A 125,133-nucleotide genomic window follows, 5' to 3' on the forward strand; every position below is an offset into this window, starting at 1 on the left:
TTCAAACCTGCAGCCTTGTAATTTGCTGCATTATCTGTAACTACTTGTACTACATTGTGTTCTCCGACGTCTTTAATAACTTCACTAAATAACTTTACCAAATTATCAGTTGTCTTTCTTATTCTACTAATATCACAAGACTTCAAAAAGACTGTACCTTAAGGATTGTTCACAAGAAAATTAATCAAATTTCTACTTTTACCATCCGTCCAACCATCTGCCATTATAGTACAACCAGTTCTTGCCCATGTCTTTTTGTAGTCCTCCAACATAATTTGAGTTTTATCCACTTCATCTTTTAAAATCCAAGTTCTCATCTCATGATAACTTGGTGGTTTAAATCCTCGACCATAATTAGCAATAGCTTCACACATGGATTCAAAATATCGACTATTGCACAAATTAAATGATAACACATTTGCAAAAAAGAATCCCCAATAGCATAACATACTTCCTTTATTTCTTCTCTTTTAAATGCATTATTTATCGTTGTCTGACGAGCTTCTGAACTCACAAATTGATCCATAGGGCCTCTTGTTTGAGAACTTCCAACTCTACTAGTAGTTGGAGAAGAAAGTTCACCACTCATTAGTCCTTGAGTAAAGCTTTCATTCATACCACTTTGTAATATATTTTTTTCTTGTTGTTTTTCTTCTTTCTTCTTTTGCAAGTATTTTGCAAAAAATTGTGTCACCTCATTTGGTGCATGATCACATGGTTTAGCACCCTTGTGACTTCCAGCTAGATGCTCTTTTATTCTTGCTAGACCACCTTTATAAACTACCTTACAATACATACATACCAAATTTCCTCTTTTTTCCTTATCATTCAAATCTTCTTCAAAACAATGCTTCCAAGCTGGATCTGTCCTTTTCATTTTTTTAAAGATAAACAACCACCTGCACAAATTTAGATTTTTTTTAAAACAGTACAATCCATAATCAAGAAAACATATATTTAAGTCAACTTAATAATCAAGTAAAGCAACAAAAGTTTTTAAGTCAACTTAATAATCAAGTAAAGCAACAAAAGTCCATGTTCTGCGTAGCAGGGAGCAACATAAGACTATGATAAGTGCAGGCCAGCGCACCAATATCCTGAGGGTAGAATTTCGGTTTTGTGACACTCGTGACAATCAGGATAGCATAGTCAACTAGAGAAGCAACTATGGTTGAGGCACTCCAAATTATGGTTTTATTGACCAAACAAAATGTAAGACAAACCATATAGAAGACTAAATATAACCAAATGTAGATTATCTGAATCTCCTATCTTCATGTCATGCAGCTAAATTTGTGTGTTTTTCCTACTAAGCAGATTACTAGCCAAAGACTTTTGAATTAAAGAATTCGGTAAATCAGATACCATCAGTGGCACCAAGTACACCCAAGATTTGCTCGGTTGATGAATTCGGTTGTTGTCTGTTCTGGCTCCAACCTACCCACCTGTGTCCACACATTTACCACTGAACTTAGGTGGTAGTTTCATAATCACCATAGTTTCTAGAGTCTTTCATAGAAGGATATGCATGATTGTGCTTAAAAGACTTCTATAGAATGTGTCTCGATAGGAATTACAACTAACATCAGACATGGAAAGACAAAAAACAGAAACTTATTCAATGTAGGCAAAGAACCAGCAAAAATAAACCACTGCAGAACGAAGGTAACATAATAAGAAGTTAAAGATTTATGGCCACCAAAATAGGTAAGACCTCTCATTTGAAATATGCAAAAGGCTACTACAGCCTCAAGTTATACAATATTGTGTAGGCTTAAGATTTGGAACACCCCTGCAGGAACAACTTAAAGGTGAAGGCTTCAGATTGGACATCTACATATACAACTGAAGGCATCTTGCATATGAGGTCCTGAGTGAGCCTTTCATTTGAGGAATACCGAGACCTTATGCTCAGAAAGTTCCTCTGACAATGGGATTCAGCATGACAGAAAATTGGCAGACAGACTTTCACTAAGATGGGTGTTGAGCCCATATGTCCATCATGTATATAACAATCCCATTTTTGCCCAAAATAACTCATTCATCTTATGTCGTATAGCTGCCAGAAGTTTGTCTGAGATTCTAAAAATCTAAAATCAGAGTGCATACTAACACATGACTGTGACCTTTATCTGCCAAAATATACTTAGTCAATATGCTAAAATTACTAGAAGACACACAAAGGAGAGTAAAGAAAATCAGGAGCACACAAAAGCTCTTAAGTGAATGAAAAGCATGACAGGAGTGGATGTGAACAGAAGCACGTAGCATGTTTTCAAAGGCAACCGAAAAGGATTATATGAAGCATTTAATATTGTCAGTGAGAGAATATTTTCAAAAAGGGAGTAATGAAGATTGTTTCTTCTCAAGGTAAGGCATGTTTCTACAATCAGGGAAACCTTAACCCCATGCTACAAATGGGTTTCCCAATATTTTATATTTAGGATTCTCATATTCATGACTTTGAAGCATGAAGATTTACATTAACTAACAATATGTGCTTCCAGGTTCACATGAAAGCTTTGGGCAGCCAGAGAAAAAATAAAGGATAGATCCAACAAATGAAATTGTAAAGCTCATTAGAACATTTGAAAATGCAGTCCGCAAGAAAACTGTGCAAAACAAACAACTGAAGAGCGCTTAAGTAAAGATTCATTAAAAATTTCTGACTTCTGCAAGGTAGGTCACAATAACAGAAATCCACCTATACAGAAAAAAGACACCTGGATGTCTGCTTTGTCATGAATGGGTAGGATTGCCAACGATTGGCGTGCCCAACCAAAGGTTTAACACAAAAGAAGAAGAGCAGAAATTTACTATATTCACTGTTATTCAGTGTAGCCAAATACAAGTAGTAAGCAACTTGAATCCAACCAGTATCAGAACAATGCACTTTTATGGCATTAGCGGACACCATTGGGTGGCCTGTTCGTACTAGGAAAATCAAGAAACCAGGAACTTTGAGGGTTCTACTGGAATCAAGAAAAGGTTTAACTAATAAAAAAGTTCAAAGAGATTGTATTACTCACACAAGGAAGGAGGCAACGTCGGCTCCCCTGAGAGGCGTGGATGCAAGGTAGTCGGCGCTGGGAGCGAGAGACGAGGAGAGGAGAGGAGGAGGCAGGTGCAGACTGACAAAGCCCTCCCTCCCCTGTGCGATTTTTACAGAGGGTTGGGGGAGGCACGAAAAGGGAAATGAGGGGATGCGGTGGGGGGGGGGGGGGGGAGGGGATGAAGGTTTAAAACATTAAAAGAAAGAGATAAACCCTTTCGTATTTCAATTTTTGGGGGTTGTACATGAGGCGTACGTCTTATAATCGAAGCGGGACTCGAAGCGAGGCGCACTCTTCACTCATGTGAAGCGTGCGCTTCGAACCCACAAACGCTTCATCTAGCGCTTCAGTATTTTTTTTTTGCGCTTCGCCTCTAAGGCGTACGTCTCAGGTACTGAGGCGTACGCCTCTCACAACACTGGCCCGAAGGGCATTACAAGAAACTCAAAAGACCCATACTTAGTCACACAGGTGGTCATTAGTTCATCGCCCTCGGCTGTCCTGACTTGATAATATCCTGATCGCAGGTCCATCTTTGAGAAGTATCATGCCTTTCCCAAGTGATCAAACAAATCTTCAATGTTGGGCACCGGATACTTGTTTTTTATGATCAACTTGTTGAGAGCATGATAATCAACACACATATGAAGGGATCCATCTTGCTTTTTTTGGAACAGCACTAGTGCCCCATATGGTGTCTTGCTTGGTCTTAGAAATCCGGAATCTAGCAACTGATCGAGTTGTCGCTGCAACTCAGCCAAATGTTGAAGAAGCATCTTGTAAGATGTAAATGATCGAGTTGTCGCCGCAAAATTGAGTTCTCGCCGCAATTGATCGGGGTGTTTTTTCGATGTAAATGTTAAAAAAAGTAAACTGATTTTTTTTTTGCATAGGTTAAGGGGAAAATCCCTCATCATCAACTGCACATCGGCAAGCCTCCTGTTGATAAAACCCTTGAGGTACCATTCACCTACCAAATAGTGCACCGAGCTTTGACCTTGTGGCAGAGGATGGCCCGTGGGTTTTGAACATGTGATGTCTCTTCAGCTTTGTGATGTTCATAAGTGGCCCTACCCCTTGGGGGCCTTGAATGAAAACTTAATTAAGCTATCAAAATAATAGTGATGTTAATGGAAACGGAGCTGCAAATGGATTCGTCTTGCTCTTGCTCAGGTTTCATCAGTTTGAAAATAGACCCAAACCAGAACCAATATGATCTAGGCTTGCATTTGGTTATGGGTACACTTTATTTTTGTCCCCAAAAAGGGCTATCAGGTTCAGATATCTACGAGGTTGGGTTTATATGGGTCGAATAAATATCAGCTCAGTCACCCTACTGGTCAGGTCAGGTTTGATTTAAATGTGGACTGGGTCAGATCTATAACAGTTTGGATAAGAACCAGATGGGTATAGTTGCAGGTCTATAAACAGTTGAACAGGTAGGTTGTCAATAAAATTGGGTTCAAACTAGGTTAAGAAGGTTAAATTGGCTGGCTCAGTTCACGGATACGAGTGTACTAGAATCCAATAAAAATATTTAAAAACTTTGTATTTAGGTCATTCATAAAATTGAGAACATGTAGATATTCATGTAGGGCTTATAGCATATATAAATTTACTTATTTTTTCAAAGTCCATTTGCTGGATACATGCAAATATATTGTTGCGGGTTCCACGATCCGGGTCTAATATATCTTTATATACTAAGAAAAATATATTTTAGATATGTCCTTTTCTGGTATGGATCTTGCAACAAGACATGGATCGTATCAGCCTCTTATATTTGAACTTTGGTTTTAGATTGACTTTTTATTGGATTTATATTCATGTTCATACTAAATCAAATCAGTTTGTAATTTTAACAAGTAAAATTATTGCTTTCAACGTTTCATTTTTAGAGTCAATATCACAATATGGTATTCATAACTGAATTCAACTGTACCGCATTAGGATTGACTTCCTGGTTTTGGATTTAAACTTATTGTGTAATAATTGTATTGGAATTTGCATATCCATCTCATACTTCTATTATGTTCACATTATTCTATATCTGAACCACCATGGGTTCGCCGGCCAGCGGGGTGGTTGTCAGGGTGGTGATATGAAGGCGCTGGATCAAACCCCACTGACGCACGGGTGTGTTCGTAACTTTCAGAGGTGGACCACGCGGGGATTTCTTCTCTTCTGTGAGGGTTCATTATTATTAGAAAAAAAAAAACTATATCTGAAATATATGATATATTTGTTTCAACCAAAATATTGTGCATTACTGTTCCGGACTTCTTCGTCTAGTTTTAGATTTAAACTTACGGCCATCGTCTAATCATTATGCACAAAGTGTGTGCATTGCACACGTACATTAATGGTACATGTAATGGCAAATTATATTTGGCAACCAAAACCTCAAATATTTCATAAACCTAAATAGTAATTTGAAATATTTTATTTTATTTGGTTGTTTTAATAGTAACAAAAAGAAAAAATCTCATTTTATAACACCTGTTGTTTGATATTTCAAAAGTTAATTCATGCTTTTTTAAAAGACATTTTAAGACACATCTTCTAAATGAAACGCCCCAATGGAGACTTCTACATGATTAGTTCAAATTAAACTGAATTTTATATACAATAAAAATAGTGGTATGTTTGGAAATGAGAAAATTGTTGATAGTTTTCCAATATTTCAAAATGAGAGAAGATGTGACATGAAGAGATTTTCATAAACTATAATATTTTCATGCAAAGAAAAAATCCCAACCAAAAATGGATTTCATAATTTTGAATTTCCTGGTATGGGCTTCCAGTTTGCAAGAAATTGCCAAACAAAGACCAAAATTTATTATTATCTTTTAATTATTAATTTAACTCTAATTGACTAACTATCTAGCTACTATATATAAAGTCACAATAAGTTAACCAATGTAAATTTGAATTGATTTTTTTTTTCAAAGGCAATGTTTGCCCTCTTCAGCTATATATGTAAGAGAGAGAGAGAGGGAGAGAGAGAGAGAGAGAGAGAGAGAGGTTAAAAGGACATAAATTCAAACATGTTGAAAAAGATTCAGTCTTTATTAATAATTTAATCCAAATCCTATACATCAATTTTGACAGATTCTTAAGAATAAAAAAATAAAAACCTCTATTTATGAAAGTGCAGATCCATTTAAAAAAATAGGTCTCTAAGCTAAACATCAACTTTGGTGGAATGTGACAAGTGTATCTACAGCTAGGCGCAATCAAAATGAATCAAAGAAATATTGTATGCTATATATCAACAAAATTAAATAAAAATACAACAAAAAATAAGTAAAAAAAGTGAAGGCTAGCAACAACATCAAACATTTAAGACTAAACAATTTGTAAAAGCCTGGACAATTCTTTCTTATATTAAACATAAACATATATTCAAATTGTACACTTATTGCAATTTTACAATTTGAAGAAACAACATTGTGCGGAGATTATGTACACATATGATAGTTTAATTGTCAAATGTTAGTTTGTATATTTTATTTGCAACGTCAAACATACCTTAATTGAAAATAAATTTGAATTAATAAAATCAATAATTTAGTAAAATGATATTAACATAAAGCATAAATTATAATTTATTAAGTAGTCTCAAATATGTTTCGTACTAAACATTCTTATTTGAAATATATTAATTACATAATGACATAACTAAACAATCTTAGTGTTCCTTTTAAGAGGAGTGTCTTGAAAATAGTTATATGTACTCAAAGATATAATATTTATAGTACCTTTAATTTTGAATGCTAGTGTACACAATCTATTGCTAATTTGGTCTTGATATATCAAATAGGCTTTTAAATCTTTACAATAATAGGTCTATTGCCGACAATATATTGCATCTTATTGTCTCTCATATTGAAAACAAATAAACTTGTTGATTTAAATTGATGATTAATATAATCCACAACTAAGTAGTAAAGATTTTTTTATTATTTAAAAAAATATATAATTTACTTGACATATATATGCCTTAAATATATTGCAAATGAGATTAAGAGAATCATATGTGGAGCTGATACTTACACCATCTTTTATGTTTGTCATTATTCATAGTGGCCTTTCAAAAATCTCATCAAATAATGTGATTTTCATTAATTATATTTTAGTTAATATTACAATAATAAAGTACTTGAAAAAGTATTAATTTAAATTATTAATGATATTACTAATATTTAAAAAACTAAAAAATATAATATATGGCAGTCAACATGATCATACTTAAACTTTATTGTATTAGTTTGAAATCCATAATAAGTGTATCTTAAACTATTCTTAGGAGATGCTTCAAATTTTTTTATACAATTAGCACTAGAGTAAAATGAATTTGATTTTGATTCAATTATACTCATTAAACTTCTTAAAATATAACAACTGCTAAATTGATTTTTAAGAATTGATATATGTGCTCTTTGCAACCAACAAACATTGTATATTTCTTTCTATAGCATAACCCTTATTAAAGATGACTTCACTTGCATGACCTTGAGATTTTTTAAAATGAATATTCAAATCTTGATGAATATAAGTGTTGATGTGTGCATACAATATAAATAAATATTTTGATATAATATTATAATTCATTTATTATTGCAGTTTCCATATTCATAGAAATTTTTACCATTATACTTAACACAATTGTTTCCAATCATATAGCTAAGTGTTTTTTATAATAAATTAATGAATTATTTTGGATAAGAATATACCATTAATTTTTTTAATATTGATATACATTAAAATGACCATAATTGGATGACTATCATCTAACATGTTTGGCAAATCACAAATATCCATTTAAAGTTACGTTAATTGTTGCCTCACTAAAATAAAATTAATGAAAAATATGAGACAATTAAAAAAATAAATTGCATTTGGGTGAATTCGACATATGATTCATCTATCAATGATATTTATCTAAAAGCTCTATCATTTAGCATAGATTTTTCTAAACCAATAGATATTATTATACCAATCACATCTGCATATAGAAATAATTAAATTTTTAGCCTATAATTAAAAGAATAAAATACATTAAAACATGTACATATTAAGAAAAATAAAAATAGCAATATATTTCAGTTTTATACATACCTAAATACTTCAAACAACATGAAGAATTTAAATTTAACTTTAACAAATTATATTTTCGATATGTAAAACCCATACAACTACTTTTAATTTCTTGAGTGATTGTCATAGTTGTATACTTTAATTCATAAGCATTATCAATAATTATCAACTTGTCGTATGTTTATCTAATTAGATACATAATAAATTTTCTTTTATAGTTGTTCATCATACAATTTATTTATACCATCATCAAAGCAAACACCTTCGATAAGTATACCTTATATTAGTGTTTACAACTTGTTATTTTGTAAGGTTATAAAATTTAAAAAAATATATATATAATAACAAAAAATATAGGCATTGTGTTTAAAAAGTATATAATAGTTTTGTTTAAACATCTTGAGTAACATGCATATTTTGGCAAAGCCACAAGATGGTCGTATCCCTCCAAATATTGAATTTCACTAAATATGCATTGACAAATTGTGAATGGGGTTCTTTTTAGATTATTGACAATGCTTGACGAAAATCACCACTAAAGACAAATATTTTACCACTAGACATTTTTTTACTACCTATGATCTTTATTATCATGTCAAGTTTAATAAACAAGTCAAAATCTTATATGCGAACAATGAATGAATTAGGATGATAACAACTTTTGTAACCTAATATTCTTTCCAACAAATAAGGTTTACGTATAGTTTTGACTTTCATCTATGTAAACACACTTGCGGAGTTCATTAATTTAGGTAGGACATTTGAACATTGCAGATGCAGGACACCAGCAAATTAACTGAAATACCAAGTCTGAAACTAGAGACTCTTCCCTGTCGATACAATTTGGTAATTTACAAAACTTTTTAAAGTAATTAACTAACACAAATGTCAAAGGAAAGTCTTCTTCCAATAAAGTATGTAAGGGATTCTTACATGCATGTTTACTCAATCTCACTTTTCTATTAGAGAAAGGCCCCATCATAGGGTCGAGTTTGACTAGATACCAAGCTGAAGCAAGTCGCATACGAGTCATATTAAAAACTAGTGAATAGAATTGATTAGTTATTCAGGTCAGAGTCATGGGGCCTTAATAGTATGTGGATTCAGGTTTGTTTTATGAAGTTGCAAACTAGGATCTCATCAGACCCAAGTTTCTATTATATCCATAATTTTTATTATAAAAATACAAAAAATTTTAAATGTTATGAATATCATTTATATCAAAACCTAGATCTAGCTCTACTCATGTCAAGTTCAGATGGACACATAATCAATGTTAGTATCTCAAAGGCAATATGTTATTTTTTACCCACTTCTTCTGCTAATTCAAATTTAAACACATTCACAACAAAATAGTAGTCTTGTAATTGGCGTCCCACCTCTCTCTCTATCCTTTACATCAAAACTACTCCATCTCCTCATCATCATGGTTTAGGAGTGATTCTCCTCCCTTCCCCTCCCTCTTTTTATATGATTTTTACTACTATTTTTTGACGTGTTTATTATTTATTTTTTATCAATTTACATGTATTGTGGTTGCATAGTTTTTCCTTGGGAAGGGTCAGATTGCTTATTTGGTGCTTTTAACCATCCCATATGCATGCATTTTTTGGGTGGTACCTGTGTGTTAATTTTTTCTTTAGCATATGTGTGAGTAAATGGGGCTAGGAGGTTTACAATAAGTTGGATATATGAAATCTATGATAGTTTTCTTAAAGGAGATCTAATGTGTTGAGAGAGCAGGTCTTAATATTAGATGGTACATGTTCCCATTTGATGTTAGTAAGCTACCCACAACCATAGGTTTCACCTAGTTTGGAACATGATAGGTCTTCTATAAAGGTTGTTCCTTCCATTGAGATTATAAGTATCATCTTTTTTATTTCAACATACATCTAAGAATATTGGTCTTGAAGCTACGACAACATAAAAAATCGCTAGGGATTGTCATACCAAATCACATGGCATATAGAAGAAATATAAGTCCAAAGTAGGGGAAAGTTCTGTCATAAACCCTATTTTCGTGCTCTTATGATAGCCTTCAAGGGAAGGTATGCAACTCTAATATGTTATACACTTAATATGACTCTTGAAGGGTGGTTTTCATTGTTATGGTTTGGTGTCTACTTCAACTTTTTAATGCTTACATGTTAGAACCTTCAATGAAAAGAAAAAATAGTCATTTTTACTTATGTTTCGTCTTAAAAAAATTTATCATAGAAGTTATGGTTAATTTTATAGGTATCATTAACATGTAAATTTTCAGATTTCTTTATGTATATACAAATCTTTTATCATGTTTTTTTTACCATATAAGATTTTTCTCTCAATAAAATCAAGCTTTAGCTTGAGAAATCAATACTAATGTTTAGGATTTATTTTAAAATCCATTTTCATACTTGGAAAAGATACTATTATGATTTAAACCAAAATGGCCATATGAGTAAAAAATAATACCATCTTAAAACCAAACATGAACCTATTTATTGTGGATGTTGGTTTGGGTCTAACTATGAATTGGATTTTCTTGATTAGATAGATAATTGCATTGCACATGTGTCACCAGCTCTTATATTTTTGAAGCAAAATGTTTTGATTATGTCAATGTTCAACTTGTGTATCTATGAGTCCAAGTTGCTCCTTGATATTTTCATGATACCAAATGGTGGAGAAAAACTCTTTTTGGGTGTATCTTTTCATGATAAGAAAGCTTATGACTTGATCCCCTATTAATTGATTATCTTGCTGTGTTTGTAAAAACAAAAAATAAAAATGATCCTTTGACAAAGTCAAGAAAATAAGAACAATTCAATAGTGGACTTAATAGAACTTACAAGAGTCAGCAAGCCATAAGCCCCTTATTTGTATATCATGCATTTGGATTCAAGGTTTTCAAAAGCATGGGGAATAATGAGTGGTTTTGCAAAGTAAGAACAAGGCATAAGCTATAAGGTATTTTGATGCTTAAGCCTCAATGTCTTTTGAAATTTAAAGCTTGAATCATCTAAAAAACTTAACATTAAAAATACTATTTCTTATATGATAAGCAAATAGCAGTAAATACAAGCAACTACAGTCTTTGTTCGTTAATGTTTTGCAAAATCAAATACTAGTAAAAATTGAAGTGTTTAAATTTCATATATTAGCATAATTATTAAATATTAGTATATGTTATTGTTCAATAAAAAAAGGATGTTTACATAAAAATCTAACTCATTATTAGTGATTTCTATAATTTTATAAAACAACCTTGAAAAAAGGGATAGTAATGCAATAACCTGGGGGAAGTGAAACTTTTATTTTTGTTTTACATTCTTTTTAAGTTTTTAATCATTTAAGGCCATGAAAATTTTATATAGTCTTGACGAAAATGCTAAGAAATAATGTCCTTTGTCACTAAATAATACTTAATATGAAATAGTGATATCTTTTTTTTTTACCTCAATTAATTTGTGGTAGTTGTGCAATCTAATTTCTTATATAATGGAGGATGTCAATCATTATAAGAGTTATCTATTCAAATAGTTCGTAAATATCGACTATTTATGTTTTTTATTGGCAATTATTTTTGTTTAATTTGATATATATAATTATTTTTATCAACACAAATTTGCGGTTACATCATGGTTTTTTATTTTCTAAATAACTTTATTTCAATAAAATAGAATACCTTATAAGTAACGAAATTGGACAAAGTCTTTTCAATAAACAATTCAGTTTTTAAAGGCTTAAGCAATTTAATAGAGGAATAAGCCTCATGTAAAAGGTTAAGCTTCTTTAGGTAAGAGGTGTAAATCTCCTTATATACCAATAACGCTTAAGCCTTAAGGTAGATAAACTCATGAGACCTAAAAAGCATAAGCCTCTAAAGCTTCAAATATAGCCTCTAAAAACCGTGTTTGAATTCCATCTTGTGTTGGTTCAAATATTAATTCCTTTTAATATGATCCTTATCTATAGCAAAATATTCAACCACGAGATACTAAACACACTTGGACTTGGGTTTTGTTCACATCTAAGTATCACTAAAATTGTAGGCCCATATGGGTTAATGGGTTTGGAGCGGAACCAAAAATTTTATATAGGATGGGCCAACCATGTATATGTATATATATATATATATATATAAAACCGTCCAACCAAAAAAATATCCAAAATCTATAACCAACAACAGTCAAACGACTGGCCTACTCCAATGTTTGAGCTTCTCATCTATCAGATCTCATATATTCGTTCTTTATAATTTATTTAGTAATTAAATATGCTTTATATAAATACTTTATAACATATGAACATGTTATTCAAATCTTGAAAAATTGATGGTTCACAATGCATTTAAAACTTAATAAAAAAAGTATTGTGGGCCATTGGTTTTTAGCGCTTTCAAAAATATGGCTAAACAACAAAAATTAATAATCCAAAACATGTTAGTCACTGAATAAATGATAAAAATCTAATATGTAAAGCATGGTCGATGGAAAACTTGATTGTTAGACAAGGAACACCGTCTATTTTCATTGATTGTAGATTTTGAACCTTCCTTTGATTCGATGGTACTCATTCCTCATATATATTATTGACACCAAAAAGCTTCTAGGTTCCCCAAACCAACTTCGATCGTGATGTCATGCCTTACAATGACTCTAAAAATCCAAATGTGTTCATTCTCATTCCTTGAAATTCAAGGTGTGAACCTTCTATACTTCGTTATTTATCGAGAAAACAAAGTATCAATGGAACAAAAGGAATTCAGTCTCACAACTGATACCAAGCACACTCAAGTATTTTTAAAAGAGTATTTCTAAAAGTCTTATTCTATAAATATATTTCAAAGAATATTTCTAAAGGTTTTCAGTATTTTCAAGTCCTTTTAAAGAAAATATTTTTTTACCAAACTTTTGACCCATTTAATAACATCCTCAGTCTCTTTCAACAAAAAATAAAAGTTTCTAGCTTTTTAATGAACCAAAATTGACTTTGACTCGACATCAGAGAAAAGTTATGGCCAACATATGTTTTTGATTTTGAAAATGGCATAATTGGAAAATGAAGCTCATTTTGAAAGCATTTTTTACCTTTAAAACAATTGAATTTAGTTTTAATTCTAAAAAAGATTTTGTAGAGGAGAATGTTAGTTTTCCAACACATCAAACCGCTCGTCAAATGAACTTATAAATCAAAAGTTATGGGTTTTCCCCATAATATATGAGACGATACCCAAATCCATTTGGTCCACACTAGTACTTAGAACTTGTGCTAATCCAATTAGTTTTGGGCCTGATTCAGATCTAAATTCAATATGATCCAGTTCCAAACCCAACAAATTCATGCATGTGCTAAGCATTGGCACATATCTAATTGGGTTTGAACTCGATTAGGCTTGATCTAGATCCAAATTGAATGAATCAGCAGCAGTGTCTAGCATTGGCACCAATCCAATTGGGTTTGGATATGATCCAGAGCTGCCACATAGTGGATGGATCCTCGCCAGTGCTAAGCACTGGCACCGATCTAATTGTGTATGAACCTAATCCAAATTTGAACTCCATCCATGTCAATGCCAAGCGATGGCACTCATCAAGATCCATGCCAGTGCCTAGCGTTGGCACCAACCCTGAGTGGTAATTTTGGCAGAAAGCTTATAAATATCCCGTTGTGAGACATTTTTCACATATTTTGAGATGGGGTGAGCTCCTCCAATTGAGTTATTGGGCCCTGATGGAGAATTTAGAGAGTCTGCCTTCCTCCTTCCCTTCATTTGCGTCAGAGGTCGGCCTCACCCAAGTAATTTTCTATTCATTCCTCTTTAAAATATATAGTTTTTCTTAGGTAGCTTAGTTTTTCTATGCAGTTTTCCTTGGCTAGCTTTCCCACTTGGTTGACCACCAAGTTGGGAAATAGGAAATGTCTAACATTCTTTTTACCTATGACAGTTTACTTTTGTCGCTTCTCGTGGATGATGTTTTGATATTTTACCGTGGGAAAGTGTGGAGCATGCTACTATAGCTTAGAAAATTTTTTCATAGCATAGTAGAGCAGTTTGTCCTATGGGGATGGTCCTTAATATTTCTCAGATAGAATGGCAAAGGTCTGGTAGTTTTTCAATTTGTGGTACCGCGGAGGTTATGTCAGTTCAACAAGCAAGGGCTAAGGCTTTTTGGAGCCCGAGTAAGTCTCTTTTTTTCTTCATCCTCCTGTTATTTTTTCTATGATTTGTTTTTCCAACTTACTATTCACTAACTTGCATACAAGAGAAATTTCAGAAGCTCAACTTTCACAAGAAATCTCAACTTTGGTTGGATTATCCCTCACCACTTTGGGAGAAACATTCTGACCTCGTGCCATCAAGTACAAATAATATTTTGAAAATTAAGAAATCAATTGTAAATAAATATTTTGTAAAAATCTTTTCAAATATAATTTATTGCTTTCAACACACACACACACACACACACTATATATATATATATATATATATATATATATATATATATATATATATATATATATATATATATAACTTAATAGTGGACATTGTGTAAGCATCCAATGGGCGAACACAGGGTCATGCACAACGCATCCGCCCACACGCGCATCCAATGTAACATTTTATGCTTTTTAGGGTCCACGATAAACCCTCTCTCTCTCTCTCTGTGTATACATATATATATAAAAGATACTAAATAACCAAAATTAATTATTTGATGGGAAGCCATGTTAATGGGAGATGTAAGATGAAAACAAATGACCAACGAGAAATCACTTGGTTAGTCGATTGAGAAAGATGCATGTTTACATGAGGAAGCCAGTTCTTGTTACAAGGTAGAAGAGATCAAAATTGTACAGTCAACTTACAGTCAGTCACAGATATCAGTGATATTTTCAAAATATCATGATATTATTGTTGTTTTTCACCAAATGATATTATAAGTAAAATATCATGATATTTTAAAATTTTCACCAATTTGATATTATTAATTATTGATACTGCTTTTATTTATTATTTTACATCTTAAATGTGCTTTTCTTCTTTATTTTGTATTTTTTACTTCATTCTTTTATTATATACACATGATATTTTCTTACTTGTTTTTGTTATATATATATATATATATATATATATATTTAAGCTCCATGATTTTTCTGAGATTTATCACCAAATTAACCTATAATATCATGATATATAGCCGATACCGATATTTGTAACTATACTTACAGTGTAGTAATTTTTATTTTGGCTAAAAAATAATGCAAAAATGATAAAAGTTTCATGAGATTGCTGAATAAACCTAAAATGAGTGCTTTCAGCCTTGCACAGGAATCAAAACAAAAGTCTCAAGTCCTCAAGGAGCCAGGAGGCCCAAGATGCACTAGAGGCAGTCTTCATTCATGCTTACCCTCTTCTCAAACTCAAATATAGCATGACACATGAATAAGGCAATAATCAATTTAATTAAAAAAACTCATATATATATATATATATATATATATATATATATATATATATATATATATAGAGAGAGAGAGAGAGAGAGAGAGAGAGAGAGAGAGAGAGAGAGAAAACTAGTTTTAGGAAACAAAGTAAATGAGATAGGCAGCAGGTTCAAACCCCATGGGCTTCACCCCTTGTACAAACAGAAGCATGATGATTCTTTGGGGGGCCAAGGAGTAAACCCCACAGAGTTTTATGTTGTCAGGACAGTCATCATAAGTACAGCAGGCAGAGCCACCAAAACTAGGTCTTTGATCCTGGAGGCTGTTTTTCGACGTTCTATACGGGTTTGAGTAGAAAAATAATAGGTATGCTTAAAAGAGACGCGTTTTATACCTGAACCCTATGGGCCATATTTTTCAAATCTTTGTCATACCCAGACCTGATTCTGAATCCAAAAAGTATTGAGACGGTTTTAAGGCTAAAATGGGTTTAATAAGACCATATTTGAACCCAACCTAAATTACTTAGGTGCCAAGTTGCACTCCTCCTAGGAATAGTGACAAAAGTTAAAAATGGCAAAATCTTGGGAGTCAAATACTCTGGAGATTTTGAAAATTTTCATAAATCTTGCATCTTTTTTGGAAAAATCTCAACAATAAAAAATACATTAAAAAATATAAAAAATTATTTTTTATAGGAAAATATAAATAAAACACATTTAAAAATAAAAAACTCGCGATAAATATATGCTAAAATGGTAAATATCATGATATTTGTCACGGATTGAAAATCTCGTGAGAAATTACCATTTTAAACTTTCAGGCAATTTCTCACGATATTATCACGAGATTTTTATAAATCTCGCGATATTTGTTACAGAGCTCCTATGTATCAATGCGTACGTTACAAGCTTCTTTTGTAATTTTCTATTTAATCTTAACAAAGAGGAAGGGTGTTTTGGGTTTGGATAATGCTGACAACCATGGGCCCGTGTAGGTGAATGGTTTGGGTGTAGTCAGGCTTGGGTTCAAACTCCTAATGGGTTCGCCTTACTCCAGCTCGGGTTCAAACTTGTAAGGTCTTAAATAGGAATGGTTACAGGTTTGAGTATTCCTGAAAACCATAGACCTGTAAACATGATTGGGTTCGATGCTAAATGCAGTAGGACGAGCTAAATGGGTTTGGTGGTACACAGACCAGTTTTTTAGAGCCCATCCTGATCAACTTCGATTTAGGTCCCTTTCTGGTTTTGGACATAGCTAAAATTTGTATATCTATATCGGTGAATGAATTTGGTTGAGAATTGGATCAGATTCATACTGATAAGGTCTTCTATATATCTGGTTTCGGGTTTGGGTATTAATGAAAGCCATATACCTGTATAAGTGAATGAGTTGATTCATATGAATCGGGTCCAAACGGCTTTGGTATTACATAGACCAGCTAGTATACATAATCAGGATGAATCAAAACGGGTTTGAGTTTGGGTATTCTTGAAACCAAGGGGCGATCTGTACAGGATTGTGTGACTTCGGAGGCCATACATAACATCTCAACCTCAAGAAAGCTTCATTTCATGCTCCGGCTGGACACTAGCAAGTAGGGGTGGCAATCGGGTCGGGTTGGCATGTCAGCATGCCTCAACCCGAACCCGACCCGTTTATTAAACGGGTCAGCTGTGGCAAACACGAACCCGACCCGTTTAATAAACGGGTAACCCGACACGACCCGCCAACCCATTTAATAAATGGGTTGGGTCGGGTAAACGGGTTTTCAGGTTCGCGGGTTGGCGGGTTGACCCACCTGCCTAACCCGTTTAATAAACAGGTCAGCCGGGTTGGCGGGTTGGCATACCCCCAACCCGAACCCGACCTGTTTAATAAACGGGTTACGCGGGTCGACCCATTTATTAAATGGGTTGGCTTAAGCCCAACCCGAACCCGCCTAAGAGGCTGGTTGGCGGGTCGTGTCAGAAATTGCCACCCCTACTAGCAAGGCCTTTTATTGGAAGAAAATGTAATAATATTACAATGAAAAATCGAGGGTTTTATTGGGAACGATCAAGACAAACCTGGGTCTGGTACGAAATTTCACAAATCACCTGGCTCCATACATTAATTGGATCTTTTGCCTTTTACACATTTAGATTCAGATTTTTTTTCTTTTTTAAAGTGATGTGTCACCAAGCCCATTTGATGAGCTTAAAAAAGCTACATGAAACCTGAACCGAGCCCAGCCATGAAATGCTCTAGTCTCTCTAGTTGTAGATGAACTGATGAAGGCGGTCATATATTGTTAATGTGGGCACACTTAAATCACTTTTATTTTTTGTAATCTATCTTAATCAGGGCCATTTGGTTGGATCAAGGTGTAGACATAAAAATCGAATTAGAATCACATTAAAATGCTAATTCACCATAACATATGGATCTGAATCCATATCTATATTTAGATAAAGTCCAATAACGTAAGCCTAACTTTGGTCTCTCTCTCTCTCTCTCCTCTAGTAATAGGGAGTAATGGACCTTGTTTAGCATCAAATGTACATTTAAGTTTGAAAAAATATGAAACTTAAAAATTAAATTTCTAAAGTCAATTTCATTTTGAAAAGTATGCATCTACTAATGAAAACCTAAATGTGCAATTACATCAACACCACTTTAGAATAAACCTTTGTTTTCAACAATGTTAAATTTTTTTCTTTTGAAAAAAGAAATTTTTGCTCGTGCATCGACGTGCACATTACTTGTTAAAGGTAAACCTCAAACCAAATCACAATAATACCCTCCATAATTTTTTTTATAGGCTGGGGTTAGTCATACACCTATAGGGATGGCAGTGGGGCGGGGGACAAGGTCTCCACCCCCGCCCCACCTCAAAATTTTATCCTCCACCCCCGCGGCGGGGATGGATTTTATCCTCCACCCCCTCCTTCATCCCCGTTTCATGTCCTCCATCCCCGGTTCAAACGGGGATGAGGCGGGGCGGGGATATTGCGGGGAAAAGTGGTTGGGGCGGGGAAAAGTGCATGTCCATCCCCGCCTCCACTCCCGGACAGGGATGGATTTTAACCTTCGTCCCCGCCTCCATTCCCGTTTCATGCCCTTCATCCCCGGTCCAAACGGGGCGAGACGGGGCCGGGCCCCGCTTTCCCCCGGTCCACTGCCATCCCTATACACCTACCAGTTATACAACTATAGCATTGGGTTTTGAACCTGCAACGTCCCAACATAAGGTGACATGCACTAGCTGTTCCGGACAGACAACCGGAGCCCTCATTGGTAAAAGAGGCTCCTTTTTATAAGAATTAAGAAACAATAGAACCGCTGCTTTTTGAGGATGTCATTTGCTACCCTCGCGGTAAGACCCCCTTAATTGAAACTCATAGGGAGAGTTTGGTTTGATCAAAATCTGGCCTCGTGGATGTGTCCACCACGGTCAAAATAGTATAAATCAACTATTGAATTATATCTTTTCAATGTAAACATGTGATTTTTTTGTTGTTTGAAAATTTCATACATTGTAAGCCATTGAATTTTCAACTCTTATAAAATCTTACGGGTTCTTACCCCCGTGAAGGCAGCAAACACTACTTCCTGTTCTTTTCTACAAAGGTTGAACAGATATGAGAATTATGTAGCTAGACACATAGTTACTAGGAAACAAAATGGATAAAAAAGCTGTGGGTGAAGTGAAAACGGGAAAATGAGTGCTAAAAAGTAGTGTGAAGCTGGATAAAATTATCAATTAATCAAGTGCACCCAAAATGAAAAGAGAACACATAAAACAATATAAAGTGCCTGCATAAGCATATAAGAAATGACATGAACACAAATCTAATACGGTATAAATCCCACATACAAGCTTGTTATAAGAAATATATAATTTATAATAGAAAAGATGTAATAAGTGAGTGAAAAGTGACAAAAAAGTGAAAGAAAAACTTCAAAGAAACCAAAGCGAATCGATTTTGGAAATGAGGAATAAGGCCTCTTGCTAATGAGAATTGAGTTTCCCATATTTTGGAAGCGGGCTTCTCAAAGCTTCTTCTTATTTGGGAGAAGCAAAAAGGTTCCCACTTATGAAGCGAGCTTGAAAAAAGTGAGTTTAACCTTGTAGCACAAAACTTTTAGTAGCTATGGTGGACCTACATGATAACTGAAAAAAAAAACAGTTTTTTTCTGTCAAAATGGGTTCATACCCCGAATTTTTAACTCTCATAAAATCCGACATACATGCCAGAAAAAAAAAATATTTTCACTAGAGTGTTTCTTACCGACGGGAGAAGCAAAAATTACTCCCACTTTCCTACAAAGGGTAAAACAGATATGTCTACGAGAAACCTTATGGTGGGACCCACATAAGAAATGCAAAAGAAACAGTTTTCCTATCAAATTGGGTTAGCACTTCCCTCCAGAGTGACTCTTTTTTCGAAGTAAAGAGGCTCCCTTGTTGAGTGAGAATGTAACGAATGCCTTCTCAAGATGGAGAAAATTTTCATACGAAAAATGATCATATTTTGTTCGTTCCTACCCACTTCCTGACCCCACCCACCCGTTCTCCCATCCCTCGCACTTTACCCTCCTCGTTTGCCAACTACCCTTTCTCCCCTGCCCCCCTTTTCCTTCATCATCCACCACAAGACATCTTGTATTTCCAGAAGAGGGCTGCCGTTAACCCACCGATCCAAGGTTTCTCTCTCTCTCTCTCTCTCTCTGTATGTATGTATCTCTTGATGGGAAGAGATTGGGGCGTCGTTCCCATGTATCAGCAATGGGAAAAAACAGTGACCGATTATTATCAAACATGATTCTCTCATGAATTACGCTGAAAATAGTTAATCCTAGCAGTTTGATAAGGGCTTCATGTACAAGTTGATCTGAAATTGCAGCGTCTGATTGATTGATGACGTTGGTAGTGAGCTCTGCTATATGCGTTTTCTACTGCCAATATGTTCATCGGTTTATTTTGAGATATGGTGCGTAATGCCGATAGTGACAATTTTTCTCAGATTTTCTCTGTTCATTTTTCTCATATGATACGTTGTATGATGCCAATAGTGAAAGATTCTCACTTTTTCTCAATTCGTTTTTCTCACGTGAGAGACAACTTGATCCGACATTTTTTCATAGCAATTGTCTAAGGTAAGGGCACGTTTGGAAGCAAGAAAAACGATCATAGGAAAAAAAATTGATTATAATAAGTTTTGATACGATCACTTTTTCAATTGATTTTTTTTTTTGCTTGTTTGTGTATCATGAGAAAAAAAAGTGAAAAGATGCGAGAAAAATGAGAGACCTGAAGATGGTGGTAAGTAGGAGGAAGATAAAGATGGAGGCAGCTCATAAAATGAGATGTGTTATGGGTGAATGGTTACCTTATCAGAAATCATACTTTTTAGAATTTTTTGTAGTTTAGATCAATTTAAAAAGTTATGATTTTTTCTTTCCTACTTTTTACTCTTTCTATTTTCTGGCTTCTAAACGGTCATGCAAATAAGAGAAAAATTTTGAAGTATGAAGAATTTTCAACCGAGAACTTCTCATGTGTAACATTTTATTTTAATTATGAGATTTTCCCCCTCAGATATGACGGTTTCATCGGCAAACATGGGTCCTAAAATGTCTTTACAGAAAACTTGGGGCTGTTATCGTGATACCAAATAAAAAATTCATCTCTCTCTCTCTCTCTCTCTCTCTCTCTCTCTCTCCTTGCTTCGCAGCAACGGGAACGCCGGGAACGTTCCGGTGAGCACTCTCTCTCTCTCTCGGTTGTGTTTGATCGCGATTTGAGTTCCTGGCCTCTCTTATTGCTTTCAATTTCTTCTGGTTTAGGGTGTGGTATTGTTCCTAGAGGAATCCGGGGATCTTCTTTTATCCTAATTTCGTTTTTCCTTTGGAGGGGGGGGTGGGTGGGATGTATCTCTTTTGGTTGTTGTTATTGGGGAAATCTTGTTTGATTTTGTACGCGAGTGCATGTGAATAGACATAGATTTTCTGTGTTTTGGCTTGATTTCGTTCTCCGTTGGAGGAGAAGGGTTTCCTTCTTCGTCATTATCGGGACGATTAATGTTTGATTCTGTAATTTTTCTGGTTTTGCGAGATGCTTTTCACCATCTAGGGATTTGCTTATGCCGGGATCTCTTTTCCGTAGATTAAGAGGAAAGTTTTTTCTTTTGTTTATTGGAAAATTTCGTGCTTGATTCAGCTGGATCTCTGTGCAATAACTTGGCGTGAATTCATGTTGTTCTCGATTTTGTTTCTGCGATACTTGCTTGATTTAGATTGGCTTGTTTGAGTTGCCGTGCTCAGCCGAGAAGCCGTGCTCGGGCTTCTCTGTAACTTAACAAGCTGAGCTCCTGCATGGCTTGTGAAGCTCGAGTCTGGCTGGAGTCGAGCCTAAGCAAAGGTTCAGCTAGTCGAGCCGAGCTTGAACAACCCAGGATCGGCAGCTCAGCTTGACTTCCGCTTGCATGTCGCCTTTGGTATGATCAGTATCCGAGCCGTCTTCTTTTGGATATGTGGAACCTTCACTACACCCAACTGGCAATACCCTCTGCACTATTTCCCAACCACTCCTTCCCGTTCTCGTTCCTCACTGGAATCCGGTGCAGCCACAACTAGGACCCAGCGATCTCTGCCATTAAGTTAACACTTTCCCCTGTCTTTACTTGTTGCTGGCCTCACCAGAGAAGCAATTGCCATCCTGATTGTGGCCAGAACGTCCGGATCATGTCCTTAGGTTTCAGGGATGCATCTGGGTCTTCTTCTCTGCCAAGGACCCAACCTCTAAATGCTTAGGGCCAGTGTTGGATTAGGGTTAGGTTTTGTATCGGTCTTCTCTATTGATTTTCTTTCTCGTGCCTTGTCTTTGGCCTTTGATCTTGAGATGAAATTTGGGTTAAGAGGGGATTTGAATCAGAGAGAGTTTTTTTTTTCTTCTAAAATTCTGGTTTAGGTGATAAAGAGTAACTGCTGAACGTGATTGCTTATTAAAAAGGAAGAACACTGAGAATCTCATTGTTGTTGATTTCTCTATATGGTAATTTGAATGCAAAGTTTCCCTTGTATTTCATTTGGGAAGAAGCAGAGCGATTTTTCTTTTGTTGCTGTTGTAAATCATTTGAGTTTTTCCTTCAGTTTTTCTTTTTTTCTCTCCCTAAAGGTTTAATGTTAGTGCATGTTTAAATGATTCTTTTTATAATGGTTCAGTTTTCTCATTTGACCTGACACCTTTAGGATAATTTAGTAACTGTTGCAGCATAAGGTTGAAGCAGTGATGCACATTCACTTTATAGAATTGCATATGTGATTAGTGTTAAATTGTGTATCTCAAAATTGTAATTATATATATATATATATATATTTATATATAGATATACATATACATATATACCATGTATGTATGTATACGTATCTCTATACATATATAAATATATGTATATTTTTTGATTATAATACCCAAAAAGGGTATTTCTGTAATTTTACCTTTTATGCATATTCCACTTGGAATTATGCTTATAATTTCTCTTTTTATCTTTTCTTATTTTATTTCTTTTTATTATTTGAAATAACCTCACATTGGGGGCCTCCCAATAGAGTCGTTGGGGCCCCCTAACGGTCACAAATGTGACCGTTGGGGGCTCCCCAACACTTCTTTGGGAGCTCCCCAACGACTCCTTTGGGAGCCCCCCATGTTGCTCTTTTTGTAAGTATAAATAAGGGTGTTCCCCCTTGTAAATTCTTAAGCTTGAGAGTCTCAAGCATTTGCTCTTTTATATTAAATATATGCCTTAGTGCATGCTTGATATTTTTACGCTTTTGTGCGTATTTGTTCAAGTGTTGTGTGAGTGCCTTCGTGCACATCTTTTGTGAAGTATTTGTGCTTGTATGCGTATTATCTCCTAGGAGACACTTTCACATGGTATCAGAGCCTCATTGAAGGAGGATCGTGCATTTCTTCATTTTTGAGTACCTCGAAAAATGTGCCTTCAAGATATTGGAGTTTGAAGTGGATCACCTTCTTCGGGCAATATTTTAGAAGCCTCTTGTGTCAAGAAGGACTTGTAAATCTTTTGAGGTACGTATTATTTTTCAACCTTTATCTTCTCTAATCGGCGAAAAGGACTCCCACTTCTCTCTCGGGTTTAAACTTAATAGTTCAAATTATCATGTTTGGGCCGGTAATATGGAAGCCCATATTAAAGGAAAGGGGCTTTGGGGGTATGTTCAAGGTTCGATACCGGAACCCGAAATAAAAATTACAATCGTTGAAAAGGGGGATATTAAGATCCTTGAAGGGGAAGAAAGACAAAAGGCTCTTGAAGAGTATTCAAGAAAGCATGACGAATGAGGGATGCAGAACTTCAAGATCTTGTATTGAATTTTTTCATCCGTTGAAACCAAGATAAATGCCAACATCATCCAGTTCAAAAAAGCCTCCGAAGCTTGGTTATATCTTGAAAAAATGTATACTTTAAGAGATTTGTCACACAAGTACTATCTCTAAAAAAGGGCGTTGACCCTTCAACAAAATGAAATGACTATTCGGGAATACTTTGCCGAATTATCTTCTATTTGGGATGAGCTAGCTATGCTTGAACCAAAATGGAGTGGAGAAGCGATTGAATTAAGGCACAAACAACTAGAGGAAGATCAATTCTTCAATTTTTCTAAATGGTCTTAGACCCAAATTTGAACAAATTCGGTCCTCCCTTCTCTCCGCCTTCACATCTCTTTCAATTGAAGATGTTATCACTAAGTTAAGTGGTGAGGAAACCCGTATGGGGATTAGTAAGAGTAACCCTAGCATTCTTGCTACCTCTTCTACTCAAGAAGATTGTGAATGAGTAAATGCCGTGTCAAGATTGGGGAATAATTTGAAGGCCTACAAACCTCCTCACTTCAAGAATCAAGGTCAAGGAGGAAACAATCGATATGACAAAAGAGACTATAGCAAATTAAATTGCCACTTTTGTAAAGAACCGGGGCATATTAAACCCATTTGCCCTAAATGAAAAAAATTTATTGCGATGGCTATGACATCCCAACCGGAGGAACGACCATCATCATCAAATGAGTCTCTTTCTCTTCAACAAATTGTGGAAGCTTTACAACCTCTTCTCAAGGGAGCCATTTCTGGAGTTGCTATGTCAACTTCTTCTCCTCCCGATTAGACATCTTGGCTTTTAGATTCCAGTGCTTCTTTCCACATGACCCAAAGTGCTTGTTCTCCTTCCGATTTTTCTAAAAATTCTCTTCCATCTTTTGTCTCAACTACTGATGGAACACCGCTTGAAATTAAAGGAATAAGCAATTTTGAAAAACAAGATTTCTTTGTTTCAAAAATTTGCCTTATACCAAAATTAAATTTAAATTTACTTTCTGTCTCTCAACTCTCAGACCATGGTTGCGATATAAAATTCTTGTTTGATAAATGTTGGATATAGGATCGCCAGTCCGGGAGGTTGATTGGGGAAGACTTTAGGAGATGAGACCTTTACTACGTTGATTTTCTCCAAGTTCCCAAGAATCAATTTTGTAACGTTGTTCAAAACAAGGATATTCATGTATGACATAAGAGATTGGAACATCCTAACATTGTTAAAATCTCTTACTTGCCCTTTATTAAACATTGTTGTAAAAGATATTTTTTATGTAATGAATGTATTCTTGGGAAGATGAAAAGTCTACCTTTTTCCCAAAGATCCATGTTTACGACAAAATCCTTTGAAATTGTTCATTGCGATGTATGGGGTCCGGCTCCTGTGATATCTAAAGGAGGATTCTCATATTATGTGATTTTCGTGGACGATTACACAAGGTTTTATTGGATATACTTTCTTAAACATAAACTTGAAGTGTTTTCAACATTTAAAACTTTTCATATGATAGTTTTAAATCAATTAAATGGAAGTTTAAAAATTCTTTGGTCTGACTCTGGAGGTGAATACATCTCAAACGAATTCAAGGGTTATCTTGAAAGTTTTGGTATTCTCCATAAAAAATCTTGTCCAAAAACTCCTCAACAAAATGGGTTAGCTGAATGAAAACATAGGCATATCATTGAAACAACTAGGACCTTGCTCATTTCGCAAAATATTCCAAAGAAACTCTGGGCTGATGCAACTCTTACTTCAGTCTATCTCATAAATAGACTTCCATCAAAAAATTTAAATAAGATTTTCTCATTTGAAAAATTATACGAAAAAGAACCTGATTATAGCAGGTTAAGGGTTTTTGGATGTAAATGTTTTGTTCTTACTGATAAAGATGACAAACTTTCTCCAAAGGCCATTCCTTGTGCCTTTTTTGGATATTCTGAAACCCAAAAGGGTTTTCATTGTTATGATGTTAAGAATGACAAATTGTATGTTTCCAGAAATGTGAGTTTTTTGGAAAATCTCAGTGGCTTTGAAAGTCTTGAATCTCATGATGATATTGTAGATTATTCCTTTCTATCTGATCTACTAGTTAAAGACGATGATTCTAGTGATGATGAGTCAAATTAGAATGACTCAAGTGATATTGAAACCGAGGAAATCATTCCTCTGATCTCCCCATCTCATCAACATATTGATGAAGGACCACCTAGAGATCCCATCACCTATATTCATAGAGATAGAAACACCTTTAGGTTCATCAAAATGAGGAAAACCTTCGTAGAACAGAAAGAAGTAGAAAAACTCCCTCTAGGTTCGTCTCATATGACTTTTTTTCACCTAAATATAGAGTCTGTCTTAGTGTCATTCACTCTTACATAGAACCTAGAAACTTTGAGGAAGCACGTAAGTGTCTTGAATGGATAGTTGCAATGGAAAATGAACTTGGAGCTCTGAGAAGAGCAAAAACGTGGGAATTTCAAGACCTTCCTAAAAATAAGAAAACAATAGGGTGTAGATGGGTATTTAAGGTTAAGATTAAGAGTGATGAATCTCTTGAGAGATATAAAGCTCGATTGGTTGCAAAGGGATATAGTCAAGAATATGGTATTGACTACGAGGAAACCTTTGCTCCTGTAGCTCGAATGGTCACTGTCCGATGTCTTATAACTATTGTCTCAATTAACAAATGGAACATCTATGAAATGGATGTTAAAAATGCCTTTCTAAATGGAGATCTAAATGAAGAAGTTTATATGGATGTTCTTCCAGGAACGGAGACTCTCCAAGGGAAAGTGCTTTATCTTCGAAAAACATTTTATGGTTTAAAACAAACCCCCAAGACTTGGTATGCTAGGTTCAATTCTGTAATGATAGAAAATGGTTTTTCTTCCTGTTTTACTGACACTGTTTTGTTTGTTAGAAAATCCAATGCAGGGATTGTGATCTTACTGTTATATGTGGATGATATGCTCATCACTGGCAGCGATTCTAACGGGGTTAAGAGTATAAAATCAATTTTGAAAAATAAATTTGAAATGTCTGACTTGAGTTTTCTAACTTATTTTTTGGGCATTGAAGTAGCATACTCTCATAGAGGGTATTTCTTATCGCAAACTAAGCTTGCTTCTGAGATCATTGACAGGGCATGTATTACAGATGAAAAGGTCTGCGAAACCCCTGCTATAGTAGGATATAAAATGAAGATTGATGATGGTGTTTCTCCTTTTGATCCTACAAGCTGTCTGGAGGGAGTAGCACAAGGATGAAGCAGTGATGCACATTCACTTTATAGAATTGCATATGTGATTAGAACTGAGTTTCAATTGGAAAACATATTCAATTTCATATGACACGTCTGCCTTGTTAACTAACTAGTTGGTTTTATTTTCAACCGTTAGTTTGTTATTGGTTGATCTATATCTGTACAATGCTGAATGACACAATGCGGTATTTTTCGTACCTAAGCCAGAGTATGCATGTAAAAAAAAACTTCATTATTTATGTTTGTAAGTAATGAAATTTATTGAAACCTCATAATGTCGCTGGTTCTGACAATTTTAAATATTAAGAACCCATTATGATGGAATCTGGTCATGAATAGGAAAAATCATGACATCCATGGGTGGAGATCTGCATCCCTGATGTGAATAAGATAGTTGGAACTGTTGGAGATGTACTATCTTAACCGATGTATTGCAGGTTAGACTCCCATTTAGTTGGAGGAACAAATGTCGTTACCAAGAGATCAAGCGAAAAATAACCTAAGCCAATATGGTCACTGTATTATAGATCATTTTGTTGGTGGCTTATAGGAAGTATCAAATTCCTATTAGTGTTAATTAGGGGTGGGCATTGGGCTGAATACATGTAGGGTTTTCAGGTACTCGGTGCATAATGGGTCATGCTTGTTAAAATATACATGTAATCAATATATTTATATATATATATATAAATATATATATATATATAAATATATTCACCCATACCCGATAAGGGGTATTTCTGTAAAATCGCCCAATAGGGGCAGTATAGTCTTTTTCCTTTTTTTACTTTTTCTTTTCTTTTTCCTTTTTCCCTATTTTTTCTTTTTCTTTTTTGTGCATTAAATGCACCTTCATTGGGGGCCCCAACAAGGAGTCGTTGGGCCCCCAACGGTCACAATTGTGACCGTTGGGAGCCCAACGACACCTTGTTGGGTCTCCCAATGATGCCTTTTCTCTCTTTTCTCTAAACCTTCTCTCACTCCTCTCTTGCCTATAAATAAGTGGGGTCTCCCCCTTTGTAATGTGTGGCTTCTTCAAGCCCTTTTGTGCATTTATAAGATTTTATGCTTTCTAGTCATTATTGGCTTTTGTGTATGTCCTCTTTTGGACTTGTTCTTTGATTTCTATGTGTGAATGTCCATTGTAGGACATACATTTTTTTTCCGCATATTTCATTACATGGTATCAAAGCCTTGGTTGTGCTCTTGATTCATATTGCTAGTTGTCTTGTTCTATCTCTCTTTGCTTGTCCTCCATTGTTGATTATATAATGGAAGGAGAACAAAAGATTGATCTCTCCTTCAAGCTCAATGGTACTAACTACATGATGTGGGCCGCCGCCATGGAGAACAACCTCAAAGGTAAAAAGCTTTGGGGATACGTTATGAGCACCATTAGGGAACCTCAACTTCAACTTACGAAAATAGATGGTGATCAAGAAAAAGCCCTAGAAGGAAATGCTCGCATGAAGGCTATTGAAGATCACCAATCCAAGGTTGAAGATTGAGAAAGTAAGCATGCAAAAATTCTTGCATGGTTCATGAACAACGTGGAGCTAAAGATTTGCACCAACATTGCTAAATTCCGCCTAGCAAATGAAACATGGTTCTTTATGAAAGGTATGTATACCCAAAAAGACCTTGCTTGTCAATTCTTTATCCGAGAGAAAATTCGTACCATTAAGCAAGGTGAAATGAGTGTAAGAGATTACTATAGCACTCTTGGCCCTTTGTGGGATGAGTTATCTCTTCTTGAACCTAAATGGGTATCAAGTGAAGATGTGGAAATGCGAAGAGAACAAATGGAGAAAGAACACTTTTTCCAATTTTTACATGGGCTTAGGCCCGAATATGAACAAGTGAGGTCCTCCCTCCTTCATAGATCCAAACCACTTCCTTTGGAAGATGCAATAGCCGAAATATGCCAAGAGGAAACACGTCTTGGTATGATTAAAGGAGGAGATGAAGTTCTTGCCGTGACTAAACCCGGCAATCATATGAAAACCTACAAGCCTCCACACTTTGGGAGGCAAAATAACTATAATGGCAATTATAGGAAAGCCATTTGCCATCATTGCCAAGAACCGGGTCATATAAGACCTAATTGTCCAAAGATAAATGAACCTCCAAAAGGTAAAGTTGCTATTAGTGAAGAAATCCCGCAAAAGAAGGAGGAGCCAATGAAAGGGAAAGAGTCCTTCTCCCTTGCTCAACTATCCGAAGCACTTCAAATCCTACTCAAGTCACCATCAACTTCGGGAGCCGCCATTGCCTCTTCTTCTCCTCTAGGTACGCCTTCTTGGATTCTTGACTCTGGAGCATCTTTTCATATGACCCCTATTGAAAATGGACTATCCAATGTATGTAGCAACTCCAAAAATTCCTATGTTTCCACCGCCGATGGTACCTCTTTACAAGTTAAAAGTTTTGGAACCTTAGATTTTTCAAAAGATTTTTTTGTGCCAAATGTAAGAGTAGTACCTCAACTTAATTTAAATCTTTTATCTGTCTCTCAAATATGTGATCATGGATGTGAAATCTCCTTCTCAACCCAAGATTGCTCTATACAGGATCTCCAGTCCGGGAAGCGGATTGGGCAAGGCCATAGGAGGGGAGATCTCTACTACATGACCAATTTGAAACTTCCTACTAACTCATTTTGTAATCATGTCCAAGATAAAAATATAGAAACTTGGCATCAAAGACTTGGACATCCAAGCTTCTCAAAAATGTACTTCTTTCCTTTTGGAAAAAAATTTTGTAATGAGAAACATTTTGTTTGTAAGAGTTGTATTTTTGGAAAAATGAAATCCACCCCCTTTCCAAAGAGAACATTTGTGTCAAAAAGACCCTTTGAACTAGTTCATTCGGATGTGTGGGGTCCTTCTCCGGTCATATCAAAAGAAGGATACTCATATTATGTTACTTTCATTGATGATTTCACTCGATATGTGTGGATATATTTTCTCAATCTAAAATCCGAAGTCTTTAACTTTTTCAAAAAATTTCATATGATTGTCAAAAATCAATTTTCAACTAATATCTCCATTCTTCGATTCGATTCCGGTGGAGAATATCTATCAAATGAATTTCAAGAATATTTGGAAACCAATGGAATTTGTCATCAAAGGTCATGTCCTAGGACTCCCCAACAAAACGGTCTAGCCGAAAGAAAGCATAGACATATCTTGGAAACCTCTAGGACTCTTCTCATTTCCAAAGAAATTCCAAAATGCTATTGGGCCGAAGCCGCCTTAACCTCTACCTATTTGATAAATAGGATGATATCCTCATCTCTACAAAATATATCTCCATATGAAAACTTTTTGAAAGAACACCCGATTTTAATAGATTAAGAATTTTTGGGTGTAAGTGTTTTGTCCTTACACATAAAAGAGATAAGTTATCTCCCAAAGCTATCGAATGTGTGTTCTTAGGATACGGAGAAAATCAAAAGGGTTTTAGGTGCTTCGATCCCAAAAGCAACAAACTATATGTATCCAAAGATGTTACCTTTTTAGAAAATGAGAACGGTTTTGAGAAAAATAAAGATATTGATGAAAGCGAATATGCTTTCTTATTTGATCTTCTCTCTCAAGAAGATGTGACTCCCCACGTTGAGGATGTTTCTAATGATTTAGAGGATACTCCTCTTAGTAATGTTGAAAATGGAAGTAATGATGTTGAAAATAGGTCAATTCAAACCTATGCTAGGCGTGGTCAAGAAACTCCCATTAGTGCATTAGAAAAATATTCTCAAAGTTCCAACATAGAAGAAACCTCTTTAAGGAGATCTAGCCGGATCTCCAATCCACCAAATAGGTTTGTTTCCTATGAGTCCCTAACACCTAAATATAGGGCATGCCTAATTGCATTACACTCTTATCATGAACCCTCACACTATAATGAAGCCAAAAACATTCCTCAATGGGTTGAAGCCATGAAACTAGAACTTAGTGCCCTTAAAAAGGCTAAAACTTGGGAAATAACTTCATTACCCACTGGAAAGAAGTCTATTGGATGTAGATGGGTCTTCAAAATTAAAACTAAAAGTGATGGGTCATTAGAACGTTATAAAGCTAGGTTGGTAGCCAAAGGGTATGCTCAAGAGTACGGAATAGATTATGAAGAAACCTTCGCTCCCGTAACTAGAATGACTAGTGTTAGGACTCTTATTGCAGTTGCATCCGTTAAAAAATGGCCTATCTATCAATTGGATGTTAAGAACGCATTTCTTAATGGCGAATTAAGTGAAGAGGTCTATATGGATCCTCCACTGGGAGTATCTATTGGTGAAAACAAAATTCTTAAACTAAAAAAGGCACTATATGGGTTAAAACAAGCTCCGAAAGCTTGGCATGACAGATTTAGCAGTGTAATGACTAGTTTGAATTTTCGTTCATGTTATACTGACACTGCGTTGTTTGTGAAAAGTGCAGGATCTTCAGTAGTGATTCTACTACTATATGTTGATGATATGATCATCACTGGAAGTGATGAACAAGGAATCCATGATATTAAGAAAGTTTTAAAAGAAAATTTTGATATGTCTGACCTTGGTTTCTTAAGATATTTTTTAGGTATTGAAGTTGCCTACTCTCCCCGAGGGTATATTCTCTCTCAGATAAAACTTGCTGCTGACATTTGTTCCAAATCTGGAATTTCCGATGATAAGAAGGCAGACACCCCTGAGGTCATCAATGCAAAGTTAAGGTTGGAAGATGGAACACTTCTCGAGAATCCTACTCCCTACCGGCAACTTGTTGGGGCCCTGACCTACTTATCCATCTCTCGGCCAGACATAGCTCATGCAGTTCACTCAGTCAGTCAGTTTCAACATGTACCTACATCTGTGCACATGAGTGCAGTCTTAAGAATAGTCAGATACATTAAAAACACCATAACTAAGGGAGTTTTTCTTTCCTCTTCATCATCTCTTGATTTAATTGCTTATACTGATGCTGATTGGGGAGGAAACCCTAATGATAGTCTCAACTACAGGTTTTTGTGTTTTCCTAGGTGACTCTATGATCTCTTGGAGATGCAAGAAGCAGCAAAAGGTGTCATTATCCTCAACTGAAGCGGAATATCGTGCAATGGCCACTACAACCATGGAGCTTGTATGGCTTAGAAGTCTCCTCAATGATATGGGCGTAATCATCTCCACTCCTTCGAAGATGTGTTGTGATAACAAAAGCGCCATTTACATTGCAAGCAATCACACCTTCCATGAGCGGACTAAACACATAGAGATGGACTGCCACTATGTTCGAGATGAATACTTAAAAGGAACCATAGCACTGCCCTACGTCACATCCGAGTACCAGTTGGCGGACTTCTTCACTAAAGCTCTTGCTACTCCTCGTTTCATGTTTCTTCTCAACAAGCTTTCGGTTGTATCCCCGTAAAGCTTGAGGGGGGGTGTTAAAATATACATGTAATCAATATATTTATATATATATATATAAATATATATATATATATATATAAATATATTCACCCATACCCGATAAGGGGTATTTCTGTAAAATCGCCCAATAGGGGCAGTATAGTCTTTTTCCTTTTTTTACTTTTTCTTTTCTTTTTCCTTTTTCCTTATTTTTTCTTTTTCTTTTTTGTGCATTAAATGCACCTTCATTGGGGGCCCCAACAAGGAGTAGTTGGGCCCCCAACGGTCACAATTGTGACCGTTGGGAGCCCAACGACACCTTGTTGGGTCTCCCAATGGTGCCTTTTCTCTCTTTTCTCTAAACCCTCTCTCACTCCTCTCTTGCCTATAAATAAGTGGGGTCTCCCCCTTTGTAATGTGTGGCTTCTTCAAGCCCTTTTGTGCATTTATAAGATTTTATGCTTTCTAGCCATTATTGGCTTTTGTGTATGTCCTCTTTTGGACTTGTTCTTTGATTTCTATGTGTGAATGTCCATTGTAGGACATACATTTCTTTTCCGCATATTTCATTACAATGCTCAGTCTCCAATATGAAAGCCAAGCCCAATAAATGTTGGCTCCAACCGACCTGATATATTATCAGTTAAAGGCTTCAAGCTTGAGTATCAAAGTTGCCTCAGTCAGGCCCTTATACCTGATTATATATTTGAATTTTATATTTTATAAGTATATCTCTTCTTTTTTATAGTCAATAGAGATCTCTCCACTCCCTTCAACCCATTGATATGGGAATATTTTCTCGTGATGTTCGATTTACATGCATCATGCATTGATTGCATGAGAAAATGTAAAGTTTTCTTTTGTAAAGGGTTACTATAATTGCTCTCTCTCATATAAATGCATCTTCTCTATCTTTCTTAGAAAGGAAGGAGCATTGACATGTTTCTTTAACTTTTTAAACGTAGCATTAAAAAAGTTTGTTGGCTGGGGTTAGTCCCATATTGATTAGGGAGGAGAAGTAAGACCTTTCAAAAAACTACAAATTGAGGGCACTTGCAAAAAAACATTGGACTTTTTGTGGCTCTTGGGTTGCCTTGCTCCAACCCCACTCAAAATACGTATCCTACTCTTAAGGTATCAGGCAGGTTATTGATACCCGAGCCCCCAACAATATTGGGCTGAGCCCAACCAAGTAATTGTCAGGTTGATATCCCTGTTGGGCTCCAATGTTCACCCTGTAATGAAGTGGATTGAATCCGATACACATGTAAGAACACACTTTCAATCAAGTGGAATGCTTGATTGAATTACCGAACCACCCACACAAAGGTCTAGCAAAATTAATATTGCATATAATCTCTCAAGAGAGTGATAAAAAAATACAAGGCCTTCAAGGCTAATTTATAGAACAAGAAGGGGCTGTTGGGGCAGCCCAATGTGACTGTTGGGCTGCTCCCAACAGTCAGAAACTCCAACAATCATATTGGAGCTGCTCCCAATGACCCAAAAAGTAACTTTAAAAAATACAATAAAGAAAGAATGAAAGAAAATAAAAAAGGGATAAAAAGGGTTGTCAACCCCTATTGGGCTGCCTATTACGGTGAAAGTACCGAAATACCCTTGATGGGTATTTCGGTTTACATCATATGTGTATATATATATATGCATATCAAAACAACATAATTTAACACCCCCCCTCAAACTCATGGTACAACCACCGAGAGTTTGCCAAGTAGGAAGTGAAATCTGGGAGATGGTAGCGCTTTGGTGAAGAAGTCTGCGAGTTGGAATTCTGATGGAACATAAGGTAGTGTGATAGTCTTTCGCAGAAACTCTTCACGAGCGTAGTGACAATCCATCTCAATGTGTTTCGTTCTTTCATGAAATGTATGATTGCTTGCAATATAAACAGTGCTCTTGTTGTCACAACATAATTTTGAAGGTTCTGCAGTATGAACCCCCAAATCTTTGAGAAGTTGTCTCAGCCAAACTAACTCCGACGTAGTGGTTGCCATGGCCCTATACTCAGCTTCAGTCGAGGAGAGCGACACCTTCTGCTGTTTTTTGCATCGCCATGCGATTAGAGAATCACCTACAAAAACACGTAGACCAATGGTTGAGCGTCTATCATTGACATCCCCTCCCCAATCAAAGTCAGAATATGCAATGACTTTTAGTGAGGAAGCAAATGATAAAAACAAGCCAAGGTTAATAAATTTTTTAATATATCTAACAATTCTCATTACAACACTCATATGTACTTTAGTGGGAGCATGCTGAAATTGACGAGTAGAATGAATAGCATGAGATATATCAGGACGAGTAATGGAAAGATAAGACAAAGTCCCAATCATTTGTCTGTAAGGCATTGGATCTTGCAAGGGCTCTCCATCATCTATCTTCATTTTGACATTTATGACTTCCGGAGTATCAACCAATTTTTCATCCGAGAGTCCTGATCTTTCAATGATCTCCGCTGCATATTTGGTCTGTGACAAAAAGTAATCACGATTTGAGTAAGCAACTTCTATTCCAAGAAAATATCGTAAAAACCCAAGATCTGTTATATCAAAGTTGGCTTTAAGCACATCTTTGATATGGTTAACTCCCTGCTTATCATATCTAGTGATTATCATATCGTCTACGTACAGTAGTAGAATCACCTTTCCTATATTAGAAGACTTAACAAACAATGTAGTATCAGTAAAACAAGATTTAAAATGAAGTTATGTCATCACATCACTGAACCTATCATACCAAGCCTTTGAAACTTGCTTTAGACCATATAAGGCCTTACGTAATCGGAGAATTTTTTCATGTGCTAAAGACAAACCAGGAGGAGGATCCATGTATACTTCTTCATCTAGGTTGTCATTTAAAAAAACATTCTTAACGTCCATTTGAAATATGAGTCATTTCCTAATTGATGCTATATCAATGAGAGTTCTAACAGTAGTCATGCGAGCAACTGGGGCAAATGTCTCATCATAGTCAATCACATATTCTTGAGTGTATCCCTTGGCTACTAACCTAGCCTTATATCTTTCTAATGTTCCGTCGTACTTGATTTTTACCTTGTAAACCCATCGGCATCCTATAGTTTTTCTTCCTTTGGGTAATGTTTGGATCTCCCAAGTTTTTGCCTTTTCTAGTGCTTCCAACTCGTCGTTCATGGCCTTAATCCATTCATGCCGGTGTTTTGCCTCTTGATATGATTGAGGTTCAGAATTCGAGTGAATGACCATTAGGCAAGATCTAAACTTAGGTTCAAAGGAATCATATGATACAAATCTACTAGGAGCTTTCGAAATTCTTATGGATTTTCTAAGGTTGGAAGAATCTTCTTGGCATTGAGAGTATCTTTCTAAAGCACTTTGTGGGTGATCTTCAGTACGACGAGCATAGGTTTTGTAAATTATTGTGAGGTGGGTCCACATTGTCAAGACTTCTACTCATATTCTCATTTGCCTTATAAATGTTTTGACTCTCATGAATACATTCACTCTTGTCATTGACTAGGTCAAATAGCAACGAATAATCACAACTCTCTTGGATATTATCTTTGGTAAACCCGCTTTCATTTTCAAGAAACGTAACATTTCTAGAAACATATAACTTGTTTCTTTTAATGTCATAACACCTATATCCTTTTTGGTTTTTGGCATAGCCCAAAAACACACAAGGAATGTCTTTTGGGGAAAGTTTATCATTTTTGTTGGTAAGAACAAAGCATTTGCTCCCGAAAACCCTCAATCTTTTATAATCGAGAGACATTTTACAAAGTTTTTCAACAGAAGAAATGTTTTCAATATTTTTTGAAGGCATTCTATTTATCAAGTAGACTGCCGTAAGGGCAGCTTCAGCCCAAATTTTTTTTGGAACATTTCTAAATACTAGAAGAGTTCTAGTGGTTTCAATAATGTGTGTATGCTTTCTTTCAGCAAGACCATTTTGTTGAGTGATATAGGGACATGATTTTTGATGAACAATCTCATTTGTGTCAAGATAATTTTTAAATTCTCTTGATACAAATTCTCCCCCAGAATCAGTTCTGAAAATTTGGATATTGGTTTTAAATTGGTTTTGTATATAACTATGAAATTTTTTAAAACAATCAAATACTAATGATTTGTATTTTAAAAAGAATATCCAAGAGTGTGCTAAAATCGTCCACAAACACAACATAGTAAGAAACGCCTCCTTTGGATATGATGGGTGCATGTCCTCATACATCCGAATGCACAAGTTCAAATGGATTCTTAGTTATAAGATGTCTTGTTCCAAAAGGTAAAGACTTCATTTTGCCAAGAATGCAATCTTCACGTACAAAATTTTCCCTTTTACAATTTGAAAGAAATGAAAATAATTGTAATTTGGTCACACTAGGATGTCCTAGTCTTTTGTACCAAATTCCTACATCTTTCTTTTCCACAAAATTACAAAAAGATTGTTTTGGCAATTCAAGACTGTCCATAACATAGAGATCTCCTCTTCTATAACCTTGTCCAAATGGCTTCCCGGACTGAAGATCCTGTATTAGGCAATCATTAGATGAGAAAACAATTTTGCAACCATAGTCCGCAATTTGAGAAACCGATAAGAGGTTTAAATTTAATTTTGACACTACTCTAATATTTAGTATGTGAAATATAGGTATTTTTTAATAAATGCCAAAACTTTTGATTTTTAAAGAGGTGCCATCGACAGTAGAAACACAAGAATCATTTGAGTTAAACTTGCATTCGGACAATATAGACTCATTAGGGGTCATATGAAATGAAACACTGAAATCTAAGATCCAAGAGGTCTTACCATGGTTGTCACTTGTCGATACGACCACTCTCGAATAAGAGGGATATTGAGCTTTAAACATAGGTTGCAATGCTTCCATTAATTGAGCCAAGGATAGCGAACCGATGCATTTGGAGTCGTCTACTTCACTCCTTTCCACCGAAGTCACTCTTTTGACTTCTTTATAATCCTCCTTCTTTCTTTTGGGACAAAAATGTTTGATGTGTTCCAGTTCATAACAAATGATATCAAATAATTTTTTCACCTTTCTTTGACTCATGATCACCCCTCTTTTCATAGTTGTTGGGGTTCCTTCCATTCTCATTTCTTACAAAATGAGGTGCTCTTCGTATGGTTTTCGGGCTTTGACATAGCAAGCACGGATTCTTCATCCTTAAAAGTGGATGGCCTTTTCAACCTATTCTCTTCCATAGTTAATTCTTCAAGTGTCTCAACTATGGAAGGGACCCCTCCTCTATGAAGAAGAGTGAACTTAGTTCCTTCAAATTCGGGCCTAAGCTCATTTATGAATTGATAAAAATGCTCCACTTTGATTTGATTTTCACGGAGCTCAACATCTTGTGGGCAATGCCACTTTGGCTCAAGAAGAGCCAATTCATCCCAAAGGAGAGAGAGAGCATTGCAGAACTCTCTTATGCTCATCTCTCCTTGAATCATGGTTCTTACTTTATTTTGGACATTACATATATGCGCAATATCCTTAAGACTATACATGTCTTTAAGGTATTTCCAAGCATCACTAGTGAAGTCAAACTTCGCTAAACTAGAACATTTGTGAATGTCCACACTATTGATGAACCATCCAATAATTTTGGAGTGACCCATCCTCCATTCTTTCCATTTTTTCTTATATTCGGAAATGACTTTAGCCATTTCCTCTCCTTGAAGCGCAATTTCTTTTCCATTCTCCAACTTTGTAAGGATGAGTTTAGGCTCCTTGTCGGTGCCGTCAACTAACCCCCAAAGCCCTTTTTTCCATATCTTATGTTTAATTATGGATTTTGGGATGAAGGCGTAGTTGTTGTTTGTTGTTTGTTGTTGTATGTTTAATTATGGATGCCCACATTACATAGTTGGTGTCATTTAGGCGTATAAGAATGGAGACAATCACTTCCCTTTCATTCTCCATATACAACAAGCGGGAATAAAAAAACAAGAGAAGATGGGGAAGAGTGGAAGAGAAAAGATGAAAGTGATACAAGGCCTTTTTGGAGATGGTCCGCTTCCCAATGCGACTCTCAAAATTTTCCCAAGTCCAAGATCCTCCTTTTGATCACAACCTTCTTTCTAACAAGCGTCTTTTGGAACACCAAAGCTCTGATACCATGTAATGAAGTGGATTGAATCCGATACACATGCAAGAACATGTAAGAACACACTTTCAATCAAGTGGAATGCTTGATTGAATCATCGAACCACCCACACAAAAGTCTAGCAAAATTAATATTGCATATAATCTCTCAAGAGAGTGATACAAAGATACAAGGCCTTCAAGGCCAATTTATAGAACAAGAGGGGGCTGTTGGGGCAGCCCAATGTGACTGTTGGGCTGCTCCCAACAGTCAGAATTCCAACGGTCAGAATTCTGACTATTAGGAGCAGCTCCAACGGTCATATTGGAGCTGCTCCCAATGACCCAAAAAGTAACTTTAAAAAATACAAAAAAGAAATAATGAAAGAAAATAAAAGGGGGATAAAAAAGGGTTGTCAGCCTCTATTGGGCTGACGCCTATTACAGTGAAAGTACCGAAATACCCTTGATGGGTATTTCGGTTTACAACATATATATATATATATGCATATCAAAACAACATAATTTAACACACCCCTCTATATAGTCAAAAGCGCTAGTTGGTGCCTAGGCGGCGGACCTTTAAGAGGCCTAGTCAGGACTAGTCGTCCTAGGCCAAACAAAACAAAACGATTAAGAAAAACACATAATATACAATAATATATAATTATATAAGATTCAATAGTATATACATATATATGTCCAAAGAATCAAAGATTCAATATATATATATATATATATATATATAAAGGAAAGTATTTGGTAACCTCATGAGTAAGGAACCTCCTAGTTGGAACTCATAGTGGGAGGTTGTTTTGACCAAATCTAACCCCATGGATGTGTTCAAAATGGTAAAAAATAGTATGAATCAAATATTAGATTGTAGTTTTTCATCTTAGAAATAAGATTTTATAAGGGTTGAAGATTTGGTACATTGTAGGCCATTGATTTTTCAACCCCAGCAAAATCTTACACACATGTTGGAATAACATGATCCAAGCACTAATTTCTACTAACCCAAACATGTAGATCACATATGGAGTATCGGATGTGCAACAATCATTGAAAACTTAAAAATATTGCAGTGTTTTACTAGACGATTCCTTAACCATGAGGGTAGCAAACATTAACCCACATATATATTATATATCATTGTCACAAATACCAGTATTGGCTATATCTTGGCGAGGCTATTTCTCATGATATTATAGGTTTGGTGATAAGTCTCGGGAAAATCTCGGGTCTTAAAAAAATAAAAATAAAAAAATAACAAAAACAAGTAAGAAAATATCATGTTTAGATAATAAAATACATATATAATAAAAATAAGTAAAAAATGTAAAAGAAAAAAGAAAAACATATTTAAGATATAGAAAATAAATATAAACAGTAAAGATAATTGATAATATCATGAGAATATTGCGATATTCTCATTGTAATATTGTGATATAATTAAATTGGTAATATTTTCAAAATATCATAATATTTTACCTTTATATCTTTTGCTGAAAATACAACAATAATATCACAATATTTCAAAAATATCGCTGATATCTGGCTATATATATACATCTACTTTTTTATTTTCAGATATACATCTAATAAGAAAAGGAGAATATATATATATATATATATATATATAACAGAGTCACAAATCTTGTTCTTGGGATTTCTTCAATTTGAAAATGTTGCTTTTCTCGGAAAAATATCAGCACATTCATAGTTTAAAAGAAATATGAGAAAATGATTGATAGAGTCTTGCCTGTTTGTTATAGTTTTAATAAGTTGGCCTAAACTTGGTGTCCACGTTATGGGGACAACTATAGTTCCATATCGATTGTGGAAAGGTGTAATGATCCCATAGGGTGGTTATACAAAGGGAGACCCCCATAAGGTGGTTATACAAAAGGTCTCCCTTTCCCCCATTTTCATCTTGTGTATAGAGTTGGTTCCCTTGGGAACTGCATATAAGGGTTGATTCTCTTTATTGATAACTGTGATGTGTGAAGCATAAGTGTTATTACAGAGGTACCCCTCATGCTAAGTTGTTAACTACAAATTCTCTTCTTCCACATAAGAGGGCACTAGATAAATAGCTTTCATGTTTTCTATAATTATTATCGGCAATATTATTGTATTTTATAATAAAAATTGTGATAAAATCGTGAGAAATGAAAATATGGCTGTGCTTTTAATATACCACATTTAAAACGTTTATTTTTGGTATGATAGTTTATTGTGATAAAAATCACAATATTGTCGATATTTGTGACCATGATGTAGGTTCTGCTTTACATTAGGGTAGAATGGTAAGCTCTATGCTTTTGGAATCTGAGAGTTCTCTAGTTTTGGTTGGAAATATATTTTATATTTGAGTAACTGTGCTTTTTTATTGTTAGGCTTTCTAAGGAGAATGAAAATGAATTGAATATTTAGAAGTATATTGTGCACTCTTTTTGGCGAAATTTGTTTTGTTTTGTTGTTGAGAGGAATAAAACCATGACAGAAATATAATGTATGTCATGGAAAGAGTCATGAGCTTTGTTCTCTATATCAAAGTTCGATCTCAAATGGTATAGAATCACACTGTTCCATGGATTTTCTCTTCTTCCCTGTAGAAACAAGCAATGATGTGAGTTGTTAATTACTCCAGTGTTTTGTTTCACCATTAATTGCTTTATTCATGGTTCATATGCAAGAGTTGATGAAGGTATGTTTTGGATCGGTGGTTTTACACCTGTTCTTGGTTTAGTACGAATCTCCAAGGATCAGGCTGCCCTGCATCATTTTGAAATTTGTTATGACAGCTCTTTTCTAGCTTCCCATGCATCTTGTTGTATCTGATTGTGCCTGTTTGGTAACTATCGATTTCCCCAGACCAGATGTAAATTGTTCTGTCCAGAACCATAGTTGGTATTTCCTCTAAGGCTCTAACACATTTCCATCACAATGGCAAACTAGATGCTTGGGTTCTCTACTGCGTGCTTCTGGTAGTCAACACCCTTCATTCCTTTCTACTCATGGGATATCAAACGACACCGAAAGAGTTTCCACTGGAATATGAAAATTTCTGTTCTTTTTTTCTAACTTTGTTTTCTTGTTTCACCAGCTCATGTTAATTCAATTTTTTCTTCAGTTTTTATTTATTTTTTCTAGCAATTATCCATTTTTTAATTTTCTATCTGTAATCTCTAGAAAAATTTGACCCACCCAAGTATAGTTGATTGCCCTTCTGAATTATGAGTTAAGGCATAATGACAAAGCACGACCTTCAATGATGGTGGTTGCAGTTAGCAGCTTTATATTCTCTGGTAGACTGATTGACCTATTGAATTTTGTTTGTAAACAGATGAAAGATACTAAAGATGGATTACGGGCACCTAGGGCTGGAAGAACTGCCCCCTCTTCCAAGGCTTCATCTGTCAGCTCACTTCCACTTATATTGGACATAGAGGACTTTAAGGTGCTGGTGTTGATACAGTTTCTGTGGTTGTGTGCTTGTCTTTATGCTTTCTCCTGTACTCAAACACAGTTATGCTTCTTCTGTAGTTCAATAATTATTTGCATGACCATAAAAGGTTTCTTTTTTCTGCATTATTTTTATCTGATTACACATCTTCTCTCAGAGCTTGAATGAATGACGTCACTCATCAAGTTCAATTATTAGTTGCAAAGTTTCATTTCAACTGAATGTACCTTTGCCAAATTTTTACAGGGAGAATTCTCATTTGATGCATTATTTGGAAACTTGGTAAATGAATTGCTTCCGACCTTTCAAGATGAAGATCAAGATCCATCAGAGGATCATAGTAATGCCAGTGGTATAGATGTTATTCCAAATGGACATCCACGTGGCCAACCGGAACCCACAAAGTCTGCACAAAAACCTGCCGCTCCGTTGTTTCCCGAAGCTGATGCACTTTTATCTCTTTTCAAAGATGCCTGCAGGGAGTTGGCTGATCTGCGCTGCCAGGTATATCGTTAAGCTGTTTGGTGTTGAAGTTTATATGCTGCATTCTGTTATCAGCTGGCTGTACCTTTTGTTTTTGAAGATTGATGCACGACTTGACAATCTCAAGAAGGAGGTGTCTGTTCAAGATTCTAAGCACCGCAAGACTCTTTCTGAGGTTAGTATAACATGTGCAAAATAAATGTAAAACAAATTGTAAACCTTCTAAACAGTTATTTTTTTATTCATTTGTTCCATATCTTTTATCTTTTTTGGACTTTATAGGACGACTATTAGGTCCGCTTTACTATATGGTACGGAATGTTGGGCTGCCAAGAGACATCATATTCAAAAAATGAGTGTAGCTGAGATGCGTATGCTGAGATGGATGTGTGGAAATACAATAAAAGATAAGATTCAGAACGAGGAGATACGTAAGAAGGTAGGCGTTGCACCCATTGAAAATAAGATGAGAGAGAATCGTTTACAGTGGTATGGACATGTTCGGCGAAGGCCTAATGATGCTCCAGTTAGAAGGATGGAGAAATGGGAAAATATATTAGTTAAAAGAGGTCGGGGTAGGCCTAGGAAGACATGGATGGAGGTGATAGGAAAGGATATGAATGCTTTGAACCTCACCGAGGACATGGCATTGGATAGAAATGATTGGAGGAGAAGGATTCATGTGGAAGACCCAAAATGATTTTCTTTGTTGGTTCATATCGCCGACCCCAATTGTTTTGGGATGAAGGCGTAGTTGTTGTTGTTGTTGTTGTATAGTGGCATGAACATAGGAAAAATGATGTATCATGTAGGTGATGTTGAAAATTCTGCAAGAGAACTTTGAAGAGACATTTATTTGTACTGCAGTGGAACTAAACATTTTCGGCAGAATCATCTAAAATTCTGGTCATAATTTTATTGATATAGTTGAAAGTCGTAAAACATGAAAGTTTGAATCTTTTCTTGTAAGGATTAGACAATGACATGAGCTTCATACTTGTTTGATATGTGTTTGTTTTTGACAGTTGGAAAGAGGTGTGGATGGCCTCTTTGATAGTTTTGCTAGGTTGGACTCTCGCATCTCAAGTGTAGGGCAGACTGCTGCTAAAATTGGAGACCACTTACAGGTTATCTTGTGTACAAGGCTGCACCATCAATTTTGTAATTGTTTTAGAATACTATTTCCATAAACATGGAGGATACGACTGCTGCTGTATGTTACCTAAATTTATTTAGGGTCTATTATGCAGAGTGCTGATTCTCAAAGAGAAACTGCTAGTCAAACAATAGATCTGATAAAGGTATTAGTACATGTTTTGCTTTTTCATGGGGCATCTGTTTTTTTTCTGAAAATTATTATATTTTACATACTCTTTGAATTTGCAGTATTTGATGGAGTTTAACAGCAGTCCGGGTGATCTAATTGAACTCTCACCTCTATTTTCTGATGATAGCCGCGTTGCTGAGGCTGCATCTGTTGCACAAAAATTACGTAGGTATCATTGCCATCTTGTCCCAAATGGATTTAAGGAGTTCATCCTGACATTTCAGTTGGTGAATCCCCTTTGAATTTGATAAATGCATTGCTTTCTGAAGTATGTGTTCCTGTACATCTGATGATAGATCTACCTGTTGTTGATTGGCAATTAGAAAGAGATATTAGAAAAAAATGGTTGCTTCCAGGATTCACCTTAACATCTCTTGAAGTTACATAAATGAGTTATAGTCGTAACTTCTTCGAGATTAGGCCTTTCAGGCTTTCAGCAATTCAAGTTCATTTTGTTTAAAAAATTCCTTGTAACCTTTTTATCATGGAATATCAGCAATGCTGGTTTCAAACATGCAGTTTCTATTAATATGGATTATTGATTGGCAATTAGAAACAGATATTATAAAGAAATGATTGCTTTCAGGATTCACCTTAACATCTCTTGAAGTTGCATAAATGAGTTATAGTGGTAACTGCTTCCAGATTAGGCCTTTCAGCAATTCAAGTTCATTTTGTTTAAAAATTTCCTTGTAACCGTTTTATCATGGAATATCAGCGATGCTGGTTTCAAACATGCAGTTTCTATTAATATGGAAACTCTTATCATGCATCCATCTATATAGGGGCATGAATTGCTGAGCAAAAGAACTGCATGAAGCAATTGCAAGTCTGATATTGCCTATTTTTATTAAAACATGGTTACTTGTGATGGACATGAGTTTTTAAAGTTATCGAACTATTGGGAGGGTGAGCCAGCCAATCAACTTAGTCTTGGTTCATTTTTTGCGAGATCTGAACAAGGTTGTAACAGATGGTTAATCATTACTCTACATATCATTCACTGTAATCTTTGCACTATAATTGGCATCATGGAAACATACACATAATTTTCCAAATATACCTACCTCTATGCAAAAAGATTACAAGGTGACAGTAATCTTATGCTTCTGTGGACTGACCAGTGATAAAACAAACATTTATCCCATTATGTTCAATCATTGTAATGTTGGGGGTGTTAAAATATGATGATCTCCACGTTCACCTGTGCAAGAAAGGAGAAACATGATATTGGGTAAGAGGCTGCAGAAAAATAACACGTTAAAGTGTTCGGCATGTTCTCACTGTATTAGGGTATGAGTATTTAACTAATACATACTTTTAGGGTACAAAACTACCCTTTAATAACAAACAGAATTACAACACTCTATGTTTGGATCTTGATCCGATCCGGTACAAAAGTCGGGTCCGGTCCTACACAGACCCAATAACGACTTCTTTTTAGTCTCCCTCAAGTTGTGCATGGTCTTGAACCATGAACAACTTGCCTTTCAGAAACCAGAATTTGTCCTTTATCAGCCCTTTGGTGAAAATATCTGCAACTTGCTCATCAGTTCGCACAAACATAGGCTCAATCTCCTTTTCTTCAACCTTTTTCCTGACAAAATGCTGATCCATCTCAATATGCTGGGTTCGACTATGATAGATGGGGTTAAAAGACATATTGATGTCACTTTGATTATCATACAACAGAAGTGATCGAGCAATTGGTTCTCCCATCTCTGTTAGGAGATGTCTTATCCATGTAGCCTCAACAGTGGCAACAACCATCGATCTATATTCAGCCTCAATACTCGACCTAGCAACTGCCTTTTGCTTTCTACTACTCCAAGAGACCATGTTCGACCCAATGAAACTACAATAACCAGATACTCACCGTCGTTCATCTGGGTCACCCGCCCAATCAGCATCAACATAAATAATGATTTCATGGCCACCTAGATTTGATTCACTTTTTCTGTACACCAGCCCATCGCCAACTGTACCTTTTAGATACCGTAGTATTCGCTTAACTGCCTCCATGTGCGGTGTATGAGGTTCATGCATAAACTGAGATACCTGATTAACCGAATACACTATGTCGGGTCTAGTAAAAGTTAGGTATTGCAGCATGCCGACTATGCTGCGATACCTAGTGGGATCCTCATATAAATCTCTTTCTTTAGAACTCAGTTTCTGATGGATGATACTTGGAGTTGCTAATGGCTTACAATCTTTCATGCCTGCCCTACTAAGAATATCTATTGTGTATTTGTGTTGAGTAAGAGTAAGGGTATCACACGTCTTATCAACTTCCACCCCAAGAAAATACCGCAGATCTCTCAGATCTTTCATTTTGAATCTCTGATTTAATAACTTCTTTACTTCCTCAGTTTGACCTTTGCAGTTCCCTATGATAATAATATCATATACGTATATCAGTAGAAGAGTGGTGACATCTTGTTCATTGTGAATGAATAATGAGTGATCTAGAAGAGACCGAGAGAAACCGTGCTTCTGTATTTCCAGTGAAAAACTCTCGAACCATGACCGAGAAGCTTGTTTTAATCCATAGAGTGTTCTTTTCAACTTGCATACATACTGATTGGCATCTTGTTCTGCGTACCCAGTGGGTTGTTCCATATAAACTTCCTCTTTCAGGTTTCCATGTAAAAAAACATTTTTTAAATCTAGTTGGCTCAATGTCCATCCATGTTCAATGGCTAGACTCAACACAATACGAATGGTACTCATCTTAACAACATGACTGAAAGTTTCATCAAAGTCCTGTCCTTGTTCTTGTGTGAACACTTTGGCTACGAGTCTAGCTTTATACCTTTCAATGCTCCTATCTGGTTTATATTTTATCTTGTACACCCACTTCGACCCAACCATATTTCTATTTACTAGTCTAGGCACAACTTTTCATGTACCACATTCATGTAAGACTTCCATTTCTTCATTCATCGCTTCGATCCATCTTCTGGAACTCACAACTTGATAGAATGTGAGAGGCTCATCCTCTTTATTTATGGACGTTAGGAACAATTGAAAATCCAAAGAAATTTTTTTATAGCTTACCCACTTGTCAAGCGGATGTCGGGTCCGGGTGGATCTTCTGATGTCCAACATCTGTGGAGCGGAATTAGAAGGACCAATATCTGTGCAAGGGATTGATGAGGGGTCTTTCTCACGCCGGGTGTACACAACACCTTTATACCTTACTGGCTCCAAGTTTTGTGTGGTAACCTCTTCTGGTTGAGAGGTATTTGTTGATTCCTCACATACCTCTTCCTGACGACAACCTGTAGGGCAATCATCCCTAGTATTGGAGAAGAGTTCTGAATTTAACCATGGATAGTATACCTCAACACTGGGGCTTGGAGTAGCAACATGAAGGCTTGGATTAGCAGGTTGATTGCCAAAATTCATCTCGTCAAAAACAACATTTCTCGATATTTTGACACGTTTGCTCAATGGATCATAGCACCTATACCCCTTGTAGTCTTCAGCATATCCCACAAACCTGCACTTTAAGGCTTTGTCCTGAAACTTATGTCTCAATGAACCGTCAACATGAACATAGCAAACAAATCCAAACACACGTGATTCATGATAGTCGGAATGAATGCCAAATAGGAAGAAAAATGGTGACTTATTTTCTAAAATGGTCATGGGCAGCCAATCAACACATGGACTGCGGAGTGAAAAACTTCTGTCCATAGGGTGATAGGGAGATTACTTCCACGCATCATGCTCATTGCACTCTCAACAATATGTCGATGTTTCCTCTCAGCAATCCCATTTTGTTGAGGTGTATGTTGGCAAGACACTCTTCTCTTTATCCCATTATGCTGAAGAAAACTAACAAAATCACTAGAGGAGAATTCACCTCCTCCATCACATTGGAAATTGAGAATGTTTGTAGAGAAATGATTTCTGACAAAGGAATGGAAATTTTGAAACAATCCAAAAACTTCTGATTTGTATTTCATAAAAAATATTCAAGTATAACGTGAATAACTATCAATGAAAATAAGGTAATATTTATTGCCGGAAACAGAAGCAATTGAGACAAGACCCCAGACATCAGAACATATGACCTCAAGGGGCCTTGAAGCTCTCTTATTGATTGAATTGAAAGGCAAAACACGACTCTTACATAAGTGACAACTAGGACACTTTATTATCACTGGCTTCTAAACTCAGACTGGACTTAGGAATGAAATTATTCAAGACAAGTTTTTTAATAAAATGACGACCACAATGACCCAAACGACTATGCCAAAGAGTTGGCTTATTACATTCAGAAATGACAAACACATAATCGGAAGAAACAAATGATTGATGCTGATGAGGCTTCAAGGATGAACAAGCAGAATGAACAGAGAATGAGGGATCTTCTTGAAAAATGTACATGTTGCCTAGTCTCTTTCAATCAGCGAATGTCTCCCTCGTGCGGAGATCCTTGACATAAACAGAAGAGAGAGTAAATTCAACTGAGGCGTTAACATCATCAACAAGTTTTGAGACAAAAACAATATTCTTTTGAATATTAGGAGCATGAATAACATTTGAAAGATTAAGAGAAGATTTGGACATGGGTATAATGACATTTCCAATATGTGAGATAGAGTGATGAGAACCATCTCCTGTGACTATGCTATTCTTATCAACATAAGGAGTAAGATTCAAGAGCTTACCCGCATCACCCGAGACGTGGGTCGCAGCTCCGGAGTCGACGTACCAAATACCTTTATCATTTTGTTTCATATTTAAGCCTGCCAATAGCAACTCCTTTACTTCTCCATCCCTCTTAGCATCTGTTTGTGGGGGTTTTCCCTTATTTTGAGGGTTGAACCAACAATTTGCTTTAATATGCCCTTTCTTTTTGCATAGGAAGCAAGTAGGAATGGGCCTTTGTCCCTGTATATTGGGGGTTGCAAGTAGACCATGACCCCCAAAAGCATTTCTCCCTTGTCCTCCCCTTCCTCGAAAGAAATTTCCTCCTCTATCTCTACCATAAGTTAGCCCCGTGGCCAGCACATCCTGAGTTCTTGAATGCGCATGAGTGTCCTCAAAAAACCCTTTCAAGGTCATTTCATACTGCAGTAGCTTTGCACGAAGATCTTCAAATTTTGGAAGCTTTGGGAGACACAGCAAAGACGTCACCAGAACATGATAGTCCGACCCCAATCCACTCAAGGTCTGTTGCACCTTGTCTTTATCACTGGCGAGACATCTCACAATAGTCAGTTGATCTGTGATGCCTTTCATTTTATTCTAGTACTCCATAATAGACATCAAATCTTTCTTTAACATTTGAAATTCTCGCTTGAGAAACACGATTCTCGCTTCAAAGATCTGTGAATATGTCTGAACTAACTGGTCCCATAGTTCTTTGGCTGAACAATCATCGCGAATGGCTATAAGAACTTTTTGTGAGAGTGTTGAGGTGATGTATGCCACTAATGCTTGATCTCTTTTCACCCAAGCAACATAATCTGGATTTTTGAGAAGAACAATAGATTGCGCCCTTTTATCGTCCTTTTTCTGCGAAGTGAACTTTGGAGGGGGTGAGACTGATTCATCCAGATGACCAGAGAGATCCTGACTCTTTATAAAAGGAACAATCTGCCTTTTCCAGGTCAAGAAATTGAAATTATTCAGCTTTTCAAAGACTAATTGGCTAAGAAAGTTAGAGGAAAGGCCTAACTGTGGGAAAGTTGAGTCCATTGGAAGATATTGTGAAAAGGAAAGAAGAGAAATTTCAAGAAAAATTTCTGGACCAAATTTTAACTCACAAATTTCTGGACCAAATTTTTAACTCACAAAGAACTCAGTTACTCGAATATTCTGTCCCTTTTTTTTTGAAGTATGACAGATATATTATATTCGGGTATGATCAGAAAGAAAAACTGGTCAACTAACTGAATATCAACATTAAGTTAGTTCCATATTAAGTGGAAACACAAAACGAGAATATGAATACTTCAAGATAAAAGATATTGCAGACTGAGACAGTAGAAATATTAATTTCAGAGAGTATAATTGCCAGAAACTGATCGATGTCTCTTCACGTCGAGAAACCCAAAACGACGTTGAGAGACCCAAAACGAGAACCCCTTTGGTTTAAGAAAAAAGGAGTGTAGGTAGGCGGCAGTTTCTCTTTTAGAACAGATTAACTGATTCTGAATCTCTAGAGATTCAGATCTGAAGAAGAAAACAAATCTGTTCAGAACTGAAACAGAGGAGGAAGAAGACACATGAATAAATCTGAAGAGGAAAGAAGAAGAAGGTGTTGACGTTCTTACCAGATCTGAAACAGAAAAGAAAAGAGGAAGAAGACGCAGAAATCGGGGTTGGAAAAAGAGGAAGAAGATGCAGAAATCGGGGTTGAAAAATGAGATCATCTCCTTGGTCATTCCTTCTGAAAAAACAATCCCAGGCCCAGTTTTAACAGCTCTGTTACCATGTTAAAATACGATGATCTCCACGTTCACCTGTGCAAGAAAGGAGAAACACGATATTGGGAAAAAGGCTGCAGAAAAATAACACGTTAAAGTGTTCAGCGTGTTCTCATTGTATTAGGGTATGAGTATTTAACTAATACATACTTTTAGTGTACAAAAATACCCTTTAATAACAAACAGAATTACAACACTCTATGTTTGGATCTTGATCCGATCCGGTATAGAAGTCGGGTCCGGTCCTACACAGACCCAATAGCGACTTCTTTTCAGGGGGCTGGTAATGGTTTGTTATTTTCTATGCAAAAAGATTAGAAGATGACAGTAATCTTATACTTGACTAGTGATAAAACAAACATTTATCCCATTGTGTTCAATCATTGTAATGTTGGGGCTGGTAATGGTTTGTTATTTTCTGTCAAAATAAGTTATACCCTTTTGTTTCCCTTACATAAAGATTACAACTTTTTCATCATCAAAACTTTGTATTTTTTCTAGATTGTTTCTTTTTTTCCGAACCAGGTCTTGATGTCTATCTAGATACTATCAAATTCATATACTCTCATTTACTTCAGCATTATTAATATGAATATAAGGTCTAAATTGTTAAAATGTATCTCCAAAACCATTGTTGTAAGTATAAATATATATAGAGATACATATACATATATATCATATATGTATACGTATCTCTCTCTATATAAATATATATATATATATATATATATTTTATTTTCTTATACTCGAAAAGGGTATCCTTGTAATTTCACATCTTGCACATATTCCACTTGGAATATGTTGTAATTTCCTTTTATTTTTTGTATTTCTTTTTTTTTGTATTTTTTCTTTTTTCTTTTTTCATAAAGGTGCATTGGGGGTCCCCCCAATAGAGTCATTGGGGACCCCCAACGGTCACAAATGTGACCGTTGGGGGCTTTTACATGGTATCAGAGCAAGGTTGGTGATAGAGGATCATGGGATTCTTCTTTTTCGAGTGCCTTGAAAAGCGTGCCTTCGGATCCTTGAAGTTTGAAGTGGTGGATCTTGTTTCTCAAATATTTTAGAAGAATCTTGTGCAAGTCAGATTTTGAAATCTTGTATTGGTACACATTTTCTCCCTTCCTCTTTACTCCTTAATGGGTGAAAAAGAGTCTCATTTTGCTCTTGGCTTCAAACTAAATGGGTCCAACTATCATGTTTGGGCCGGGAACATGGAGGCTCATGTAAAAGGAAAGGGGCTATGGGGTTATGTGCAAGGCACAATTCCGGAACCGAAACAAAAAATTACCGTGGTAAACAGAAGTGAAATCAAGATTCTTGAGGGAGAAGAAAAAATCAAATCCCTTGAAGAGTATTGTGAGAAGCACGATGAATGAAAAATGAAAAATTTCAAGATTCTTTCTTGTTTTTTCTCATCCGTTAAAACTAAGATTAATGCCAACATTATTAAGTTCAAGAAAGCATCGGAAGCTTGACATTATCTTGAGAAAATGTATACGTTAAGAGACTTATCTCATAATTATTACCTTCAAAAGAAGGCTCTCTCTCTCTCTTACTCAATGTGAAATGACTATTAGGGAATATTTTGCCGATCTTTCTTCCATTTGGGATGAGCTTGCCATGCTTGAACCAAAATGGAGTGGAGAGGCGATTGAACTCCGTTACAAGCAACTTAAATAAGATCGGTTCTTCAACTTTTTGAATGAGCTAAGGCCCAAATTTGAGCAAATAAGGTCATCTCTTCTATCATCATTTACTCCTCCCTCTCTTGAAGATGTACTCACCAAATTAAGTGGTGAGGAGACTCGTATGGGTTTATGTAAACAATGATCAAATGTTCTTGCGGTTCCTTGTAATTATGAAGAAAACAATGAGGTCAATGCCATATCAAGACCCGGAAACAATGTAAAAACCTATCGTCCTCCTTACTTTAAACCACAAAATCAAAGTGAAAATGGTGGGTAAAGAGGGAAAAAGGACTATAGCAAAATTATTTGTCATTTCTGTAAAGAACCGGGGCATATCAAACCCATATGTCCCTAAATGAATTTTTACATAGGTCATTTGTAAAGTATAAATAAGATAAATTGGTGATATTAGGATGACCAAGTCTTTTGTGCCACACATTTATATCTTTGTGTCGGGCAACATTACAAAAAAAATTGGAACTTGAAGAGAGTCCATATGGGCCCGCTCTACTATATGGTACAGAATGTTGGGCTGCCAAGAGACATCATATTCAAAAAATGAGTGTAGCTGAGATGCGTATGCTGAGATGGATGTGTGGAAATACAATAAAAGATAAGATTCAGAACAAGGAGATACGTAAGAAGGTAGGCGTTGCACCCATTGAAAATAAGATGAGAGAGAATCGTTTACGGTGGTTTGGACATATTCGGCGAAGGCCTAATGATGCTCCAGTTAGAAGGATGGAGAAAGGGAAAATATATTAGTTAAAAGAGGTCGGGGTAGGCCTAGGAAGACATGGATGGAGGTGATAGGAAAGGATATGAATGCTTTGAACCTCACCGAGGACATGGCATTGGTTAGAAATGATTGGAGGAGAAGGATTCATGTGGAAGACCCAAAATGATTTTCTTTTTTGGTTCATATCGCCGACCCCAATTGTTTTGGGATGAAGGCGTAGTTGTTGTTGTTGTTGTTTGATTGTATTCTCTGAAAAATGCGGAGTTTGCCTTTTGAGCAAAGAACTATGTTCTCTTCTAAAACTTTCGAAATTGTTCATTCAGATGTTTGGGGACCCTCACTTGTTGCTTCAAAAGGAGGCTTTTCTTATTATGTAATTTTTTGTGGGTGACTTTTTCAAATATTCGTGGATTTATTTTCTTAAGTTCAAACATGAAGTATTTTCGTGTTTCAAAACTTTTCTTACAATGATCAAGAATCAATTCAACAATAACATAAAGATATTTAGAAGTGATTCTGGATATGAATATCTCTTCAATCAATTTAAGGAGTATCTTGAGGATAACAAAATTGTTCACCAAAGGTCTTGTCCTAAAACTCCTCAACAAAATGGGTTTTCCGAAAGGAAACATAAACACATCATTGAGACCACTAGGACCCTTCTTATATCCCAAAACATTCCTAAAAACTTTTGGGCTGAAGCAGCTCTTGCTTCTGTTTATCTGATAAATCGCTTACCATTTAGGATATTGGAAAAAATATCTCCTTTTGAGGTATTACATAAGCTTGAACCTGATTATAATAGGTTACGAGTCTTTGGGTGTAAGCTATGTCACATGGGTGCGGGTGCGGGCGCGGGTGCGGGTGCGGGGATTCAGCACTTCCAAAAAACCCGGGTGCGGGGGTGCGGCAGGGGCAAAAATGTAATATATATATATATATATAAAGGGGGTCAGGGGAATAGGCGGGTTTTTTTTTTTTCCAGCTGTCAGCAGCTGACAGACAGCTGACAGCATTAATGGACCTTAATGATCCTGTCAGCTGCATAATTTTTTTAAAAAAAAATTTCGTAAGCCCATTTGGGCGATTTGTTTTTTTTTAAATGGACCTTAATGATCCTGGGTGCGGTCAACGCACCCAGGATCGGGTTGACCGCATCCGGTGCGGCACCCGCACCCGCACCCGCGTCGAGTCGCGTCGACGCGGGTGCGGTACCCTCCTAGCCGAATCCCTGTGACATAGGGTGTAAGTGTTTTATACTTACTGATAAAAATGACAAGCTCTCTCCCAAGACTATTCCTTGTGCCTTTCTCGGATAGTCTGAAACTCAAAAAGGGTTTCATTGTTATGACCTTAGAGATGATAAATTATATGTCTCAAGAAATGTAACATTCTTAGAAAATGAAAGCGGCTTTGAAAAAAATGTTTCTCAACAAGAAAATATTGATTACTCCTTATTTGACTTATTATCTAGCAATGATGACATGTCTAGTGATGATGATGTATCATCAAACCATGATAGAGAAAATGATGGTGATGTTGGTGAATATAACTCACCTAATGAACAAAAATGTAGAATTTCAAGTGATCCAATAACTTATTCTCGAAGAAACCAAGATACCTTTAGAAGTGCTATTGATCAATATAGTGAGTTTGTTCCTACTCTCGACCACAAAAGATCTGAAAGGAATAGGAGACCTCTAACTCATTTTGTCTAGTTTGATTCCTTGTCACCCCGATATAGGGCTTGTCTTAGTGCTATTCACTCTTATTTTGAACCTAGAAATTTTGAAGCTAAAAAATGTATAGAATGGCAAGAAGTTATGCAAAAGGAACTTAACGCTCTTAGGAAGGCTGAAACCTGGGATTTCCAAATTCTACCTATAAGAAATAAAACTATAGGTTGTCGATGGGTTTTTAAGTTTAAGACTAAGAGCGATGGATCACTGGAAAGGTATAAAGCTCGCTTAGTCGCAAAAGGATATGGGCAAGAGTATGAAATTGATTATGATGAAACTTTTGCTCCTATAGCCCGAATGGTTACAGTTAAATGTCTTATTACTATTGCATCTATTAAAAATTGAAACATTTTTCAAATGAATGTGAAAAATGCTTTTTTGAATGGTGATCTTAACGAAGAAGTTTATATGGATGCTCCACCAGGCATGGAGATTCCTAAAGATAAATTTTTTCGTCTTCGAAAGGCTCTCTATGGTTTGAAACAGGCCCCCAAAGCCTGGTATGATAGATTGACCAGTGTAATGCTGGAAAATGGTTTTTCCTCCTGTTATACTGATACTGCTTTGTTTACTAGAAAATCTGATGCAGGAATTGTGATACTATTGCTTTATGTTGATGACATGTTAATTACAGGTGATGATGTTCAAGGAGTCAAGGGTATTAAGTCCGTCTTGACTTCAAAATTTGAGATGTCAGACTTGGGTTTTCTGACATACTTTCTTGAAATTGAGGTTGCCTATTCTCAACGTAGTTACTTCCTATCTCAGTCTAAACTTGCTTGTGAGATTATTGACGGGTCAGGGATTTCTGATGACAAAGTCTGCGAAACTTTTGAAGTCGTGGGATAAAAAATGAAGATTGATGACGGTGTTCTTCTAACCGATCCTACTCCTTACAGGCAGATTTGTCACATGCTATTCACATCGCTAGTTAGTTTCAGCACGCCCCTACACCAGTTCATATGAGTGTTGTTCTTCTCATCATCAGATATTTAAAGGGAACAGTGAATAAGGGAGTATTTTTATCTTTCTCTTCTGAATTAAAATTACTTGCTTATACTGGCTCAGATTGGGGAGGTGACCCTAATAACCGTCACTTCACCACTGACTTTTGTGTTTTCTTAGGAGGGTCTTTGATTTCATGTCGATGTAAAAAGCAACACAAGGTCTCTCTGTCATCCACTGAAGCAGAATATAGAGCCATGGCATCCACTACCATGAAAATTGTATGGATCCGACGCCTTTTGGAAGATATGGGAGTGCTTATCAGAGAACCAACAAAGCTATGCTGCGACAACAAAAGTGCAATTTATATTGCCAAGAATCACACCTTTCACGAGCAAACAAAGCATATAGAGATGGTCTGTCATTATGTCAGGGAAGAATACTGGAAGAAGGTCATTGATCTACCGTACGTGACGTCTGAGTATCAACTTGCGGACTTCTTCACAAAAGCTCTTTGTTCGCCCATATTTCATTTCCTTCTTAACAAACTTGCGGTTATCGCACCGTAAGTTTGAGGGGGGGTGTTAAAATGTATCTCCAAAACCATTGTTGTAACTTGTAAGTATAAATATATATACTTATATATATATACATATTTTATTTTCTTATACCCGAAAAGGGTATCCTTGTAATTTCACATCTTGCGCATATTCCACTTGGAATATGTTGTAATTTCCTTTTATTTTTTGTATTTCTTTTTTTTCTATTTTTTCTTTTTTCTTTTTTCATAAAGGTGCATTGGGGGTCCCCCCAATAGAGTCGTTGGGCCCCCCCAACGACTCCTTTGGGAGCCCCCCATGTACCCCTTTGCTTTTGTATAAATAGGGGTGTTTCCCCTTGTTATTCCTTAAGCTTGAAAGTTTCCAACATTTTCTCTTTTCTATAAAATACATGCCTTAGTGCATGTTTGCTACTTTTACGCTTTTGTGCATATTTTGTTCAAGTGTTGTATGAGTGCCTTCGTGCACATCTTTCATAAAGTATTTGTGCTTGTATGCGTATTGTCTCGTCGTAGACAATTTTACATAAATATCTTAAATTTTCTTTTGGGGATAATAGTTTATGCAACTCCCAATAAATATTCTGAGAGGTAAGTATCATCTGGGGTAAAAATTTTGTTATCCTAATGAACATAGCAGATATGCTCTTTCCATTTTTCCTTCTTGTGTTGTGTTCTCGTCTTAGATTTCATTATGAATGAAACTGGCATTGTTACTTGTGCTTTTGGTTGTGTGCTTAGCTATTTATTGAATACCCAAATCATCATTTCAGGTGCATTTGCTGAGGAGGACATTGGACGACATGGTATGGCTGCAACATCTGTTGTTGGTGCTGCAAATGCAAGCAGGGGGCTCGAAACTGCCGTTGCAAATCTTCAGGATTACTGCAATGGTATAGAATGAACTAAATGACTTTCTTTATGCTATTTGTTTATGGCATGCACTTAACTAAGCCATGCTCATTGTTATTTTGTGTTGTAGAACTTGAGAATAGATTGCTTGCACGATTTGATGCAGCATCACAGAGACAGGAATTGTCCACAATGGCGGAATGTGCAAAAATTTTGTCACAGGTGGTTGATTCTGATAGTCTTCTGTGATCTTTATTAACATGAAAATGATTCAAATATTGGTGGATTTGAAAATTTCCTATTAATAATCTCATTTTTTAATTTATAAAATGAAAATAATCACTTGCAATATCATAAGCTTTACGCACACTGCAGGTCCTGCCATTACCATCAATGTTGTCCATTAATTTCTCAGTTCTTTATCACAAAAAATTCTTGGGAAACAATCTGGTATATGCTCTTAGTGGCGTCAGAGTTTGCTATTGTGATAAAATTGGTTATGATTACATGGCTTTTATAAGCTGTCCACTTCTTTGGAAAAAAGGGAAACTTGCTTCGCATTTTTCTTTAGAATTTATGGTACTGACATGCAAACCAAAAATGCAAGTTATTGAAAATACACAAGCAGCATCAGGCTTCAAGTTCTCACCTTGCTTGGAAATAGATAGAGTGGTTGTTAATATGTTATGTACTCACATCCATGATATGCATTCTGTCATCATCAGATGCACTATTTGAAGATTGTTTTACATTTTATCTGATCAAGTCACCAATCAGAATGTCACCTTGACCTTAACTTACTGTTGACATCAATGAAATGAAAATTACAAGTTTGATGGAGGTAAAAGAGCTTAGGAGTTGCAGCTGTGGCCTTTTGACAATTTCTCTCTTAGGTGAGGGCTGCACCTATAATATTTTGATTTGTATAAGAAGCCCTAGAATAACGTAAATTCTACATTTATTATAAATTACAAGATTGAACTCATGAGGCTTGTTAACAATTAATTGTGAGTGAATTACAATATCTGTGACCGGTAAGTGACATCAATAATAAAGTAAATGACACAAATGATGACTAAAATTACAAAACTTAAACTGCTTAACACTACGTCTTAAGATGTACATCATGCTTCAACATGAAGAACGTATCCTTCAAATAGCTATGCTGATTTGGAGTGAATTACAATATCTGCCACCAATTAATGATGCCATTAATAAAGTAAAAGACACAAACATACAAAACTTCCACTGTTTAACTTCCCCCTGAAGTTGTACATTGTGCTTGAACATGCAGAACTTATCCTTCAAATAGCTATGCTGAGGTCTAGATAATTCATTTTGTGAAAATATCCCCAACTTGACCAGTTTTAAACTTACTGCTTCTACTTGATCCCTTTTATGCAAGAAGCAATCATTTATCTGAAAATGCTGGGACCTATCATGTAAAATGTGATTGAGAATAAAGCAATTGCACTTTTATTATCACAAATTATTGTTGACTTTTGTGGTTTCATTTTCAAGGCTGTCAGCAAACTCCTTGTTCATATCATCTCTACAACGAAACTGGCTAATGCTTTATATTCAGCCTTTGTTTCTGACGTTTTCTGAGTCTTACTCCGGCTGGTTGTGAGGTTTCTTGTAAGAAAACTCAATGCTCCGGAATAGATTGTCTCGTGTCTGGATCACCTACCCAGTCTGAATTGGAAGAACCAACAATGAACTGGAAATGTGACATTGAAAAAAGAATATTCTTATAAATATTTGAGATCATTTCCCTATGTGCCTTTAACATATTAAATATGATTCTCTTCAAGGCTTTCATGTGAACCACTGCAAGGTTATGCACAAACTAACATACCTGGTTCACTGTATATTTGATTTTTGTGATAGTTAAGTACTGGAATGCTCCTGCCATGTTCTTATATCTTTTTAGATTCTTATATAACTCCCCATCTTCTTTAAGAAGCTTTTTATAATAACAGCTTGGGTGTCAATTTGTTCACAATTATGCATATTATATCATTGAAGCTATCATATGCCTATTTTTGTTGTGACAACTTAATATGGTTCTTGCCTATCTCCACTTCATATAGATACAAAATAACACAAACTGTCCAAAGGTTTTATTTTAAATGCTTTACAGGAGACACTTTAGATCTTAGTAACTTTGTCAGAGCTTCTCATAATAATCATGTCATCTACATATAAAAGAATGACGGCACTTCAGATCTTGAAGACATAAACAAAGAATTATTGTGACACTTTTCCTATATGTGGTATCATGGTATAGAACCATCATATCTTCTCTCTCTCTCTCTATATATATATATATAATGTTTGCTATCCTTGTGGGTAAGTAACCCCCTAGTGGAAAAATATAATATTTTTATTCTTTTACATTTTTGCACATCTGGCCTATGTGATCCACATATTAAGTTTAGTAGAAACTAGCCTTTGGATCATATTTTTTTGACATATATGTCAGATTTTATGAGGGTTGAAAAATTAACGACTTGCAATGTACCAAATTTTTATACCTCAAAAAAACATATTTACACAACCATGAGGTCAGATTTGGTCAAAACAACCTTCTCCTATGAGTTCTAACTAAGGGGTTCCTTACCCACGAGTGTAGAAAATGCTATCCCATATATATATATATAATAGAGAGAGAGAGAGAGAGAGAGAGAGAGAGAGAGAGAGAGAGAGAGAGAGAGAGAGAGAGAGATCAGGTGCCTACCAAAATTAGGATACCATGAGTGAATGAGGATTTTTAGGGCATTTTTTGCGAATTTGACTGCGCAAATTCATTCGGCATGGTCGATTTGCTAGAAAAATGACACTTGGATCATTATTTTTCAATGAAAGAATGTGAATTTTTCAAATTGAATATTTATGAAAATTAATAGACCGTTGGTTTGAAAACGTATCCACATGTCATGATAAGAAGATCCAAGAGTTCATTCCTATAACACTTTTATATAGTCAGATTTGAGAAAGACATGAGAAAAACCTTCATAAGCCCAATAGGCACGGATAGGAGTAGGCAGCTACCCTCTTTTATAAATATAGGGATAACATTTGGTAATGGTGACGTGAGGTACAAATGCCTCTTTTTTTTCCATTTTTTGGTTGTTTTTCATCAAATTAACCTTACAAATGTGATCTAAATGTTTTGCTTAGTGGGATTTGGCTCTTGAATCGTCCAATTATGACTTGTAGGCATGTTTTCATAAGGCTTTAAAAATCAATGGTCTATAAAGCACAATACTTTCTTGGGTCATAAAATCGTGTTTTTTGGTAGAAAAAACATGATTCAAAAGCTGATACCTACTATTTGCAACATGTTGAACACATCTACAAAGTCCAAATGGACCAAAACAACCTGCACCATGGAGATCTAGAGGTGTTTGTCATATGATGCCATTACCAAATGTTATCCCATATATATATTTATATATAGAATAAATATTTGCTACTGTGTAAAGTATGTACAATCTAGTCAAAAAATCATAGGTGCAATTGGTTTCCACTCAAATCAACCTCATAGATGTGTTCAACATGTTTTGCTTGCTAGGAAGCACACCTTGGATCATATTTTTTCAACGTAAAAATATGTTTTTTTTTATTTATCAAGTTCGGGCAAGTTGTGGGTCATTGATTTTTGAAGCCCTTGAAAAACCTGCTTACATGTTGGAGGGGCTCAACATCTATATTGTAGGCCCCCCAAGGTCAAAAAGAAAAAGAAAATAAAGAAAGAAAAAGGAAAAAATAAATGAAGAAAAAGTACAAGCATATTCCAAGAAGAATATGCATAAAAAGGAAAAAGACAGTTTTACCCTTATCGGGTATTACGAAAATTTTATATATATATATAATACATTTTAACATCCCCTCTCAAACTTATGGTGTGATGATCGAAAGTTTGCCAAGAAGAAAATTAAATCTAGGTGAACAATGCTCATTGGTAAAGAAGTCAGCCAGTTGATATTCTGATGTCACGTAAGGGAGATCAATGACTTTCTTCAGGTATTCTTCTCTAATATAGTGGCAGTCCATCTCGATATGCTTCGTGCGCTCATGAAAAGTGTGATTTCTGATAATATATATTGCACTTTTGTTGTCACAACACAACGTTGTAGGTCTTAGAGCACGAACCCCCATATCTTTCAACAATCGTCGAATCCACACAATTTTCATGGTTGTAGTTGCCATGGCTCGATACTCAGCCTCAGTAGAAGATAGAGACACCCTCTATTGTTTTTTGCATCTCCAAGAAAGTAATGATTCCCCTAAAAAAATACAAAAACTAATGGTGGAGTGACGGTTATTTAGGTCACCTTCCCAATCAGAGTCAGTATAAGCAATTAACTTTAATTCGAAAGATAAAGATAAAAATACTCCCTTATTTATGGACCTTTTTATATATCTAATAATTCGAAGAATGACACTCATATGCACTGATGTAGGGGCATGCTAAAATTGACTAGAAACATGTACTGCATGAGAGATATCTGACTCGGTAATGCTAAGATACATCAGTGATCTAACAAGTTGCTTGTAAGGAGTGTGATCTTCTAGAGGAATCTGATCATCAATCTTCATCTTTGATCCTACAACTTCAAGAGTTTCATAAATTTTGTCATCAGTAATTTCTGACTTGTTAATGACCTCACAAGCAAGTTTAGTTTGAGACAAAAAATAACTCTGTGAGAAAAGTCAACTTCAATGCCTAAAAAATATGTTAGAAATCTTAAGTCCGACATTTCAAATTTTGCTGTTAATGTACATTTAATTTTCTTGATTCCTTTGACATCATCACCTGTAATCTAACGTATCATCAACATATAATAACAAGATCACAATTCCTGTATCAGATTTCTTTATAAACAAAGTAGTGTTAGTATAACATGAGGTAAATCCATTTTCTATCATTAAAATTTTAAAACGATCATACCAATCCTTGGGAGCTTGTTTTAATCCATAAAGGGTTTTTCGTAAGCGAAAAACTTTATCTTTAGGAACATCCATTCCTGGAGGAGTATCCATGTAAACTTCTTCGTTTAGATCACCATTTAAAAAAGCATTTTTGACATCCATTTGATATATGTTCAATTTTTTAATTAAAGCAATCATAGCAAGGCACCTAAGAGTAACCATATGTGCAACGGGGGCAAAGGTTTCATCGTAGTCTATTCCATATTCTTGATTATACCCTTTGGCAACTAAACAAGCTTTATATCTTTCAAGAGACCCATCACTCTTGGTCTTTACTTTAAAAACCCATCTACATTTTATTGTCTTCTTACCATTGGGAAGATCTTGGATTTTTCAAGTTTTAGCTTTTCTAAGAGCTCTAAGTTCATTATCCATGGCTTCCCTCCATTCAATAATTTTTTTGGCTTCTTCAAAGTTTTTAGGTTCTACATATGAATGAATGACACTAAGACATGCTCTATATTTAGGTGAGAAGGATTCCTAAGATATAAATTTAGAAGGAATTCTTCTAACTCTTTCGGTTCTTCTAAGATTTAGGCTATTTGTGGAGAAAGGCTCACTGGATTCACTATATTTTTCAATTGCACTTTTAAAAGTATCTCTATCTCTATGTGTGTAGATGATATGATCACTAGATGTTCTTTCTTCGATGGGGTGATTCATAGATTGATAAGAAGAGTTATTATTTTTCTCTATATTTTCATTATCACTAAGATCATTATATGCTAATTCATCATCACTAGAAATATCCTCATTTTTAGATAACAACTCAAACAAAAATGAATAGTTCACATTTTCTTTATGAGATTCACATTCTTCAAAACCACTAACATTTTTCGAAAAAGTTATATTTCTAGAAACATATAATTTATCATTTTTAATATCATAGCATCTAAATCCCTTTTGTGTTTCTGAGTATCCTAGAAATGCACAAGGAATGACTTTAGGTGAAAGTTTATCATTTTTGTCAATAAGAACTAAACATTTACATCAAAAAATTCTTAGTCTACTATAATCGGGTTCCTTTTGGTACATAATTTCAAAAGGTGATATTTTATTCAAATTCTTTGAAGGAAGGCAATTTATAAGGTAGACGAATGCAAGGGCCGCCTCGGCCGATTTTTTGAGAAACAAGTAGAGTTCTAGTGGTTTCAATAATATGTCTATGGTTTCTTTCGGCTAAGCCATTTTGTTGGGGTGTTTTGGGATATGATTTTTGATAAATAATTCCATTATTTTCAAGATAATTTTTTAAATCATTTGAGAGATATTCTCCTCCGGAATCGGTTCTAAGAATTTTTAACTTACCATTAAATTAATTTTTTATCATCGTGTGATATGTCTTGAAAGTCAAAAAAACTTCATGTTTATGCTTGAGAAAGTAGATCCAACAAAATCTAGAATAATCATTAACAAAAATAACATAATAAGAAAATCCTCCTTTAGATACAACGGGTGCCAGTCCCCATACATCTGAATGCACAATTTCAAAAGGTTTGGTTGTAAATATAGTTCTTTGTCCAAAAGGTAAGCTTCTCATTTTTTCAAGAATGCAATCATTACAAGTGAAATCATCTTTACATAGATCTTTAACAAAATGTAAATAAGAAAGCTTGACAATATTGGGATTCCCAAGTCGCTTATGCCAAACATTTATATCTTTATGTTGAGTAATGTTACAAAAAGAGTGTTTTGGAATTTGGAGAAATTCCATGTAGTAAAGATCTCATTTTCTAGAGCCTTCCCCAATCAAATTCTCGGACCGACAATCCTGTATCCAACATTTATTTGATGAGAATTCGATATCACACCCATGGTCCGATAGTTGAGAGACCGAAAGCAAATTTAAATTTAACTTAGGTATAAATCTAATTTTAGGAATAGAAAAATGTTGACTTTTAAAATTTCCAAATCCTTTAATTTTAAGAAAAGCACCATTGGCAGTTGAGACAAAAGAAGAAGATGATTTTTTTGTGTATTCGAAAAAAATCAAAATATTTGGAGTCATATGAAAGGAGGCACTCGAATCTAAAAGCCAAGAAATCTTACCGAGAGGAGAGAAGGTTGACATGGCGGCCCCGAAAATAGATCCCTTGAGAAGAAGTTGGAGAGCTTCCATGATTTGATTTAGTGATAGAGATCCATTGTTGGATGTGGATAGTCCTTCCTCTTTATTTGGTTGAAATGTTGTGGACGTGACCACCATTTTCTTTCATATTGGACAAACCGGTTTAATGTGACCCGATTCTTTACAAAAATGACAAATAATCTTACTATAGTCTCTTCCTTGAATCTTTCTATTTTGGCCACCATCTTCTCTTGCTTATTGATTTTGAAACTTGTTAAAATGCGGGGGTTTATATATCTTCGAGTTATTCCCCGGTCTAGGCATGACATATGCTCCTTCATTTTCATCTTTGTTTGGAGGCATAACAAGCACACTTGGATTTGTTTTAGTCATACCCAATCAAGTTTCTTCTCCACTTAGTTTAGTGAGAACATCTTCAAGCGGTGGAGAAGGGAAGGCGGACAAGAGGAAAGATCTTATTTGTTCAAATTCGGGTCTAAGCCCGTTTAAAAAGTTAAAAAACCGATCTTCCAATTGTTTGTGTCGAAGCTCAATAGCTTCCCCACTCCATTTATGTTCAAGGATAGCAAGCTCATCCCAAATGGATGATAATTCGGTGAAATATTATCTAATGGTCAATTCGTCTTGTTGAAGGGTCAAAGCTCTTTTTTGGAGATAGTACTTGTGGGATAAATCTCTTGAGATATACATCCTCTCAAGATATTCTCAATCTTGAGACATTTTTTTGAATTTCAAAATATTTGCATTGATTCTAGTCTCAATTGAAGAGAAAATCCATGCGAGAATCTTATAATTTTTCATCTCCCATTCTTCAAATGCTTTTGTTCTTTTCTCTCTATCAAGAACTTTTATTTTCGCCTTTTCCACTATAGTGATTTTTTGTTCGGGCTCCGAGATCGTACCTTGGATGTAACCCCAAAGACCCTTTTCCATGATGTGAGCGTCCATATTGCCGGCCCAAACATGATAGTTTGACCCATTGAGTTTGAAACCAAGGAAAAAGCGAGAATCTTTTTTTTTTCATTGAGAAGCTTATGAGAGAAAAGACAAGACTTTAAGAATATAAGTACTTACCACAACAGGTCTTTTAAGCTCACTTGATATGGTGTGTCACACTACAATAGGATTACAAGAGCTTTCCACGCCAAAATGCAAGAATGAAGTATGAGCACGCTTTTTGAGGCGACCACCGGGATGAGGTAATACACGAGCAATTCTTTTAGAGACCAACCTCTGATACCATGTGAAAATGTCTTCAAAGAGACAAAGTGCACAAAAGCACTATATGCTCAATGTGTAATGTGTGCACAATGGCACAAGAGGAACACTTGAAATAAGTGTGCTCAAAGGCACAACACATAGAAGAGATCACAAATGCACAAAGACATAAAAAATGAAATTGAATCTTTATTGAATAGTGAAGAGTTTTTTCTAAAAGCTTAGAGATTTACAAAGGGGAAGACCCCTATTTATAACACATAGAATGGAGGCCTTGAAGGGGCTCCATATAAACGTTGGAGCCCCTCCCGCGGTCACAATTGTGACCGTTGGAGGGGCCCAACGTCTATATTGTGGCCCCCCCAAGGTCAAAAAGAAAATAAAAAAAGGACAAGGAAAAAATAAATGAAGAAAAAGTACAATCAGATTCCAAGGGGAATATGCATAAAAAGGAAAAAGACAGTTTTACCCTTATCGGGTATTACAATTTTTTTATATATATTATATATATATATACATACATATATAATATATATGTATATGTCTCTCTCTCTCTATATATATATATAGAATACATTTTAATAGTGGGTGCATCATACACCTTTGTTGCACGTCTCTTGTATAATTATGATCAGATGCCACAACTAGATATAGGGTGTATCTTAATGGTTGGCTACTAGTAGTACAGAGCTGTAGTGTAACCTATTATTACTAGCTATTGCATTACAATGCTGATTCTGATCAACATTATTAATGCTTTCCACAAGTCTACCTTGGGTGATGGGTTGTTGCTATCACAATATGATATATTTACTACCTAGGCCCCCACTATAGGATTGGGTTTCCTCATTCATATCTCACCAGTCTGATTTAAAGACGTGTTCTATTCCTTGGCATGCCAATTGTCATTGGGTCTCTTCTCCTAATGTCCTTTCTGTTTTCAGTGAACTTTCATTTTTGAGTTTCAGGAAAAGCACAGGTCTGTCTTCTAGAAGAAAAAAAGTAGTGTGAAGTGTAAACACTTTTTTCTTTCAGTAAAGAAACAACTATATGATTTGTCATTATTCAACCTAGCAAGGTGTGAGAGTGGGAGCTGCAATAAAAGCATTTTTGTTGAATATTTTGCTCTCCGGTTGCTAAAAAAATTCATAGGAAGTGGACACATGATCTGTATTAGTAGGACAAACATGCTTCCATGACCACTTTATCTCCACACATCCTATTTCCTCAAATGATCTTAACAACTTTATTTAAGAAATTTTGGTCAAGGCATTGTTAAGAAACAACAAGACTTCAATTCACGAACCAAAGTGTTCCCTCAAGGAATCCACTTACAACACTCACAAAGTGAACCACAAAGTGTTCTAAAAGAACACACTCACAAACCCATAAAAGCGAATAAAATATAAATCTATTCAACAAAGAAAGTGTGCCAAAAGGCTTACAAATCAAAGGGAAGAACACCCCCATATATACAAGAGGGTAGAGAAGAGAGAGGCTAAAAAGAGAGGGAGCCAAGCTATTTCTAGCCTTGGGAGCAGTCAAACCCAGTTTGACTCTCCCTCTAACATATATATTTATTGATAAATATATGTATTAGATATTGTATATATACAAATATATGTATATGCCCATGACCCAATTTTGGGCTACTTTGGTCAAGTGTTGAGTTGGTTATTCTTATTTAGTGCCCTCTGATATTTACCTATCTTATCATAGTGCAGCAAATTCTGCTAAATTTGGTTTGCTAGGATATTGGTAATTTAAAAAGATATTTATTTGTGGCATGTCTCATCTCTTTAAACACATTTCCATAAGTTCTATTGTTACATTTTTTATTTGGCTTTTAATTAATCTGGATCTACTTTTGTGATGTGCAGTTTAACAGGGGTAGTAGTGCAATGCAACGTTATGTTGCATCTCGACCAATGTTCATTGATTTAGAAGTAATGAATGCAGACACCAGGTTGGTACTTGGGGATCAGGGCTTGCAGGCTGGCCCGAGCAACATCACACGTGGTCTCTCAACATTCTACAAAGAAATTATAGGTTTTATTCAGTTAACCATAGTCTTCCACATGTTTGGTAATGTCAAGGGGATGATTATACATATCTTGACAATGAATCCTTAATTTACAGAAACTGTTAGAAAGGAGGCTTCAACTATAATGGCTGTTTTCCCTGCCCCTGACGATGTCATGTCAATCCTGGTGCAGGTATAATCTAGGTTTAGCGATTTAGATTACCAAGCATACACATGGTAGGAAAACATTGGTTTGGTAATAATAGAAAAGGTACTGCTTGGTTGTTAACCATGACTATTGCATGCAGCGAGTCTTGGAGCAGAGGGTAGCAACTATTCTTGATAAATTATTTGTGAAGCCATCATTGGTACACTTACCTCCCATTGACGAGGCTGGCCTTTTGCTGGTGGGTTCAATTTGTTGTGTCTAATTTTCCACCTTCGTATTTTTACTCAAGATTTTTTTTTGTTTTCTTATGTCTGTGATGACATTGGTGCAGTATCTTAGAATCTTTGCAGTTGCATATGAGAAGACCTTGGAACTTTCTAAGGAGTTGCGTGCATTGGGATGTGGTGACTTGGATGTTGAAGGTGATTTATCCACTTTTTCTTGTGGATGTAGCAGTACAGAACTTTACTTATTCGAGGCGGTTTGGTAATACCCGCATTCAGACACATACATATGCACATATTTCACATCATCATCATTCCTTGTTTAATATACATATGGTTGGCCACTATAGTCCTATTTTTTCATTCTTTCCTATTTGAAGGTAGTATGAAGTTGTCATTAGCCTTTCATATTATATAGTTAATTACTGCACATCACCAGTTTGCTTCCACTTTATTTGCACAACATTGATCCTACTAATGATTCTTCATCATGCCCTCCAACTTGCTGTATGACAGATTTCATCGAAAGATTCATTATATTACTTATGATGTTATGATACTAAAATTTTTTATATTCACTTTGTTCATATTAGATATGTATTGAGGTACTCTTTTTTTTTTCTATGGCCTAATCCAGTTGAAACTCCATAGATGTGTTCAACATGGTTTGTTTGCTAAGGATCAAACCTTGGATTATGGTTTTTCAATGTAAAAATATGATTTTTGAGTCGTAACATTTTGGTACATTGTGGACCAGTGATTTTTGAAGTCCCTAAAAAACCTGCTTGCATGTCATAACCACATCCCATTTTCTACTAAACAAACTGACGGCATGAGTTTTGTCCCACATAATGCTACAGTTTGGTTAAGAGTTTGCTAGTAAAATGAAGCCGCATTAGTTCAAAGTTAGTTGTAGTGATAGATAATTTGTTTAGCATATTTGGTGTGCCACATGTTCATTGCTAAAGGTGTTCCTCACTTTACTACATTCAGGTCTCACTGAGTCTCTGTTTACTGCCCATAAAGATGAGTATCCTGAATACGAGCAAGCTTCTCTAAGACAGCTATATCAAGCAAAGGTATACTAAACTCACTTAATGTTTATGAACAAAATTGTTTGAATTTCTGATTAAAATGACTGGTTTTCTAACCTACTTTGTTTTGTTTTCTGGTAGATGGAAGAATTGCGTACTGGGATGCAACAACAGTCTGAATCAACCAGTGGTTCTCTTTCACGTTCGAAAGCTGCGGCTGTGCCACCTTCACAGCAGCAGATCTCAGTTACTGTTGTGACTGAGATAGTGCGATGGAATGAGGAGGCAATCAGTAGATGCATATTATTTTCTGCTCAGGTGAAATTAGCTCTTTTAGTTACCTGTCTTTTCTCATATAAAAACTAGATAAGCAGAAAGATATTTTTGTAAAAGTATAACATAAATATGAATGTAAATAAATGGATAACTACATATCTGGACGAATAACTTTGAATTTTTAATTATAAAGTAAAAATGCTGTTAAATTGGTAATTCCCACGCACAAAAAGACTGATATTCATAATTTTATTAGATGCTTCTTTTATGTTAATGGTTCATATGAAATATGAGCATAAACTTACAAAAAATAAATTACTTATATACTTGTGATTCTGAACAGACAACCAGATATTGTATGTTTCAATTCAAAACATTACAGAGTCAAGCACTGTAAGCATCTATGCATTCTTTAACTGTGTAAATTGTTGTTCAAGCAACATAGGGAAAATGAGACAAAGAAAGCTCTGTCTTGTGTATTTGTGCATATCTGATGTGTCATGACATAAAGAAGTGATGATTGACACTTCAGAGTAGTGAACATATGAAGGGAAGTGTTCAGAGTTGGATACCTTGTTGGATATCTGTTGGAAAATTTACTGTGTCAAGGCTATGTCTAGTCATGTATGGCACTTGTATGTCATGGTAAGGTTGTGTCACAGTAAATCAGTTTCTAGCATTCTCTGTATCATGAATTTAATGCAATTCTAATGCAGTTTATTTTTTTTTATTTTGTTTTATTTTGGCAAACAATTGTTCTTTTCTATTTTTAATTCATTGAGCTTTCCCTTTATGGAAAAAAATGTTTTTTAGATATTGCAAGATTTTCCTCATGATGAAATCTCGGTATGTGATAGATAGATACGTGCATGTGGTACACACTGACACACCATTCAAAAAACCTACAACTGATTGACATGATCACCTACAACATTTTAGCAATCTATTAATGCTATTGTGCCTTTTATGTATTCCTACTGTGTATCTATTACCTTAACTAATGACTAAAAGCATCTTTTTGTGAATTGAACGAGCACATAGTATGATATATTTGATATTGATGAGAGTCTATTCATGCCAAAAAGCAAGATAATATTTATTTTCTAGAGATGCTGCAGATTTCATCTCATGATCTTTCTGGAAATGGATCTTATTTCTTCCTTAAGATGTAATTAAGCATCTAAGAATTCTCAGGGATGGTTATTGCATTGAGCTTCCTAGTTCAACTCATACATGACCATGTACAAGCCTGTTGAGATGAATTACCATGCTTATAAGATTAATGGTTGCAATTTAAATAAAGTTTGTCCTATTGTTTATTTAACAAAAGCATATCATGCCTGGCTTATCTGCATTCCGAGAATAAGATATTTACTGTGTGTGAACTCTTAAGTAACACTCACTTTGGGGCAATTTCTTTGGGATGAATTTAGGTTTCTCATCTTCTTATCATGTTGTTTCTCATTGAAAATTCACTAAGTTTTTACTTGAAACTGCTTGATGCAATCACACATTGCATATTCAGTCATTGAGGTTGAGAAGTTCAATGCGATTGCAATAGTTATTATTCAATCAATTGAAGAATGGTCATTGAAGTAAATCTTTTGTGCTCTCTGGCCAGCCATCTATCCTTGCTAACAATGTCAGGACAATTTTCACCTGCTTGCTTGATCAAGTAAGTCAAAAGAATTTCTAGTTGTCTCTAGATATTGGTTTCACAACATAGCTGAAAGCTGATTATCATTGATTAATGTTTGTAGGTAAGTCAATATACAACTGAAGGCCTGGAGAAGACTAGAGAAGGTCTTAATGATGCCACATCCTTAAGGGACAGATTTGTTATTGGAACAAGTGTCAGTCGTAGGGTTGCTGCTGCAGCTGCTTCTGCCGTAAGAATTATCTTCAGGACATTTTTGTTTCTTATTCCTGTCTCTTTTTGGTCAGTTCTGTATGAAGATTTATGGTATATGCTTCTGCATTACATATGCATGAAGTGCCAACTGAATAATGTTTTTGGTTTTCACCATCTTTCATTGGCAACTTTTGCTACTTTTTGTGCTTTGTAATTTTCACCAGGTGGCTGGATTTTCTAGTGCTAGGGCTACTTGTTTTTTCATTGCTCTGTGTTTTGCAGTTTTTTGTTTCTTTACGTAAATGATCCATCTGAGAACTTAGATGGATTGGTTTTATTTGGTCACAGGCAGAGGCTGCTGCAGCTGCTGGTGAAAGCAGTATCAAATCATTTATGGTGGCTGTGCAGCGTGCAGCCAGCAATGCTGCTGTTGTTCAACAAGTATGTTGGTTGCAGAATTACTTCTTATCTATATGCTATACAATTAACTGTTTTTTTTGTTTAATTATATTTTTTTCTTTGCTTTTATCTGCTCTCTGCAGTACTTCACAAACACAATTTCTAGGCTTTTGCTACCTGTTGATGGTGCTCATGCTGCCTCTTGTGAAGAAATGGCAACAGCCATGTCTAGTGCAGAGAGTGCTGCAATGAAGGGTCTTCAGCAATGTATTGACACTGTGATGGCTGAGGTTTGCTTTTCCAATTGGTTTCATTTCTTCATATTCATGAATACCAAATCAGTTCCATAATCACATCATTTATCCATTGGATGCTGTTCCAATTAAATTTTAATAAATTTTAATAATATTTGATACATTTTAGTGGGTTTGCACCCAAAGTGTTGATCATATGTAGAGGTATACATTGGACTTGTTTGCAAGTTTCTATGTTAATACCATGGTAATTTTGAGTTTGTTGGCGCTGGTACATCCACCTGGTTGTAAATATACCTGGCAATCTATCGTGTTAGTTCTACTGACTCTTATTGTTCAACCTCTTTGATTTTGTCTCCATCACCATATCAATGTGAAAGGCCTATCATTTGATTGAGATTCATAAGTTGACCAAGATATTACTACAACAACAAACAACAACAACTACGCCTTCATCCCAAAACAATTGGGGTCAGCGATATGAACCAAAAAAGAAATTCATTTTGGGTCTTCCACATGAATCCTTTTCCTCCAATCATTTCTATCCAATGCCATATCCTCGGTGAGGTTCAAAGCATTCATATCCTTTCCTATCATCTCCATCCAAGTCTTCCTAGGCCTACCCCGACCTCTTTTAACTAATATATTATCCCATTTCTCCAACCTTCTAACTGGAGCATCATTAGGCCTTCGCCGAATATGTCCAAACCACCGTAAACGATTCTCTCGCATCTTAATTTCAATGGGTGCAACACCTACCTTCTTACTATTTGTATAATAGCAAATCTTCAGATCTTTGTGTATGTGGTTGTTCATATGCTTTCATTTTGTATTATCGAGTAGCAAATTTGCAATATGATGCTTAATTGCTTCTCAGAACTGTATATCTTGCTAAACTTAGGGTGAGTTTTTTCGTACAGGAAAAAAGAATGATTGCAAAGGTGCAAGCTTTTTGGATCTATATTCTTGCATTATGGTTCACACTTCCCCTGGATCTAAATTAAAATAGTAAAGGAAATCCTTTATCCAAGCAGTTGTGAATAATATAAACTTTGATAGTAATTGACTATCAGAGGCTGAACAGGGATTCAGGGAAATATTATCTTGGCTGTTATACAGGGTTTTTTGTTGCCCAGCTATGTCGTGGCATCTTAATAATATGAACTTTTACTCATGGAGAAATATGTGGAAAATTATATGGATGATGGCATTTTTGTCTGAGTACATGTCCATAGGGCTTGTAGCATTGATGGTTTTCTCTGTTGAAAGCTATGCTGTTGTTTTGTATACAAGAGCAAATAGTAATAGTAGCACGGATGGTTAGAAATTATGTGTGAAAACTTGACTGCTGTTTTAGGTGGGAAGCAAACACAACCCATTAGAAAAATGAACTTTTTGTGGCACTTTTCTTTTAGTTTGCAACTTTGCATGGATTAGCATTGCAAACCAAATTTTACCTTTAAGGTAGGTTAAGCATTTGCTAGTTACTACTCTGGTAGACCTTTTTCTTGAGTGAGTTGACCCACTTTGTGATTGAAGTCCAATACTTGCTGGCTATGTTAGTGTTCTGTCAATTCCTTCCTGATGTTTGACCATTGGTCTTGATTATAGAAGGGATTCTCTCTCTCTCATGCGTGTGCACGGTCATCTGTCGTGTTTAACATAAGACATGCATAATTGGTGTGCAAGTAGAAACCAGTGTCTTTGTATTCCTTTTGGCTTCACTAGATCTGATGCAATGACACTGTACTCAAGAAGTAGTGGTTTTTTTACTTCTCTATGTTACAGGATTGTGCCCAACCAATAAATGTTAGTTGTGGTTATTAATGGTTGCTTGGTGGACCAGCCAGAAACTCTCATTTTTCTTGTTGTATATTTTGACTCCTGAGTATCACACTCAGCATTATGTGCCTTAGGTTCCCCCGCCTCATTCTCTTTTCTTGAAAATGGCAAGAGAAAAAGTATACTTGGAAGACCTGATCCTACTAGCCTTAGCCAGGCAACATAAAGTGTGACCTTCATTAAAATAATCTTTATAACATGGTTTATTCATAAAAGATAGCACCTCTTTCCCACCATAAAATCCACTAGCAGCTTTCACGCACCATCTACAAGCATTCAGCTGCCACTTTTGTTCTGATCCAAGCACCCAAGAAAATTCCAAACTCAAGAAGAGGTGTAAGACTGATTCAATGTCTTTAAAGCACATAATACATAAGCTTGCAAGGGCACAGTCCTTAAGGTTTTTCTCTTCAGTAACAATTTTATTGGGAATAAAAGTTGCACATCATAGCCCATGGAGAAGTCTTCTTAGTGACTAATTTGACATTTTAAAGTAGTAAATGAATTAGAATGTATCCAAGTCCATGATAAGTGGATGAAAAAATTATCTAGAAGAGCTTGTCAGTTTGTAGATATTGTACACGATTCTCTGGAGGAGGCAAGGCATATCCATGTTTTTAATGTTTCTAGTTAGGTAGATGCTTTGGATTTGTGCTAGACTGCTAGCCTTGGAGCAATTTGGAGAATGAAATGGACTCTGATGGATGGTGGAGTATGCATTGATGTGTACATGCATCAATGAATTTTATCTCATTATGAAAATGTACCTATGGTAGCAGAAGGTTGATTCCTAAAGTCACTGTGTTATCTACAGTGCTAACTGCTAAAGTATATCTAAAGTAGTCAGTGACATATCTTGATACATTTTCATAATGTGGATTATGAAAGGAGTTTAAACACTTGATTTTCCAGGTCAGATCCAGCCAGTAGTGAACTACAAAGGAACATTATTTCATAATATTATATGTGTTCCAGACCGCCATGTTTTCACCTTTTTGTTTCTGATGTATATACCTCTTTGGCACTCTCTAGTGCTATAAATGGCCTTTGGGCTTAAGAACCCCGTGTATCGGGCCTCTCTTTTCCCCTCTTTGTGTATTCTACTTAAGTTATAAAAGAAGTTTTATACATCCTTGCCTTCATGCTCTCTTTGTGTTTGTGCATGCGCGTATTTTTGCTTCCGCTCCTGCCCGTGTGTTGTGAGTTGCTTGTGCACTTAAAAGGCTTGCTTTCGGTGTTTGTGATTACCCAAAGCTTTGTCGCGGGGGCCTTCGCTTTTAAGCCCGTGATAAGTTGGTACTAGAGCCTTGTCGACATTGAGATTGACAATGGTGTCGAAGAGAAATGTCATGACTCCTTCAGATAGTATGGTTTCTCTTGAAGAAGAGTTCATGGCCGATCTTCGTGTGTCAGCTATTGCGCGTGATGTTGCCGAGTTGACTAAGACAATGACCAATGTGGAGAAGTTGGTCAATGGGACTTGTGCAGCTTTTATGGATCTCAACATGGAGATCAAAACGATAGTAGAAGGGATGAAAAACTCCATGGAAAGTCTTGCCACTAGATTTGGGGATTCAGTGGATGACCTTGCCACCAAGTTAGATGATCTGCTGGGTCGGTTCAACATCATGGTTGCAGAAATGGATGTTGTCCGACAGAAGAATGATCATTTGGAGCGATAGTTGAGGATTGTCCCAACTGGTGGAGCTGCGGCATATGTAGATAGGCCGCGTATCAAGCTACCTGAGCCCGCAAAGTATAAAGGCACTCGAAACTCGAGAGACCTCGAGAACTTTATTTATGAGATGGAGCAATTTCTTGATGTTGTTAGGATAGATGAAGACGCAAATAGGCTGCGCACTGCAACAATGTACTTTACGGATAAAGTGACTATTTGGTGGAGACGTAGCTTAAGTGATGTTGGACGTGAGCTAGTCACGGTAGTCTCATGGGAGGACCTCAAAAAAGAGTTACACAACTACTTTTTGCCTAGGAATCAAGAAAAATTGGCCCACAATAGGTTGCTGGCATTGAAGCATACAGGGTCAGTTCATGACTATGTTAAGGCATTCTCTTTTATAATGTTAGACATCGAGGACATGGGTGATGCAAATCGGTTGTTCTACTTCAGCCATGGATTGCAGGGGTGGGCAGTCACAAAACTCATTTGGCATGATCCTCCAACTCTCACTGCAGCGCTTGCTGTTGCAGAAAAGCTTGCTGAGCTTGATAGGAACAATACAACATTTAAAGGTAGACAACATGGAAATGACCGTAATAACAATAATAAAAGGAACGATAATGCACAAAATGCTGGCTGTGGGAACCAACAGAATCAAGGGCGATATGATAGTCATAATAATAACAACAATCAAAACAAGAATAACTTTCAGGTTCGCAACTATCATCATCGTGATTGTCGATCTGCCATGGTGATCATTGGGTCGATACATGTTCCAATAAGAATCGCGGTCAAGGGAATGAAGATAATCGCACACCCCGAGCTGCGAATGTCGTTCAAGGTGAGAAAGTTCATCAACCTGCAGAGGCGTCAATTGTTGGGGCAATACAGATGATGAATGCAGTGAAGGTGACAACTACTGTGGAACTAATCGTATGCAAAAAATTGATGTACTTGGAACTTCTACTCAACAGAAGGCTCATCGAGGCATTGGTAGGCACAGGTGCCACGTATAATTTCATCTTGCGTGAAGAGGCAGAAGCCACAAAACGGTTGGGATTGCAGTTGGAAAAGGAGAGCCGCATGCAAGCGGTTAACTCTGAAGCAAGGGCCATCTGCAGCATTGTTCGTGATGCGCCAGTGCAAATTTATAACTAGTCAGGAAGGACCACATTATCAATCACACCTATGGATGCTTTCAAAATCATCCTCGAAATGAAATTTTTGAGAAGTAACAAGGCAGAGCCGATGCTTCACCTTAACGTTGTCAGCTTTAAGTGTGAGAATCAACCCTGCATAGTTACCACGACATCGGTGAAGTCTTGCGAACGCTTGGTGTCTCACTCCAGTTAAAGAGAGGCATGAAAAGTGGTGATGAGACTTTTCTCATTACGATTTGTGTAACAGATGAAGCGGGAGAAGCCGCTAATGTCCCAAGGGCCCTAGCACCCGTATTGAAGGAGTTTGGTGATGTTATGCCCGCTGAACTGCCGAAGAAGCTACCTTCGAGACGTGAGGTAGACTACCAGATTGAGTTAGTGCCAGGTGCATGACCACCTTCAATGACTCCTTATCTTATGGCAATTCTCAAGCTGAAGTAATTGGATGACATACTCGAAGCAGGGATCATCCAACCATTCAAAGCTCCCTTTGAAGTGCCCGTGCTATTTCAGGCAAAGCATGATGGGTTGAAACATCTGTGCGTCGACTACAGGGCACTGAATAAAATAATGGTGAAGAACAAGTATCCGCTTCCTTTGCTCGCAGACTTGTTTGATAAACTTAAAAAGGAAAATGTCTTCTCTAAGTTGGACCTGAGATTAGGTTATTGGCAAGTAAGAGTTGCTGAAGGGGATGAGCCAAAAAACACCTGTGCAATGCGATATGGGGCGTTCAAATTCATTGTTATGCCATTCGGCCTGATGAACACACCCACAACCTCCCCAACCCTAATGAATAAGATTTTCTATCCGCACCTTGATAAGCTTGTTGTCGTGTACTTGGATGATATAGTGGTGTACAATGACTCTATCGAGCCGTATATTCAACACCTTCAGATTGTGTTTCAAACTCTAAAGGATCACGAGCTGTACGTCAAGCGAGAGAAGTGCCTACTTGAACAAGGGAAAGTTCACTTCCTTGGCCATATTGTGGGAGGAACGGGAGAAATGCCTATTTAGACAAGGGGAAGTTCACTTCCTTGGCCATATTATGGGAGGAGGTATATTGAAGATGAACCACAAGAAGGTTGAAGCTATTCATGCATGGGAGCCGCCTGCTAAGGTTATCGAATTATGTTCTTTATTGGGACTTGCCAATTATTATCGGTGATTCATCAAGAGATATTCCCAGATCGCTGTGTCGCTCATTGATCTGTTAAGGGAAGACAAGTCAGGACTATGATCTGATGCATGTCAGAAAGCTTTTGAGGAGTTTAAGTGTGCCCTGATAGAAGAACTAGTGTTAAGGTTGCCAGATTGTCAGCAATTGTTTAAAGTGTAGACTGACACGTCTGACTTCGCAATTGGAGGCGTGTTGCTCCAAGAAGGACATCCCATTGTATTTGAGAGCCAAAAGCTAAATGACGCCGAGCGTTGATATACTGTGCACGAGCGCGAAATATTGGCAGTCGTGCATTGTCTCTGCACATGGAGATACTATCTTTTGGGGTCATAATTTGTTGTACGCGTTGACAACGTTGTGACAAGCTACTTTCAGACTCAGAAAAAGTCGAGTCTTGTAATGAAATGATGGTCTTCCACAAAAGCACTTGAATCCACCAAAAGAGTGTCTAGAAAGACACTTCAATCTAAACCCATAAAATGGTATAAAAGGAAAAACACACTAAAATAAATAAATCTTTTTTACTAAAAAAAATGCTTAAGAAGCATTCAATACAAATGAGAGGGGATCACCCCTATTTATACAAGACAGAGAGGGGAGAAGAGCTCTTCTCAAAGAGTCGTTGTACTAGGTCCAACGACTAGTTTTTTAGTCAAGATCTAATGTGATCTTGACTAGATAAATAGTCTAGTTCAAAATGAACTAGACGAAAAATAAAAATACAAAGAAAGAAGAAAATTAAAAATAAATAATATATATATATATATATATATATTACATTTTTACATTTTAACACTCCCCCTCAAACTTACGGTCCAATGAGCTAAAGTTTGTCTAAGAGAAAGTGAAATCTGGAAGGAGCGAGAGGCTTGGTGAAGAAGTCTGCTAATTGATACTTTGATGTAACATGCGGCAGATCAATAGTTCCATGCAAAAATTTTTCTATGACATAGTGACATTCTATCTCAATATGTTTGGTGCGCTCATGAAACGTCCGATTGCTTGCAATGTAAATTACACTCTTGTGGTCACAACACATTCTTAAAGCTTGTGTTGTTTTAACTCCCATGTCAGCTAGCAGGCGCCTGAGCCAAACAACTTCCATTGTAGTGGTCGCCATGGCTATATATTTCGCTTTCATGGAGGAAAGAGAGACCTTCTGCTGCTTTTTGCACCTCCATGAAATTAAGGACTCACCTAAGAAAACACAAAAACTAGTAGTTGAGTGCCTATTATTACTCAGTCAACATCGGTATAGGAAATTAAATCTAATGATGATGATGCAGACAAGAAGATGCCTCATGAGAGAGGTCTTTAAATATCTAATAATACACAAAACTGCTCCCATGTGTATAAAAGTAGGAGCATGCTGAAATTGACTAGCTATATGTACAACGTATGCTATATCTGGCCTAGTAATGAAAAGATAGGAAAATGCTCAAAAAAACTGTCTGTAAGGAGTATGATCATCAAGAATCTCTCCATCATCAATTTTCATTTTAATATTGACAACTTCTGGAGTATCTACTTTCTTATCATCTGTAATGTCTGACCTGAAAACAATATCAAAAGCAAATTTAGATTGAGATATGGGGAATAAGCAACTTCAATTCCTAAAAAATATCTTAAGAAACCTAGGCCAGTCATGTCAAAGTGAGTTTTAAGAAGAGTTTTGATATTTGCAACTCCCTGTTTATTGCCTCCGATGATGATCACGTCATCCACATAGAGGAGAAGAATAATAATCCCTGCATCAGAATTCTTAACAAGCAAAACAATGTCATTCAAATAGGGTGAAAAACCAATATCATACATTACATGACTAAACATATCATACCAAGCTTTTGGTGTTTGTTTAAGGCCATAAAGAGCTTTTTCTAGACGAACTTTACCCTTGGGAATGTTAATACCAGGTGGGGGTTCCATGTACACTTCTTCAGCTAGGTTTTTATTCAGAAATGCATTTTTGACATCCATCTGATATATAGGCCACTTTAAAAAAAAACCAAGGCAATTAAAGTTCTAACAATGGTCATATGAGACACTGGGTCCAAGGTTTCTTCATAATCGATGTCGTATTCTTGGGCATAGCCTTTGGCCACTAATCGAGCTTTATATCTCTTAAGAGTTCCATCACTCTTGGTCTTAACTTTGTAAACCCATCAACAACTTATAGGTTTCTTACCTAGAGGAAGATCTTGAATAGTCCAAGTAGAAGCCTTTTTAAAGTGCATCTAACTCAGTTCTCCGTGCCCGTTATGGCTCTTCGGATTCCGTAACGGATCTCGATCTTTCGAAGTCCGTTAACGGATCAGGTCTCCTCATAATCCGTAACGGGTCCTTCCACGCTTTGTAACCGTTCGTGGGTTATAAAAGCGTGGTGAGGGTGGGGTTACTAAAGCTATCTGAGAGATCGGAGACTCTCTGGTTTTCTGAAGAGCTCTGCGATTTCTCATATCTCTGTTTCTCTTTCCTGAGTTGTCTTGAAAGGGGTGTTCTGCAACATTTGGTTCGTGGAGGTTGTTTTCGAAGGACGATCCGCCGGAGTGCACCGTTCGGTTCGTCGTGGCTATTGTATCCTGGGGGAAGGACGCCGGACCCTGATTTGCACTGTATGTGGGGGCGAATCTTCTCTAAGGGGAGTACTTTCGTACGCCTTAGCCTGTTACATAATCTAAACATATTTTCGTTGTTTTTTTTATGTTCTTTGCATCTGTTTGCTCGTATGCTGTCGTCTGGATTTTGGTTGTTTGCGGAAACCAACATGCCTGCTCCCTGTTGTTGTTTCGATCGTTTGTTCATCATGCTGTTTAAACTGTTTTATTTCCTGTTTTCTATCGTGTTTTATATCATGATGACGATTGTGAAACTGTGTGATCCGAAATATGATGCAACAAGACCTACCCTCTCTCAACACGCAAGAGAGAACCTACTTGATATTCCTTCCAAAGAGACTCATCTCCTCCAAGAAAGATTACCTCTTTCTCTCTCTTATTTACTGCTCCAAAAGAAAGCAACCCAGTTTCTTTCCTTTTTTCTTTTCCTTAAGACTCAAGGAATTCCCACATTTTCCCTCTCCAAACCCATTGCCATCAGTTATCAAAGACCATCTCAATGAGACTTCATTTGTGGCAACCGGGTTCTACCAAAAAAAATGCTCAAGACACACATCTCAACAATTACCACCATATGAAACTTGCAAAACCGAAGCACAAGTATGAAAAGATTGTAGTTGGCTGGCATGGTCATCCTTTTGTTTAATCAACTGTCTAATAAAGGATTGAAGGACTCCAGGTGGCGACACTATTTATGGTAAAGATTCATAGGGGTTGTGCTTAAACCAGAGTTACCGGAAGCGCCTAGGCAAAAGGGGAAGCGCGAAACATCGCGCTTCCGAAGCGTGAGGGGAAGCGTCCCCCTTTTTTGGGAAGCGCGCTTCCCTTTTATGGGAAGTGCGTCCCCCTTTTATGGGAAACGTATTTCCCATAAATGGGAAGCGCGCTTCCCCCACGCTTCCCCCATGTTTCCCCCACGCTTCCCCTCGCTTCCCCATTTTTTCCATTTTTCGCTTCCCCCTTGCTTCCGGTTCGCTTCCTAGGTCGCTTCCGGTTCGCTTCTTAGGTCGCTTCTGAGACGGTTCAGAATTTTCTTCTAAGTGGTCCCACGCTTCCCCGCTTCCTAAATTTTTGAAAGTGCCTCGCTTCCCGCTCCCGCTTCCCGTATCGCTTCCCGCTCCCGCTTCCTCGACTGGTAACTCTGGCTTAAACTTTCCACTGTCCAAGACTTGCAAAGCCATAAAGCAAGTTTGAAGGTGGAGGGCTAGTCTATCATCGGTCCATGTGAAGTTTCCTCACTGCTCTACAAAACATGATTGTAGTAGCCTGCAAACCACCAGAAATGACCATTGCACATGTTTTCAAAAAACCCTAGTTTTTCCAGGAAATGCCATTTGTTTTTAAATTCTTCTGGGAAAACCTTTAAAAATATTATTACAAGATCAGTAATGGTGAGTATGATCTAGGTTCTAGACTTTGTATATTTCTTTAATTTTTACTCAGAATCTGAAAGCTGATTTATTGCCAACTTGCCATGCTGTTATTGCTGGAGCGTAACAGTATGTTTGATGCTTGCATACGTTTGTGCTATAGTTGTAATTTTAGATGCTTCTTGAGGAATTCTTTGTTTTGATTTTTTTCTCTCGCTTTCATCTCCGAGGTTATTGAACATGCAATGGTGATCCATTAACTTCTCCTTTCATATTGTGTTCATATCCAGTTGCTTTTGGTCATGTAAAAACTTTCTTAATATGCAGTCCTGTTGATGTGTGTGTTCAAGTTATAGTGGTCTTTGGGTCTTCTCCATGATTATAGTTTTTGACGTTTACCATTCCTTTTTTCTGTTATACAGGATGATGTATCTTATTGAACTTTGAAAATTTATGCAGGTAGAACGACTTCTTTCTAGTGAACAGAAAGTAACAGATTATCGGACTCCTGATGATGGGAATGCTCCTGATCATCGACCTACTAATGCTTGTATAAGGTACAGATTTTTGCATTAAGAGTTTTTAAACTCCAAAAAGCAAGTATAATAGCTGATTTGTTACAGTGATGCTGGTTGCTCAAGGAAACAAAGAAAGGAGAAAAAAGCAACTAAGTCTCGTTAATCTAACATTTCTCTCGGCTTTTTACAGAGTTGTTTCATACCTCTCTCGTGTGCTTGATACTGCATACACTGCGCTCGAAGGGCTTAACAAGCAAGCTTTTCTCACAGATTTGGTAGGTTAATTTAGTCAGTTGTCTTTACATAATCTTGTAGTGACATTACATTTTTGGAAAATTAGAAGTTTTACTGTGGAATTTAGTGCAAGCAGTTGGCCATGCTCTCCACAAGCACCAAGCGTGGCTGTCAGGCAATTGCCACGATGCTCAACTTGGATGACCTAGCATCCATTCTCCATGAATTAACATGTTGCTTGGCATGTCTTTAAAGTTGTCTGTGCTACTGGGGTAATGATAGAATTAGAAGAATAGGAATGCTGACGTGTGTGAGAATGCACTAAACACACATGCACACATAGATTCCCAGTTCTTTTTCATCTCTCTCTCTCTCTCACACACACACACACACCTCCACATATGCTGTATTGGCTTGAGGTGCATATATTGAGTGTGCAGTCATCGTGCCTAATTTTTGTGACAAATATACATTAATTCCATATGCATGTTTGGAGTGGCCATACATTTCTTCCTTTATTTTCCTAAGGTTTGCTTGTTGGCATTCTTTATTGCATGTATGCTGACTCAGTGATAATAAAGAGCTTTGTATATTTCCAGTTTGAATAAAATGCTTTCTATTAATATTCATTAGTTCTTGGGCAGGAATCTTTAAGAGCCAGTAAACTGCCTGCCTCTCTTTGATGTTGGGCACGTGACCAGTTTCGTTTTGAAGGAACCTGAAATTTGAATTGGAATAATTGTGTGCTTATCTCTTGTTGTTTTGTTTCTGTTTTTCCTTTATTGAATATTCTTCATTTGTAACCCTAAGATTGGAAGTAAAATCGATGCCGGATTTTTATCATTAACAGTTATGAATTGTCTACAACTTCCTGCTAGGACACACACTCTTTCTCTGTAGCATTATTCAATTAGCTTTGGTTATAAATTCAAGAAGTTGCAGCAGATCATCTATAAAGCAGTTGGTGGAATTTGATGTACAAAGTAGCAAAGCTCATTTAGGATGACTATTTTTTTTCAACAAAAAGTCATTGATGATTTGATTTGCTCACTATGGTAGTGTAATCCACAATATTCTGTCGAACATTGGATGTCCATGATGTAACACAATAGGTTGCCTTTCCAGAGTTCTATGAAGTAACTGTTGAAAATAGAAAGAACAACAAGAACCCTTCTTTGGTCTTATAGAAACTCAGGCGATTAGGTATTTTCCTTTAAATCCCTCAGAATCTCAGATGATTTTTTTGGAACTTGAGAGTCATTATTAGCCTTGGGAAATCAAGAGGGTGTTCTGATACAGTTCATACATGCTATACATGTTCATTCAAAGTTTCAGTATGCCTAAAGCAGAAAATGAAGCCAAAAAATATGACTGGAGGGTTAAATAACAATTATTGAAAAGAAAGAGAAAGTTGGATTCCATGAGGAATATGAGAAGCTTGATCTCAGAGGATGGAATGTGCATTAATGATTCCGAAACATAACTGCTAATGCCTTGATAAATTTGAGTGAGACAAGTAAAATGTCCTGCTGCTTTTGAAGTTATGAATTGAAAATTTGTTAATACCTTTATAAATAGCTTGGCATTTATGGGCTTGGTTCTTTGGGTTGTTGTGATGCGAATTCTTGATTCTTAGCAGTCCTTACAAATGGTGTTGGTGAATTTGCCATGACATTATAAGCTATAAGCAGTGAATATGAAGACAATTGAAGTCTTCTCTTGCTGAAAAGTTCTGTCAGATTTCTTAAAATCTTAGTTTGAGTACTAAAAAAGAATAGCTTACAGTAATGATGTCTACATGTTTGTTCACAAACTTGTTACTCAGGGTTGCATTGTATTAGGTCAAACTCCAGAAATAGCCATGATACACCTTTTGTTGAGAAGGGGATGAACACAAATCTACCACTGGATTTCATTTCATGAAAAAAAGTTAACCTATTGTTGGATATATATGCATATATCTATGATAATGTCCTAATTTTATGTTACCGTTTGTTTACCATCTTTAAATAACTGCTGTAGCTTGGCATTAATGGGCTTGGTCCTCTGTGTTTGTTGTTGTGATGTCAATTCTTAATTTTTAGCAGTTTAAAGATGGTGTTAGTGTATTGCCATCACATTTTTAACTAAAGTAGTGAATATGGAAGATGTGCATGTGGATCACCAGTGAAGTCTTCTATTACTGAAAAGTTTGTCAGATTTCCTCAAATCTTAGTTTGGATAATGAAAAGAATAACCTTTTTAGAAAACTCTACTTGTACCATACAAGATAGTAACGAATGTCTACATGTATTAGGTCAAACGGCAGAAATAGCCATGATGCACTTATTGTTGAGAAGGGGAGGGGCATGAGCCTACTATTGGATTTCATTTCACCCCAAGAAAAAAAGAACCTATTATTGAATATTTAGGCATGTATCTGTGATAATTTCTTAGTTTTATGTTCGTAGTGCTTGTTTACTGTCTTTAAATGTCCGCTGTGGCTATATGTTTTCCAGTAAATGCTAGGAAATATAGATCACATCTTTGGTTGAGGAAAAATAGCTTTGGCAGTTCTCTTACAGCTCTTGTTCTCTCATTTATAACATTTTAGTGCAATTCTTCTTGTCGACCCTCCAATGTGTCGCTATCTTTTTCATATAATTATGTAATGACTTTTATTTAGTTATTGGGATGACTGGAACTTAAAATTTCTGTAGGGCAACCGCTTGCATAAAGGGCTTCTTAATCATTGGCAAAAGTTTACTTTCAGTCCCAGGTGAGGATCATTTTCTTAAACTGCAACTGTCAATTCTCCTTGTGCAAACTCCTAAGTTTCTTTCTTCCTTCGATTTAGCTGGGGTTTTATTTTGATATGCTTTGGTGTCATGCATGGTAATTAATCAGTATGCATTAACCACTGAACAATATAAATTATAACAGCATCCAATAGGTACCACTTTAAACATTTAAGCAATATGATATTCTTTGTCCCTCATTGAGTTATTATTATGTTTCTAAAGGATTGACAAGTGTGGTTATCCTTGTATCCCAACTTTCAAGATGTTTCCTTCACTTTGCTCTTTGCCAGTCAATTCCAAGGGTTGTATTGCGTGTTTGTGGTATATCAGATTCGGTCTGTAATATCCAAGTTCAGGTTTGATTTTTGCTCTGATTTTCTTTTGCAGCGGTGGGCTGCGGTTAAAACGTGATATAACCGAGTATGGGGAATTTGTGCGGAGCTTCAATGCTCCAGCGGTTGATGAAAATTTTGAGATGCTGGGAATGTAAGTTATTGATGTCGTTTGTATTTTACAGTCCTTAATTGTTAGAGGGCATTTGTGAATGCTTACCGAGTAACTGTGGTTTCAGCATGGCCAATGTTCTTATCGTTGCTCCTGAAAGCATTGTCACCTTGTTTGAAGGAAGCCCGAACATTCGAGCTGATGCTCTCAGGTATGCAGTAAATCTAGTATTCATGTAATATAGTCTTGGATAATTTTTACCAATCAGTGGCAGAATGGTGAATGGAGGTGCTAATCTGTGGTGCTTTGCTTGCAATGGCAGGTTTGTGCAGTTGCGCGAGGATTACAAAACAGCCAAGATTGCATCCAGACTTGCTTCCTTGACAGTTTGAGTAATATAGGCTATATCACGTTATTCTAAGTTATCGAACAGATTCTTTTTCATGGTGTTGAATCATTTTCTTAGATTTGTCTTGAGGGGTTTGGGTATCAAATGCCTTATCCCACTGCTTGGTTTGATCTCGTATTTGTTCTTTTCCATTTTTGATGTTCTGATTCTTTGCTTGTGGCCTGTGCAGTCTCTCTGCACAGATATGCTTTTTTTTTCTACTTTGCTTGTAGATGATGATGATTTTAAGGATAATTCAATAAATTGTATCCCCAAATGTTTTAGCAGCATAAAGGTTTGGCCATTAAGAGATTGCAGCTGTCAAATGTCATTGAGCGACCTGCTATTGTTGCCGAGTTAAAAATCACTTTGACGGATTAATTGAGATTACCCAAGGTGACAGTATCCAACCTAAAAAATGTATTGCCTAGGGCTCGCAATCCCCGTCTTTCTTGTAGCTTGTGCTTGTGCCTCGACGTTTTTAAAGCCCTCTCTCTCAAGAATGGTAATGAAAGGGTGATGGTGGCGTTAGTCCCCCCTCCTCCCCCTTTTTGTTGTTAGGCCAAGGGAAACAACCAACACCCCCATCCCATCACAGACTGCATATTGGCTACCCTCTGGTTGGTAAAACCCTTGAGGTTCCCCATGCCCGCTAGGGATTACTACGAGCTTGGTGACATTCACAAGTTGCCCCTACCATATGAGTGAAACCCTTGTGGGCTGGTTGTGGCCCCTTCTATCTGGCCTGTTTTGTGCAAGATGTGACAAGTCCTCTGTCCTACTACAGGTGCCTGATGGGTCGATCTGCGATCCTTTTTATACGTCCAAGTGATTCAAACACCCTCTATTCGTCCTCGGCCCATACCTGATTCCACCCGTCATGCATGCCCAAGCCTGACCATTTATGTGCTAATCTAGTCAGTTTGGGCCAAATACTGCCCCTAAAGACCACGTATTCGCCCATTGAGCTGCTCGGTTCAACGGCTACTAACTCCATAATATTTACCTATAAAATATTTTAAAAAAGGGCTCTTCTGGGTTTGGTTCTTTTATCTGTATGTGGTCCTGCCTAAACTAGGTCCTTTTAGACCCAGTCCCAGTCCCAGTCCTAGTCCTGTGCCTGCACATCAAAGTCGGACTTGATTCTAAACCAACCCTGGTCCTGATCAGGCATGCCCTGATGACAGGCTTAGTCCTAGTATCATAAATGGTCGGTTTGAGTCAGGTTTCCTGTTTTTCAATTGGATCTGAAATATGGACCCAAAACTGAGCTGATATGATATAGGTTCTGGTTTGGTTCTTGATAAATTTTTAGTTTAGATCCAAACTTGGATATCCTGTTCAGGCATGCATTGGGTTAGGTAGGTCAGATATCCGGTCAATCATTCTACCGGTGGGATTGGGTTTGTTTGGTTCAGTTTGATTGTGAAATCGTGTTGGATCTATAACATCTTGTATGAGAATCGGTTTGAGGGGATACAGGTTTTGGTCTATAACCAGCTCGGGTCTGTATCTGTTTGGGTACTATCCAAATAGGTTGACAATCAGTTTTGCTCAAACATGGTTATACTCATAAACTTGATGAGTAATAGAGCTTATTAGTGCTTGACATTGGAAAATTTTAGCTAGGTAATTAAAATTGAGAATATGTATAAATTCATGTAGAGTTTAAACAAGCTCGTCTAAGTACTTTGTTTGTTTTTTGATGAGTTACCAGCATTACGCAGCCCATTCGGTTGACCACTTCATCTAGAGAAGTCATGAGATGAGCGGTGGTGAAAAGCGGCACTGCAGGCTGGTACTGCAGGGTCGCTGCATAGAATGCACTCTGATATGAACATCTTGTAATGTTGCCATGACATCATCTTGCCTTTGAAAGTCATCGTCACAAGTTATTTTGATCCAGTCAGACCTATGTTTTAAATAGTAGGAAGCAGCTTTGAATTTTCGATACAAGAACATGATTTTACAACCTTAGAAAGTATCACACATTGTGAGTCAATGATTTTTGAAGTCCCATAAACACACACCTACGTGTCTCATAATCAAGCGATTCAAAAGCCGATTCCTATTAATAAATGCATGTAGCATCTATAAGGTTGGTTTCATAAAAAAACAACCAATAAAGAAAAGAAAAAGAGGCATTATATCACCACGACAATATATATATATATATATATATATATATATATATATATATATATATATATATATAACATTAAACTAGTTTGATTTGACATTAGATGAATTTAATCTTATTTAACTATTTAGTTATACACTGCCGGTCCCAAGCCCGGATAAAGGAGGAGGGTTACGGTAGGTCAGTGACAGCCAACATAAAAACTTAGTCACACCCTATGAATATGGACCAATATGAGAATTTCGTTGGGGCGTTCCCTACTGAGCGACGTGATGTACTTTATAGGCTCGAAGGCAGTGATAAATGGGCAAAGGTTGCTAGGTCATCGCTCAGAAGCGACGTGTCACACCGGCGCCCGGGTGTGGTGTCAAATAGGCAAGGGTTTCCTCACTTTGTTGGACGGATGAGGGTAAAGAAGATAGTTTAAGACCATAAAATTAGGTTAGCCACTTGGAACATAGGGTCTTTAACTGGTAAGTTGGTAAAGTTAGTAGATGTTATGTGTAGGAGAAAGATGAATATTTTATGTCTACAAGAAATCAAATGGGTAGGTGAGAAAGCAAAAGTGATAGAACCTTGGGGATATAAGATTTGGTATACAGGAATAAATAGGAATAGGAATGAAGTAGGGATTGTTATTAGTCGTGAGTTTATAAATAATGTAGTTGAGGTCAGTAGGAAGGGTGATAGAATTTTACTTATTAAATTAGTATTATGTATGAATATTATTAATATTATTAGTGTTTATGCACCTCAAATAGGTTAAGATGATTTCATTAAGCATCAATTTTGGGAAGATTTAGATGAAGTAGTACAAGGGATATCTTATGGAGAAAAACTTTTCATCGGCGGTGACCTTAATGGACATGTAGGCATTAGTAGGGATGAATTTGTGAGTATCCATGGAGGCTATGGTATAGGAGAAAGAAACGAAAGTGGAGAAAGGATTTTAGATTTTGGTTTGTCCTATCATATGATCTTAGCAAACACTTGGTTTAGGAAGAGAGAGTCTCACCTAGTAATATTTAAAAGTAGGGTTAATACGAGTCAAATAGATTTTTTCCTACTTAGAAAGATAGGTAAGGGTTGTTGCATCGATTGTAAGGTTATACCGGGAGAAAGTGTAGATACACAACATAGAGTCTTAATTTTAGATCTTAGAATTAGAAAATACCGCAAAAGGGATAAACATAGGATAGATCCTAGAATTAAGTGGTGGACACTGAAAGGAGCTAAACAAGGAATGTTTGTAGAGCAGGTAGTTAAGGAAGTTGATTGGTGTCTCGAGGAGGATTCATAATCAATGTGAAATAAGATAGCGGGTGGCATGAAAAAGGTGGCTAAGGAGGTATTGGGTGAGTCTTAAGGCGGTGCACCGCTAGGTAAAGATACATCATGGTGGAACAAGGATGTCAAATTAGCTATTAAGGTTAAAAAAGAGTGTTATAGAAATCTAAGTAAGAGTCGTGATAATGAGAATTTGGAGAAGTATATGATAGCAAAGAAGGAAGCTAAAAAAGTATTTCGAAACGCGAGGGATAAGGTATATAAGGAGGTTTATGACAAGTTGGATACCAAAGACGGCGAGAAGGATATTTATAGGCTTGAAAAGATGAGAGATAGAAAATTGAGGGATATGGGTATGGTTAGATGTATCAAAGATGAAACACAAAGGGTTTTAGTCAAAGATGAGGAGATTAAGGGGAGATGGAAAATTTATTTTGATAAACTATTTAATGGAAGTCATGCTCAGGATCTTGGAGACTTCTCCATTCCTTTTCATGAGATGAATCATGACTTCATGCGCAAGATTCAAAAGAAAGAAATTGCAGAGGCTTTAAAGAAAATGAAATCAAGAAGGGCAGTTGGCCCAGATGGTATACCTATCGAGGCTTGAAAATGCTTGGGTGAGAAATGTTTAAAATGGCTAAAAAAATCTTTTTAACAAGATTTGACGGACAAATAAGATGCCTAATTAGTGGAGGAAGAGTACTTTGGTGCCTCTATATAAGAATAAGGGTGATATACAAGATTGCACAAACTATCGTGGTATAAAACTCATAAGTCATACTATGAAACTTTGAGAGAGGGTGATTGAGTATAGGTTGAGGAAGGTTATCATGATATCGGAGAATCAATTTGGTTTTATGCCTGAAAGATCAACTATGAAAACTATACATCTTCTTAGTTAACTTATTGAGATATATAGAAAGAGGAACAAAGATTTGCATATGGTTTTTATTGATTTGGAGAAGGCATACAATAGAGTGCCTACGGATGTTCTCTGGTGGACAATGATGAAGAAAGGTGTTTCTCTCAAGTACATTAGTATAATTAAAGATATGTACGAAAGAGTAGTAACCAATGTCCGCACTTGTGGAAGGGTGACAACAAATTTTCCTATAACGGTTGGGTTATATCAAGGATCTGCATTAAGCCCTTTCCTATTTGCTATAGTGATGGATGAACTTACGAGATCAATTTAAGAAAATGTGTCGTGGTGTATGTTGTTTGCTGATGATATTGTTTTGATTGATGAGTCTAGAGCTGGGGTTAATGTTAAGTTAGAATTATAGAGACAGACATTGGAAGCAAGAGGTTTTAAGTTGAGTAAGAGTAAGACAAAATATATAGAATGTCGGTTTAGTAGGCAACGAAGTAGTGATGGGAGTGCAGTGAAGCTTGATGAGCAAGAAATACCGGTGGATGACTGTTTCAAATATTTAGGATCTATTATTCAAAAATATAGAGAAATTGATGGAGATGTAAATCATAAGATAAAGGTTGGGTGGATGAAATGGAAAAGTGCAACTGGAGTGTTGTGCGATCGTAGAATGTCATTGCGGTTGAAGGAAAAGTTTTATAGGACGATAATTAGGCCCACTTTACTATATGGTACGGAATGTTGGGCTGCCAAGAGACATCATATTCAAAAAAATGAGTGTAGCTGAGATGCGTATGCTTAGATGGATGTTGTGAAATACAATAAAAGATAAGATTCGAAACGAGGAGATACGTAAGAAGGTAGGCGTTGCATCCATTGAAAATAAGATGAGAGAGAATCATTTACGGTGGTTTGGACATATTTGGCGAAGGCCTAATGATGCTCCAGTTAGAAGGATGAAGAAATTGGAAAATATATTAGTTAAAAGAGGTCGGGGTAGGCCTGAGAAGACTTGGATGGAGATGATAGGAAGAGATATGAACGCTTTGAACCTCACCGAGGACATGGCATTGGATAGAAATGATTGGAGGAGAAGGATTCACGTGAAAGACCCAGAATGATTTTCTTTTTTGGTTCATATCGGCGACCCCAATTGTTTTGGGATGAAGGCATAGTTGTTGTTATTGTTTGTAAAATAACTAAAATATCATTGAAAGAATGATATTTAAAAAATACATAATTGCTTTTTTGGGCATTATAGGTCTTTTGAACTTCGAGGAAACTCAAAAGTCAAACACCTTTTTCACAAAAATAACTTTATGAAGCTATTAAAGTTACTTTTTTACTTCAAAAAGTAACCTTTTATTTTTAAAAATATAATTATTTTAAGGGTATTTTAATCATTTTTATAAGATTGAATATATCAAATGTTAAACACAACTAATTTAATGTTAGATTAACCCATATATGTATAGAAAGTGGTTTGGTGGTCATATGTGTTTGACCAAAATGGACGCACGCTGAGTGTGCGTATGTGTGATGAATGCTCAATGCGCTGTAATGTCAAAAGGACCTTTAGTGGCGCTTTTGAAGCACTACTAAAGGTCTCAGCAAAAAATTGACCTTTAGCACCACTTCAAAAGCACAACTAAAGGCCCTTTACACACATACATTATGTTGTATGTATAGGGACTTTAGTGGCATTTTTGAAGCACCGCTAAAGATCTTGGTAAAATTTTGATATTTAGCGGCGCTAGTGTTTTTTAACGCTACAGTGCACTAAGCATCTTTCACGCATGCTCAATGGATGCTTATCGCACACCCATTTCAATCAGGCACATATGTGGCTAGGCATCTACCACTCACTATATATATATATATATATATATATATATATATATATATATATATATATATAATTTTTTTTTTTGCTACCTTAGTGGGTAAGAAAATTTTCGTACATTATAGACCATTGATTTTTCAACCCTCGTACAATCTGACACATACGACGTGAAAAAAACTGAAAAAAATGAAAATGTAATGTTTCTTTCACTAGGGGGGTCCTTTCCCACGAGGGTAGCAAACATCCCCATATATATATATATATATATATATATATATATATATATATATATATATATATATATATATATATATATATATATATATATATATATATAAAGTGGGAGAGAGAGAGAGAGTATCTTCTAAACATTTTATCTCTTAGACGCATCCAAGATGTCTTAAATGGACAAAATTTTGAGTATTAACTTGGAACTTGTAAATGCATTTTTTATAACTAGCTTGGCATAATACATGTATGACATTAGGCATTTTTCACGTTTAAATGTGTTTTGAAAGTGATTTAAAAAAATTGGTTCATATTGTATAAAAAACTAAATAAAATAAAAATCAGATTGCTTGTTAAATTATTTTGATCCAAAACATCGTTTTGATTTTTTTAGGGATGTCAATGGATCGGATTATTTTAGGATGCGGATATAGTTTTGATTTTTTGCTGCGGAATTTGATAGATATTCAGATTCGATGGATATCGGAATCTGTTTACATGTAAGAAACCGGATTTGGTATGAGAATTTCACCATCCAAATCTGTGTCGGAATTGGGTTAACCAACATCTGATCCGAATCTGAACCATTTACATCCCTAGTCGCGCATGGCATCAAAACAGTAGCAGATTGGGCTGGGTTGGATATGGTTATGTACTTTATGCATTCGCTGTAACCAATCATATAAAACATATATTATTTGTTTTTCCTAAAAATGTATAGTATCACGTAAAGAACATATAAATGATCCCTGTTACATTCTTAGCATATTGATCCTGTCTTCAAAAACTTGAATTATAATTATATGACATTTCCTTGGACTCTTTTTCTCGATTCGACCAGCAATTTGAAACTAAACTGTATTATTTTAGATGGGCAAATAAGCCAAGGATCAGGATGGATAGCTAAGTCAGATCAGCGCCAAGTATATGCCAGAATCTTGCATTTGGCATTTGATTTTGGGAAATCACTCATCACTATGTTACGTTGGTGAGCTTCTATTATTTGATATGAAGAGTTGGTCAAGATTTATATTGGCTTGAAGGAATTCCGGATTTGATCCAAGATCCTTTGGTTAAGACAGAACTATGCATAACCTAATAACCACAACCCAAGTTATATAAGTCCATAGCCAGCAGAAAGCTAAATCATGCTTACAACCACAAAATATATGCATCAGTTGATCTACATATAACTTAGGATAATGCCATAATATTACAGAGGGCAACAAGAGTAAAGAGAGAAATTTAAGAAGCCAGAGCACTTGTGTTGTAGACAAGGAGAGCTCCTCCCAGGAGAAGGGCACCAAGGGTTATGGCCCAGATCAACAGCCCTGTGGTTCCTGCAACCCATGTCCAAAACCAAAATCAAGTTAGAGAGAGAGAAAGAGAGAGAGAGAGAGAGAGAGAGAGAGAGAGAGAGAGAGAGAGAGAGATGGTGGCGCCTTTTTATGGCAAACATAATCATTTCAAATGGCATCAAAGTATGATTTCCCAAGGACTATAGCATCCTTAATGATGAAAACATTGCTAATTTCCACGGGTATGTTAGATATTGTAAACGTATCAGGAAGTGAGGAACATCTTTCACAGTAAGCAAGAATAGCAGGCTGCTGTTTTTCTTAAGTAATTAAAATATCAGAATTCTCACCTCCGACGTATACATCGCCACTAGGAGACCATTCATCTGGTGTGAAGATAGGACTGCAATACATTTCAGTAAAATTTAAGCATAATCAGAAACACACTTATGCACACAAGTACATATCTATATGCTTATGTGCATGCATAATTACATATATAGATAATTTGATACATCATACATGCACAAAAAACATATAAAATCTCTAGCATTTACACACTCGAGATCTGCAGTTATAATATGAAACAACAACATGCCTGTATCCGTCGACGTTGGCACCGTATTTGTCGACAAATTGGTACACTCCCTTTCCCTGTATATTAAAAAAGTCTCAGTATATCATTGTTAATTGAAAGTTTCACATACATGTAAATGGAAGTGACCGTTTAGAAAAAAATGTTTACCTTTGGTTTTCTTCCTGATGCATCCAGTCCATCCCTCAAATTCATGCTCCCACTAATTCCTGCATAAATTCAGACAGCAAATTAATGCACACACATGCAGTATGGGGATTTATATTCATGTACGCACTTATATAATTGCAAAAGCACACATGTTTGGAGCTTGACTGCCTTGTCTGTCTATGCATGTGTCTGCATGGATCTTATTTGTGTCTTTTATCTAGAGATGTCAATGAATCCCATATCTGACCGAATTTGATTCTGTGTAGTTGCATTTGTTTAGCCAAAACCATATCCTAATATAATCATATGCAGATATGGTTTTGATTTTTCGCTACCCAATCTGAGAAATATCCAAATTTGATGGATATCCGAATCTGTTTACATGTAAAAAAGTAGATCTGGTATGAGCTTTTCACCATCTGAATTCGAATATGTTTTAGCCAACATCTGATTAATCGAGTATGGTATTGGCCACAACTCATCCGAATCTGAACCGTTTGCATCCCTTATCTACATACGTGCATAAAGTTGTGTATGTATGCTTGAATTTACATTTTGATCTCTTTATGCTTTAAACTCTCTCTCGCTCTCTCTCCACCAATTATGTGCAAAACTTCACATATACACGTCTTTATATATGGATGTTATAACATACATGTGATGTATATACATGCAATTGTATCTATGACTAGTTGAACTATAATGGCCCATGTATATGCTTAGATCCACCACTATGCATGTGTCTAATTCTATTTTATATACTTGTTTACATTTATATAAATCATAACTGTATGAATTCACTCGCTTATGCCTATATAATATATGAATGTACATATCTACATGATGGTATTTTTTCATGAGAACCCTATATGTTTTATGCGTGTATGGATGCATTAATGAATGTAATTCTGAAAAAAAAAATATGAAGGATGATGTGAAAACGTGACAAACCGTATGGTGTGGCAGTCTTGATCTTCTTGCCACCACTGGCTTCAACCCTGAAGGAAGAGGGTGCCCTAGCAAGAGAGGGCAGCCCTCTGATGGAGGACCTCTGTGAGAGAGGTGAATGCTTGAGGGTCAGTGAGGGGAGAAGGGAGGAGGCCATTTTCCTGTCTGCTATGCTCTCTCTCTCTCTAACTTTCTCTCTCTTTTCACTCTCAAAGTGTGTAGTAGAGTTGAGAGAGCAAGTTATATCAACAGGGAAGAAGAAGATGTGATGAGATTTCATGTGAAGATGAAGTGGGTAGCACTGTGCCACTTGGCACCAAGTGTGTGGTTAGGTTGAAGATAAGGTGGTGCTATATTATCCTCTCCGACCAATAGAATTAAAGGAAAAAGAAAAATGCATACAAAGTTGTGATATGGGAAAGCCTAAGTTTATAACCAATTTGACAAACGTTTTGATAGGCAACTTCATGGTGAAGAAAATATCGCGAGATTTTAAATGTTTTTATCAAGAAAATATTGGCAGAAATAAATAAATTACAAATGTGTGAAATATAAGAAAAATAAAAAATGCTAAAATTATGTAAAGTATTAAATTGTCAATATTTTCCCCAAATTTTGCCAATAAAAAATGTTAAAATATTGCTATAAAATTATCACGGTTTCGTTTATTTAAACATTTGTCTTGATATGGTGAAGATATTGCTATAAATTTTGAGTTGTTAGTGCGGCCTAAAAATATCCTTTTTTTTATGATATCTTGAAAATATCACGGATATTGGTCATTACGATTATTACACTAAACCATGTTGGCTGAACCCAGAGTGTTCACCTCTAACTGGTCCGAACTAGTTGTTTGATTGACACATATTCAAGTGCAACTAAGACCCAAGTAGGGTTGCACACAGGTCGGATATGGGTCAGGTCAGAGTTCACTGACACTGGATCCAAATTCAATGAGTGTGTCTGGTTTCAGATCCAGATCCACTCAGAACACATGGTATAATTTTGGATCCAGGTATGATCTGACGTGCACTGGTACTAGACTCGTGGAAACCAGGTCAAGTGTATTGATTTTCATGTTAAATAGATAAAACAGGTCGGATCAGACTCGGTTCCAACCCGATTCTGAACCCATTTGTTTATCCGATTCAGACATGGATCTAACTAAACCCAACATCACTTATTCTGAATCTGACCCATTCACAAAAAAAGACATTAGAAATACCTTCACTCAAGTCTGTTTGAGAGCCTTGGATTGAAGATGTGTTGCAGTTTTACCTAATGCTCTCATGCCCACCCATGTGTTGGAATCAAACTCTTCAAGAGTTTATCCCTATAAAATCAATTTCATAGATCACATCTGTACGGTCAGCATTTAAAAATAAAATTTAAAAAAACCAAAAAAAATAATAATTTAGCACGTGGTTTAACACCAAATGAATTTAGCATCGACCCATTACTCATAAACAAATGCATCAAAAGTACACCTACAGTGCTTACAAACTGACTGCATACATATATTAAATTAAAGTACACTTATCAGTAATTTATAGAAAGCCTCCTAACATGTTGGCAATTACGTGTAGCTGCCTGCTTTTATATTTTTGTTTCAAATACAATCTTTAAACCGTTCGGCTGACCTTTTGAATAAAGTGATTAAAATGACCTCGTTTGTTAATTTAATTTTATTTTTTTTGAACGGCAAGCTAGGGTTAGGCAGACCCCTACCAGTTATTCAACGTACAATTGGGTTTTGAACCTGCAACGTCCCACCAAAGGAGACGTGCACTGACAGCTCTCACCAATCATGCGAAGCACACGTGGGTAGCCTCGTTTGTTAATTTGCTTTACAAGAAACCAAAACATAATATAAGATGAGCTTTTCTATAATCATCTTAAATGTCTTTTGTTCCTCAGTCGGGGTATTTAAAATGCATTCTGATAAAGTGGGGTGGTTTTCTGTAAATAAAAGATAAGTCAGCTGGTTTTCTGTAAATTAACTCAAACATAGTATTCACAAAACCATGATCAAGAACAGAGCAAATTGCCCTTCAGATGTGATTAAGTGAAAAGTAAGAATTGATTGGTTTTGTTTGCCAGAGCAATGAGACATAATCACCCTTAAGTAAGATTAATAAACTGATTATCATTAGCGAAATGTCAATGAGATAATATTCATCATTTTTTTATCAATCTTAAGAAAAAAAATCAGATAAAGTTTAGTTTCGCTCTCCCTCTGGGAAGACGAGCAAATAAAATTCCCTCTAGAAATATTCAAGGATCAATTGATCAGATATTATCAAGATTTGAACCTAGACCGCCTGCCTAGCTGCCTAGACTCCATCCCACTACACCAAACCCCTTTGAGGATAATTGTCTTTGAATGGTAGACCTTTTTTATTCGTCTGGGTTTATTCTTGTCTTTGTTGCTTCCACTTGGGGGCATAAACGGTTCAGATTCGGATCAGATGTAGCGACAAATTGAATATTGGCTAAACAAATTTGAATTCAGATTTGGATTTGATTGGTGAAAAGCTGATACCAGATTCGCTTTTCTGCGTGCGCACGGATTTGTATATATGTCAAATTTGACATTTGTCAAATTTGATAACGAAAATTCAAAACCATATCTACATCCAATTATATTTGGATACAGTTTTGGTTTACCAAATGCAACTAAATGAAATCAAATTCGGACGGATATAAGATAAAATTTGATTCATTGACATCTCTACTTCCACTTGCTTCACATTTGCATGCAATCTTGATTTCAAGTTGTTTTCTCAAGGCTTCTTAAATGTTTCCCCCTTTCTCGCTTCACATATTTTTTAAATTGCTCGCATCCAACTTTTCTTTCACCTGTTGCTTTTTGTATTCATTTTATATTATGTTAATTATGAAAGAATTCTAAAGAAATGCAGAGCAAAAAAAACTACACGAAAACAAAGCATAACACATGAGTTCAAGAACAAAATGAATGAATCATTTCATTACAACTCTTTCTCTTTTATAGTTTTTACAAAGGAGATTAACCATTACACTCTTAACAAACAATTAAATGAGAACCATACAATAATAACCAATTATGTTATTACAGCTGGAATAGATAACTCTAAAAAGTCTTCAGAAGGCTCTCGAGTTCACTAGAAGATCTCTCAAGCTTAACACTCTCCCTCAAACTGGTGCATGCAAGTCTTGTATGCCCAGTTTGGATTTTAGAAACAGAAACTGTTCTATGCCTATAGCTTTAGTAAACATGTTTGCTATCTGATTCTTTGTTGAAATGTGAAATGTTTGAATCACTCTTGATTTAATGAGATCACGAACAAGATGGCAATCAATTTCTATGTGCTTCATGAACTCATGGAAAACTGGATTTGTAGAGATGTATAAAGCAGCTTGATTATCACAATATAACTCTACTGGAGAGAGGTGATGAATCTGTAACTCCTTCAGCAGAGATTTCAACCAAACTATTTCACAAGTTGTATTCACCATTACACGATACTCAGCTTCAGCTGTAGATCTTGAGACTATTTGTTGTTTCTTTGTTTTTTAGGATACTAGATTTTGACCAATGAACACACAATAACCTATCACTGATCTCCTAGTTTCTCGACATACAGCCCAATCAGCATCACAAAACGCTTTAATGTGTAGTATATTTTCTGCATATAGCATGATGCCTTGCCCTGGATTTTGTTTCAAATATCTACACACTTTCATTGCAGCTTCAAGATGACATGTGTGTGGATCCTGCATGAACCGACTAAGAACATTGATGGCAAACAGTATATCAGGTCGAGTTATGGTCAGGTAGATTAGCCGCCCAACAAGACGTCTATAGATAGTTGGATCTTTAAGTGGTGTGCCACCTGTACTTGATAAAAATAATCCCTGCTCCATTGGAACGTCAGTTGGTTTAGCATTCAAGTATCCGGCCTCCTCAAGAATATCCAAAGAATATTTTCTTTGGGATAGAAAAATCTCATGCCTTGACCTGGCTAGTTCTACATCGAGAAAATATTTCAGAGTTCCTAGGTCCTTCATATGGAACGTGTTATTGAGATAGATTTTAAACTTATCAATATATTGCTCATTGTTTTCTGCAATGATCAGATCATTCACATATACTAGAACTGTGATGACAACTTGATTTTTGTGTAGGATAAAGAAAGAATGATCTGATCTTGATTGTGTAAATCCATAGGAGATCAAGGCCTGTGAAAATTTAGAAAACCAGTTTTGTGGAGCCTGCTTAAGACCATATAAAGACTTGTTCAATCGACATACTCTTGTCTCCCCCTCACTTTCATATCCAGGTGGAAGTGTCATGTATACCTCCTCATGAAGATCATCATGCAAGAATGTGTTATACACATCCATTTGCTGAAGTATCCAATTGAACTTTGTGGCGATGGTTAGTAAGCATCTAACAGTAACCATCTTGACAATGGGAGCAAATGTCTCATGATAGTCGAGACCTTCCACTTGAGCATAACTCTTCGCCACTAACCTCGCTTTATGCCTTTCAATGGAGCCATCTGATCTATACTTGATGTGATAAACCCATTTGCATCCAATGGGTGTAGCTCCATGAGGCAATGCAGTGAGAGTCCAGGTATTGTTAGCTTCCAATGCTTTGATTTTTGCTGACATAGCATGTTGCCAACAAGAAAATTGCACTGCTTGACTGAAGGAGGTGGGTTCTGGTTCTTGAGAAATGGCTAAAAGAAATTATTTATGGGAGGTAGAAAAATTATTGAAAGAGACAAAGTTAGTTAATGGATACCTTGTTGCAAACGAAGTCTTTAATGATGATTGCAAAGGTGATTGTTGAATGCAAGATATTCCATAGTAGAAATCTCGAAGAAAAATAGATTGTTTCTTTTGTCTAACTGATCGCCGAAGAGGTTGAGGTTCAACTTCAGATGGCTGATGTTGTGAGGGGTTAGTCGATTGAATTTGTAATGGTTTAGATGGTTGAGTTGAGGGAATTGGTTGATCAGGCCAGGTTTGAAATGGAAAAACAAAATTTGGATCATTTTGAAGTTGAACTGTATGATCTAATGGAGTAGAGAAGACTTGTTTCCTGTATTCTGTGAAATGTAGATGTTTTCAAGTACATGATCTGTAACGAGCAAATGAATAATAGTTGTAGAGTTTTGATTTTGAAAGTTTTGAAAGCGAAACAAATTTTCATGAAATGTCATGTCTACTAGAGAAAAATTTATGATTTTCCAAATCATATACCAAATAAGCTTTTTGACCAAAGGAGTAGCCTAAGAATATACATCGGCGTGCTCGTTGATCAAACTTAGATTTTGGTGTTAAGTTTGCAGCATAGCAGAGGCAACCAAAAACACGCAGATGTGAATGGGAGGGCTTCTTATTTAGTAACACTTCATAAGGTGTTTTGCCATGAAGAACAGGGGTAGGAGTGTGATTGATTAGGTATGTTGCAGTAAGAATGCATTCTTCCCAGAATTTTAAGGGCAAGGTTACTTGAAATCGTAAAGCTCTAGCCACATTCAAGATGTGTCTATGCTTTCTTTCCACAACACTGTTTTGCTGTGGTGTGTGGGCACAACTATGTTCATGCTGCACACTTCTTTGTGAGAAAAAATCAATCATATCAGCAGAAAAGAATTCAGCTCCATTGTCAGAGCGAATTCTTATGACTGATACATTAAATTGATTTTGAGCTATTGAAAAAAAATTCTACAACAAATGTTTAGTTTCATGTTTATGCCTCATTAGATAACACCAGTAGCTCGAGAGTAGTCATCGACTATGCTCAGAAAGTAATGAGCTCCTGTGAGAGAAGCATGTGAATAGGCTCCCTAAATGTCACAGTGAATTAGCTCAAATATCCGTTTAGTAGTGATTGAAGTTTAAGGAAACAAAAGTCTTGTTTGCTTAGAAATGGAACAGATATCACAAGCACAATTTGACAGTTCAATACATGAATCATATACTGAAAACATCTTATTTCTAGAATTTGAAGGATGACCAAGTCTCCAATGCCAGATGTCAATTTCAAAACTGAACATATCCATTGTTGTAGATGTAGTAGATAAGAGGGAATTTCTAAAGTAGTATAGCCCATTCTTCAAGTCACCCACTCCAATCGTCATCTTGGATATCTGGTCCTGTATAGTGCATCCATTAGAGTTAAACAACACAACAGAATTGGAAGATTTTATTAGTCGACTGACATACAAGAGATTAAACTTGAATTCAGGTATAAAAAAGACATGTTTGAGTGTCAATGAAGAAGAAATATTGACATCTCCCTGATGAGTGGCATAAACCATTTTTTATCAGGTAAACGAATTGGAAAAGGCACTTTCAATTTTTTTAGTTCAGAAAAGAATGACAGAGATGAAGCCATGTGATCACTACCTCCGTTGTCTATGATCCATGCATTATTGTTAAACATAGACATACTTGCAAAATGAACCTGAGAAGAAGACAAATTGTCTTTAAGAAGAAGTATGAGCTGACTGTATTCCTCCATTGTCAATGTAGGAGCCATTTCCTTATTGGTTTCATTTGAATGTGCAACAAAATTCACTTTAGCAGAATCATTTTGATGACTTTCTTCATAATTTGAAGAAGCACTTGCATGTGTTCTCTCCTGTTTGTATCTGTGTTCCTTGTAATTTTGTGGATAACCATGCAGTTTATAGCACCTGTCACGAGTGTTACCATTGCCTTGACAGTAAGTACATACTAGTTGTTGTCTTTTTGCATTTTTACTTTGAGTATTTGACTTATAGGATCTAATTTATGTATTGATTGCAGCAAGGCTTGAATGAGGAGCAGTAGATAAGAGACGAGCCTCCCCATGTTTCTCCTCTTGAAGAATCAGAGCACACCTTTGTGATTGACTGCAAATGATCAATTAGAAGAATCTGTCCTTTAATAGTGTTGTAAGATTCGTTTAGACCCATAAGAAATTGGATAACATGTTCTTCTTGTTGTTTTTCAGCCATTTTCCTCATTGCTCCATAGGTACAGGTGGGCAATGAATCATATGATGCCAATTCATCCCAGTAAAATTTCAGTTTGGTGAAATATGCAGCAACTGATGAAGAATCTTGAACATGTCTAGAAATTGCAGTTTTGATCTGAAATTTCCTAGGTGTTGTGCTTTGAGTGAATCGATCACTTAAGTCAATCCAGACTTCACGAGCAGTAGATGCATAGATTACACTATAAGCTAGATCACAGGACAAAGAGTTTATGAAAGAGATCCATCAATAAACAACAATTTATTCTTTGTAGCCAACGCCATGAGCATAGATCGACTCCAGGTGACATAATTGTCACCTCTAAGTTGTTGAGAAACAAGAATTGCTCCAGGATTATCCGAATGATGTAAGAAGTATGAATTTACAAATTCTGCATTTAGACTTGCAGATGAATCTGATCTTATTGAAGCAGAAGCTGAAGATTCATGCCTAGTTGAAGCCATAGAGCTAACCAAGACCTGATACCATGAAAGAATTCTAAAGAAATGCAAAGCAAAAGAAATTACACGAAATAGAGCATAACACGTGAGTTCAAGAGCAAAGTGAATGAATCATTTCATTACAGCTCTTTCTCTTTTATAATTTTTACAGAGGAGATTAACCATTACACTCTTAACAAACAATTAAATGAGAACAATACAATAATAACCAATTTTGTTATTACAGTTGGAATAGAGAACTCTGAAGCTTAACAAATTACATACCCAAATGTTTTTTTCTTTTTTGTACAAAATTTTGATAAATATTATTATATTTGCCAGTATGGTTGGCTCATTGATCACATTTTACATTCTAGTTTTTTTTGTTAATTTTTTTTTTTTTTTATGATAGAGGAACCCTCACCCAAGCGAGGGAAAACCCGGGTGAGCCCCCACAACCACCCTGCCTTACATAACCCACCTCTGAAAGCTACAGATACACCAAGCCAACACCTTCACACCCCCCCCCCCCCCCCCCACTGGCGAACCTGCACTTGCAGTGATCCGTTTTCATTCTAGTTATATCCCTTTTACCACGGTTTCTCTAGTAGGACTACGGTCTAATCCAATATATCAGTGCCCAAACGAAGGTTACCCAAGTTCATGAACTCCAACACGTGGGCCCCACTGATGACACTAATAGCATTATTCTCTTAGGGTACATTTGGCCATCATGTGAAGCATGACAAAAGTTTCTATGAATTCCTACCTCAGCCAGAGACCATTCAGACAAGACCAGAACTGGACCCACCGTGGGCTCAGTGGGTACAATGTGCTTACAAGGTCAGGTTGAATGGCATCTATAGCCACTGGTACTGGGCATAGTGCAGGTGGTTCAGATTGGTGACTGTAGTTACGAAGTAGTGTAACAGCAATGTAATTCACAGTAAGATGAGGCAGTTGCAGTAAAAGCCTATGTTTTTTTACACATATTTCTAACAGCATAGTAGCATCTAATAATTAGGGCCTATGAAAATTAATGAAAAAATATAAAGAACTAGCTAGCAGTTCAGTTTAGTATGGTAATTAAAGAATGCCTTATATATATATATATATATATATATATATATATATATATATATATATATATATATATATATATATATATATATATATATATATATATAAAGAGTAGAGCATATGTGCTTGAACATTAGGTGCTTGCAATATGTGCTTGATGGGTTTTTCAGGTTTTTTTTGTTTTATTTTTAAATTTTAAAGGTACATATGTGATCTATGTACTTGATTTTATAGGGATCAGCTATTAAAGTGTTCTATTCTGACACGGGTGGATTTTTAAAAGGTTAAAAAAAATCAACAATCCAAAATCTTTGTAAATTTTTTTAGGCTCCAAATATTATTTTTTGTATCGAAAACACATGATCCAAGTGTGGATTCCTCTTAAGAAAGAAACTTAGTTCTCTATAATGAGTTTTCCACATTTATCCTGGTTTTTAGGGATAAGAATTTTACTCCCCTTAGGCAATGGAAGCTTTTAATATTGTCAAAGGTCGTTTTGAAAGCTCCAAAGAAACTCTAGACAATGAAAAGCATGTTTTTCTCTAATGCAACCAAATCTTCTTATTGTTAGAAAATACACTGTTGGCGTTAAATAAAATCTACTCCTTTTTTTAAAAATGTGCTTTATAAAACCTAAATATATTATGTCTATTTTAGTGAAAAAGAAAAAAAATAAATCGTTTAACTAGGATCCCACCTTTTGGCTAATAATTTCAAAAGAGTCCCATGTCTTCTGAAAAGACATTTTAGGACTCAACTTTTCATTGAAACTATCAAATAGATGCCTTAATTGAAGTAAGGTCAATTGTGGGCTAAGTATAATAACATAACTAAAGTCTAAAACTGCGCATGAACTTCCAAAGTTGGACATGGGTCATGTAATTACGTATGACTCCGATCCAGATCCACTTATTCAAGGATAGATTCAGCTCTGATCCGACCATGGGTCCACTAACTGAAAAACCCGAGAAATTCTTCCTCTTGCAGTCCCACCAATTTAGGGATGGCAATGGGGCGGGGCGGGAGATAAGGTCTCCACCCCCACCCCGCCTCAAGATTTTATCCTCCACCCCCTCCTCCATCCCCGGTGGGGATGGATTTTATCCTTCACCCCCACCTTCATCCCCATTTCATGTCCTCCATCCCCGGTTCAAACGGGATGAGGCAGGTCGGGGAAAAGTGGTCGGGGCAGGGATGAGGCGGGGCGGGGAAAAGTGCACGTCCATCCCTGCCTCCACCCCCGGATGGGGATGGATTTTAACCTTCGTCCCCGCCTCCATCCCCGTTTTATACCCTTCATCCCGAGTCCAAACGGGGCGGGGCCCCGCTTTCCCCCGGTCCACTGCCATCCCTACCCACCATCACCTTTTGCGGTTGACTGCAGTATAAGGAGTGAAGGTCAATTTGGTCATTTCATTTGAAGAAAGAACACCAATCTTTTTTCTAGACCAAAAAATCCTCAAATAAGAAAGTTATTAGGGCAAATCTGTAGTTTTGGACAGATAAGAGGGCGAATAAAATTCGTTATAACTTATGTCGAACATAAGGATATTTTCGTAATTTTCTCGACTATAAAAATATTTTATTTTGTAAGTACCTATGAAACAACACGGATATTGAGATAGATAATAGCTCAAACCCGACCCGATATTATTAGGGTCTGTTTTTGATAGGGTTGCAAATGGATCGGTATGTGCCAAATTATCTCAACTGAAAATGCGCTCAAATTAGTTCTGAATCCTATTCCGGTTCCCAAAGATATGGGTAATCCTAGATTCGGGAAAAAGGCTGAAACCAAGCTTTTAGATAGGGATGCAAACGTGATGAAGATCCAACCTGTATTATCGGATCTAGATGGTATATGTGCGAATTAATGCTCACAATACAATGCAGTTAGATCTGATCGGATCTAAGCCAGAAATTTTTTGACTTATTACTCGAAGAAACCACATCTGGGATCCAAGACCTGATCGCGCTGGCTCAGCCAGCCGTACCTACTATCATCTTACGAGTCTAAATCCGAATCAGTATCCAAGATAAAATGCTAATAATCCAAATAAGCAAATGCAATTCAGTTCATAAGGCACCATCTTAGTATTTTTCTCAATGGGAGACGTGTCCAAAATAGTGTGTCGAAATTGGACTGAATATCCGACCAAACTCGTTTGCCCGTACCCGGAAAATCAAATTCGGTTCGGGTCTGAAACGCAACACGGATCCGACTCATTGACAGCCTACGATAGAGGTTCTAATTTTGGCGGGGGAGGGAAACACCCTATGCAAATTGCGTTTTCATGTTTACGAAATTACGATTATGTCCTCGTTCTCTCCCGGGAGGCGCAGTGGGATGGGGGCGAGGTGAGAACCCCTAGAAAGTGACAGGGGAGGATCAGGTGCAACGTGATTGTACGCTTTTAGCGTGCTGCTGCACCTGATCACCCTCCAGTCTATCAGATGTGCCCAACAGCAGATGGCGGGTGTCAGGTGCAGCAGCACACCAAAAGTGTGCAATCACATCTCACCTGATCTTCCCTCCTATCCAGGTAACCGTCTCGTTCCCCGCTCGTCAGGGGAATCACTCTCGTCCTTCTTCAGGAGTCGCCCTCTGTCCGTTCTTCAGAAGGCTTCGTCCTTCATTTGGCGTTATATAGACGAGAATCGTGTGTTTTTTTTTTCCTTGTTTCAGAATCCTTTTTCTCTCGTAATCATCGGCGATAGATCATGAGCTCAGATGCAGATTTCCCGCCGAAGGCCCCGACTCTGAGAATCTCGCGAATTGATTCTTGGCTCTGCTGAAAAATCGCGTGTTTTGAGCTACAAATCGTATCAGGAGGAGAGAAATCGCCGTGCTTCTAGTAGTTCGGAATTTTCGCTTGTGAGAATGCCGACTTGAAGCTTCACTCTCCTAAAAATCGCCGAGTTTTGAGCTGTAAATCGTGTCAGGATGAGAGAAATCGCCGTTCTTCTAGTAGTTCGGAGTTTTCGCTTCTGAGAATGCCGACTTGAAGCTTCACTCCTAAAAATTGCCGAGTTTTGAGCCGTAAATCGTGGTCGGAGAGCAAGAAACGTCGTTTCTCTGAATGGCTCAGTGTATTAGCTTCTTGAGCCCCTAGACGGTTGGAGACGGTTCTGAACTGAAAAATCGACGGATTATGTGATTTCTGTGCGTTTTTTAACTCTCTTTCTGCAAAGTTCGACTGTATTTTCGTTTTTTTGTTGAATCATATCAAGGAGCGATTGATCGAAGTCGAAGATACTTGAACGGCTGAAGTTTCTTGCCGTGAGATCGGCGATTTTTTGCATTAAGGTTGTTTCCTCCGTCTAAAGTGAAGTCTCGGGCGAGTTGCTTTACAGAAAGAGCTGTTTCTGGACAATGTGGGTCGAAATCAGAGTAAATATCGTTAGCTGAAGTAGAAGAACTGTTTCCCTGCTCTTCTTCGGTTTTCTGGATTCTGGATGATCGTTTTTCTTCAGAGATGGTGGAGTAGCGAGCCTCTCTGCTGGAAAAGGAGGTTTCTCTCCAATCGAAGTTTTACGGTTTCAGTTTTCTCGTGCTCACGGTCCAGTAAAAGCTCGAATCTGTCCACTGAAAACATAGGAGTAAGGTGAAATTAAAGTTTAATCGCGAAACAGAGTGGAATGCAAACTAGAAGGCAGAGGGCGATTTTTTCCTCGGTCGATTTCCGGTACCAAAAATCGTGGGTGAAAAGTAGAAGAAACGTTTCTTGAAGGTTCTTGATCAGACTTCAGGTAACTCTGTGACGACCATTCTCTTTCAATTTCTTAGTTTTTCCAGAGTTCTCTCTTTTTTTCCCCAACCTTTTATTCTTCTTACTTTGAGAGGTTTCGTTGAATTTTCTTGGCAATTATTGGATTAAAAATATTTTCTGACAAAAAAAGCAGAAAAAAGGGACTTGGTTTTGACACTTTTGAGTCGCACAAAGTGGACCAAGAAAGTAGTGAAAAAGACTTTTTTTTTTTTGGGTGTGTGCCGTGTGTGTGTGTGTGTGTGTGGGTGGGGAGGGGGGGGTGGGTTGGGAAGGGGGGCGGGCGGGGGGCGTAAAAAAGCAATTGTTGGATATTAATTAGTAAATATTGAATGACCTCTATTAAAGGTGGATGGTTCTCTTGTAATAAATGCTCTCTTTTACCTTTTTCCTAAAATTAATGTTATGTTAAAACTGGAATAATGAATGAACGTATTTCACTTTTCCTAATGAGGTCGGCATTTTTTGAGTGTTACAGAGCTGAAACAAAGAGTTTTAGTAGGAAATTAAAGTTGGAATCCGTCAAAGATGGTGATTTTTACCGTGGTTTCGCACATTTAGTAGTGTAATAAAATAGATGGAATTGGTGGACTTCCTACAATGGAATGAATGTCTGAAAAGGACAAAGTTTGTGGCGGTTAGTCCTTTTAATGAAAGCTGAAGAAGTGGAGAGGCAAGTTAAAAGTATGCAATCTTCTTTTATATCTCGAATCTCTTGATAATAGGGAAAGTTGATCAGCCAGATAGGAGATTCACGTTATGAAGTAGGGATAAGGAGATTGAAGTTCTGAATCTCCGGATGTTGATCTCGTTTCTTTGTTTCCTTCTCTCTTTTTTTCCGTGGATGATGGTAAAGAAATTTGGCATGGAAGTTTTTACCATTTGTAGCTTGAAAATCATGGACTAATAATTTTTTGTTTTTTGTTAATGCAGGATTGCCCTTTGATGGCTGGTGGAAGATGGTTTCTAGTAGATCTTTTCTGCTAAATTTGAGCTTTTAGCAGTTGGTCTGGATTTTTTTGTACTCTTGTGATGCCTGACAGTAGACTCGAAAATTTCAACAGACCATGAGCTTTTTACTCTTCCTGGTTTAGTCATTTCTTAGAGCAAGAAACAGCTATATAAAGCATAGCTGCATGATGGAAAATAGCCGGGTTTTGTGGTACTTTTCCTGACCCAGTGGTTCCTTTTCCTTTTGTAGCGAAGCTGGGGGATAGCTTTGTATGGGGTTCAAATTCCTGGGATTCTTCGTTAAAGATAGTGCATTGCTACAGGCCCAGCTGTCACATCTGGCTTGATCCTGTTGTTGTATATGTAAATGCAATTGATGAAGTTTCTGATCTTGAATCTGACTTTGAGCGAGAAGATTACTCTTTTTATGCAGACGACTGTAAACAACTTCAGTACCTTGAATTACTGGAAATGCAGAGAAGATGCTATTTCTACCTCGTGAACATGGGTTTGTTGCTCCCTTTGAATTATCCTGAAAGTTACGAAGCCTGAAGTATTGCACCAATCTGACAATTTCAAGAAGCTTGGTTCTTGCCAAATGGATCTCTGGTGTTGATCTCTTGTTCCATTATTCCCGGATTAGCTTAAAACAGAGGTTCTCTTGGAAGTTCATCTGCTATCCTTTGGAACAAGTGCAGCTGAAATCCCAAAAGCCTCCTGGGTGCAACTTCAGCATCCACCATGAATATGATGCTCCTGGTTTTTGTATGTTTCCCTTACCTCTCTGCTGTGGCGCAACTTCCGTCACAGAACATTCTCTCGCTCCTCCAATTCAAGAAGGAAATAAAGAGTGACCCATCCGGTTCTATCCTTAACTCATGGAACGAGGAGTCGATTGATTTCAATGGATGTCCTTCTTCCTGGTATGGCATTATCTGTAGTGGAAACAGCGTTGCTGGTATTGTGCTTAACAATTTGAACCTCTCTGCAAACTCTGATTTAGGTGTATTTGCAAACCTTACAATGCTGATAACTTTGTCACTCTCAAGCAATTCGATCACTGGGGAACTCTCTCCAAGCATTGGAAGCCTTCGTAAACTTCAGTACCTGGATGTCTCAAACAACCTCTTCTCAGGACCCTTGCCTTTAGGGATTGGACATCTAAGTAGCCTGAAGAACCTCTCTTTATCTGGCAATGGTTTATCTGGATCAATTCCTGACTCAATTAGTGGGTTAGCATCCATCCAATCTATAGATTTGAGTCATAACTCTTTGTCTGGTGCACTGCCTGTGGGTTTGACTAAGTTGATTCAGTTGGTCTCCCTAAATCTCTCATGTAATAACTTTACTGATAATATCCCTGCTGGCTTGATTGGCCTTCAGAATCTAAAAATGGTTGACCTGCATCAGAATCAGCTCAGCAGTGTAATCAACGAGGGATTTTTTCTCCTGTCAAGTGTTACACATGTTGACCTAAGCAACAATTTGCTAAGTTCAAGCTTCCAGAAAGGGTTTCTGTCTGGTTTATCAGCTTCACTTCAGTATCTGAACCTCAGTAGCAATAAGATTACGGGCTCACTGATAAAGCCAGGTGATTTGCCACTTATGGGGGAACTAATGGTTTTGGATCTCAGTGACAATCAGCTTTTAGGGGAGCTTCCAGCATTTCAGTTTGCATATGCTCTTGAAATTCTGCGACTCCGCAACAATAGGTTCTCTGGAGTTGTACCAAGTGGGCTTCTAAGAGGTGATTCTTTGGTGCTGACCGAACTAGACCTAAGTGGCAACAATCTGTCAGGTACTTACGTCATTCTTTTTATCTAGAATTTTGTTGTTGTGGTGGAAAGATTTTTTTTTCTATTATTTCCTTTAGTGGATAATTTTGAAGGTTTTTTCTTTTTATAATTTCTTTTTAATGGATAATGTTCAAAGGGTTTTTTATCCTCTTTTTGCTTCTTTTTTTGGTTGTGAAGTGTGGGATCTAAAATCTTGGTCGAGATGTTGCCCATCCAATCGCCACATCTGACCTGTGTTCCTGATCTTTTTAAGGGGTAAATATGCCAGTTGATATTAAATTTTCAGGTTGACAAAATGCCTAATATTCGTCACCTTGAGCTACGAACTTCACCATGTATTGTATTCACTAAGACAACAGATTGCTAAACTTGGGAACTAAAATTATCACTACCTTTTGTTTCACATTGGTTTGGCGTATTGCCTAAGGGATTCTTCTACACTTTTACAGTGTTGTGGTGTATTAACCAAGGAACTCTTCTACATTTTACCAAGAAATATGTTAGAGCCATCTGTCTAGAGAGGAAACCAGTGTTCTATCTCATCTAAAAATTTTCTGCCATTTCACTGTCTTTGCTGGACAATTTTGATCTTTGCAGTGTATGAACATGGCATGACACGGACCCGGGCCGTTTGAGACATTCCCATGGAAGGAAAGTGTCTTTCATGAGAAAGAGCATGAATTTCTAAACACTCTTGCCAACTCAGCTTTCCCGTGAAAGTCTTTTCATATGGAGGAAGGTGAGAAGGGAATCAGGATTTTCACATGAAAAGAGGAAGGTGGTCAGAAGAACTGGGCCCCACTTGTGCCAGCATGGCACTTTCCTACCATAATGCTTTGATGTTTGTTTTACTTGTAGTGGAAAAGGAAGCCAGCCCAGCAATTTCCTGTGAAAACTATGAAACAAATAGGTCTTAAGCAAGGTTGTAAGTATCGTATTGTAACCCATAGCGGTCGGCCCCAAAGTAAGATATGTGTCATATCGTATCGTAGCATATCATAAAAAATCATAAATTTTACTAAAAATTTCTTTAAAAACAAAAAAAAATCATATAATACAAGAACACAGTTTACTTATATAATAAGATTAACTAAACATAGATATGTTCTTAAACATTAAACAACCATGCATTTGGTTGTACAGCCACACATCTATTCACCACAAATACAATTGGTTAAGACAAAATAATGATAAATTCAAAAGCTAAAAGGTTTTCATAATTCATTACAAAAGTTAAAATTACATTTTTAGTTATAGAATGCCATGCTAAGAGAAAAGGCATACAAGATAGAGTTCAAAAACATATAATAAAAGTCATCTTCAGTGTCAAACTTCATCTCAATGATTTTTTTTGTTTATTGCATCATTCAGTGGCGTGAGATGATAATGGGTCTTCTAAATTAAGAACCACCTTTGGCAATTTCTCTCTGGCAAATATTGCACGTACTTATGCTTTTCTTTTATCATCTTCTATAAGATTAGTAAGAAGCTCAACATGAATATCAGTAGGAATGCGATGTGTACATAATTTCAAAGTGATGTTGCTATGCTTCACAACATGACATTTAAATCTATACAATCCTCTATGCATTACAAAACCACAAAAGTTATACTTCACTGTTTTTTTTTAACACATATCCAAGTCAATTGGTATATAATATTTAATGCAGGATCCTTTGAAAGGTATCTTCCAAGACCTTCACCTTCCATCGGCTTCCTAGAGCATGAATTACTAAATCTAATCACTATAAAGATGTAAAATAATGTTCAATAACACAGTTAAGAAAAAAATTTGAGTTCTAAGGACACAAAAAATAGGATTAAGGGTAAAAAAAACTAAAAGTAAAGTAATATCTTTTAAAAACATAAAAAAAGGAGTTTACCCTCCTTCAACTTCAATCATACACAAATAAAACAAAGAATAAATATTTTTTACCTTAATCCACTTCTTTGAGTGAAAAATTGATGAAAATGCACTATTGAGCAAACCATAAAATCCCTCTCCTTTGCGCATAAATCGGCTCCCAAATCGCACTCACGACTGCTACCCCTCTAATGGCCTCTACACAAATGAGGAAGACAACCCTCAAGATGTATTTAAAACTCAAAAAGAAAAAATTATGATTCAGCCTTTTTTAAAATGCGTTGAAGGTGTATCGTACTATACGATATGATATGGAGTTGTATCGTACAATACATATAATACACACTCGTATCGTAATATGAGTGTGTTGTATCATTATTTCCCATAATAACGATACGCACGGTATGATAGAGACAACCTTGGTCCTAAGAGGGCTTTCATCTTTAGATGCAATTCACTTTGCAATGTTGAGGGGGATTGGTATCACCCAGTGTCACTGATATCGCTGATATTTTAAAAATATTACAATATTATCGGACTTTTCAGCTAGGTTGATAATATTGGCAAAATGTCACGATATTTTCAAAATATCGTGATATTTTTTAAAAAAATCTCATTTTTATATATTTAATGTTCACTTTTTTTATTTTTTGGTTTTTTTATTTAAAAAACTTGTTTCTTTATATGTTTTGCAAGAAAGATAATAGAAAACCTATTGTTTTCCTATGCTTATTATTATTATCTATGTTTTTTCAATTTTTAAAGCTTTCAAGGTTTTTTTCGAGAAAATTCACTTTTTGAAAATATCTTTGAGAAAAAACTTTGCTGAGAAATTACCTTGAACTATACAGGTGACTGGCATCACCAGGCCCATGTTACAGATATGCACTTCACTCTTGAAAATCTTGCATCAGGAAGGTCTTGTTTACCTCTAAATTTTATTACCTTCACTTGAAAATCTTGCATTCGTTAGGTCCTGTTTACCTGTATCCATTTGTAGATTTTAATCCCTTCTCCCTCCCAATCCTTAGAACTTCAATAGATATTAAAGTGGAGATGTTTTCAGCATCAAACATCAGTGAACAAGAATTTTCTTCAAAATATCTGATTCTTTTCTATTCCTAGAACCATATGGTTCATCCTTTCTAATATGTCAGAAATATCACTTGGTATTTCCGTCCAGGTCTATTAGTAACTTCTACCAAAAATTGCACCTTCAGATAGATTCTTGGTCACTCACATTCAGTTTATTCCTTTTGTTTCTTAGTTCGTGTTTTCTGTTTTATTGTGACCATTTACTGTTGGATGTTAATTATGAAGGTACTTGTATAATTACTTGTCTTTTCATGATGGCTCTTTATATATTATTTCTTGCCAGTTTTAATTGTTAGTTTTATTAACTGTGTTTGTGTGCTCTTATTGTTTTAGGTCCGATCAGCATAATTACCTCAACCACACTGCAGGTTATTAACCTGTCATCAAATTCCATTTCTGGTGAGCTTCCACTGCTCACAGGAATCTGCACCATGCTCGATCTGTCAAGTAACCAATTCACTGGAAATTTGTCTGTTTTTGCAAAATGGGGAAACAACCTTGAATTCGTTGACGTTAGTGAGAATCAGCTGATTGGACCTTTCCCTGAGTCAACTTCTCAATTTTTGCGGCTGAATTATCTAAATGTTTCACACAATGTGCTGAGTGGCTCACTTCCATCTGTTCTTACTCAGTATCCTAAGCTCAGTATCTTGGACGTTAGCAACAACCAGTTTGATGGTCCTCTTCTTTATGACTTGCTAGCTTCACCCACATTACAAGAGCTTCATCTTCACAACAATTTGTTCACTGGAGACATTCCTTTCACATCTTCATCGATGAACAACACTCATCTTCAATTTCTTGACCTTTCTATGAATCATCTTAGTGGTACTCTTCCCTCTGAAATTGGTGTCTTAACCAACCTGAAAACGCTTGACATAGCTAGTAACAATTTCTCTGGGAACTTGCCAGCTACTATTACCAAGCTTGTTTCACTTGTTTCTCTTGATATGTCCTCTAATCAATTTACTGGCCCTTTGCCACAATCCTTTCCAGAAACAGTCCAGAGTTTCAATGTTTCTTACAATGATTTCACAGGCCTGATTCCCGCAAACCTCAAGAAGTTTCCTGATTCCTCTTTCCACCCTGGCAACGAAAATCTGAAGTTTCCTTACTCCCCAACTGGGCCTAATTCTGGCCCTGGTAGAAAAAGCCACCACAAACCAGTCAATGCTATTACAAAAGTTCTGGTAATAATAGCATGTGTGATTGCATTTACCACTGTAATCCTTCTGGCCGTTTTCATATATTACAAAAGGAATTCAAGAACAAAACGGAGTGCAGAAAACAGCAAGGCTGTTCCAAGTTCAGGTGTAGCAGGTTCCGCTGATTTGGTTGTATCTGATGATAAGCTCGTTGCTTCTAGAAGCAGAAAGGATTCACCTCCTCCTGGCATTGTGATTCCTGATGAGAAAACATCTGGCAGTGGTGGTGGTGGTGATATTGTAGGTTTTTATTCACCTTCAAAGAACAGTCGGCTCTCTTCGTCACCGGGTTCAGGTGGTTCATCCACACCAGAACACTTGGGGAAGTTGAAAGTGCATTCCCCAGATAGGCTTGCCGGCGAGCTGCACCTTTTGGATGATTCATTGACCTTTACACCAGAAGAATTGTCAAGGGCACCGGCAGAAGTGTTGGGAAGGAGCAGCCTTGGAACATCTTATAGAGCCACTCTGGACAATGGGGTGTTCTTGACTGTCAAGTGGTTGAGAGAAGGGATTGCAAAACCGAGGAAGGAGTTTGCCAAAGAGGCAAAGAAGTTCAGTAATATCAGGCACCCCAATGTTGTGTGCTTGAGAGGGTATTATTGGGGCCCAAGCCAGCATGAGAAGCTTATTCTTTCTGACTATATAGTTCCTGGGTGTCTTGCAAGCTTTCTCTATGGTGAGATCATCTTAGAACTCTCTTCCTTTTGGCCAATCTTTTTGTTGTTTTCTTATTTAAGTGCTTTTAACAATTCATACCATGGCTGTCTGACCACCAACCACTGACAGATGGTAGATTTGATTGTTTTATAAATCTACCTAATCATTGTCCGCAGGTAATGATGGCTCGAGCACCTATTGAATTGAACAACTGACCAGGATGTTTCTAGTTGTGCACCTAAAGTGTCTTCTTGCAGTCTAGTAAATAATTTTATACATGAACAGTTGCTTCAAGTTCTGCTATCCCTGAAGATAATGGTCTAAGCTGTGTTGTTATGGTGGTGCCTGTTAATACAGCCCTTGTTTGGTCACACTATACATCTGGACTGCCTAAACCCGGGATGGATGAGTCATAACAGTTCTGACCAGTGAAACCATGAGGATACTATATGTGGCTACTAGAATTTTATTGTTTGTTCTTGATGCCCAAGATTCTAATGTTTTTCTTCTTTTCCATGTTACTGCAGACCGGCCAACCCGAAAAGGTCCGCCATTAACTTGGAATCAACGGCTCAAGATTGCAGTGGATATAGCTCGAGGCTTGAATTATCTACATTTTGACCGTGCGCTCCCGCACGGCAACCTTAAATCAACCAACATCTTGCTAGAAGGACCAGAGCTGAATGCACGGGTAGCTGATTATTGTCTTCACCGTTTAATGACTCAGTCTGGCACATCTGAACTAATAGTGGATGCCGGAGTTCTTGGCTACCGTGCTCCAGAATTGGCAGCTGCAAAGAAGCTGGTGCCTTCGTTTAAGTCTGATGTTTACTCCTTTGGAGTGGTGCTTTTGGAGCTTCTGACTGGAAGATGTGCAGGAGATGTGATGACCGGCGAGCAGGGTGGGTTGGATCTCACTGAGTGGGTGATGACAAGAGCAGCTAACAAATGCGATTCAGAGTGTTTTGATGCTGCAATTGCAACAGAAAATGAGAGTTCAGCTGCTGGGAAAGGCATGCAAGAGATGCTGGGAATAGCATTGAGATGTATCCGGCCAGCGTCTGAAAGACCAGGGATTAAATCTGTTTATGAGGATCTTTCCTCCATATGAGGTGAATTTATATATGAACATTTAAGGTTGCCAATTTGGTTTTGAATTCAATCTCTGTAACTTTCAGTTTTGTTTGAGTAATATAAAATGCAAATGTCGTTGGGAAGTTTTCCTGTGAACTGATTTCTATGTACTCTTTTTAAGTATTGCCTTGGTCTTCTCCGAGCACATTGTTGTCTCTCCAGAGTCCTGTTGTTCAATAGGATGATCATGGTTTTTGACTTGGACCTCCCCTGGTGGAAGTTGATTACAAGTGCAATGCAGAAGGAGATCAGCTATTTTCCTTCAAACTAATCCGGTAAGTCAGTAACAGATCATTTTACTTCAGACAAATTCCTGCATGCATGATGTATCATGACTATGATCACGTGACAACATGAGCTCAGAAATCAAGTCTGTCATGTCACGCTGGAGCATCAAATGAATACATGTACTTTTTTTTAGGTCAATGAAAAAACTCCTTGTCACTTGTAAGTTTTATGAAATAGATTTTAAAAGATATTTTTGATAAAAATGTTTTGTGAAAGCCAGACACCAAATAATAAAAATTGGCTCACATTAAGGTAAGATTCGTATCGAACTCAGGAAACAGGAAAAGAAACTTTGTATTTTACATAATAACAAGTTTTATTGCCTTTAAAATTAAAATAACTAACTATTACAATGTATTACCTTCTTGCGTAAGGCTAAAAAGAATAATAAATGATCTTATTACAAACCTAAATTAATGAATTAAATAAACCTAATCTAAAAGAAAAGAAAAAAAGGTTTTCAGTTGCTTGAGTTTTAGTCTCTTTGATCTTCACTGCTTTCCTTTTTACCAGTAGGCTTATAAAAGCTACTAATATTTTATTCTGAGGGCTCGAAAGGCCTTTTCAGGAGACCTTTTAGGGATCTCTGAAGGCTCTTCATGGGTACTTTTGATAGCCTATCGCGCGTTCGACCGCTTTCCTGCAAAATAAAACCACAAAATGAGCAAAATAAAACAAAAAAAGTGTACTAAAATCTAATATTCTAAACAAAAAAATCAAGAAACTAATCTAACAAACTATAATCAACTTGTAATAAATATTTAACATGTAACAACTATGAAACAAACTAACTAGAAACAATAAATAAACTCACGTAACAAACTAATAACAAATTATGAAACTATTTAACAAACTAACTAAACATAATAAAACTATGAACAAGTTAACTAACAAGCTAAGACAAACTATTCAACTAACTAATTATAAAACAAAGAAAACATGAACAACATGATTCTAACTTAGTATGACTTAAATTAAAACAAATTAATAGTTCTAATTTAAGAAAAATGTGAACTAAAATTAATTATTTAACACTCTAATTAAATCTAACTACTAAGCAAATTCTAAATAACTAACTTTGAAAACATGTGAATGTAAAACTACTTCAGAAGGAATATATTAATCTAATCAAACTAAACTTGATGTAAACAATGAATAATTGAACATGTATGTCAAAATCGAGCTAATATAATTTCTAACTAAAAGCAGATGTGAATTTGAAAATAACTAATTAAAATTATACAATAAGAAACTCTAATCTAACTAAAGAATCTAAAGATTAATTGAACCATTATAATCTAATGCTAATTATGCAGTAAAAAAATAAACTACACTACTACTTATGAAAAGTTGTTGAAACGAATTAACACGTTATATATAAAACACAAAATAACGTCTATAGAACAAAACAAATAAAATATTACAAAGATACTAAGGCTACCAAACAAATTAAAAATTGATTTATACAGCACACTTGCTGCCAAAAGAAAAATGATTTTTATTAATGTCAATTAGGGGTGGCAATCGGGTCGGGTTGGTGGGTTGGCGGGTCAGCATACCTCAACACGAACCCAACTCGTTTATTAAACAGGTCAGCTGTGGCAAACACGAATCCGACCCATTTATTAAACGGGTAACCCGACACGACACAGTTAACCCGTTTAATAAACGGGTTGGCGGGTCGGGTTCGGGTAAACTGGCGGGCGGGTTGGCGGGTCGGGTACGAGTAAACGGGTAAACGGGTTGGCGGGCGGGTCGGGTAAACGGGTTGACCCACCCGCCTAACCCGTTTATTAAACGAGTCAGCTGGGTTGGCGGGTTGGCATACCCCTAACATGAACCCGACCCGTTTAATAAACGGGTTAAGCGGATCGACTAGTTTACGACCCGAACCCGTTTAAGCCAAACCCGAACCTGGATAAGAAGCTGGTTGGTGGGTCGTGTCAGATTTTGCCACCCCTAATGTCAATCATGTTGGTGCGTGATTGGCATTAATAACATGCAATATTTATACCCGGTTGTGTGTGTATGACGGGTCAAGTAATGTTGCAAAACTGAACTGCATCCAGCCAGAAAAAATTCATGGGGACTGCGTACTCTGCACTTACGCTGATTTATGTGATTTTAGAGTCACGTAGATTAGACTATGGAAACGATCTGCAACACCCGAAATATATCTGATTCGCAACACTGCTTGACTGCGGAACAACGGGATTAAATTTCAATCTGATCTACTTCACGTCAATCCAGCAAACGACTAGGTCTGGCAATGATGGCAGATCTAGTCCCGATTTCATGCAGTTGGGACGACAGCAGGATGTGTAAAAACAAATAGATGTAATTTATTCTATCATATGCTAACAACGATAATCAAGCTTACGTTATATGCAATAAAAAAATCATGTTTAATCTAAGAAAAAAAAAGTTTAAATCTAACTACGTGCAAAAACAATCAAAGAGAGAGGGGGGGAAGAAGCAAACCTCATGATTTGCCTCCGACAGCGCGACCTTCCTTCGAGCTACACGTGACTCCGATAATGGAGACAAGAAGAACCGACGCCATATGGGATTAGAAGTAAGAAAAAAAAAAGAGCAAAAGGGAGAACCGATTGGAAACGAAAAGGGAAAGAAGAGAAGAGAGATGGGAAGAAAGAGGTCACAATTTTTCTCAAGAGGGAGACGCACTCCTAAAAAAATGTGTTTTCTAAAAAATAGGTTTTTTATACTAGAAATTAGGTTAAAAACGTGTTTTCTAAAAACCTCAATTAATTTTCAAAAATTCTAAAACACACTCCTAAAAAAATGTATTTCATAAAAAAGACACTTCTAAATAAAATAAAATATTATTTGAAAACTCCTAAACTAATTAAACAAAAAAAAAATCTAAACTAATCAAACTACTGAAAAAAGCAAGGAAGGATTTAAATATGCAATTTTATCTTTATTTTGAATTTCAAAGCAATTTCTAAAAAACATTGATAAGAATGAGTTTTTAATGTAATTTTGCGCTGGATCATACATAAAAATGTATGTATAAAATGTAGAATTTATGCATGATCATGACCAACCGCATATTGGCTAGTTTTCAGTTGGTAAACCCAGGATTACCAAAAACTCTACTTACCGTTCTCAAAGCCAAAAACCTTGCATTTTCAAAACTTATGAGGAACTTCTAAAAATGCATGGGATACTTGTGTCACATCACATGAAAATTTTGAAACTTGTTTCCCTGAGTATATTTCTTGCAAGTTTTTCTTAAATATGAAATTTCTTTTTCAATGAAATGTTGAGATATATGTATTATTTGAAATTTTAGTTACTTATACTCATATGTTTTATGAAAAAATTATTAATAAAAAAGTAAAGTTTATTCCAATTCATGCATATTGTCAACATTTGTACTTTTGCTTTAAACACATGTACTCTCTCTCTCTCTCTCTCTCTCTCTCTCTCTATATATATATATATATATATATATATATATATATATATATATATATATATAGTGGTTCTGTACCATGAAACCATGTGGTGGCACATACAACTGTGCACGTGTTTAGCATCATTTATTTATTATATTAGAAGGCTTTGCCATCATTTATTCATCTACAAGAATCTTATGGTGAAAGACCTGTTGCATTGTTGAAAGACAAAATTTTCTTGGCATGTCCAAACATATAGCTAGTTGTTATTCATTCATTGAAGATGAAGTTGAAAAGGGATGGGTTGTCTTATCATATTTGCTTAAGATCCATTAACTAAAGCATTAAACCCAGAATATTTTTAAACATGTTTTTGATATCGATGTAAAATTGTGCTCTCACAAAAAAATTATTTAGGCCAAGTGGGAGATGTTGGACTTTGGTATGACCTTGCATAATTTTTTCAATAAAATTCATGGATATTTAAATAAATAAATTATGTTTTGTTCATGAACAATTTTGTATTATTGTATGCAATTGTAACATGTACAAGATTATGTTATGGTATTAATCGGTTGTTCACAAGATGAGCTCATCTGAAAATTAAATATGAATTATGTCAATTTGACATATGAATACCCTAGCCTCACTACTTTTGATGTCTCATATATTAGGTTAGGGATAAATCCTGAGTGAGTTAGGGTGATGCAGTGTATTCTTTTCTTTTCTTTTCTTTTCTTTTTACAAAAACCGTGCAGCATGCAACCATGCTTGCAAGAGACCCTTCATTGTTTTTCTATGTTGGTTAGACATTACAGTGTGCAAAGGGCAGGTGGCTCTATGGAAAGACAATGGTTAGCAACTATGCTTGTTGGTGGCCTTTAGGTTGAAATTGGTTAAGCCAACTTTTGTCTTGGACAATTAAACATATCAATCATTGATTTGTATGTTCATGTATTGGGTACGGTGAGGCTTTTCCGATGTAAGTTATAGTACTCAACTTGAGCACATCATACGAGCCAAATCTTTCAATATGACTAATGTTAATATATAATAATAATTAAATATATTAAGTTAAAATCGTGCTTAAGGTTTACTCAAATCATGTTTTTGGGGCATGCTCATAAAAACCATAATTATTGAATATTATATTGATAAGTTTGACTTGATTTCGAAAATTGTGGCTGTAGATAAGGCCATATGGGATTTCTTGTCTTAATGGGAGAAGGGAACCCCAACACTATAAATAGAGGGGTCTATTGATGCGTGGGAGTTATGTGAAAGTCTAGTTGTCTTATTGGCTGATATTCAAATTTGGAATTATGTTGAACTTTGGTTAGAGCTGAAAGAAAATATTGCCGTCATGTTATTATAACATTATTTTTTTCATACATATAAACAACCGTACATACATCTCTATCAAAACATGGCTAAGATATTTCTATTATCTATAGTGAGTTGTTCTACTGCATGAAGACGAGACATTTGCATCTCTTGCTATATTAATAATATGTATTATTCAAATAAATTAATTTTTTAATGACATATATTATTCAAAACAAACCAATATTTTTTAAGTTTCATAGGTTATTTATGGATCCTAACCTACCACGTTTTTCAATAGCGGCTGGGGATTTCCCCTTGTGGTTTTCAAACTTGTTCCTTCTCTTCAACTTGGTAACGTTAACAAAAAAAAGTGTACTTTGTTAGCGTCACCAATATGACGAGAAAAAAAATTAAGAATAATTGATTTTGCATCTAGGAATCTCTTTCCAGGTGAGAAAAGGGATGTTTTCCATGAAAAAGGGTAATTTACATGGAGGCACTTAATTTATAATGAGTTCACGTTCAACCACCTCAAGTTTTAAATATTTAACATAAACACCTAACTTGTTCAGAAATTAATTGGATGGCGAACTTCATGACATTAACTCTCACATTTTGTGAGAGAACGAATTCGTTCTTTCGCAAACTCATTTTCTCATGTTTGCATAGACATGAGAAAATGGGGCTTGTGGCAATCATTCTCTTGTTTGGATTTTAATTTGTTGAATATCCAACCCGAATGCAAAACAATTGACATCTCGGACGATCAACATGTATCCTTCTAAGCCCACTCATGCCTCATGTATGGTTGTCAATTCTACAAAAGGTTTAGGAAAAAAGCCAAAAAAGCTTTAGGCAGTTCCACACTTTGGGAATTATTTTGGAAATTCGCCTAGGCATGATTTTTCAAACAAGACATGGCTTAAGCCTTTGCCAAAAGCCTGAAACTTCTGAAAAATGAATTTCTCATTAAAAAAACTATGATATAATCTAGTTATTTCAAAGTTTTATTTCCACTTGAAAATAGTCCTTTTAAAAATAAAAAAAAAATCTTGCATTAAGTACAGATTTGAGGAAATAAAAAATAACTTTACAAATTAAACTTAAAATAAAAAATAGACTTAGCCTTTATTTGAGTAGTTAATTCCACTATCATTGAAAATTCCCATTCCATAAGAAATTAGGTGGCAGTAATTAGGGTGAAAAAGTAAATAAACAAAGGATAATAATGATCTATTTTATAACAAATAATGTTTAGTGGGAATCATATAATAGAATCTCCACCAAGATTATATAAAACTAGGGCTATCAAGGGGTCGGGTATGGTTCGGACCTTGGTGGAACCAGACCTGGCCCCGATTTTTGGGTATGGTATCAGGTCCGAACACGGGTCTAATCGGACCCATCATAAGAGAAACCATACCCGGACCCGATAAGAACTGCATGAACCAGACCCGGTAAAATACTATGTTTTATCATTTTTACATTGAAAAATGGTGAGTCTTAATGGAAACTCGGGTTGGGTCTGGTATAAAATTTCACAAACTATACCCGGTCCATGTATTAATCGGACCGGGTCTTCTTATTTATCACCATACCCGGATCCTATAGGGTTTGGTACGATTTGGGTCTAGGTAAACCCGACCCGTTGACACCCCTATATAGAACTGTGTATTTTTTAGCTTTATGGCCTTATGTATTAAAAATTTATAAAATAAGAATCAAGTCAATGAAAATAAGTAAATATAAATAATGTATTTAATAAAACAACATAAGGTTTCTTTGAACTTTTTGCACTATAAATCTCGTTCTTTCATGACTAATTTTATACAACTTACAAGAATCCACTAATAATGGGTTAAATTTCTGTGTTGTTTTTTTCTCAAAATTATGTGGGCATGCTTAGCTTTTAACTCTTATTGCATAAGTTGGGTTTTGGAGGGAAAACTCACAAAGCGAAAATGTTTAATCCTGGGCCTTGTGTGGTCACCTACCTCCTCATCCTAGTGGTCACCTCTCACTGGCTTTGTTGGGTGGCCATCTTCCCTTCCTATTGACTTTGTTGAGTGAACACCTCTTATTGGCGTTGTTGGGTGTGCATTCCCTTCCTATTGGCCTTCTTGAGTGGCCTCCTCTTATAGGCTTTGCTGGGTGGCCATCTCACCCTTCCTATTGGCCTTGAGTGGGCACCCCTTATAGGCTTTGTTGGGTGGCCATCTCCCCCTTCCTATTGGCCTTGTTGGTCAGACCCATGGCCGTACTTGTGTTTTATGGGGCCTGAGGCGGAGGGAAAAAAATGGGCCCCATATTAATAGTAGGAGGTCGGGGGCAGGGCTTCGAAATTTTTTGAGCCCCTATTAAAAATGGGCTCCCTAAAAATAGGCCCCCTATTAATAGTAGGAGTTTGGGAGCAGCGCCTCAGAATTTTTTTGAGCCCCCTATTAATAGTAGGAGTTCGAGGGCAGCGCCTCTAATTTTTTTGAGGCCCCTATTGAAAACGGAATCCCTATTAAAAATGAGCCCCTAAATTTTTTTTGACCCAGGGGCCCTGTGGCCCAAGTCTCATTGACCTCTTGACAGGTCCGGCTCTGGTCAGACCCATTGTACACCTATTAGGTTTTTTTGTTTGATGAGCTTAAGTGTATATATGCCCATGCACGACACCATTTGTCACCGCCACTCTTGGCTTCATCTTCTTTTCCACTCTCTCCTTCCTAACTCTCAATCCTTGAGTTTTCTTTCGCTCTCTCTTGTTGTCTTTTGATATAGGGAATTAACCCCTTCATTCTTGGTGCTTTCTTACGTAGTGTAAGGTGTGAACCATTTTCTGGTACTTGTATCTTGAATGTGATATTGCATAAAACTTGTTGCATCAATGATTCATTCTTAAGCGGGGTAACTCTCACTTTAAAGATGTTGCATTGTATGTGTCTCCAAGTCAATTTTCTTTTTACATAGTTGACATTTCACCCGACCAACTGATCCAACTTTTTTTAACTTAAAAAAAGTCGATGAATCGAGTATAATTGTAACTAGGTTAAAAGAATGTTTAAAGTCACATGTTCAATGCGTTGTCTTTAAAGTGAGAGTTGCCCACTTAAAAATGAATCCTTGATGCATTGGGTTTTGCACAATCTCGCTCATAGGATACAATTGAGCTTCACCTTTGTACTAAGTAATGGTCGACACTTTGCAATAGGTGAGAGTTCATAGGACTCTACACGGTTACCTTGAACAGTCTCTTGACTCAGAAAAATAAGGCTAAAAAAACACCAAAAAAGAAAAAGTTTTCTATGTTAAAAGACACAAATAGGAAAAGAGAAAGAGACCCACGAATTAAAGAGAGCTAGGAGGCAGATAGTGGAAAAAAAAATGAAGCTAAGAGTGTTGGTGAAAAACAGTGTTATATATATATATATATATATATATATATATATATATATATATATATATATATATATATATATATATATATATAGTCACTACAATATAAGAACTAATGTGTGAACTGCAATTTTCATGATTTTTTTGTTCTTTTTCTCTTGAATCTAACCATAGGGATATGATCTACATGTTTGGTTTTATAAGAACTCACTCTTGAATCATTTGATTTTAATGCATAAATGGGTTTTTTTTAAGAATTTAAAATCAATGACTCCTAATCTTCATAAATGTCCAAGCATTCAAAAATCACATTTTTTTCATAAAAAATACACGACCCAATGATTGATTCATAGCAAATTCACCATACCAAGCACATCCACATGGTTGGATTTACAGAAAAAATGTTGAAAATGCCCATATTTCAGTTGTCATATTCTAGCTACTATATATATACCCCAAAAGCAAGCGACTAGGTGTACAGTGAATAGTAGCCACCCAACAAAACCAATAAAAAATGGCCACTTAACAAAACAGTAAGGAGAGGTTGTCACTCAACAAGGCCAATAAGAAGGGCAGTGACCACCAACAAAGCCAATAAGAAGTAGCCATACGA

At 36.4% G+C, this 125,133-nt stretch overlaps 3 protein-coding genes across 5 annotated transcripts; 2 read left to right on the forward strand and 1 right to left on the reverse strand.

Annotated features, from left to right (window-relative positions):
- Positions 1-20,256: 20,256 nt before the first annotated feature.
- LOC149834393 (exocyst complex component 5-like) lies at positions 20,257-86,020 on the forward strand. 3 transcript variants are annotated; one of them, XM_090011382.1, is made up of 25 exons: positions 20,257-20,279; positions 42,075-42,188; positions 42,441-42,698; positions 42,778-42,852; positions 43,703-43,804; positions 43,928-43,978; positions 44,064-44,169; positions 56,897-57,016; positions 57,106-57,197; positions 67,161-67,329; positions 67,420-67,496; positions 67,612-67,710; positions 67,804-67,894; positions 68,690-68,775; positions 68,872-69,048; positions 70,628-70,681; positions 70,767-70,895; positions 71,207-71,299; positions 71,401-71,547; positions 81,822-81,919; positions 82,071-82,155; positions 84,814-84,872; positions 85,282-85,380; positions 85,466-85,549; positions 85,661-86,020. In XM_090011382.1, the coding sequence occupies exons 2-25, from the start codon at positions 42,075-42,077 to the stop codon at positions 85,728-85,730; spliced, it is 2,535 nt and encodes an 844-aa protein (XP_089867508.1). In that variant the 5' UTR covers positions 20,257-20,279; the 3' UTR covers positions 85,731-86,020. The 3 variants fall into 3 exon arrangements, with proteins under 3 accessions (XP_089867508.1, XP_089867507.1, XP_089867510.1); XM_090011381.1 differs by lacking the exon at positions 20,257-20,279 and adding an exon at positions 20,878-21,335; XM_090011384.1 differs by lacking the exons at positions 20,257-20,279; positions 42,075-42,188; positions 42,441-42,698; positions 42,778-42,852 and having other exon boundaries at positions 43,751-43,804; positions 43,914-43,978.
- A 7,182-nt stretch (positions 86,021-93,202) lies between these two features.
- Positions 93,203-95,338, reverse strand: LOC149834394 (photosystem II 10 kDa polypeptide, chloroplastic-like). The gene is made up of 5 exons (XM_090011385.1): positions 95,096-95,338; positions 94,145-94,203; positions 93,998-94,053; positions 93,750-93,802; positions 93,203-93,441 (listed from the first exon to the last, which is right to left on the reverse strand). The coding sequence occupies exons 1-5, from the start codon at positions 95,247-95,249 to the stop codon at positions 93,347-93,349; spliced, it is 417 nt and encodes a 138-aa protein (XP_089867511.1). The 5' UTR covers positions 95,250-95,338; the 3' UTR covers positions 93,203-93,346.
- Positions 95,339-109,087: 13,749 nt separating this feature from the next.
- On the forward strand, positions 109,088-116,077 carry LOC149834395 (LRR receptor-like serine/threonine-protein kinase GHR1). The gene is made up of 3 exons (XM_090011386.1): positions 109,088-110,157; positions 113,418-114,985; positions 115,494-116,077. Exons 1-3 carry the CDS (start codon positions 109,088-109,090, stop codon positions 116,075-116,077), a joined length of 3,222 nt encoding a protein of 1,073 aa, XP_089867512.1.
- Positions 116,078-125,133: the final 9,056 nt, after the last annotated feature.

The sequence above is a fragment of the Nuphar pumila genome, chromosome 6 (assembly GCF_984573655.1).
Source record: "Nuphar pumila chromosome 6, dmNupPumi1.hap1.1, whole genome shotgun sequence".
Lineage (NCBI taxonomy): Eukaryota > Viridiplantae > Streptophyta > Magnoliopsida > Nymphaeales > Nymphaeaceae > Nuphar > Nuphar pumila.

Bases quoted from the DNA above. Each gene is read 5' to 3' on its own strand.
- LOC149834394 (XM_090011385.1), bottom strand. From the start codon at position 95,249: ATGGCCTCCTCCCTTCTCCCCTCACTGACCCTCAAGCATTCACCTCTC. The intron at 94,204-95,095 runs GTTTGTCACGTT...GAATTTATGCAG, and splicing joins CAAGACTGCCACACCATACG to GAATTAGTGGGAGCATGAAT. The intron at 93,803-93,997 runs GCATGTTGTTGT...AATGTATTGCAG, and splicing joins GCCAACGTCGACGGATACAG to TCCTATCTTCACACCAGATG.
- LOC149834395 (XM_090011386.1), top strand. From the start codon at position 109,088: ATGAATATGATGCTCCTGGTTTTTGTATGTTTCCCTTACCTCTCTGCT. The intron at 110,158-113,417 runs TCTTTTTATCTA...ACTGTGTTTGTG, and splicing joins CTGTCAGGTACTTACGTCAT to TGCTCTTATTGTTTTAGGTC. The intron at 114,986-115,493 runs GTGAGATCATCT...ATGTTACTGCAG, and splicing joins TCTTGCAAGCTTTCTCTATG to ACCGGCCAACCCGAAAAGGT.
- LOC149834393 (XM_090011382.1), top strand. From the start codon at position 42,075: ATGAAAGATACTAAAGATGGATTACGGGCACCTAGGGCTGGAAGAACT. The intron at 42,853-43,702 runs GTTAGTATAACA...TGTTTTTGACAG, and splicing joins ACCGCAAGACTCTTTCTGAG to TTGGAAAGAGGTGTGGATGG. The intron at 43,805-43,927 runs GTTATCTTGTGT...TCTATTATGCAG, and splicing joins AAATTGGAGACCACTTACAG to AGTGCTGATTCTCAAAGAGA.